Source organism: Vicugna pacos, chromosome 11 (assembly GCF_048564905.1).
Source record: "Vicugna pacos chromosome 11, VicPac4, whole genome shotgun sequence".
NCBI lineage: Eukaryota > Metazoa > Chordata > Mammalia > Artiodactyla > Camelidae > Vicugna > Vicugna pacos.
Genome location: NC_132997.1, coordinates 100,040,182 through 100,183,972, shown reverse-complemented (window position 1 = coordinate 100,183,972; position 143,791 = coordinate 100,040,182). Strand labels below are relative to the sequence as shown.

Here is a 143,791-nt window from a genome sequence, read left to right as displayed (position 1 = left end):
GTTTAGTATCTAGAATATTTTTAAATTCAAGTAAAATTTTAAAACACATGTGCAGAAAGTCAATTCAATAGGAAAATAGGCAAAAAAAAATCTCAAACAGAAGTTTCACACACACAGGAAAAGACTCCCTGCCTCACTAACAATCGTGGATTAGCTAGACCCACACTGAGACACCGTCTCATACCTGCCAACTGAGAAAACACTGGGAAGCCTTACAGAGGCAACTTCTGACAGGAAGTAGGAGCAACTGAGCTTTGGGTGGGAGTGTAAAGTGGCGAAATTATTTTGAAAGCAGAGTAAGTTCTAGGGATCTAATTACAGCGTGGTAATTACAGTTAAAAATACTGTGTTACATACTTGAAAGCTGCTAAGAAAGTAGATCTTAAATGTTCTCACCACAAAAAGGAAGTGGTAATTATGTGACATGAGGGAGGTGATAACTAACCCTAGGGTGGCACTCACTTTGCAACATGTAAGTGTATCAAACCAACATGGTGCACACCTTAAAACTTCCACAGTGCTGTATGTCAGGTGTCTCTCAGTGCAGTGGAGGAAAAAAGAAAACAAAATGGCATTATCTCATTAAATGGGAAGAAGTGCATATGTGCTGAAAGATATATGTATAGGGATATATATATATCCAGATAGATAGATAGATAGATAGGTAGATATAGTTTGTTTGCTTTTGTGTACCAGGAGACAAACTCAAGAATATCTATAGTAGCATTCTGTAATAGAAAAAGCCCAAATGTAATCCATTGACATCGGAATGGATAAATAATTCCATCTCCATTTAACAGAATGCTGTAAAGCAATAAAAATGAACAAACTATGATCCCTTCCATTCATCACCGCGGATGAATCTCACAAGCATCATATTAAGAAGGAAAAGAACAGAAGGATGCATGCAGCGTGATCACGATTATGCAAAGTCTACGGTTCTGCAAAACTAAGTGAAATACTGTTTAGGGATTGGTACGTGTAATAAAAACTCAGGAGAAGGAGGGTAACCACAAAACCTGACCTGGTGATGGTCTTGGACAGGAAGGGAGGGTGACGCTATTGGGAACTGGGGTGGGGGGGACACAGTGACTTCAAAGAATCACTGATGTTCCCTTTTGTGATCGAAAAGTATTGCCTGCCCTATGAGTAAGGAAAGGACGCTGCAGCCGCCAGCTCCCGCCGCCTCCCCCGACAGTGAGCGGGAGGGCACTGCGGACGGACACAAGCAGGCTGCCCGCTGCCAAGCCCTCAGCCTCTGCAGCCGCCCCCAGCGGTGCCCCCCGAGGGGACTCAGGGCGGGGAAGAACAGGACACTGGCCTACATAGCTAAGGTGCGTCTCAAAGGAATGGTTCCAGTGAGCCCAGACTTTCGCATCTTCCCGTGCACAGAAAAGCACTAAATTCCTTAAACTTGACACATTCGGTTTTCTTTCATTAACAGTCATCTTTTGACATTCTGACTACCTGGTCTTTGTTGCAAAAACTCCTCTATATCCCAGCTCTTCCCCTGCCCCTTTGGAGCAGCTTCTCAGAGTGACTTGAGAGGCTGTTATCCGGGCTCAAGTCCTCAGAAATGTCCACCAAGTAAAACCTGACTCTCCACTTCTAAGCTGTGCTTTCTGCTGTTGTTGGCAGCTGGCACTTTCATAACTTGGCTGGTGGGTCCGGGGGTCTCTGGTTCGTCAGTACACTTTCACACGTCATGTGTGTTACACACATAATTTTGTCCAAAAATGCAGCAGTTCATAAGACACGCCCCTGTGCCTCTCACTGCGAACTGTCCCTCCGTCCTTCCCCCGCTGCCCTCCTTCCCGGGAGCGCCCCTGAGCCGCGTGCGCCCAGCACTCAGCCCCCCAGCCCATACTGTCGGCCCTGCTCCCGCGTGGATGTCGCTCAGCCACCTCCAGCCCACAGAGCCCCGTCAAACCCCTGCCCGGGCTGCACTGGTCCCCACATGCTGCCAATGCTGACAACGGAATGCCACCATTGTTAAATGTGCACTGAATCGCGCTCGGAAAGTGTTTGATTATGGGTCTCTCTGGGTGCCATTCACTCTTTCCTGGAGCCACGAGCAATACCGGTCTCCTACAATGATCTCAGAGTTGACCTTGGATAATGCACGTTCAGTTCTCTGAGGCTCTCCCTTCCACACAGATCTCTGCACAGCAGTGAACTCTTCCATCATCGAATGTTCACAGCAGAAGACAGAAGGAACTGGCTCGCTTCTCCATATGGGACACAGAGAAGCTCAATTTCCTGGAATTTCTGTAAATCTCAGAGACTGTGGTGAGTGCAATGATCTGCTGAAAATAAAAATGGCCAAAGATGCAAAGACTGTCCATAGGACCCAGCCAGTAGGCAAACTGACCTCTTCATTTTCACTCCCAGTGACAGCTGTAAGATTCCAGGGGCATCTAGAAAGACATCGGGAAGGAAGGGCATAGACAAGGAAAATAACATGGAAATGTGGGAAGAGAACAGCGAGCAGACGCTGGAGATAACAGGAGAGGCGGAGCACAGTCAAGGGGCAGTGAAGACCCTAAATTACACTTTTTTCCCTTTGTTTCTTGAAGTATAGGGGATTTACTATTTTGTGTTAGTTTTAGGTGTTCGGCAAAGTGATTCAGTTAAACGTGTGTGTGTGTGTGTGTGTGTGTGTGTGTGTGTGTGTGTGTACATGTTTTTCTTTTTCAGTGTCTTTTCCACTATGGGTTACTTAATTATGTTTTAGTTGCTAACCTCAGGAAGGAGGCAGAGCACACCTGGGATGACTTCAGTGTGGGTGGGTCGCTCTGCAGAGCAACTTGGCCCTCAAGGCATCAGCCTGCCTCACTGGAAGCTCTCAGACTCAATGCTCACCAGTGTGGTGGGCGAGTGTCCTGCTCACTGCAGCCGTCACCTGAGATGGCCTGGATGCCCAAGAAGGTGCCGTGCAGCAGGCAGTTTGCAAGGGCCAGTGTCTTCCATTAACTAGGCAGGACGGCATGCACCACTCTGCATGCAGACTGTGAGATGCCCGTGCAGACCTAAGCTGATGTGGAAGTGTTGTCTGCATTTGCACTCCCCTTGCTGGCCAAGGACAAAAGGCTCTCTCTCACCGTTTCTCCCACAGCCTCACTCTGCTCCCTCAGCTGGAGTCTTTGAGGCCAAGTCAGGTTGAGGAGAGAAGGAAAAGGTGGAAAAAAATGAACTGGGCAGACTGCAAGGAGATCTTCCAGAACGTCTTGAGAGAGGTCTGGAAGCAAGCAGGCAAGTAAGAGAAAAGGATGAGGGAGAAGAAGGGTATGGGTCTTCTTTGTTTTCTGAAAAATGCAAGTTAAGGAACTGTCATATTTGGAAATACAGTTTTGATAGCAATTTTGAACTCTGTTCTGTGATAACTCATGGACATGACATCATTAGGTTACAGACAATTTTAGAAAGGTATGCACTAAATATTATAAAAATAGTTCCAACAGCTATAAGACTAAACTAATTAACCAGGAAATCAAGTTAGCAGACTAAATCACAAGGTCTGGAGCAACAAGGCATAAAATGTTGCTTTTCCTCCCATTCTGAATCTGATCAGCCTTTAAATCCCTCCTTGAGCAAATGTCATCTTACCTTCTCCAACTACATCTGCAGCCTAGAAGATTCCATGTCATTGATTAGTAGCACCCATTAACTGTTAAATAACTGGCTGGTATCATCATCACCACCATCATCACCATCTTCATCGTCATCACCATCATCATCATCATCACATCACCATCATCATCATCATCACATCACCATCACCACCATCTTCATCATCACCATCATCATCATCATCACATCACCATCATCATCATCATCACATCACATTATCACCGTCATCATCATCACCATCATCACATCACCATCACCACCATCATCACCATCACCAGGATCATCATCACAATAAATGTTTTAAATGCCTTTACAAGCCTGCCAATGACCTTAGCCTGTAGATATGATTCTTATCATTATTATTTCCACTTAACATATAAGAAAAATCAAACTTCAGAAAGTTTAGGAAATTTCCTCAAATCTGCCAGCAGTTAAAAGATGCTAGATTTCAAATCCAGGACTGTCTGACTCCAAAGCCCTCAGTCCCAACCACAGGACGAGAGGTTGTGTGATGTTGGCTCTGTGGCGGTCAGCCTCCCTTCCCCCACCTGATGGTAGGCTCCCTGGGGGCACAGTTGGACACTACTGGTGACAAATCCCATGGGACTTAGCACAGAATTGGGTGAACAGATGACACTAACTATTTTCTGATTAGGGTAAGGTACTATTAGACGCGTGGGGATTTTAAACCATATGGAACAGTGTTTGTTTCCTCATTACACTGAGTTCATCCCAAATTGATTGGTGGCGCTCCTTTAGGAAGACAGATATACTTCATTAAATGCATATATTAGCCACTGCAATTACACACACTTTATTACTCAACCTGAAAATTGCAATAATTTGTTTTTTATTTAAGCACTTTCTTGATGGAGCTGTTGCTCTTGAAAGGTTTGCAAATGCATCTGGTTTGTAATCATTTAAATATATTCCCACTTTAAATATACAAATGTGGTGACTTATTCTTCAGAAAAAAACAAATCACTAAAAAGCCAATCTTCTTGAGAAGTTAGATGGTATATGAGGGTTTTCTTTCTTCCTAAAAATACCCATTTTAACAGTCCTGGGAAACACAGTGTTTCAGTTTATTAAAGCCCTGTGGTTGAACACAAAGCTGACCCTTCACTGTGTCAGAAGACAGCAGCCAACCGAGCACTGAGGCACACGTGTACGGGCAGAAGGAACCCTCACGTGCCAGTCTGGCTGAGTCCCAAGGCCGGAGAGTCCAGCAACGTTTGACCAGAGCCACGAAGATTCTAATTAGAATGCAGAAGAGGACAAAACTGACGCAGAAGAAAATGAAAAATCAAATAGTCCAGTAGTTAGTGAATCAACAGGACAGTGTTTTCAATTAATTACCTTTAAAAGATCTCTAGTCTCAGAAAGCTACACTGAGGCCTTTTACATCTCAGCCGCCAGGACACACCAGCTTCTCAGAGTGGACAAGTACTGATGGCTTTCTGGTTGTTTGTGTATGGTATCCTGATGAAAGTCTGATGAACCCCTGGGATGGCTGAGGAGGGAGGGGAGAAAGCAGGAAAGGAACAAAGATCCAGAGGACACGGCGGGGGAGGCACCTGGAAGAGGTCTGGCCGCCCTCGCACCTGGAGGGACCAGGGAGGAAGGGGGCACGGCCCCCACTGGAGATGAGGGGGCGGCAGAGTTGAGAGAGAAAGATTTGCAGGAGGATGAGCAGCTTTAGCTGTCCCATCAAACTTGGCTCTCAGAACCCAAAGCTGAGGACACAGACCTATCAGAGACTTGGAGCACTGCAAGCAACTGGGAGGCAGAGAGCCCCTCAACACCGAATGAGAAGTGGTCCCACTGGCCCTGCTGCCCCCAGCTCAGCCCCGTCTCCCCTGCCCAGGCCCATAGAAGCTGCAGCCTAGAGGTGGGCGGAGGAGAGTCAAGACTTCAGAGCTCACGCCTTGCTTAGAATGGAGGGCGGGGGCTCCCTTCCTGCCCCGCCTCCCTGGGGCAAAGAATTAAAAAGAACTTGGCTCTCGGACTGCGAACAGAAACAAGGGTTAGACTGGGCTTTCCTAAAGGCTGGCTCACCGCCTCCTGCTCCCTCCCTTAACAGGGGTGCTGGACAGAAGGGCGCACGGAGGGCAGCGGGCCCCTGCAGGCTGCTGCTGGGTTGAGTGGACACAGGGCAGCGGGGCTGGGCTTGAGTAATTCTGCTGTACCCCACCTGAGTGGGCAGCCACTGGGCGGGGGGACCCCAGGAGCAGGGGCTCCGAGGCAGGGTGAGAGGGCGCTGGAAGAGGCTCTCCAGGACAGGGAAGGGGCCTGGAGCGACCCCTAGTAGCACCCTCCCAGGCAGCTCACAGAGGCAGCCGCCAGAGGGCAGCGCTGGCGGCTGCCATTCAGAGGGGCAGTGACCACGGCCAGGTGAGGACACAGGGCCCTCTCCCACCCTCACGGGCCAGGGGAGACAGGGTCCTGGACGGGAGGGGAGGCGTGAGGGGCTGGACTACACCTCCCTCCACCGCAGCTCACTAGGGCCTCGTGGGGGTGGGGAGAAGACAAGACTGGAGTTCAAACTGGATTCACTCGGGCTTTTAATGAACGCGGTGACCAGACATCTGCGGTTCCTGGCAAGACGCCAGCAGGAGGCAGAAACTGGCTGCAACACACGGCCGAAGACAAGTCAGAAGACATGGTCACTTCACGGCCATGCTCTCCTGAGCTGATAAGCCGCATGTTAGTGTTCAGATCCCTGGTGGACGGGACTGGAAAAGCACAAAGGCAGACGAGCAGAGGCCTGTCCACCCGTGCCGGGGCCGGGGGCTGGGAGGCCACAGCAGAGCAGGGGGCACCAACCGAAGAGCTGTAGCGTTTCCTCCGGCAAAGCTCAAAGCCCAGGCTGGACACAGAGAAAGCAAATAATGCGTAAAATCCCTTTGCAAACTATAAACCAGCACATAAACAATTTGTGTCTTTTTTCTACTGAGTGTCGTAACTTGGATACACACGAAGGTCTGGCTTCGGCTTTCCACAGATACCACAAAGGACAGTTCCAACGCCATTCTGTCCGCAGTCTCACGAGTCCCCGATGAGAAAGGACCTCTGCTCGTGCTTCCTCACAACTCGGGTTTGTCCACGGGTTTGGAGACAGGACGGTTCAGCAGGGAAGGTGTATTTTTGGAGCCAGACTGCTACGTCTCAGATCACGTCCACCACCGACTCCCAGCGTGGGAGGGCAGGTTAGAGGTCAACACCCGGCACTCCTGAACCACCGCTGGCGTTTTCCCAACTTCATATGAAGCTGACGCAAACGCAGCTTCCAGCCCCGCCAACTGGGTCACCACGCAGACAGTGCTCAGGGGAATTCCTGGAGCTGCCGCTGGTCCCGAAGTCGGGTTTCACTACAGGAGACCCCGGGTGGGGGGGACAGATGCAGGAGACGGGACTCCTCAGCCACCTGCTTCCCCACCCAGGACAGAATCTTTCAGCCTCTCCCCCATAGCCGCCTCTGCGTCTCCCCCAGCATCTGCACAGGCAGTTAAATTCCACATCCCTCTGTCCTGAGAGGGCACCGGAATCTACTCAGCACTGCAGCAGCGACTAAGCTCAGCGGGGCCCGGCAGCCAGCGGGAACGACGTAAGCAGGGTGTGAACTCCTTCCCTAAAACCCGCACACCGCACAGCCCGCAGTCGAGCTAGGCCACCTGCTGACCGTTCGCCAGCTCAGGCCTGCAACTCGGAGGAAAGGCAGGGGGTGTTTTGCTCCATTTAGGGTCTACTTGAAATTAATGGAGAATAAATGTTCCAAATTCAAGCCTTTCAAGGGACAATTTCCATTAAGCCCGAGCTCAGCTTCATTGCTGGCCCACTGTTGCAGGGAGTAACAGCTGTTAGGGGCACTATAACTGTAATCGAACCACGGAGGCCATAAACTCGAAAAAAGGGAAAGGAAAACTCTTTCTGATGGTCATCGGGAGGAAAGGGGAGCGAACAGCATGTCTGATGAAATCCGATCCCACTGCGAGTGGCCGCCAAATCCTCTGAGCTGCACTCAAGGTCACTCCGTAGAGGTGAGTTTGAGACCATCACACTACACCCCTCTCTCTCCCGCAGTGGGGGAGGCAAGCGTGACAGAGCAGAAGTGCAGGGACGGAGCGGACAGTTTAGCAGGAAGCAGGAGTGCTGGGAGGGGGTCAGCGGTGACCTCCCTCAGCCCGTCAACCTCTCCATGTCCGTCTCCTATGTCCAGTGCAGCCCTGGGCTTGGGGACGTGGGAGTAAACAAGCTCATACACTCCTTCCTGCAAGTTTACAAGCGAAGCAGAGAGGGGATAAACACTTACACAAGAAAAAGGGTTTCCTTTAACGATGACGGCTGCTGTAACACTCGGGCAGATTCTGTATAAACGTGCCCTCGGGGCAGGTAATACACCCTTAGGAAGTGATACTCGAGCCGCGGGGGGTGGGGGGGTGGGGTAAGCACAGAGCCTCCTGAGCAGACGCTTAAGCAAACCCAAAGTCTCCCAAGTGAACAGGAGCTGGAGGGTGCAGGGCTCCGGGTGGACAGCGGTGCGCAGAGGAGAGCTGCGAGGCAGCAGCTGGGGCAGGCAGGGCTGGGAGCGGGGGCCTTCAGAGCGAAGCTGCTCAGTAAAGGGTTCAGCCGGAGAGCAGTTTGCGTTTAGAGACCACGCTGCTGCGGTGTCCAAGGGCCAGGGGGACGGAAGGAAAGCCGGCAGGGAAGGGCTGCGACGGTCCAGGCGGAGAACGGTGTGGGGTTGAGGGGGTGGGCGGAGGAGAAGGACTCCCAGGACCTGGAAAGGGACCGGACGTGAGGTGGGGTGGTTCCAGCCTCAGCAGTGCCATCCTCGGTGCCTCTGCTGGCCCGGGATATTCTAGAGGAGGACCCGGCTTCTCCTTTGGGTTTGCTTATAACGTGGTTTGGGGAGATAATCATGGAGGGAGGGAAACGAGGGGTGAAGATGATGAGTTTCGGACGTGTTCAGTTCCTGGTTCTGGGGAGACGTCAGGTGGAGCTGTCAGCAGGCAGGTGGATACAAGTCTGGAGCTTGGGAGAGGTCTGAATGGCGAGGCCAGTGTTACCTTCCCAAGCGCCTGGGTGGCACAGGGAACCATGAGAATGTCTTCTTACCCACGAGGGACAGAACCAGGGAGGGGAGAACAGGGCCTGTGACCAGCGCCCGATGGGGAGAGACCAGAGAGGAGAAGGCCCAGGGAAACGAGGCTCCGAGCAGGAATCCCACCAGGAGGAAGGGTGAACTCTCCTGATCTGCTCCCTCAACAGTCTCCTCCCAGCCCGGCAGCGTCCACTGCGACCCGTTAATCTCCTAACAAAGCATGACACGTTTCCTGCCTCTAATGTAGTGATTACCCTGAACACGGAGAGCACAGCGTGGCAGGGGAGACGGCCGTGTCCAAAGTGGGTGAAAAGTAAGATGAAGATGAAAATTTTCTATTGGATTTAGCAACACAGAGGACATGAGTGGCCGTAAGAAGGAGGTTTGGGTGAAGTGGTGGGAGCAGAAGAGGGGTAGAAGCCGGCTGGAGAGCACTGAGGAGGGGATGGGAGGGAAGAAAGGATTGAATACACAGATCATTCATTTTTACAGCAATGAATCCGAGGCCAGGGACCATGATGTTCTCATTTCTATGTTCTATCAAAGTACCAAGCACATAATAGGAGGTATGCAAATGTTCGATGGCTGAATGAATGAATGAAGGATTTTCTGTGGAGGCTCAAAGCAGGGAGGTGAAAACCAGGTGTCCAGGCCAGAAGGTCGTGAGAATGAGCAAGAACGAGTGTTGGAGGGGAGAGCCCTGGAGATGGTCATGGTTCCAAAGGGTGTCGCGTGCAGGAGTGAGGAGGAAGGGGGCCTCGCAAGCCCACAGCCACCACGCGGGAGACGAGACTGCACGGGCCAGCCGAGTCCAGACTGGGGAGAACCCGCCTCCACGTCTCAACGCTTTACCCACGTCTGGAAGTCGCGGGGAGCTGTCCAAGGTCCTGGAACAGAAAACACTGCAGTGGGGGGAACACGGACCGCTCCAGTGAGAAGACCAAGTCGAAGACCTCAAAGGCAGAGCTAGACTCTACTGGCGTCTACAGATAACACGTCACTGTGTGCCGAGTGGGAGGGCAAAAACGAGGAACATGCAGAAATCACGGTTCCAGGCCCCACAACGAAAACACAGCAATGGCCGAAGATATGACCAGAATAATGCAGTCCAGGAGGACACACGGGCCGCGAGTCAAGGTCTAGGAAGAGTCTGGGTGCAAAGCCATGTTGCGTGCATTCAGACACTGAGGTTTGCCCCCTTTGAAATAAAAACTCAAACCGTTGGTTTTTAATCAAGTCAGACAAGGATAAGTGAGGAAAGGGGGCGTCAGTCCTGGGTGTGGGTCTTCCTCTGAGGTGAGTCTGGGGCCCACTGTCATGGGGTCTTGTTGGGGGTCAGTCGGCTGTGGGATCCAAACACCTTGGATGGTCAGAGGAACCCACTGTAATCTTTCGATGTGGACAGACACATCCCTGTCCTTTCTCAGGACCCCAGCAATGCTCTCCTTCGAAGGTGAATGCCCCAAAGAGAAAACAGGTGTCACTGTAGAAGGGGATTCCTTCACGGAGCCGCTGAGTGGTCGCTTTGTTCATTCTCTTGCATGACTCCTCTACGTCGGACATCGAACTCCTCGCATGAGGACAATGAGGTTAAGGAGGGCAGGTCCCTGCCTTAACAGACCTTCATCCGGTGGGGAAGACAGACAGATTATAGTTGGGAGAAGGGTGGGGAACCTGGGGCACGCCCTCTTGTCTACTGTGGAATATTCTGAAGTGTGACTAACATCGACTGAGATTCTGATTTCAATATCACTGATTGAGTCCGATGATGGAAATTCAGGGACAGTTACTGTCTTCGGGCCGTTTTCACATAAGAAATTCAGGGGAGGTCCTATTGCATAAACGTGGTGTCTCACCCTAGATAGACTCATTTGAATCAGGCAGAGGGTAAAGACTTTGGGAACAAGGACTCCTCCTGCCTGAGACGTCCCTCGCCCTGCAGAGCAGGAGGGGGTGACCCCCAAGACCTCCATCTGACCCCGGGCCTGGGGCACCAGCTCCAGGAGACGGTGACGAACATGGAAATCTTGCTCTCCACCCACACTCTGAGTGCGCTGTCCAAGGTAACACGTGGAGCTGTGCAGAGCCAGTGGGGACAGGTGTGCACCAGCAGGGGTGGTGGAGGTGCTCCTGGGACCTGGAGGGGCTGAAGCTTCTGCTGGCTGGGGGGGCGGGAGGGTGGGTTCCCTGGAGACCCCCAGGTCTGCACCTCCAATCACTCACTTATCCCTGCAGAAAATTCAGATTCAACCTCACTTAAAAAAAAGAAAGGGGGTTTTAGAAAGAAGTGACAAAAGACATTTGAGCACAGCCAGAGGAGAGGGGAGCGGACAGCCTGAACAGCCACCTCTCGGCCACGCACCAGCTTTTCCTCCCAATTTCTCCACTAAGACCTGTGAAAAGGAGAGTCCCAGGCGATGATCTCCATGTCCTTTCCAGCTTTAAAGCCTCTCCTCCGTGACTGCACTGCTCTCTAAAATGAAAACAGGATCCTCTGTTGACGGGAAGTGTGGCTGAAAAGGTGCCATGTTGCCTCCTGGAGAGAGCAGTTCTTGGTCTCTCTGGAGGCGGGCAGATAGCTCAAGGGCCACCTTCTCTCTCCACAAAGCTTCAGCTCCTCCATCAGGCGAGGGAGGGGTCCGCAGCCCCCAGACCCGAGCAAACGCCCCACTGCTGTTCAGCAATGACAAATGACCACGTCCTCGGCATCCGGGTTTTGGGGACCACCTTCCCGTGACATCATCCAACATATCCGGTTTCACTTTTCATAAAGGATTACAGGGTCAGGACTTTCCCAAATTCTTTCCTGAAAGAAATTAGTATGGAAATGAATGCTCTTATGGCTGTAACGTTATCAACCTTGATTTTGGAGCAGGTGGCAATCAGTCTGCGTTTATCTGGGGAGAACGGCTTGGACTTGACGCTCTTCCCTAAACACCCTGCACCCTCTGAGGACCATCTTCAACTTCAAGGTACTGATGACACGATTTCCAGAGAAGAGCCACCTCTCTTACTTAGCTTGATTGGAAAATCAACAAAACTTGAAGTGCTGCTCACTAGGGAGGCCCCAGAGCATCACGTTTGCAAGTGTGCAAACCCCACCGCTTCAGCCACAACATCCCAGGGAAACCACAGCCTGCCCCCAAGGCAGACCCGTCCCAGCACCCGCCTCTCAGCCACTGCACATGCTGCCCCAGTGAGAGCGGTGCCCAGCATCCTGGCAGACCTGCAGCCAGGCGTGGGCTACCTTGCGGTGATGGGCACCTGGCGCGGGGCTCTCCGTATTCAGATAACTCAGAATGATGCCCCCGGTTCCCCACCACAGCGTCAGGGTATTTTCCTCTGTTACCCTTCTCCCGACTATGATCAGTCTGTCTTCCCCACCAGATGAAGGTCTGTTAAGGCAGGGACCTGCCCCCCTTAACCTCACTGTCCTCGTGCGAGGAAGCTCGATGTCCGACGTAGAGGAGTCATGCAAGAGAATGAACAAAGCGACCACTCAGCGGCTCCGTGAAGGAATCCCCTCTGCAGTGGTAACTATTTTTAATTCGGGGCATTCAGCTCCGAAGGCGAACATTGCTGGGGTCACCAGGAAGAGCAGGGCTGTGTCCGTCCACGTCGGAGGAAGGTGCTAATGGGTTCCTCTGACCACCACAGCCGGCCGACCCCAACAAGAGCCCGTGACAGTGGGCCCCACACTCGTCTCAGAAGTCCCCACACCAGGACAGACCCCGTCTCCTCGCTCACCCTCGGTGGGGTGGGATGTACGCCGCCCACCTGGACCAGCACCAGTGGGCCGATTCTGAATCACGCCGGTCCCCACGGGGCCTCCCTCCTCACAGGTGCACGCCGCTCACACTCGCTCGGAAGCTCTTCGCTGTCGCCTGTCTACAAGGCTTGGCGAAGGCACAGGTCTGTGTGGGAACTGTAAGGTTTACAGCTTAGCGGGGGGAAAGTGCAAAAGACCTTCTGCTACCAAGACAGAAAACAAAACGTTCATTCTTCCTTCACAAGAGGGAACGCTGTCTCCCAGAGGCCTCAATATGAGTGAAAGCCTCTGGATGAGCAGCCGGAAACAGTGCCCCCGTCCCGGGAGCAGGTCACGTGCCACACGTGGAGTCCTAGCCGTGAGAGTCACACAGGGGATGCTCTCCACTGCTGGCAAAAGACCATGCCTGGGGACGTGTGTTCCTTGTCACTGAACCCCTTTGAGATGCGTGGGGCGCAGAAGGAGATGAAGAGCGAGGCCCTGGCACCTCCGTTGGGGGGAGAAACCCCACCCCAGCAGGACGGCACGGGGCAGCAGGGCCACCGCCCATCACTCCCTGCGGCCCCTCCGCCCTTTGCTCTGTGCCCGAGGACGCCTCTTCCTCCCGCAGGAATCCACGGGGCCCCGGGAGGATGAGAGACAGCCTGGGGCTGACCGACCTTCCAGATGCTCCCATCTCTGCAGACGCGACAAATCACACCCCTCTCCCCTCACCCACCCGCCTGCTTAAGACGTGAGATTCCTCGACACTCATAAAGAGAAAAATATGTTCTCAATAAGAGCAACACTTAATATTCACAAGCAAGAAATCACAGCACTGGTAGCACAACAGTACTGAGAACTTAATAACGGGAGGTTAATAACCATAAAACACTAAGATCCACACTCCTGGGCTGAGGCGCCGGCTCCAGCTGTTCACAAGCAGCAGCCTGTTTCTGGAGGAGCCTTGACGGAAAAAGGCACCGCCGTCCCCACGCCAGCACCGGCACGCAGCCCGGGCGCAGACCTCTCGCGGAGCTGTGCGCCGGCACATGGTTTCGGGATTTTTAATTTTTATTTCGCTGAGGCTACAACAGACAAAACACAAAGCAGGGCAAGCCAGAAGAATTTGTCATAAAGTCAATGTCAGAAATAAACTTTTATTAAATCACATTGTTTGCAGGTTGCTAAGTATTTTCAACAAGCCCGAGAAAGCACCCTGAGGACGGCCTGGGCTCCTCGCCGGCCCCCTTGATGCCCCATCTCAGGTTCTGGGTGAGGGGCCAAGCCGTCGCCCTGACCACTGAGCCCGAGGGTGAGCCAGGCATTCAAACAGGGTTTTTTCTGGAAGGTGCTCGGTCCCAGGCACGGGCAGGCTCGGGGCCAACAGCCATCGAGGCCACAGCCACAGAACAGGGGTGCGGAGGCCCAGCCCACAGCCTGGACCCGGGAGGTGCTGACAGGGCCCAACTCCTGCATCAGGAATGCGGCGGGCACCGTCCCCACGCCTCCCGAGGGCAGCCCCTCCTGAGCGCAGTGGGTGAGCGGACGCTGCAGGTGAAGTCCAAGTGCGCCACCTGGAGTAGCCAGAGCCCCTCCCGCTGGACATGCTGTCAGCAGAGGGAATGGGGGTTGGCCGTCGGCCTTCTGCAAGTCCTGGGCCCACGGCTTCACCAGCACATCAGGGTGGGAGCAGGCACAAAGGGGACCGAGCAAGCCACTCCCGGGAGCAAGGGGTCTCAGGGTCCAGGAGAGCAGAGGTCTGAGGCGGGGGCACCAGGGGACAGCACGGGAGAAGGTGGGCACTCCCGGGCCCAGCCCAGAGGCCAGCAGCAGGGCAGCCAGGTGCCCAGCTCCCCAGTGCGGCAGGTGCAGGGGGCTCGGGGCCAGAGGAAGACGTGGGTCCCCAGTCACCCCTGAGGCTCCCCGAGTGGGGCCAGCGGCTTCTCCCTGCTTCCTGCAGGGCACAGAGCCCAGGAGAGCGTACGTGGCGGGCTTGGGGCAGGTGGGCAGGGAGAGAGCCCCCGTCGGGCCATCTTCCCACGAGGGGGCCGTGATGGGAACAAGAGGCTGGCCTGCCCATGTCAGCGCCTCCTCAGTCTTTCTGTAAAAAGGGCACCCACCCCATGGTCCGAGTTCTGCCCTGTGCATATCTTCCCGTGAGAAGGTGCAGCCTGACCAGTCTGCGGGAAACGCTGACCCACATGGCAGAGCCTCACCTAGGGGCCGGGCCCCGAGGCCCGTCAGCGCGTCGCCTCTCACTGACTCCCATGGGCACACACGTGCACACAACACACACAACATAAAACATATATGCACACACATACAACAGATATACACAAACACACATGCACACACACAACACACATACAACACACACCACACAATACATGTAACACAACATACACACACATACGACACACACATAACACACATATACATATGTACACAGAACACACAGAAACCACGTATATTACACATATACACACAACACGCCAACTACGATACAATATGCAAATACACACACCACACACACTACAACATGCACATGCAACCCAACACATTCAAATACACATAACACACCACACACAACATGCATGACACACAATACAAAAACCCAAGGCACAGCACATAGAGCACAACATATACACACAACATGACATACATACAACATACACGCACCACATACACATACAGCACACATAAGCACACACACACGTAGCCCTGCTCAGGGGCCAAGAGCAACTCAAATCTGAGAAGCTGACGTCTGCAGTCCCATCAACTCTCTCCTGCCCTCAGCAGGCGGGAGCGCAGCCCCCGAAGTGCGGGCCGTGCGGGTGGCTCCCCCCCAAGAGCCCGGCGTGAACGGGGGACAGGCCCCTGGCAGTAGAGACCCCTGGGTAACGCGACCTCGGCCAGGGGGTCAAGTCCACACCAGCAGCGACAAGTCGCACTGAGAGCCTGCACCCTGTGGGAGTGACCTGAAGGGCCTCTCCTCCACGGTCCTCCTGCTAAAGACACACAACCCAGTCCCACCACGAGAGACGCGGCCAAGGCCCAGCAGGGGGGCCTGCCACAGGACACCGTCCCACACCCTCCCCTCGTCAAGTCACCAGAGTCACAGCAGGACTGAGAAACCGCCACAGCCGGGGTCCAAGGGAGCCCCGAGGCGGAGCGGAATGTGTGTCTGGGCCACCTCCTGGGACAGAAAGGGGACTCCAGGTGAAAACGAAGAAGATAAAATAAAACATGGACTTTGATTAATAAAGATACATCAGCATTGGTTCATTAATTCTAACAAATGGACCCCCTCATGTCAGATGCTGGAAATAAGAGATACCAGGTCTCGAATATGCTGAACATGTCTGCACACCTTTGCCACTTCTCTGTAAATCTAAAATTATTCAAAAATAAAAACGCTACTAAAAATAAAAATCGCAATGTAATTCCCTCAAGTCTGTTCGGCGATGTGGGAGGGACGCCTTGGGCTCAGCACCCAGATCCTGTGCCTCTGCCCCCCGCCAGCCCGGCCGAGGCACGTGGCGCCCACAGGGCATCCTCCCCGTCCACTCACTGACCCCTTGGAATTTGCAGGTTGATCGCGAAAGGTCTTCATTACAGGTTCAAATCGTGGAACAGGGAGTAAACGCTGCCATGTCATAAACAATACAGTTTGAAACAAAGCTATGATGTCATTGTTAAACGTATCATGTGGGTCTAAACAGCAGGGGGTCCTATGCTTCACCTCCCATTTTAAAAATTCAGAGATGAGTTCTTTAACCAGAAATATTACACATTTCTGTCTTCTTCCCCTTAAATGTGTGTTTCTCTGCCCCTTCTCCCACAGAATTTTACCCGACGGGATCAATGCTGATGCTTGAAATTGTGCCATTCGTCATCCTGTGACACTTCTCTGCACAAGAATATTGATATGAAATAAATACACACTTTTTATTTCCAGTGACCATAAGACTCTAAGTGTTAAAAAATAATCTTCTTCTGGATTGAATTTCTCTGCGTTATTACTGGTGCACAGCTAATCAAAACAACATAAATGTTATCTATATTTCGAGCAATACGCATTAAGCACAAGACACACTTTTAGGAGAAGCACATCATTTAACGAAATGGATGGGGCTGATTCTCCAAATGGCTCATTCATCCCTGGATGCTGCCACCACTCGCTGCCAGACTGGGCCTGGGGTCAAGGACTGATTCTCTGCACATTTATTTTTGTATAGATGTGTGAACTGAGAAAAACTGGTTCACCTAAAATATGGGTGAGGGTGGAGTTCTGGCCCAGCGTCTGGTCATCTGTGCTCCTGAGCACCTGCCCTCACAGAGCAGCTCAGCGCAGGCGACACGGGCCCTGGATGGGATGCGGGCCCAGCCCTGCCTCCCCACCTCGGCACAGAGCACCCCGGGGGCACCCCGCTCTGAAACAGCCACCAGAGGATGTCACCCCCGGGACAGACAAGCCCCCTCCCAGGGGATGCTGCCCCCACGTCCACAGACCAGCTGTTTCACTGCTGGTGTCAAAGAGCAATTGTGTCAAGCTTCCCTGCTTCCCAGGCATAAACCTAAATCCCTCCTGCCTCATTTTGGGGCGTGGTGAGAGGCAACACCGAGGAGCTGGATGTCACACCACTTCTGTGCAGCAAAGTGCTCTCCTCGCTCCAAGGGGACCATCACCCAGCTTGCCTCTGGTGCCCAGCCATCCCGGAAGGGAGGGTCGGCCTCAGGGGCAACCCGGGCGTCTGGAGGACAGAAGCCCGCGGCCCAGGAAGCGCGCAGCCCGGGAAGAGGGGGCGCTCCCGGAGAGCAGGGACTCGGGTCTCCCTGACGGAGCACCGCCGGGGCGGCTCCCGGCACGCTGGGAGCGCGGAGGTCAAGGAGGGAAACCCACGGCTTGCCTCGGTCTCCAGAACTTTCTCCCACAGGCCCTGCAGACTGGGCAAGGCTGGAGGGCAGGGACAGCTCTGGGCTCACAGTGAGAGGGGCCTGGGCAGAGGCGGCCGAGGTTGGAGCAGGGTCCTGGGGAGACCTCCAGAAGGGCAGGGCGGCCAGCTCCTGACAGACCGGGGCCCCGACTCCAATCCCAGCTTGGAAATTCACTGAAGGCAAGTGACTGACCTCTCCAAGCCTAGGGTCACCGTCCAGGAACGACAGGGTCTCCCGCGTCATCTTCCTAAGGATGACGTCCTGTTAGGCAGATGCGTTGATGGGCAGTCACAGGACAAGGGGCCCTCACGGAGGGTCAGCCCCGCCAAGCGCCTTCCTAGACCAGCCCCAGGTCCGCAGCCCTGGTCCCATCTCACTGAGAGCAGCGTGAGCAGCCCGCGGGCCCGGCTCAGAAGGGCACAGCAGAAAGCCATGTGCAATCTGACGGAGTCTCTGACACCTGCTCTGGGCCGGGTCCCAGCGGTGACTCAGGCTCGCCCCCGCCCCCGGGGCAAACGTCCACGCCTTCTGCAGCCCTGGAGGCAGGGCCAGGAGGCAGCCACACTGTACCCTAGGCAGACACGGTGCCCAAGGCCCCCAGGATGGCCCCCAGGGGGTCCTGCTCCTGCCCCTCCAGGACACACTCAAAGGACATCTGCTGGCGACCCCAAGGCCTTCTGCTCGGAAGTCGAGGAATCCAGCCTGGGACAGAGGGTCCCGGGGGATGTGCTTCAAGCCCCTAACTGCCAGCACCCCTTCCACTCTGAGTGGTAGTGAAATAACTACCACGTGGTCACAGATGAGCCGTCCGGCTTCTGAAATAAAATGCAGTCATGGTGCCAGCTGCCTGGGACGGAGGAGCAGGCGGTCTTCGTTTGCCGGCAAAGGGCGCGGCCCAGGTCCACCAGAGGACCGTCCCCTCGCAGGCCCTGGGCACACGCAGACCTGGCCTGATGTGTCCAGCGTAGCAGGGGCCACAGGGACTACATGCTGAACGACACAGAACCACCCCTGAAAGCAGCAGTGCAAGTGTCAGGGAGTCGTGCGGGAGGCGCCCCTGGCTTCTGCAGAGCCCTCCGGAGCCGAGCAGTAACAGCAGCCCGGCGTTCAGTACACCCCGTAAGCTGAGTTTTGCAATGTGAAGTAACCGAACACAGAACTGCATTTTCCATTTTAGTCAAGCTGCAAATCCCGTAACTGCTCCTTCAAAAGCTACTGAGGGTTGGTGATGCTGCCTTAGAGAACCAAAGGACAATTATTGGCAAAACAAAAAAACAAAAAGTAATTTTATGCATATGGGTCCCTTGCTAAGGAGGTTTCTTAAAGAAAAGCAGTGTGGGATTACGTTTCCTCTGTCTCGGCCCCGCGTCCCCTCACATGCTTGCCGCCCCGTCTGTGCCCCGAACGTGGGTCTGGACTGCTAACTACACCGGCTGCCCTGCAAGGCTCCCCTGGAGCTGAGCATTGTAATTAAAATTCACAGCAGATGCTGCTGACACATGTAATCTAGGCGCAGAGCAAAAACAGAGAAACAAAGAAATATACCGGTCCTGGCAAATTGCTAAAGAAAATTTCAAATAACAAAACAAACAAACTGAGAAAGGGAACAGCGGTACAGAATCGCTCCATCCACAGACGAGAACGCTCCGTCTTGGGGGAGCACGCCGGGTGCCTCCCGTGCCCACGCTCGCTCAGACTGGCAGGACACAGGGCTCAGTGGAGGTGCGGCAGCCGCCGTCTCCCCCATCCTGGGAGGGACTGTGTGCCCTGAAGGCCCTGCCCTTCTGCCAGCCATCAACCTAAATTCTAGGAGAAATTACAAAGATCGGGCGTTTTCCTGTTCTCTGCAGCTGCCTGACGGTGGGCAGGTCGTATCCCTGACATCCGAGAACATCGGTCCCCGCCGGGGCCCAGCCCTGCGTTCACAGGGGGGAGACCCGAGCCAGGCCGTGCCCCGAGGGTCTTCCTTCCTGGCCCCTGCTGCCTCCTCCCACCTCCCAGATCCTCCAGCTCAGCAAGGACCCTGGACGAGTCGGGTGGGCAGCGCTGGTGTCAGTGGCATGGGGAGTGAGAGGCAGCCCCTGAGAACCCCTGCACATGCTCACGGCAGGCAGTCCATCAGCAGGCGCTGACCCAGCCGTGGGACCCGTCCTCCACTGCGGAACCATCCTCGGGGCAGCCCCACCCCCAGCATCGCTGGTGCTGCTCCCACTTGGAGCCCCTCACCTACATTTACCCGATGAGCGGAGTGTGACCCCCGGGGCCCATGCATGTCCGGATGGGGGTGGAGGAACGAAAGCCAGGCACTCCAAAGACACGCTCAGTCCTTCTGGAAATGTCTGCGTGTTCTCAGAGCTTTCACCTTGCTGTTCAGATAAAGTGCATTCATTTGGCTTAAAGTGCAGCCATTACATTTTGCAAACTTTTATTCAAATATATGCTCCAAGATAACCTTATCAGGTGGGAAGCCTCTGTGTCCCGCACCTGCCACCTGCCCACCCTTACGCTGCAGACCCCCAGCACCATGTGGGCAGAGCACGTGCTGATGGACAGGAGTCCGTGTGTCCCTGTCCACCAGGGCCCTGTCGGGCTCGTCCTGATCACTCAGCACCCAGAATAGTGCGTGACAGACGGCCGTTGAGGGGAGGAGATAGGTAGCAGTTGAGCAGCGCCGTCGGCTGCACGCTGAGCCAGCGAAGACGTAGGACGTTCAGTCTCGGTTCACTATAAACGAAGGCAGCACTAAGGCTCCTTGCGGCAGCACGAGTTTTCCGGCAGCTCAACACGCTTCTGTGCTTCCTAGGACACAGCAGTGCAAATGCCACGGCTCTAAAGATCCAGCAAGTCGTTGACGAGTCCAGGCGCCAAGTCACAAGCACTACCCTTTAGGGCTCACGGAGGCGGGCTGCGCGAGGGCGGGTCTGTCCGGGACGCCCGGGCGGCCTCAGAGCACCAGGACCTGGCACAGACCACAGTCACAGCCCAGCTGTTGCCTGACAGCCACCATCAGGCTCCCACGGACCTCGGCGCGGCGCCCGGCCCTCCTCGGCTGGCCTCTGGAAACAGCTCTCACTGCAGGTTCAAACAGCCCTCCTCACTTCACAAGGCACTGCTGTTTACCACCAGCCCCTGCTGCGTGCCAACGGGTCTGCAAATAGAGATACAATTGCAGAGGAGAATTGAAATTTCAAAATACTAACAACTTAGAGTTTTAGGGATTTGGTTTTTCAACAGAAACAAATAAAGGCTTCCCAGATTGGCAAATAAAAGCTGGCGGTTGAGGAATTAGATTTGCATACAAATATTGCATATCACGAATTAACAGGCAGCCCACTCGGCTCCAGGTCAGCCCAGAGCTGGGGTGAAGGTGGGTGCTGACCCATCCAGACTTTCTACACCAAACGTCCGTGGACCCTGAGCCCCAGACCCCGGGAGCCAACCTGCCCGGCTGCTGGTGCAAGACAGCAGGGCGTTCTGGTTTGTTTTTTCCTAAACTGAAGAACACTTGAAAGTACAGGAAGGTGGAGAGTGAGGCCGTGTCACCTGTTGCTCTGCCAGGAAGACATGTACAGGTAACCTGCCCACACCTGCGGGGCAACAGGAGCACGCAGACCATGACACAGCTCACCCCGGCCATTGCAGAGCCGTGACGAAATGACAAGGACACAGCCCGGGAAATGAAGGGAGGTTAAAATAGCTGGAGAGCCTGCCTGTACGTCTGAAGACCACAGAGGGACGCGTCTTCCCTAAACCACTTCGCCTCTCCATCGACCCCGCACATGGGGCAGCTGCCCCAGCTCCAGGTCGCTGGGGGGCCACTCGCCCTGTCTCTGCAGCTCCAGGGCACAGGGTAGGCTCCACAGGTGGTCAGCGTTGCTCCAGCGACCGGTGTGAGCGGATCTCCTCCCTACCCCCATCTGCTCTCAGCACAGACCGGAACCAGCACCACTTCCTCGCACAATCCCAGAGGGCGCTGTTCTCAAAGGATCCAGCGTCAAGAACCCAACAGGAGAACCCGACCCAGAGGTACCGCAGGGATGGAGAAAGCAGACAGAACAAGCAAACCGAGGGGAGGAAGACTGAGAACATCACAAAGTGTCCTTGGTTTTACACAAGTGGAGCCACATCACGTGACCCTCGTAACCTGCAGCAGATCAGCTCTCATTTCCATGCGACTCTGACGTGCAGCTCCGTGGGACAGGGGACTTCAGATGGCCCCTTGTTCAGACAGCACAAGGCAGGGACTCAGTGTCCCACCCTTTCCTCCTTCTCCGTGGGGCCCTCGTGGGTGTGGGGTGTGGACGGAGTCCCTGAGCAGTGGCCTCAGGATGTGGGGCGGCGGGAAGAGGACAGGTGGCACCCAACAGTTAATGGGGCACTTGTCCCCTGGGCCATCAGGGTCCGAGGCTGATTTTCCAGGGTGGGTGGGAGGACTCTCCCCAGCGTGGCCAGTTAGAAACTGCCCCTCCCCAGGGACCCCAGGCTGCTGTCCTCCCACACGGTCTGGAAAGGGTCCGGGGGACCCGGCAGCATAACGGAAGCCCTGGGCTCCGTCTTATAAAATAACACTTTACTGTCTTTATGGGGTGACTGCTGTGTCAGGGAAGGTTCTGGAGGTCCCAGAGCAGCCCAGACCAAGCCCCTGTGGTGGGGAGTTCATGTTTAGGGGACGGCAGACAACACACCATGCCTGAACAGGATAGGGGCCACGGGAACGGGGGACGGGGAAAGAACATGGGGAGCACGCACGGGCTTGTAACTCTGCACCAGAGGGTCCTGTGCAAAAGTGAGCGGGCCGGTTAGGGTTTCCACAGAAGCACTGGGAGCTTGGCGGAGATCGGTCCAGCCGGCAACCAGACCTACGGAAATACAGTGAATTAATTCCCTGCGTAAGACTGAGCTCCAAGCACCTGCAGACGAAGAAACCGATCGTTCTCAGTAATGTGTGAGTCCTGCTCCAGGGGTGCGTGTGGCCGCCCCGAACCGCAGGGGCCTGGGGAGGGGGACCCACAGGGAAAGGAGGGCCAGCGCTGGGCAGAGGTGGTCCTAGCCCACGACGGCTCGAACCGTCCATCCCTCCTCTGTCAGGAGGCAGCAAAACAGGTGCCAGAGCCGCACGCATGCTCCGCAGTGCCCTGAGTTCACGCCCTCTTCCATAACTGTGCTTAGTCCTCACTCCGCACTGGGGGCCCCACCTTCCCCAGACGTTAACTGGCTGTAAGGGAAGAGCCACTCCTGGTGTGACACTCGTTAGTGACAGAGCAGACAAACAGAATTTAATCTCTGTAGGTGCCACTGAAGGGATAGCTCTCTGGGGGATTTCAGGAAAAGGACAGTCAAGGCACCGATTCTGGCTGGGGTGGGAGCAACGCAAGGGGAGGGGGCTGCGGGGGTACAGTCCAGATGCCAGGGACCCTCTGGGATCAAAGGGTTAAGTAAAGAATAAAACCTGCAGAGAAGGGAGTGGCAACAGTACCTAAAAGGAAACTCCAACCAAGCAGTTCGCGTCGGCCCCCTCCTGCCTGACTTGGGTTCCTCAGCTCTCATCGCCACAATCCTTCTTAAAGCAAAATGTTATGTTCATAATATTAACCACCTGTCAACTCGCTGCAGAGGTGATTAAGATGAAGTTGCTTATCACTGTTTAACATATAGTCAAAAATTTGGCCAACACCAAAACTGCCTGGGTAATTTCTCTCCGTCTAATTACCTCCAGAGGCGGCCCAGGACTTCACCCCTTTAACGCTGAAGCTCTGAGGCCACCAAGTGAAGCCAGGGCCGAATCTAAGCTCTTCATGGAAATACCGCATGAACCCAGAATCGGATCAGTCAGTCAAGTGAGCTCAAAATGAGCTTATTTTAATTCTCGTCTTCTGAAAAATTGTCAAATGTCTTTCATTAAGACACATCCCCAAAATAGTTTTAAAATAAATGATGTTTTAAAAAACAAACTTGAGCCAGAATGTAATTCTGATACGTCAGAGGGAAGGAAAAGCCACGGTCCTGAGTCCTCTAGAGAAGGCTGCAGACTGCCCCGAAGACCAACTCCACAGGGCACTTCTTCCAGGAAGACTTCCTGATTCCCTCCCCAGCCCCCTTTGACCCAAACAGTGGCCACCGGAGGCCTCTGTTACCGTAACGTGGGCTGTATTTATTTTAAAGAATAAAGATAAATACCAGCAGTGCTCTTCTCTAGGGGCAGAGCGCCAGGTGCAAGGAAGGGTGTTCACACTACCTTTTATGCTGTTTAAAAAATTAAATTTTATGCTCTTCCCACAGCAAGCTTATATTACTTCTATAATCATGAGACAACAATTTTTAAAAATCATTCACTGAAGCACAAGACCAGTGACTTCTCCTAAATTTAACCTGTAATTATATTGGCCACAATCTTCCCATAAAACCACACGGACGTTTGGCACCCTACTCCACGGGCCCACGGACGACCACAGGTGTGCTGCATTCTGATGGAGGATTTGCAGACTCGCATGTGGCTCGCTGCCCGTTGTTCCTGCCTCCCCCTCCTCCTCCAGCACGTGGAGCGTGGTCAGGAGCGTCCCATCAGTCCGCATGCCGCCTTCTGCACGAGGCTGGCGATGGGCGATGTATCCTGTGGACGACAGTGCACTAGGCGGAGGCAGTCCGGCTGGTTAGAGTTTGTGCAGGTGGAAAGCGGCAGCTTCCCCTCCTGAACCAGCCCGTGACCCACCAGCAACCAGGCCCCTGTGTCCCCGCCTGCCACAGATCACTCCTTTCAGATGCCTTCGCTGGGCATCCAGGGAAGGTTCCAGACACCTGGCGAGGAGAGAAAAACAAGTGAAATGCCTGCCAAGCAATCCTGCGTCCAGGAGGTGATCTGTCATCAGGGCCACTTCAGAGGCGGAAGGCTCCCAAGACCAAGAGTGGCCCCAGGGCTCTCTCCTGCCAGAGCCGGGCCAGAAGCCCACCCCACGCCCGCAGATGGCGGCATGGAGACACGGCGGCGTGGAGACCCCCATGGCGTCAAATCCCTCCACCCCTTTCAAAAGCTCCTTCCTGAGTTCCGTGGCGAGCATCACGTGGCAGAGGCCCCAGCACTGATCTGCACACAGGCCCACCGCACATCTGTGGCTCTGAGTCAAAATGCTGGCGACCTGAGCTGCCAGGGTCTCTCTTTTTTCCATTTATTTATTTATTTATTTATTTATTTATTTATTTATTTATCTATCTATCTAAATAAATATTATCTGTTCATCTATTTACCTATTTTTTTAATTGAGGTACAGTCGATTTACAATGTTGTGTCAATTTCTGGTGTGCAACATAGTGCTTCAGTCATATATACATATTTCCTTTTCATACTCGCTTCCATTATAGGCTATTATAAGCCACTGAACAGAGTTCCCTGTGCTGTGCAACAAGTTCTTGCTGTTTATCTATTTTACATACAGTAGTTAGCATCCACAAATCCAGAACTTCCAGTTTAGCCCTCCATCCCCTCATTCCCTCCTGGTAGCCCCAGGTTTGTTTTCTAAGTCTGTCAGTCTGTTTCTGTTTTGTAAATAGGTTCATTTGTGTCATTTTTTAGATTCCACATATAAGTGATATCATATGATTTTTTTTTCTCTTTCTGGCTTACTTCACTTAGTCTGATCATCTCCAAGTCCATCCATGTTGCTGCAAATGGCACTGTTTCATTCTTTTTTATGACTAAGTAGTATTCCATTGTATAAACACACCACATCTTCTTTATCCAGTCCTCTGTCAGCGGCCCTTTGGGCTGCTTCCATGCCTTGGCTACTGTACATAGTGCTGCTGGGAATCTTCCTCCAGATACACGCCCAGGAGTGGGACTGCTGGATCAGAGGGAAAGGCTATTTTCAGTTTTTTAAGGAACCTCCATACTGTCCTCCATAGTGGCTGCACCAGACTGCACTCCCACCAGCAGCGCAGGAGGGCTCCCTTTGCGCCACACCCTCTCCAGCATGTGTCGTCTGCGGGCTCTGTAATGACGGCCTTTCTGGCCGGTGTGAGGTGACACCCCACTGTAGCTATGGTTTGCGTTTCTGTGATAATTGGCGGTATTGAGCATCTTTTCATGTGCCTGTTGGCCATCTGGCTGTCTTCACTGGAGAAAAGTTTGCCTGCCAGGGTCTCTCGACGCCCATCGCACGGGACTTGGCCGTTGACTCTACCAGTTTAAATGTTATGGAGACTTGAATTGTTTCTGTGCATTTATTTCACATTACGGGTCAGATCTGTGGCTCTCGGGAGACTGTAGTCAAAAATGCGATTAGCAATGAAAATACTGTAGTCGGGTGAGAAAACAGAACACGCTCCCTGGAGACCCACGTTACACTCTCTGCTGCTTAGGAAAGTGAAAAATGGGGCTATGTGTCACTCTGTCTTCATTTTATCTAATGACATTCTGACTTTACATAAACTGTGTTCGCAAATGTGATCATGTAATTGGAGCATCTGTCTTGTTCATTATTCAGCAAATGTGTCCGTTTAGCACCAGTCCAAATGAAATTTGGGAGATTTGGCTAATCACAATTTAACAGATGTTTTGTCCGGTCCTAGACAATCTTAATTTTAACAGACACGAATCCCGCTCACTGAAGCTGGATCTAACTGGCATCTCTCCGCACCTATGCAGAGCCACAAAGGTGAGAGGCCAGTCACTTATCACATCTCACCTTGATCCCGCAGCTTTAATTAATTTAAGTGGCAGCCCATCTGACCCTGGTAATCATTTAAAGCAAGCCTTGACAAAACGTTTCACATAGTGCAGCTTTCTCCCGACACTGTATCACAATAACCTCCCAAAGCTGACATCTCAAATACCCTACAGCAGTTCAGGGCTCTCCCCCATGGGCTCTGATGTCAAAGTCCAGGAAGGCACAAAGAGAAACTAGAGTTTATTTCAACATACAGAAGGCGTGAAAGGCGAGCGCCCTTAACTGAGATGGTCCTCTAGCCCTTACGAGGGACAGCGGGGCCCTGCCTAACGCGCAGTCACCTCGGGGCACCGCTGCGGAGACCTGGGGTAGAAACTGGACACTCCAGTTCCTCCTTTCTGCAAGAAAACCAGTTCTGTCTGCGTTGGAACGTAACCTCCCAGGGGCTGCGGCCTGCCTCTCTCCCACGGGCTGACTTTGCACCTCAGGGGACGGGCTTCTCGAAACAAAGTGCTCATCCCACTTTACTTTGCATAAAAGTGAGACCTTTTTAAAAGGACAAACCTGCGAGCACTTAAAGGGAGGTAGTAATATCGCACCCAGAGATGGATGGAAGAGACACATTCTGACTAAGAAATGAGACTATTTGGCTGTAAGAAAAGCCTCGTGCGCACACTGTCTCTGCTGATCTTGTAACAAAATCACGCCTCTTTTCATGCACAAATTGGACATGTTTGCCATCCTTCTGCTTGAGGAAAAGCACCAGCTTTCTTGATTTCCTGACTTTTAATGATGGAGCCACCGGATACGTCATGGCAGGACCTACGGCCCCTGCCACCCATTGGCCCATGGCTCCCTCCCCCACCTCTCCTGTAGTCTCAGTGCCACTTACAGTCCCCTTGGCCATCCCATACACTTGCCCTGCCGCTATGGACAAGGGACTCCGAAGTGTCCACAGTCACACTGCCCAGAACGTGGTGACGAGGGGCCCTCCAGGTCAGACTCCATCTCACGACCCTGAAAGGCTTTCCTGGACCTCTCAGCATCCATGCATCCCAGCTGAAAAGCCAAGACCGAGGGTGGACTGACCAGGCAGCCGGCATCCGTGGGATCTGCACTGCGCAACCAACTGCAGGGGGGCGGGAGCTGCAACCACCGGCCCCGAGTTCCCAGATCTGAGCCTGAGTCAGTCTCTCTCTGTAACACACACAAGAAAGAGTTTACTTTGCGGCTCCTGATGGAATTCTGCAGCCTGAAAGAGGGAGACCAAGACGGGGAAGAAAAGTCCACTGAACTGTGTATGTTTATGTATGTTTCGTACATAAAACATCAGACTCGGTTTCCAGGAAGAGTCAAGAGGATATTGCAATAAAGAGGAGGGGACGGGCAGGAGTGAGAGAAACCGCGAGGAAAACAACACCGCAAATTAACCCGCACGTGGAAGGAGGCCAAGGCACCCTCAGCAGTGCAGAAGGAGCCAGTGCGGGAGGGGAGCGCGTAAAGCACTCCGGCTGGGGTGAGAAAGAGAAGGGGGAAAATGCGCACCTCCAAACTCACAAAGCGGGGTTCCCAAAGAGAAGAGAGACACGGGGCAGAAATACCGCGAGGAAGGCGCTGGCTCCCTGCCGTCGCTCCCCGACATCCTGGGGAGGCAGGCGGCACCGGCCACCCACGCGGGACCTGCCCACGATGCTCCGACGCTCCGTGAGGCACAAGATCCTGTCCCTGTGCTGCGGTGAAAACCTTACCCTCACGTGTTCAGTATCAAGAGATCAACCGAAATCAGGGACATTAAAATAGAGACATTAGAGGACAAGGGTAAGCACTGAAACTAAGTCGTTCTGCCTCTCAACACAGAGACTAAGTAGTTTTATGAAAGTACATGCGAAAAGCTTTCTTAAGTAGGCAACAGTATATGACAAAGTATTACAATCTTATATTAATGAAAATTGGCATGTAAATCAGGCAAAGCAAAAGTTTTGCTTTGCATATAAGGAATGATAAATTCTATTAGTGCCTGTGAAAAAACTATATTAAGAAATTATATTACAGACTCATACTAAACAAAATATAAAAATTAGTAAAATTTAAGCTTCACAAATCATTTGAGGAGCTAAAGGCTAACAGTGACATATTCTTTGTATCAAAAGAGAAACCAAGAAAAAAGAGCAATAAACATATGTAGAATTCATGAAGTAAAAATGACAAAAACATTATCAAGTAGAAATTAATGATTACAAATTGTTGCATTATTTAAAGAGTACTTTTTTTAAGTCCAAGCAACACACCTAGAACAAACGAACAGGATGTTCCAAATAAAAGGATGGGTAGAGATCTATTGGGCAAATGGGAAAAATAATGCAGAAATGACATTATATTAACAAAGAAAAATCAAAGTCAGATAGCTTCTAATTACATGAATAAGATATTCTATGTGGATAAACGTTAAATACAACATTACAACCTTGTGGCACTGAAAACATTATGGAAATTCAAAAGCCAATCATGCTGTAAGCACAGATGAAATTGAAAAGCACAATTGAACCAGGAGACTTTAAAACATCACCCTCATTCCAAGACAGAGTAAGTAGACAAACAGTCTATAGAAGACTTGAACAGCAAAATCTATCCACAATTATTTCTAAGAATCCATGTGATACTTATGAAAATGAATCATACTCAGGTCCCAAAGACAATGTCAATTAACTAACAAGCAAAACCATACAGGTCATCTTACCTGACCACAACACACAGAAGCTTGAAATTAATAATAAAGTGTGTATCACAAAAAATAAGCTTTGGGGGAAATAAATAACTTAGTAACTATTAAAATAAGGAAAGAAGAAAGTAAGATACCATAAAAGATTATTCAGAATATAAGGAAACAATGTCACATATCAAAACAACTGTGATGTGACCATAGTATTCAGAGTTAAATTCATAGCTTTAAATGCTTCCTTGGGAAGAAGGAAGGATGGAAATAAGAAGGAAGGAAGGAAGGAAAATTGGTATTTAGTGAAATTATCAATTACCAATATTTGCATATGTATGAATCAGCTCTTTCCATGTTCATGCTGCATAAGGAACAATCACAGAATTTCAGTGGTTTATAGCATCAAAATTTATTTCTTACTCAAGGATCTGCACGTCAACTCAGCTTGATAAGGTATAGCTGGGATTGGCTTGAAGCTGTGTGTGGGTTGAGTTTTTAGCTTCTCAGTTTCTCATTCCAGGACCCAAGTTGAAATAACAGTGATTTCCGGGGAACATTCCTTCTCATGGGGACAGCAGAGGTGCACGGCCAACTCAAACGTCCTAAGCACATTTAAAGCCCCTGCACAGACCCGGCACCTATGATGTCCCTGCCATTCCATCAGCCGAGGCAAGTCCCATGCCGAGCCCGAAGCCAGTGCTACGCCTGGCCACTCGGTGAGGTCAAGACCAACTAGGAATCATTCAACCAAGTCACAGCAACAGGATGAAAACTGAATCAGACCAATAAGCCAACAACTAAGAAAAAGAACAAAAAGTTCTAACCTTCCTCTCGTTGGTGATAAACTTCCAGAGTGATGATTGTTTTAAAAGTGTAGACCCTAAAGCACAGCACAGAAAACTCTGGGAAACAGCTGGACTCACTGCAGAAAGCCAACACATGCCTAACACCAAACACTAACAAGGAGAGAGGGAAGGCACGCTTTAAAAGCAAAACTTAAAATCATTAAAAAGCATTAGCGAAAAAAAAAAAACCCTCAACTGGATATTAACCAAATAACCTTGCAAAACCAAGCAGGCTTTAGCCAGGAGTACAAGACATTTTAATATTAGAAAACCTATTTAAAAACATACCAAGTCAGTAGACGAAGTTATAAGAATTATACGGGTCTAGCAAACAGAGCAAACGTCCTTTCCCAATAGCTTAAAACCACGAGCATTCCTGGTAAAACTGGAAACTAAATGAGGGTGCGTCCTAGCTACTCAGTGTGGATCCACACGCTCTAGTCATTGAAATAAAGCACAAAGGAGAAATCAGAGAATGAAATATTGAGAGAGAAACAAAATTTACATAACAGCACTGTTTCATTTATATAAATTTTAATTATAATTCTAAATAATGTAGTAAAACTCATAAAATCTCACATTCTACCTAAACTTGATGTCATTTATAAGTTCCATTTTTGGGGTCAAAACAGCAATAATTTAAAAACTGTAAACTGCATTTAATTCTTGGTGCCATGTGACAGTGGTGCCTGAGCTGATAAACGGAGGTGGTCCATTATTTTTCAGTTGCATGAGAATTGTGTAATTGCTTCTGTGTATTGTAGCCTTTATAAGTGGATTTGTCCATTTAATGCATGCTAATATTTTATCAAAAATATTAAGGTTTCACATCCTATAACAGTGTTACCCAGGCACCATTTAAATGGTGGTGCAAGTGACAAACAATGCGAGTCAAAATCAGTAACTCTGGGGCAAAGCAGCGGGCAGTAAAACACTATCAGTAAAACATTTCATTACGTTTGTTGCGCTCAAAAAGAATTTTTAAGTGAAAATAAGCAAAGAATTATTCATAATGATAACATGTACATGCATTCATACACAAGCACACACACATATACATGTAAATACACTCCCATGGGAAAATTATTTTGGAATAACGTAACTTTTAAATCCCCTATGGCTACCAGTAGTTACAAGAGATGTACATTCTCTCATATTGCACAGAAGGGTAAAGAAGCAAACCTTTCAAAAACAATCCAGTAGTCTGTAAAGGGAGTTTCAAAACCAATTATCTCATGATTTCCACTTTCGGAAAACTGGAACGTATTTTTCCCAAAATACACTTCTCAACTGTATTTATAGTAGAAGAAAATAAAACGCCAAAACCAACTACATGTATGACTAAAGCAAACAGTTGCCCACATCAGGAAACATACATGAGGTGAAATACTACGTAACTGTTACACATGACGCTGGCTTAGAAACACAAGAGCCGCAGAGCAGCAGCGGGCTGCAGAACAGCCTAAAGCAGCCTGGGACTCGGGTCGCTGCCGCCCCGCGCAGACGGGGCAGCAAGACGCTTGAAGAAACAGTGGCTGAAGGTTTTCCAAACTTGATGAAAACGACAACCTTACAAGTCCAAGGAGCTCACCAAACCACCCTCAAAAGGACCACGGAGAAGACGACACCAAGACGCGTGAGCACCAGCTGCTCAGACCCGGCGGCGAGCGCGCGCCCGCCCAGCAGCCGGCGGAGCGCCCGAGACGAGCGCGAGCGCGCGCGCGCGGGGGCAGCGGACGCGAGCCCACGGCCGAGGCGCAGGCCTCCGCGAGGGCGCGGGGAGCGCAGGGCCGCCTCCGGCTGCGGGCCTCCCGCCGGCAGAGGGCGCGCGGGCCCCGGAAAGGGGCGGCGGGCCCCCGAGACGCAAACGACGCGGAATCTCATCTCGTTGGGACCACCAGCTTCCTTATCAAGAGCCGTGTGCCGAGGACGTGCTTCCCGACAGATACACACAGCGCAGCCAAACGCAGGACGGAGGCGACGGGAGGGCGTCCCCGTGAGGCTCTGACGCTGTGACGGGCTGCAGCGCCACGCAAGGGCGGCACGTCACAAACTAACCACACGCACCGTACACCCTAAGGCAGCCACAACACAACACAGGCCGTCACAGCTGAACACCCGCAGAGGACACAAATGGGCGGGAACAGAGAGCGGCACCGCAGTCCCGACGAAGAGGAAAACGAGAACCAAGAGGAGACGGTGGACAGAGACCCGCGGGCACAGCGCGCGCTCGCACCAGCCGCGGCCGTTGCCACGTAAACGCGTCACTGAATACACGCCGTCTGCACGTCTCCGTGAACGCGGGCTTTAACAGACCGCAGCAGAAAAGCAAGCCCCAACCCTGAGACGAGGACAGGAAGCACACTTTAAATATAAACGCACGTAAATTAAAAGTAAAAGGATGAGATCCGTAGATGCCACGTAAATTTCAGTCAGGGTGATGGGCGTGGGCACACTCACACTGTACACGGTAACTTCAAGAGACAAAGATGGTCATTTCATAGTGACGAAAGGGTCAATTAATCAAAAAGATAAAAATCTAGCGAGGTTGCAGGATATAAGACCGCTATAAAAGGTCAAATGTGTTTCTGTATGCTAGCCAACAGAATGGAAAATTGAAATCTAAAGTAACACATTTATAAAAAAATCAAAGTATCAAAATATGAAGAAGCAAATTGAAAGAAAGTCATAAGAGAGGTATATTAAAAACTAAAAAACAGTTTCAAGAGAAATTTTTAAATGTCTAAATAATGAAGAGATTGGCCTTGCTACACAGGTTGGAAAGCTTAGTGGAGGTCAATTCTCCCCCAAACTGATCTACAGACTCAACAGAATCCAAACCCAAATCCCAGTGGGCTTATTTGTAGAAACTGGCAAACCAACTTAAAAGTTCTTACGGAAATGGAAAGAGCCTAGAATAGCCAAGACAACTTCAGAAAGAAGGAACAAAACGGGAAGGTTCTCGCCAGCTGAGTTCAAGCCATTATAGTTAGTGTGATGGGAACAGTGCGGTACCAGCGTAGGTGCAGAGTCAACAAAAGACTCTCCAGAAACAGAGCCACACTTACATGGACAACACGACTGAGTTAAGTAGAGAAAGGATCTTCTCAAAAATGGTCCTGGAACAACTGGATAGTGGCACACACACACAGACACACACACACATACACAGACATACACAGACACATACACACTGACATGCAAAAAGAATGTCAATCCGCACCTCTTGCTATATACAAAAGGCAATTCAAACTGTATAAAAGACATAGATATAAAAGCCAAAATTGTAACACTTCAAAGAAAACATGAGACAAAATCTGTGTGACCTTGAGTGAGACAAAGATTCTTAGATATGACATTCTAAGCACAACCCATGAAATAATAAATCAATAAATGGGGCCGCATCAAAATTTAACACTTCTGCTATTCAAAAGACACTGCTAAGAAAATGAAAAGGCAAAGCGCAGCTTGGAGGAAATACTGAAGTACACGTCTGAAAAAAGGACCCATATCCAGAATATATAAAGGACTCTCAAAACTCAACAATCAAAAACAGTAAGATGATGATGATGATGATGATGATGGGCAGAAGACACAAAGACGCTCCACCGAAAAAAAGACACAGGTGGCAAATTAGCACACGAAGAGAGGTTCCACGTCGTGAGTTACTGGGGAAACACAGTGAACCACTGTGAGACACCCCTCCCACCGATTAGAAAGGCTAAAATTAGAGAGACTGACCTCAGAGAGGCGGTGCAGAAGCGGGGAACGCTCACACAGCTAGTGGGGGCACATGAGATGTTACAACCACTTTGGAAAACAGCTTGGCAATTTCCTCAAAGGTTAAAGGTCAAACGTACCCCTACCTAGGACCCAGCCGTTCCACTCACGGGTTTTTCCGAGGCAATGAAAGCTCACATCCATGCAAAGACTGGTGTGCATGAATTTGCAGAGCAGTTTTATTTGCAACAGCGAGAAAGTGGAAACAACCCAAACACCCCCGGGCAGGTGAGCAGACAGGCTAACGGACACGCCCACACCCGGGACTGCTGCTCGGCAATAGCGCAACCGCGTGGCACGCACCCGGGCACAGTCACTCGGCTGAAGGATGCTCGACAGGAAAGAACACGTGCCCTACAGCTCCATTTCTGTGAAACTAGAAGATTTAGACCATGATACAGTGACAGAAAGCAGGTAAGGGGGTGCCTAGAAGCAAGAGGGGGCTTTGGAGGCAGGAGGGCACGGTCACCAGAGGGCACCAGCAAGCCTTCGGGGGCGACGTCATTTTTCTGGGCGGGAGTGGCAGTGTCACGAGTGCGTACACGTGCCAAGACAGCAGAGCACACGCTTTAGGTGTGTTGGATCATCCCGTATCAGCTACACCTCACCCAGGCTGTTAAAACCACGCCTGTGAAAATCACAAATGTTACTTTTTAAATAATGGCCTCGTACACTCTGCAACAGCACGTAAAATGCTTACGATGAGATGCTACGAGATTAGAACAGAAATTTAAATCCTAGGCCTAAATTTAGTTATTCTTATGTAAGAAAAATAAAACGGCTCCATATGGAGAGAAAAGGACCAAAATATCTGGAAATGTGAACACACTTGTGCTGCGTGGTGCGGCTGTGGAAGATACTCTTCCCAAATTCTGATCATTCCTCTTTTTTATGGAGCTGTAGTTGATTTACAACGTTGGGTGTTTCTGGTGTACAGTGTACTGACCCTCTTATACATACATGTACATATTCTTCTTTGGATTATTTTCCATTATAGGTGTGAATGAAAAATACTGCAAACCGTATCAGTAAACAAAGAATGCTGAAGCCATCAAGTCATCAGTGGCTGCCGCCACCCCCCAGTGAAGACCAGCCTGCAGCCCCTCAGTGGTGCCCTCTGAGGGGACTCAGAACGAGGAAGGACAGGACACTGGCCCTAGACAGCTAGGTGCTCGTCACAGGAATGGCTTCAAGAAGCCCAAATGTTTGCTCCCTCCCACACACAGAAAAGCACTAAATTCTTTAATTTGAAGTGCCTTTCTTCCTTCAGACAACAAGCAGTCTTTATTGTTCCAACTCCCTGGTCTTTGTTGTAAAGCTCCTGTATCATCCCAGCCCCTCCCCACCTCTTCGGAGCAGTGCCTCAGAGCCATCTGAGAGGCCAGGCCGTCCTCCCGACTCAAGTCCTCCTGCCAAACGAAACCCAAGTCTCAACTTACAGGCTGCGCGTTTATTTCAGTCGCCATAGGTTGTTCTAAGATCCTGAATACAGTTCCCTGTGCTATACAGCAGGAGCTTGCTGTTTGTCTGTTTCCTGTTCCGTAGTGTGTATCTGCTAATCCCAAATGTGTCCCTCCACCCCGCCCTTTCTCCCAGTAACCAGTCTGTTTTCTGTCTGAGTCTACTTCTGTTTTGTAAGTAAGTTTATTTGTGTCATTTGTTAAGATTCCACATATAAGTGATATCACATATTTGTCTTTCTCTGTCTGACTTACTTCACCTTAGTATGATCGTCTCGAGGTCCATCCATGTTGCTGCAAATGGCTTTATTTCATTCTTCTTATGGCTGAGCACTAGTCCATTGTGTACATACACCATCTTCTTTATCCAGTCCTCTGTCGATGGACATTCAGGTGCTTTCGTGTCTTGGCTACTGTACATAGTGCTGCTGTGAACTCTGGGGTGCATGTTATCTTTTCGAACTGAAGTCTTCTCCAGATATATGCCCAGGAGTGGGTTTGCTGGATCGCATCGTAAGTCTATTTTCAGGCTTTTAAGGAACCTCCATACTGTTTGCCATAGTGGTTGCACCAAATTACATTCCACCAAGCTTTTGCACAGCAAAGGAAACCATAAACGAAACAAAAAGACAACCTGCTGAATGGGAGAAGATACATACAAACTATACAACCAACGAGGGCTTAACTTCCAGAATATACGAACGTCACACAACTCAGTAACAAAAAGACCAGCCCAGCAACCCAATCAAAAACTGGGCAGAAGACCTGAACGACATTTCCCCGGGGAAGACATACAGGTGGCCAACAGGCACGGAAAAGGCGCTCAGCGTGCTAGTTATCAGAGAGACGCAAATCAAAACTGCAGTGAGGTGTCACCTCACCTGGTCAGAGAGGCCATCGCTAAGAAGTCCACACACTCTGATCGTTTCTTGATTGCTGTTTAACCCATAAGGACCTGCCCCGGTGCTTCTCAAGAGGGAAAGGCTGGGTGGGCAGGGTGTTTCCACATCTCAGACCACAGGCAGGGTGTGCAGAGGTGTGGTGGGGCTCTGAGCACCCACAACAGCAGCCCCATGCTGTCGGCTTTTGGCCGTCCCTCGTGTTTCACTGAGCCACAGAAGCCAAGCCCGCCGCCCACCCCCAGCCCCACCTCCACCGCTGCCCACTCTAACCTCAGTCTGCCCTCTAAGTGCCGCAGCCCAAACACACAATTTGCTTGTCAGCTGCCAGGTCTGGGTCTCAAATTTACCGTCTCACTCAGCCTTCTGAGAGATTGATGTCCTCCAGGAAAAGAGAGCCTTGCCCTTCAAAGGCACCATCACGCTGAGACATGACTTCAGACTCCTGCAAACGTCTCTGCTGAGATCTCCCGGCATCCTGAGAGGGACCCGCTAGGGTCCCAGAGGCAGCAGTTCAGAAAGAGAAAGCAAACAGACGTTTCCAACCGTCCCAGGGCTGGCTTCCCACGCAGCAACCCAAACACTCGTCCTTGTCCACAAAGAATTAAAAACACTGGTTTTCATTAGGAAAAAAAGGGCAAGGGAAAGCAGGAGCGCTGAGAGCTCGCTGACGACAGCTGCACGCTGGGCCAGGCCCACGCCGTCCCCACAGTTCACACGTGCGTCAGGGGACGCCCAGAACACAGGGGAACGGAGGGGTGGAGACGCCGACTTCTCAGCAGTAGCAAGGGTGGAGTCAGGGTTGGAACCCTGGGAGCCGGCGTCGCTACAAATACGTACAACTGCCATCAGTGTGACCCAGACCACGGACAGAGGGGCCTTCGCCCTGCTCAGCTACCGTCAGGACGGGGTCCGCCTCCTCCTGCCACCCAGCCCAGGTGCGTGGGGGCTGCGGCAGCTGCACGTCCCACGGGGCAGAGGACAGCCTCGCTGCCCAAAACAGACCTGTCTGCACTCACCTAGACCTCCCTAGACTCAGCCCCACACCCTGCTTCCTCCCACCTCCTCTCTCCTTATTCGCAGGATCCCTCCTCCTGCTCCAGGAGCCACAGTGCCTCTACTAACGTGTATTGCTTGAATTTTTTAAAAAATAGTTCTGGAATTGCTAACCCATGGCTCTATGAGAAATAACCCCACTAAGAGGAGTTCAAATGCAGTGGGAGCCTTTTGTCCTGAAGGATGGAGAGTCCCAATGCCGCGTGCAGAAGTCGCCCCGGTCAGTCCCCACCGCGTGCCCCTCCCGCTGCCTTACTGAGGGGGTGTTCTTCGTTTGGGAGAACAAGTCCCTTTACTTCTGTGTGTGTTCCGTTCCAGGTGGCCCCATCCTTGCTGATTTTGCTGACTTCCTCTCTGGAGCAGTAAGATGTTAGCATGGTTGCAGAAGTCTGCACGGCAAGACTGACCCGGGGGCATGTCACCCCTCCCCCGTCCCTCTGGTCCTTCACCCAGTTCCTCCCGCTCAGGTGGGCACTGGTCCCGGTGGTCTCCGGAGGACCCTCTGTGTGGTGGCTGTGCTTTGTCTGCTTCACAAAGGAACAAATGCACACACATTTTCCTGTTTCCCTTTCTCTTACTTACACAAACAACAGCATACCACATTCTTCTGCATTTGGCTTTTGTTTTCGACTTAATAATATAACCTGGATATCTCTCCATACCAGCTTATAGAAAACTTTCTCATTATTTTTTAAAGCTACTGAGTAAATACTTCATAGTTTGGGTAAGTTAGGGATTACTTATCTGTTCCCCTAGCTGGGAGCATTTCGGTGTTTCCAATAGTTTGTAATTACAAACAGTGTAGCAGTCATGACTTTGTAAATGTGTATTTTTATATTTTAGGAAGTGCACCATCAGAGTCAATTTCCAGAATTGAGATTTCTAGGCCAAAAGAAGAATACAAATGTACTTTTTTTCAGCTATTGCTAAATCTCCTTCCACAAGGGTGTCAGAGGTTACGCTCCCGCCAGCAAATGACACCCGTTTCTCCACGACTCCACCAACAGAGTGGAGAAGTTATTTCAGCATTTTTGTCAATCAGTTAAGTAAGAAATGTCATCTCAGTGTAGTTTTAATCTGCATTGATTGCATGACAAGGCTGAGATCTTTTCAGATGTCTCGGGGCACAATTAACACCTCCCCCTGTGGTCCAGGTTGAACAGTAGTGGAGATTGTGGGTACATTTAACTGGTTCCTGATTGTTCTGGAAAATGGCTCCTGATTTATTAAGTTGCAAACTGTAGGGCTAAAGCATATGCATTTTATCATGTTAATAAAGTGGTGTCGATTACTACATTCTAGAGCATTCTTACCAGGACAAGTTATTCCGTTTTGTAAGAGACTTCTTCAGCATCCAAGGAGGAAACCGTGTATTTCCCTTTTAGTTCTATGACTACGTATTGTATTATATTGATGGATTCTCTAACATTAAAGCAATGCTGCATTAACAGAAAAAAGTCCCATTTAGACTGTGACATCATCTTCTCACCGTGTTACGAGAGTCTGCTGATTCCTGCCTTCATCTTCACTGTTTCGTTCCTAGGATTGCTTGTGGTTCCTCTTCTAGCTCTTTGAGAAGGAAAATTAATCACCGATTGTCATCCTTTTATTTATAAAGATATTTAAGGCTTTATGTTTTCCTCAGATCACAGTTTTAACTATGAACCACAGATTTTGATATGAAGTGTTTGCACTGTCGTTTTTTGTGAATTCTGTAACGTTGGTTTCTATTCTCCTGCCATTCAAGTGTTACTAGGGCCTTACGTTTTTGATGGAAAGTCTCTTTTTGTTTTTGTTAATATGCTTTACTCATATTGCACTGTGGTCAGAGAGTGTTCTTTGTAACATTCCTACTCCATGGAACTCAATATTGTTTTCAACCCGCGGTCCACTACTGTTAACATTTCGTGTGTGTTTGATGTGCATATGTGTTGATGATCATGAGTGTGTAAGTCACGTTGTGCCCAGAACACCGCCTCACTGACTCTGTCATTCACGTCTTCTGCGTTCTAACTTGTGCCTCCTCCCCTCTATCCAGCCCGGACCGGGGCTGCTGTCTCAGCATCTTCCTTTTCTGTGTAAGTCTCCTTGGATCTCTTGTAGCTTCTGTTTTCTGAAGGTGGCTGTTTCACTGTTTGTAAAGTGAATATTCATAATTATTATAACTTTGTTGTGATTCGGGACTTTAGCAGTAACACATGTCCTTCCTTGTCACGTTCAGTGTTTTGCATCTGGAATTCTGCTAGGTCTTATGGAAGTATTCCTGACTTCATTTTTGTTCCCAATGACTTAGTACACGTCATTTTTTTCATCATCCTTGAATCTTTTTGTTTATGTAAGTTTCTTGCTTTCAACATACATTTGAAGTTTCTTTCTGAAGCAAACTGAAAATCACTTTCTCTTACACAGTGAGCTGAACTCACTCACCTGTACGGAGAAGACTGAGAGGTTTGGTTGAAACTCTGTCATATTATTTTTTAACAGCTTTACTGAGGTATAATTTACACATCATAAATGCACACACTTTAAGTGTAAGATTCAACGATTTTTAGTAAACTTACAGAGCTAACTAATCAATGCCACCATCTAATTCTAAAAAATTTCCATTGCTCCCCCAAAATAGCTGCATGCCCATTTGAAGTCACTCGCTAGTCCCACCCCCAGTACAGGCAACTACGCGTCTACTTCCTATCGCTACAGGGTTCCCTTCTCTGGATATTTCTCGTAAACGGGACCATGAGGGTGTTCTCCACCTATTTATTTTTCACCTGGAATAACGTTACTGAGAATAACCCATGTCGTAGTAAGTACCAGTACATCTTTCCTCTGTCTTTGTGAACAAAGAAGCATCGTATCAGAACACCACATTTCACATCTCCATTCACCAGGTGATGGAAATTGGGGTCGTTATCAATGTCTGGCTATTATGGGTCATGCCACCATGACAATTCACCATAAGTCACATACAAGACCTTGCACAGACATATGTCTTCTCCTCTCTTGGATGGATACCCAAGAGTAGAGCTGTGGGGTCTTACAGTGAGTGCATGTCTAACATTTTAATCAACTACCAAACCATCTTCCAAAACGGCTACAGCCTTGACGTGCCCCCCAGCAGGACCGGAGTTCCTGCCTCTCCACATCCTCCTCCACACTTGTTATAATTGTTTGGATCAGAGCAATTGCAGTGTGTTTAAAGTGGTTGTGACTGTAATTTGCACTGTGTGATGACTAATGGCGTCCACCACTTTTTATGTGATTATTGGCCATTCATACATCTATTCTGGAGACATTATTCAAACATTTTGTCCATTTAAAATTATTTCTTTGTTTGCCTTATTATTGAGTTGTAAGCATTCTTTATATATCCTGGATATAAAGCTTTTGTCAAATATGTGATTTGCAAATATTTCCTTCCTCTTTGTGGACGGTCTTTGTATTTTTTCACTAGTGTGTTTTCAAGGGCAGAAGTTTTTAATTTTAATAAAGCCTGATTTATCATTTTTTTCTTTCATAGATTGTGCATATGGCGTCTTAGCTAAGAAATCTTTGCTTAACCCAAGGTCATGAAGACCTTTTCCTTAAAAAACTCATTTAAACATTCTATAGTTTTAGATCTTACATTTAGATGCATGATCCATTTTGTATTAATTTTTGTAAATTATGTGACAAAGAGGTCTAAATCGGTCTTCGTGCCTGTGAGTATCCATTTGCTGAAATAACACATTATTTGAGCCTCATAGCTATTGTGTGTGCCTTGTTATTTGTGGTTGTGTTGTTCACTGCTGTGCTTTCTCTGCTCTTCCATTTTTAGTTTATCCACCGCAGCGTGTCTGACAGCACACGTTTTGTTCTGGACGTGATCTCTGCGCTCACCCCTTCACATGGTCTTGTCCCCACTGACCGTTTGGAGTCCCGCTTTCTTCTTCCTTCTTACAGCAGCTCTGCAGAGACAAAGGTGTGTGTGCCTCTGCATCTATGCAGCCAGGGCTGGAGATCAAGGGGGTTTATAAGATCCTTAGCTTAAAACGACCCTTTCCTGATTTCTGTCAGCGTACAGAAGTGTGGTTCCCCCTGAATGGAGGATTTCCTTTCTGTGGAGGTGGCCGTGGGAGGAAGGAGGGCACACTCTGGGGCTTTTTTCATACAGGATCCCGGATTCCCTTTGCTCCTTGCTCTTCTCAGGGCTCCTCTCCTTGCTGTGAACCCCTTCCCACCCCCAGAGCGTTGCCGCTCAAAGTGGCTTTCTCACTTCCTCACCGCCAGGGCACACTTTCAAGTCTCTTCTCTGCAGCAAGGACTTTGATCTACCAGGAAGCTTTGGATTCTCATCCTGAGTGACTTTCTTCTTCCTGCGGTGGCTTTACATCAAGTTCAGACCCACCGCCAGGCCCCTCTGCCCTGTGCAGTGCACTCACTCCCCGCAGAGGCCCGGGAGCGGGGTTGGGGGGAGCAGCCCACTGTCTGGGGCTTCTCTTCCTAATCACGGGGATTTTGATGTGTGATCCCTCTGTTTATGCTAAGGACAGTGGTTTTGCACAGCCTTGTTTCTTATGCCTCTTTATCTGACTGAGGGGACATGCTCAGATTCATGTAGTACCAATGCCTCAGCTGCCCAGAATTCCCCAATAAATTTATTTTTTAAAACCCCAACTTACACTGTAAAAGAAATACAAGCATTTTCCCAACGTATGTGAATAAACTCAAGACAATTAAAACTGAAAACACTGCTGAAATCACCCCGCTGGCTCCGCTGTTACCCCCACTTTGGGGAACACCATGCCTCCTCCATTCTCGTTCTGTGAGGACAGCCTCCCCCCAGCCCCGCCTGCCTCCCATCGCGGCGCACTCACGCGGGTGTGCAGCTGGGGCCATGCGTGCCGGGTGCGGGGCCGGGGGAACCTCACACCTGCTTCCCGTGCCCAGACTCCCTGCACCCGGGGGTCCCCGAGAGCGGGGGGCTCAGCCTGTTTAAAGCCACGAAGCCTTCTCACCGAGATGTTCATGAGGCATCAGGTGATTAAGCACAAGAGAAGAGGCAGGGCTTTAGGACAACAGACTTCTACTAAAAAGAATTTTTTAAAACCTTCCTCTGGGTTCCTTTTTCCTTTCAGTGGTTCACGTGGAAGCTCTGTCTTTAACCGCATTATGCTCCAAGTGCGGGAAAAGACGCCACGTCTCCTCGCCTACAAGAGCACATGTGACTTTCACAGAAACACGAGTTATTTCTCACGAGGATTAACACCTTCAGGGACACCAGTTAAGGAAAGTAGAACCTGAGGGAAAAATGGAAGTTGCTTCTCACCTGTGTTGACTCCCCACCAGGAAGATTCCAGGCAAGTGAGAGCAGACAGACAGACACAGACAGTCGGATGGACGACAGATGGCTAACCGGCAGACGGACGGTCGCCAGCGAGGAGGCCATTCTGGAGGGAGCCTTCCCTGCACCTCGGCGTCACAGGCACCTTCTCTGCTCTGCAGTTTGCATCTGATCCTCCCGATGGTCTCCTTTAAGGGCCAGAAGTTCTTAAATTTAACACGGTCTGATCTCTGATTCTTGCCCTTGATGAATAAAACCCCAGTTTTTATCTGACGGCTCACATTCAGGCCGACGCCTGGCGGGCGTTTATTTCACTTACAGCGTGAAGCGGTGCTGAAGGGCATTCACTTTGCCCCACAGGGACGTGCGGGTTACACGGAATCATTAATTGGGGGGAAAACCCTCTTTCTATCCACTCCAGAGTGCTACCTTAAATCAGACCAAGGCCCCTGCAGGCCCGCTTCTGGACTTCATCCCTCATCCCGCAATGTCAGTCTGACACTGCTGCGGGTGGCAAAGGCTTGCGGCTGTGTCTTCCAGCATTTGTTGCCAGTATAAGAAATTTAGTCATACCGAATTCAGTGTCATTGCTGAATTGATACATTACATCTACTAATTTCACTATGAGTATTTGGGATTTTTGTGTGGACAGACAAGCCGTCTCTAAGTAACGGCAGTTTTAGTTCTTTCTTTCCAGTTATTACACATTTTCTTTCTTCCCCCCACCCCCATCACACTGGCCATGAACTCCAGGACAGTATTAGACGGGGTGAAGAGGACACTCTGGTTTCCCTTTGCTCTGGCAGGGAGCTGTGGACATTCCACCCCTGACATGATGTGTGCATGGGTTTTCTTTACACCTTTCATCAGGGTAAACCATGCACCTTCGCTTCCTTGTTTTCTAAGATTTTTTTAAATTTAAAAAATTTTCTCCAGCAGTTTATTTTTTAATATTTTTAAACTTTATTATTGTATTATTTAATTATTTTTATTTCGGCAGGAGGAAGGAGGTAATTAGGTTTATTTATTTTTAGAGGAGGTACTGGGGACTGAACCTACTAGGACCTCACGCATGCTAAGCACACATTCTACCACATGACCCATACTCTCCCCCTGTAAGACTTCTCATCAAGTGCTTTTTTCCCCTCATCTATTGAAAGGTTGAGTTTTCACTTTTATTTTGAAAAAATGCTGAATTACACAGATTGACTTTCAAATGTTAAATCTATCTTAAACTTCAAAACAGGCACCACCCGGACATGATGTAGTACCTTCTCCACGCACTGCTGGACTCCGTTTGATTAATATTCTGCTTAGGATTTTAAATCTACACTTGTGAGTACGGCAGAATTTAACTTTTCTCTTTCTGTACTATCTCTGTCAGCCTGTCTTCCATATTACTCAGTTCTTGTCAGAGAAATCAGAACCAGTGTCTCCTCCTTCTGCTCTCGGGAAGATCCTGTGTAGGGCTGACGTGATTTCTTCCACCAAAGTGCGACAGAACCTGCTGGTGAAACCCTCTGAACATGGAGTGTGTCCTCTGTGTGTACATGTGTAAATATAGTCATAAATTTGATATATTTAATTCTGATGAGAATATTGGATCCATTTTTTAACTTATGTTTCCAGGAATTTGGCAATTTCACATAAATGTTCAACTTTATTTCTGTAAAATCTGTCAAGATGACTGTCGTCTTACGATCGTTGTCATGACGACAGTGTCCTTGGCGGCGTCTTTGCTGTCCTGATATTTGCTTTTGGTTCTGTCGAAGATTTTGTTAATATTTTATTGCTATTACCAGGGATTTATCAATTACCAAGGAATCTTTTCAAATAATCAGCTATGGCTTTGTGTAATCTCTGTATTGTGTATTTATTTTCCTTTTCATCGAGTTATATTCTTATATTTATTTCTATCCTTCCACCTTCTTCGGGTATAATTTACTTCTTAGGATTGGATTCTCTGGGACTAATTACTAGCTTTTATCTTAATACGTGAATTTAAGGCTATAAGTTTCCTGCTAATTAGAGCAATGTCGCTTCATTAATTACCCCCAATCTGCAGGTTATTGAATGTATGTGTTTTAATGCTATGTACGTTACAACCTATAAGACATTATTAGCGTAACTATGCTGGTAAATACACCCGCATATTTATCCTTATCTGCTTCGTTTACTATTTTTTTTTTTACTGGTATCAACATTTTTAAAAATTGACAGCAAAACACAAGGCCAAGAGCACACAAAATTTTTTTCTTTAAATGCTACTATCTTTACAAGTGTCATTCCACAAAAATAGCTTTTATTGGTCAATTGTTGGTCAAGCTGGATCTAAAATAAAGAAAATGAAAAGCAACGTGTTTATCTTGTGGAAAGTAAAAACACAATCAACTGCAATCGAATTGGCCCAAACTATGATTTTAGAGTTTTAACCACATTTTCTTGTCAGCAAGGGCAAACCCACACCAAACAGGATTCACCCAGATGGGGCTCCACCAAGGGAGACACAAAGAACGCAGCACCGCTCAGCATCTTCTGTCTGCTCCCTCCCCTCTCCTGGGCCCCGACCTCAGGCATTACGCTCAACCAGAGGAAATGCCCATTTTCAACCATTTTTTCCTGCATGTCTCATAGAGCGCTTCCTATGAGACCACTTTGAGGGTAAATGTTTTCCACCCTTTGTCTCCCAGTGACTCAGTCTGGACGTCCTCCCGACCCGCCCTCGGGTTACGATGCTGCTTCCCTTGTCTGTGTGCTGGTAAGCGCAACCCCCGGGTGGTTAACGGCCTTCAGGGGACTTTCCAGCTCTAGACCGACCGCCATTCTCTCCTTACAGTCCCTGACTCCGCGTCAGGTTTTATCATTCTTATCTTTCCTTCACGTGAATAGACTAAGTGTGGCTATTCTAACTTTTGCATCTGATAACTCTAGTCACATCTGATGATTCTGTTTCCTGGATACCACGCAGATCTGCTTTGCCAATTGTTCTTTTAATTTTTTTATTATTTTTATCTCTTCATACACTAGCTGTTGTGTGTACGTGCTTTTTTATGAAATGTAAAAATCTGCACATGAAAGAGTAGCCGAGACAAGGTGTGGACTTCAATGCTGGGCTCCCCTTGGGGAGTGTGTCCTCTCCTTCTTTCAGGCGGTAACCCCAGGTCGCCTGTGACCCGGCCAGAGGTGGGCAGTTTCGGTCGAGTCTGTGTGGGCACCGCCATTTCTGGTGTTTCCTTTTGCTTGAGCTGCAGACTTTCGGGGCCCCCTCCGAAGCCCAGGGGTCGCAGACCTATCGGGATGGAGGCCCAGTCCTACCGTCTGCTTTCTGTGCGTCCACCGCTCCTGTGTTCCTGCCTCTCTTCCTGGCCCTCTCTTAGACTCCTCAGGCATTTTCACTCTCCCTTTTATCCCTCCCAGCCCCGCAGTTTCACTCTCGTGAGACTCCTTCCGCGCTTGTCCTGAAGAGCACCGCTTGCGTCCTCTCACCATTACAATCTGACTTTAAGCTTTGGCTTCCCCAGAACCTGATCATAACTTGCTGTTTCCCGGCCGCTGAGACACGATTGTCAGAACCTGCAGACGCCCCCGCCCCAGATAAAATCTGCCCCAGGAAACAGGCTCCTCTTTCCACATCTCCCTCGTCCCCTGGAGCCGGGTGGCTCTCTGAAACAGAACCTTCAGATTCCTTCTCCAGCTCCCCCAGCTGCTCTCAGGGGCTGGTCTGAGCCTCGTCTGCCACCATCAGGTGTGGGAACTTGGTAGCAATCGTTTCAGTGCTGTTTGGTTCACTTCCAACGTTTTGAGTTTTTCCGACCCAGAGATTATGTCTGATGCGGGACTCCGGGCCCACACAGTGAGAGTCAGGGCCTGTTACTCAGTTCTCAGTCTGTCGGGTGCTGGCCCGGGCACACTGCAGGTGCCGCTTCACTTAACCTCACAGTGAGGCTCTGGGCGGGAGTGTTGTGAGCTCCCTTCGCAAGTCATAACCGTGAAGCACAGGAGAAGCCTGCCACGGCCATGTGTCGTGGCTGGAAAGTGGCGGAAGTGGGCCTGCAGGGTCCAGCCTCAGCCCCTTCTCGTGGCCACTGCACGACTGACTACAAAATAGCTAGACATCTTTGGGAAAGCCACGGGCCCTGACGGGCAAGGTGAGCGGCAGCGCCGGCTCCGGGACTGGAGCCCTGCACCTGCCGGGGGGAGGAGCGGGAGCGGGGGAGGGAGGTGTGTGGTGCACAGCCGGGACCCGGAGCGGTGAAGACACGTGTCCATAAGAAGCATCCTTTCTCAGTAGAATGAAACGCTAAATTCTACAAGATCAATGGGTATACTGTGAAAGAGCCGTAAAACCGTATTGATCCAGGTTTAGCTCCAACCCTCTTCTCCCAGGGGGAAGGAGCAGCCCCACCCTAGTTACAAAACCGCACGCCCCTGGGGGCAGGGCTAACAGACCTGGTCATTTGTTCCCAGGAAGGCGGAGAGAGGACAGAGCCTGCGCAACATCTGGTGAGGCTGTCCCTCCTCCACCACTGAGAGGTCACCACTGTCACCTGTCAGGCGTCTGCCGGGGCCCTTCCCCACGGCACCTCCAGGAGCAGCAGGCACCCGCCGGCTGGACACACCCCCCGCCCCGGAGCCCTGTGCCCCGGCCTCTGAGCCAGGACCTGCCAAAGGTCCCAAGAAGAAGGGCTGGCCAGTGCATGGGGAAGACGACCTTAGCAAGGAAACCAGCACAGCCACCTAGAAATCCCCATTTTAGATTTTCCCGAAAACGTCACAAATTGAGATTGTGTCCAGCCCAACATTTTTACCAAAATGAACAATTGGGGAGTGAGTCTACGTACAGAAAACACAGGGGGCCGACCACCGTGACCACTTCTGGTTATGCTGGCTCCTGGGACAGTGGGGTGGCCACAGGACTGCCTCCTGGGTGGGGCCCAGGGGAGGGGGACCTGGGAAGGAGACCCGCCAAGTGCTGGCCTCTCCCCCAGCAGAGCAGAGCGACTGCTCACAGCACACACAGGAGCCCACCTTCAGGAAGGATCCGAGCCCCGCCCGGGCCTGGGGACAGTGGACCCACGGCGTGTAGTGTCCCGCATCGTTGGTCAGCGCCCACGAAACCTTCCCCTTCTCTCCCTGCCCCGTGGTAGCCTGAATGACCACCGAGGGGAACCTGCATCCCAGGCCTGGTGTTTGCTTCTGTACACACCCCCGCAGTTGTTCCAGATGCGCGGGGAGAGCTTGGGTTCCAGTGCTCTGCTGCCAGAACCGCTCACGCTCCCACGCAGCCGCGCCCTCCGCGGTCGGAGCCCTTTGCCCACCCGCCACGTGCAGCCCTCAGCCGAGGGCAGAAAGCTGTGCTGCCGCAGACATACAAGACAAGCGCTGCGCTGAAACTGCAAACCGACAGAGGGCGTGGCCTGAAGCAAACTGGGTACTTTCCACCCTCCCGGGCCAGGGAGCCACGTGAGCAGTACAATTAAACGGCCGTTTAGAGAAGAGCCACCAGAAGACAAGAGGGGCCATTCCCACACTTTATTCCTATGGTAATGTTTCATTTTTGGAAGGCCCTTAGCAGACTGTTCTAGCAGAGGCGTCGCCCAGCGTGGTTGGAGAGCAAGGCTTTCCCACTGTTTACAGACAGCAAGGTCAGCCCCTGTTGGAACAGCACTGGGGAAGCTGCTGTGTGACTGGGGACACCGTGGACCAGGACGCCGGGGCGAAGGCGGCACTGGGCACAGCGGACTCAGCTCCTCCTCCCGAGGCCAAGCACGGGTGGGCGCTGCATTGCACAGGAAGGGGGCATGAGGTTTCCTCTTATGTCCTGAAGTCTGCTCACCAAGGAAAAGAAAGCAAATGCCACGAGACCCTGAATCAGGTGATTCTATAGCCCCAGACGCCACCCCAAGGGCACCCGCAAGCCAAGCTCCCATATTGACCAGAAGATACCCCGTGGGCTGTGGTCTGGAGAGACCACGCCTCTGTGCCCCGCTCACCCTTCCCACATTGCCCTCCTCCCTTCCCCACCCCTGGCCTCTGGATGCTCCCTCCAGTTTCCCATGGGGGGAGGGGGCAGGAGAGGACCATGGGGAAGGCTTCACGGGGGCTCCCTCCCCAGTGGAAGGCACTTGCTCCATCATGCGTCTCCACCACCCAAACCTGGTCCGGGGGGCCGGCACCCCAGGTGAACGTGCGCACCTCCTCACAAAACCCACACCCCTTCCTAGATGCCACTTTGTGCCCTCACGAACATCACCCCAGGGATCTCATCAGGAACAGCTCGCTCAGCTTTCCGAGCTTCCCCGGGGCTGAAAGCACCTGCTGGCCTGGGGCAGTAAGCACGCAAACATAAGGGACGGGAGCCCCCTGCCCTGTCCAGGGCCCTGCTCGCCTGAGGACCTCCGCGGCTGGGGTGCGGAAGAGCGTCCAGAACGTGGGCTGGTGGCTCCCGGCGCTTCTCCAGCTGGGCCGAGGAAGGCGCACGTCACTGCGTTCCCAGAGGCTGGGGGATCAAGAGCTTCTTATCTTCACATAAAATATTTCAGAAAAAGTCAAACTGTCCCTTCTCAAGGAATTCTGGCTTTTGAAGAAGAGCCATACAATAACTCAACCCCAATAGGAGTTCAGAGCTTAAAAAAAAAACTTTTAAACATGCACTGAATTTTCGTAAAAGCGGCTCATGCATACTAGTATTTTAAAATTATTTCTCCCTGAAGCCTGAACAGAAATTTCCCAAAGTGCAAATGTCAGGACACCTGAACTCAATAAATTCTCTTCTATTATCCTAGCAGTCTCCAGCTCCTCCCCTAAGCCTAGCCGTCACTCCAGTCAAGAATTAAAGTAAGAATCATCGCTTCCTTAATGCAGGCTCTCACCCTGGCAGAAACCTCACGGTAAGTCTAGCATATTATGCGCTGGAAAAAAACCCTACAAAAAGCAGCATAACCATCACAGCTGCTAAATTTTCCCCTGGAAAAGAAACGCATTTTAAAGTAAGTGATGTGCTTTCTTCTTTCTCCCTAGCTTGAGACTTCCCTCCGTAAAAGTCAAAAGAGCAGAGTTCCAGCAGGCAGATGGCGCAAGGATCAATCAATTTTCAGGAGGTCTTTTTCTTCATGAGAAAAGACCACCATTTGCTCTAATCACTTTGGATTTTTTGCCTGACGTAACACTGGTTTCCTCGGGACAAACTAAATAACCAGGTTCCATGAACTGAATGCGTCTCACAGCACACTAACCTTACAAGGCAGTGGGGCGCATTTAAGCATCAAAAGACTGGCTTCATTCATCAACGGCTGACATTTTAGAAACAAAACAGGAGGAAAGGCTCCAAGAAGAACACACCGTCTGCTTGTTCTGTGGAGGCAGTGAAGAGGGCGTTTACGGCGCAAGACCATCGTGAGTTTCAGCACGTGTGTGCGAAGCCCGACGTGTGGGTTGGGAGAAGCTAGGGTCGCACTCAGAGACAAACACCGCCAGCAGCCAGCCGGCTGTCTCCCACCCTCGCGGCGTGTCCAGTGTGGCCACAAGCAGCCCGATCTTTCTCACTGGCACCAGTAAGCCTCCCCAACCCACCGGCCAGAATTGGTCACACGGCCAAGTCTAATTTCAAGGGGATGGAGAAACACAGTCCCACCAGCACCCGAAACGGCAGTGGCTTCCGTGAGCCTGGCGAGCGCCGCTGCACCAAGCACACTGCTGGCCTCCGTCTGGGCCCAGTGACGGACCCCGAAACCTGAGTCGAAGACGTGCAGTTCAACACCGGCCACCCGTGACCGGGTGCCACTGCCGGCCCACGCCTGGCCCACCCCAGACCCACACGTCCTGACTCTCAGGGGTGGGGCCCAGGCATCAGCAGCCTCCAGAGCTCCACGGGGACATCGGTGCCCGGAGGGTACTGAAGCCTCCTCTGGGAGTTCTCAGCGCCCTCAGGACACGGCCGGGCCAGGTGGGCCTGCCCAGGACCCCCAGCCTCAGGCTCCCGCTGCAGGAGAAGGCCCTCAGCCAGCAGCATTTCCCCAGCCCGGGAACCTCAGACTTCAGTGTGCACGGGACTCCCCCGAGGTGCTGGTGAGCACCCCGTCCCCCACGGTCCTGATTCCTGGGCAGCCAAGTGGGGCCTGGGAACTGCATTCTCACTGTGACCCCACCCCCCAGCCCAACCCCATCTGAAATACACTGCTAAGGAGCTCGGGCCCCGTCTGTGATGGCCAACCTTCTGTGCCAACTTGACCAGGCTGCGGGCTGGCCGGATAGTGCAGACATTACTCCTGGTGCGTCTGTGCCGGTGCTTCTGGGAGAGGCCAGCACTCCAGTCACCGGAGTGGGTGACGGTCACCCCGTCACCAGTGCACTGAGCCCAGAGAGAACAAGACGGCAAAGGAGGAGAGCAAACGTGCTCTCGTAGTTTGAGCTGGCACATCCGTGTCCTCCCGCCCTGTGACATCAGTGCCTCCGGGGCCGCCGGCCTCCGGACCTGGACTGACTCACACCATCACCCCACCTCTCAGGCCTCTAGACCGGACTGAACTGCACCACCTGCTCCCCTGGGGCTCGGGTTGCCAGCGGCAGATCATGGGACTTCCGGGCCTCCAACCTGTGAGTCAGTTTCTGTAGTGAATCTCCTCTTCCATACGTCTGTGTCCATACACAGTCCCCACCACAGACCGCCAGTCTCCCCGCATCAGGCAGCTGCTCGGCTGTGGCCAGTCAGAGCTCTTCTTTGCTTTGCTTCCGCATCTTCTCTATAGACACCTCCCAGCACTTCTGTCGGGGAAGTGCTCCAACCGCCTCCGGCTTGGTGCTGCCATATTCGATCCAATGTTTGTGCAAATAAACTCTTGGAAATGTTAATGCGCCTCAGTTTACCTGCAACAGTGCATCGCGCATGGCAGGGGAATTAGAGCAGGAGAGCGCAGGGGCGACAGGGTGGGGACGCGCGCCCTGGGTCCAGCGGTTCACACCGGGAATGCCGTCATCCTCCCCAAATTAGTATTTCTGAGCAGAGGTAAGCACCAGAGCAGAACACGCAGACCTTGAGTCTTCTCTCCTCGCCCCCTGTGAGGCCACGTTCTACAGCACAGAGGAAGCGACCCCACCCTGAGGCTCTGCGTCTCTCACGGAAAATGCTGTTTTTGCAACACGGGGTCCAAGCAGTTCTTCCATTTCGTGGAGACCTGGGAGCCTATTTCATCAGGGACTTCAGAAGTGATCCATTATGTGAAACATTACCCAAAGTCCTGAGTGGAATCACCTCCCTGGCACTCGCTGACCCATAATCACAGCAAAATAGAGAGCAGTCCATTGCCCGCGAAACGGGGCTTGCGGCAGCGGGTCACCGTGGGTCCAAGCAGCTGCTGCGGCCGCAGCCGGGTCCTCATCACACAGCCAGCAGGTGGGGAGCAGATGCCGCCAGGCCCTCTGGACAGACACACGTGGACCATTAGGAGCTGAATCAGCTGGAATCAGAGGAGACCCGGTCAGGCCCAGCGAGGCCACGTGGGCCTGCACAAACAGCCTCCAGGTGTGGCCCCTCATATAGACGGACTCCGGTCATCCGACCAGCAGTGAGACGAGCTTGGGACGGCCGGGTCACGGCTCCGAGGGAAGAGCCCGCCTGGTCCTGCTCAGAGTTCACTCCGCTCCGCACACCACACACTCCACCACGTGGAGGACACACCCCTGTCCTGAGGGATGCTGCCCATTCCCTGTCTCGCCTGGCCTCTGGTTTCCTGATGTCTTGCAAAGCGAGGAGAGGAGGGGAGACAGGAAAGCCAGCAGGAACACTGGACCCAAGGTCCACAAAGGATGTGCAAGGGGGCCCATTCCCAGATTCCTCGGGGCTTGTCAACTTCAGGCGCGTACAGACTGACATAAGCGAGCTTCCTGGGATGTGAGACGGAGGAGAAACAGAACAGCAGCAACAAAGGCAGGTGTGGGCAGAGAGGAGGGCACGGCCAGAGCCCCATTCTCCGCTGACCCCGCACCTGCGCAGAGGTGAAGACACACACATGCTCCCCCTGGGGGACAGATCACCCGGTCACAAGCTTCACGGAGCTGGGGACGCCCTGAGCTGGCTCTGGGTTCAGCCCCTCCAGTGCTCACCGCTCTTTCAGCTCCAGAACATTCTCTGCCTCCTGAGTTAAACCCCAGCGGTCTGTCCCGTCATTTTCCTACATCACCAGCCCCGAGAGGCTGCCTCCCGCCTCATTCCTTCCCGGCGTCTCGGCCCCATCTTCCGCAACCTGCAAGCTGGAACGTGCTCAGCTGTGTCACTCCTGTGCTTGCTCGGTGCCTCCTACCTGCTCCTCCCTTCAGCTCCTACCGCGGCCCCTCCCCGCCCCACTCAGAGCCCTTTCCCATCCTCTGCATCCACCCCTTTGCATCTGCCCAACCCTCCCCCCCAGATCGCCCTCTGTCTTATGAGTATCATTGCACCGGGTCCTCCTTTCCTATGAAGAATCTCCAGACTTCCCAGTCTAGTGTCCGAGGCCTCTACCTGCTTTTCCCAGGCTCTTCTCCCAGAACAATGCCAAGGAGACGGTCCAGGGGCCCTGGACGGCCCAGCGTTTCCTGGATGTGCCCCCTCCAGGCCTTCGCTCAGTGCATCCCCTGCCTGAAAGGCCTGCCTCTGACCTCGCGCGTCAGAAGTCCCACCCACCTTCCCACTTCCAGCAGCGTGGCAGGATGGACGCCTGAAGGGCATTCGCCCTGGAAACAAGTGAAATGGTGCATCAGCCTGTGTTACTGTAATGTGTTGGCTGAACACAACACCCAAGGACGACTCAAGGCAGAGAATCTTAGGGGAGCTTCCCAGGCAGACGGGGCTCCAGAGGCCTGCGTCCACCTTAAACAGAAGCAAGAATTATCCTCCGTGCGCAGAAGACAGCAGGGAACGCGCCTGTCTCCGCCCTTACCCCGCGGAGGGAGAAAAACTTCCCTGAAAACCGCAAGCCAATCCCCCTGCAGGTCTGCTGTCTGAACTGCCGCTACATTAACCCAAAGACGTCCAAGCAGGAAATTCACATAAGTTGGTGCCTCATGGCAACGTTTGGGGTGGCAGGGAGAGGTCAACACGCACCCTCTCTGGAGGAAACAGTCTCAACACAGCTCTCAAAGAATTGCACAAAGTGAAGGGAAAGGAGTGGCCTGTCTCCCAAAGGAGGCGATAAATCTCCAGGAGCAGGACGCAGAAGAGGCGTGAGAAGCAGGCACGCACAAGCATGCAGATGCCTCCGCTCTGCAGGACGTCTGGCGTCGCCTGACAAGCTGCACGTGGGCCCATCAAGGCCCCAGCCACAAAAGAGCCCCAGGGGTGCGTCCTGGAGGATCGGCTGCCCAGAAACCAGGAGGGACGCAGGAGAGCGTGGGGGCAGGGTCACTCAGCTCACAAGGGCGGGAGCAGCCCCAGCACCCGCCTCCCAGTGCCAAGCGGGAGATGACGCGTGGGGTGCTCGCAGGGACTACTGCACAGCAGTGAAAACAGACTAGGCCTCTGCACGGACGTGGGGGAGCCTCAGGGTCACACTGCCAAGCAAAGGAACAAGCCGCCCAACCTCCAGATTGTAGACCCACTTTTCTTTTAACTTCAAGAAGAGAGAAAACTAAATAAAATGTTGTTTAGCAGGACCCCTCTGGGTGGCAAAGCCGTAAGGAAGAGCTGGGGATGGAGTTAAATTTCAGGATGGTGTTTGGCGGGTGGGGAGCTGGAGGGAGACAGAAAGGTTACCAGGCTAGGACTCGTGCACGTGGAGGACCACCTGCCCTGTTGGCCGGGGGCTGAGAAACCTCTCGAGACTTGCGAATTTCAGCGCTAAAACCAGACCGGTCTTGGGCAAGCTGGGACAGCTGGCTCCCCTGCACTGAGAACTTGCAAGGTTCCAGAATATTCTGACTTGACCTTCCTGCTCGTCATTCCATCCTTTTATGAACTGGGTGTAGCAAGTTGAATGGTGAGCCCCCCAAAACACATGCCCACGTCCTAACACCTGGTACCTGGGAATGTGACCTTGTTTGGGAAAAGGGTCTTTGCAGATGTAAATAAATTAAGCATCTCAAGACGAGATGACCCTGGATCAGCCGGGCGAGCCCTCAACCCAATGACAAGTGTCCTTATGAGACAGAAGAGAAGAAGGTGGCCTGGGAAGATGGAGGCAGAGATTGGGGTGATGTGGCCACGGGCTCAGGGACTCCTGAGCCTCCAGAGGCTGGGGGAGGTGGGAAGGACCCCCCGCTAGAGCCTCAGGGGGAGCTGAGCCCACCGACACTGGATTTAGGACTCCTGGTCTCCAGACTATGACAGAGTAAATTTCTGTGGTTTTAAGCCACCCAGCTTGTCCTAATCTGTTTCGGCAGCGCCAGGGAACTTACACGCTGGGCACTCCTGTTTTTATACCTCGCTTTGTATGTACAATATATTTTAAAGTGAGAAGAACCACGTTCTCTCCCTGCCGTCCTTCCAGGCGGCAGTTTGGATGCTGTCCCCTCACCGCCACCAGTGGCCGCTACTCGGCAATCAGTTTTTAGCCCGTCTGAAACTGTCCTATTTTGGCTTCTCCCAGGGTCATGAGTGAACGCATCTGATCTTCCCCGCTTGCTGTGAACACCCCTGAAGAAAGACACTGACCAGGCCTGGGGTGCCCTGGGCAACCACGCAGCGTCGTGTCGAGAACAGCGGTGCTCCATCAACATCCCTGAGTGAACGGAAGTCAACAACACTCTAGAGGGCAACACCGGGTCGGCTGAGACCCTCACGCACAGCTGTGCCAGAGGCGCCTGGGGGGCCCCACCTGGTCCTCGCGGGCAACCTGGAGCCAGTGGGACACAGCTCCCGGTCCCACCTGCAGCTCCTGGGGCTGGTTCCTCGTCAGATGCCGGCATTCACCCCGCGGCCTGGGCCTCCTGCATCCCAACACCTGGCCATGGACCTGGGCTCCCTCCTCAGCACCGCCTCGCAGCCTGGCTGCACTGTCTTTTCCGGATCCTTCCTGGGCTCTGACTCTGATCTAAGCCACCTGGTTAGGCCTCCCTGGTGGCTTCCTGCTCACAAATCTCATGCATCTGTGGCCACTTTCAGACTGACCTTCTGGAAACATCCTGGAGCAACCCTGCTATTTCCAAGACTGGTCACCAGGGAGTATGAGACCCAGGGGTGAGTTCACCAGGAATCACAAGGGTCTGGCAGTCTAGCGCCCTGCAGACACCAGTGACCAGCAAGCAGGGGCCCAAGGCCCCGGGTCTCCACCTCCTCACGCCTGTGTCCCAGCTCGGGCTGCCTGAGCACAGTGACTGGGACTCAGGGAGAGGCTGACACACTTCAAACCTGCTTCCCAAGGACGGCCAGAGCAAAGGGCGATCTGACCCATAAGAAGCCGTGGCAAGCTCAGGACGTCCCCCTCCTCCTCCACCGTCAGCAGAGCGGCTTCCGTCCCCCAGACCCACTCGCCCGGCCAGGCAGGCTCTGCAGGACCGGCCTACACACACTGCGTCTCTGGCCCCCTGCCCGGCGTCCAGCTGGGTTCAGCCACTGGTAGCCCTGCCAGGAGATGGGAGGAGGGAGGTTGGGGTATTTATCCCCTCTCCCCATCTCTGCTCTCTCCCTGCTAAACGCTTTCCCAGGGCGAGGACCCGGCTTCCCTCAGCCCCCCACCTCTTCTCATGCCCCTCCCCCCTCCCCGTCCAGCCTCCTCCACCCCAGTGGTGACCAGCCTCAGCCCCAACTCGGGGACACTCACTGCTCCATCCCTCGGGCCTTCCCTGCACTCTGCCCACCTTTAACGTATCCTTTTCTGAAACTCCCCCGAAACCACTCCGTTTGAGGGTGCATCTGCTTCCCTCCAGGACCTAGCTGGCCTAACCCCGACGACGTCTCCAGGACACACGGCCGGGTCCACTGCTCTTGCCCGCTTCTGAACCAGCTGGGCCCCAGGCAGGACACTCCACCACGAGGCACCAGGACTCACCCCAGGGCTGGACTTTGAAATAAAGCTTCTGTGTGGCCGGAGGGCAGGAGCCCTAGGCTCTGAGGATGGGGTCTGGGGATGGCCCCACCAGGGCCAGGATGCTTCAGGCTCCATATAGGTGCCCCCAACACAACCACATTAACCAGGAGAGCAGGCCTAGCCAGCCAGGGAGGGTCTGCGCCATCAGTGCCTCCCAGGACACCTGTCTCTCCCTCCGCAGACGCCCATGCCCTCAAAAGGCTGCACTGCGAAAAGACCTTGCACCAGCAGCTCCAATGCAACCAGTCAAGACGGCTTAGGCTTTTGGGCAGCTGAGACCGGAGACTGACTTACAGGCCAGCAGGCAAACTGCCCGTGCTGGATGCTAGACTTCCAGTTCACCGGACAAAGGACAGGTGGGGGGTTCCGGGACTCGGGCAGGAGGAGGCAGGGGCGGCAGCAGGCCCTCAGGTGCAGGTGCCCCTGCCCCGGAGCCCAGCTCACAGCAGGAAAATGACAACATTCAGTGCCAGGGCCGGCTGTCTAGTGGAGAGAATTACAATTAAAGCTTCTCTTGTTGTCATTTGTCACTGATTTTGGCTAGAGAGTCAGTGATTAACACACACACACACACACAGAGCTGTCAACAGGCCTCCTGGTCCAGACACCTCTTAGGAAAGAACAGAGGCTAATCCTGGCCTGGGGCACCTGCCTGCCCCCCCAGAGCAAGATTCCTCCCTGAAGTCTGCACGTCGGGCTTCCCACTGGGGAACCCGCTCTGGGAAAACACGGAGGCCCGACATCAAAATTCTCTTCTGCCTCAAAGTTGGCGGCAGGTGGCTTGGGCCTAAAGGCACTGCTTGTTCCCAGAGGCAGGCAGTGCGCTGGGCCTCGTGGGAGGAGCTGCTGGCGGTCCTGATGTCGCTGCAGGAGAGAGAAGGCTCCCCCGAGAGCAGCGGTCGGCCGCAGCTGCTCGTCCCCTTTTCTGAGAAGACGAGACACGCAGGCCCTGGGCGGCTCCCATGATCCCACCTTCGCGAAGCGCATGCTTGGAGTTCCAGGTGTTACCGTTACTTGACAATAACCGTGCTCAAACATTTGCGAGGATTTCAACACTGATGGATGACCGCATCTGGACAGCCTCGTTAGGTGATCCCAGAGCGTAATTATCCGAGTTAGCCAGCCACGTGCCGCAGCCTTCACTTCCACTTTGCAGGCTGTGTTGACTGTGCATTCTGATTCTGACCAACTTAAAGAAAAGAATATCAAAAGAGAAATACAGCTGCTTACAGGTAGGGAAATCAGAGATTCTCCCTAGAGGCTGCATCTACGTCAAAGATGATGATTTTCACCAATAGAATAGATTAGAAAGCCATTGTGGAGAACAGTATAGAGGTTCCTTAAAAAACTAAAAAATAGAGTTATTATATGATCCAGAAATCCCACTCCTGGGCTTATATCTGGGAAAACTCCAATTCAAAAGTATATATGCACCCCAATGTTCATAGAGGCACTATATACAAGAGCCAAGACATGGAAGCAACCTCGATGTCCATCGACAGATGACTGGATAAAGAAGATGCACCACACACACACACACACACACACACACACACACACACACACTGGAATACTACTCAGCCATAAAAAAGATGAAATAATGCCATTTGCAACAGGGATGGACCTAGAGATCATCTTATTAAGTGAAGTAAGTCAGACAGAGAAAGACAAATATCATATATCACTTACATGTTGAATCTAAAAAAAATGATACACATAAACTTATTTACAAACCAGAAATAGGCTCGCAGATACTGAAAAACAAACTGTGGTTACCAAAGGGGAAAGGGGTGGAGGGGATAAATTAGGAGTTAAGGATTAATACACACACACTACTATACGTAAAATAAACAAGCAACAAGGACCTACTGTACAGCACAGGGAACTGTATTCAACGACTTGTAATAACCCATAATGGAAAAGAACCTGAAAAAGAACACGTGTATGTATAACTGAACCACTATGCTGCACACCTGAAACTAGCACAACACTGCAAGTCATCTGCACTTCAGTAAGATAAAGCACGGACGGACTAGGAGGGACACGAGAGCAGCAGCTCCGTCCACGGAGACTCCCTGCGCGGCAGCCATGTGCTGAAAGCGCTTCGCGTAACTCACCTCCATTTACTCTTGAGAAGACCCACGAGGCGGCTCACAGGCATTCCCACCTTACAGTGCAGGAGACTGGGGCAGGGCCAGACGGAGGACTGACTGCTCGAGGTGCAGAGCCAGGACCCGCCCTTGGCCACCTGCCCTGGCCACTCACAGGTCTAACCCACAGTCACTGTTGCCAATACCCTGAAATACCTGCCAACACCCCTGGGGCCCGGGGCCCCCAGAGCCACAGTGACTGGAAGGGAGTCACGCTCCGGTCAGTGCAGCGTCAGTGCCCACGAAGCCAGGACATCCAGGTGGGGCCCATTTCTCAGCCTGAGCCATCCGCCCTCTGGAGTCTGAATCCTGACTGGAGGCATCTCAGCTTCATCCCAGGCCCTTCACTCTGAGAACATCCCGGGGGGGCACCCCATCACTGCATCGCACAGCCAGTTGTAACTCGTCCGAGAAAGGGTGCTCGCTTGAGGTCTGGGACCAGCCTGCTTCTCTGGGCGCACACAGAAACCCCTGACCCCCGGGCTCTAACTGCGGAAGCCCCGTCCCTCTTACGCTGGTCCCTCCTGAGGCAGGAGCTGCATCTCACTCAGTTTATAAATGAGTCTCCAGAACTCAGAACAAGTTTCGGCACAGAGAAGGTACTAAGTGTTTCCTCTTGAATGAATAAACCCAGGATCGGGTTAAATTCTTGCTGTGTGGACAAATGACCACAGGGTGACTAAGAAAATGGTGGACAACAGCGGACGTGTTCTCTCCATCCTCAGTGTAAACTGAGACAAAAGCCACCAGGCTGTCACCGTGGTGGGGCATGCGCGGCAAGTGCTGGGCACACATGGACCCTTCCTGAACCTCCTTACAGCTCTGGACTGGCCCCGACCACAGTTCTGAAGGCAGTGACTGCCCACCGTCTCCAGGTGTCCCTGGTCACATGTCGTCCTTCATCCAATCAGAAGCCCAAACTCTGCTGTACCCCCGGGATGCTGAGCGCAGCTACTCAGAAAACCTAGATGCCAGGAAATCACCCGGGCACCTGCTCCCCGAGTCTCACCAGCTGAATATCCATCTACCGGCCCCAGGGCCTTTCCACGTGCCTAGCTCAGGACCAGAGCAGCCCCGGGCAGGAGCCGGCAGCTCTGCTCTGCGCCGGCCACATGCACCCACTTCCCAGCACCCGCTCCCCTGCTCCGGGGCGTCTCTCAAGGTGAGGTGTGTGGAGGGAGTGAAAGCTTCCGCTCTGCCCACGGCCCCACCTCGGCCGCACGTTTGGAAAGAACCAGCCGCCCAGCCTTTGGAAGTGGACAAGAGTCCCGCGCTCTTAAGAAAGCATGCTCTGTACTGCTGACCCAGGAAAACGAAACCCGTGACGTGAGCTTTCTGTGCTCACTGCGCCGTGGGCCTGGGCCTCACGCTGTGAAGTCCGTGGGTGACATCGGAGGGCTCTGCAGAATGAGAAAGAAAAACATTTCACAGTCCAAGTGAACCACCACTGAAAGCAAACAGTAATGATTTAATACGTTTATTGAAAGCTAAATTTTCTGCATTTTCAGCACACTCTGCTGCCCTTGGGGACCTGTCATATGGTTCAAACTGCCAGTGAGCTGTCCCCATGGGCAAGAAAATGTTAACAGACCGACACCTCTGGACTGTGCGGCTGGGTAAGCGATGCAGTTTACCTTCATAAGACGCCATCAATAATTCATAAAAGGTGCTGTGTAACGTAACGTGACTGTTTTAATTCCTACACTCAAACCCAAGGAAACGCCGCGGGAAGTCCTGGGGGGGGTGTTTCCCACACAAGGGGATCCTAGACTCATGGGGAAAAGCCACAGGGGATGAAATGTGGCAAATCGATTTTAAAACTCCCTCCCTTCCATCCTCCGTACCAAGGGGGCCATAATTCAAAAAGTTATTTTCTAAATGAATCTGCAGAAGATACGTCTCTCCATCTTGACCTCCCTTTGACACAGACTGACTGTGCAGGGGAGGGGACTCAGCCCCTGCCAACAGACTTGTCTGAAAACAATTAGCCTCTGGAGATGGGGCCCGGGCCCCAGCAGGTGCCGGTGGTGACTGCGCTTCTGCCAGCCGAGGCCAGGGCTGCCACGTCGGTCAGCGCCAGCAAGGCCCTGAGCCAGGCCCTGGGGTCCTGCCGTGAACTGAGCCAGTCTGCTCCACGTGCCGGAGCAGGCACCCCAGCCCACGGCTGGGCGGGCCGCGTCCAACCAGGGCACAGCCACCAGTGAAGTGGAAATTTGTCAACGCTGAACCAGAACAGAAGTAGAACCGAATGACCGGGGGCAATCACACACTCTTATCACGGAACTCACACATTCAGAACATCAGTAAGCTGCTGATGGCGGGGCCGGCAGCCCTAGACTGCGGTGCACAGTGCATCAAGGGAAAGACAAAAGTTTCGTCTGACTGTCCCATCAGTTTCTGGTCAGAGTCAGGGCTGCCTGCATCCACCCAGGTGGGGCCAGGCCCCACTCAGAGCCTGACCCTCAGCGGGGCTGCTCTTCCGAGCCCAGGGCAGGGGTGTTGCTCTGAGCAACGCACCCCTGCTCACCCCTGTCACCCAGGCCAGCGGGCATCACACAACTGCACCGCCCCCCTGGGTCCCAGCTCCCAGCCCTAGGATTTCAGTCCCTCCAGCTAGCAGAGGGACAAGCAGGGTGTGAATGCCTGCTCCCACCCTGTGCCCATGGGACTCCTGGCAGCTGACGATGGGACTCTGAATCCCACGGATAAAGGAAGAGGCTGCCCCCAGCACCACTTTCCAGAAAGATCTCAGGGAAAATGCTGCCAGCACGATGACCATGCAAGAGAGCCCGGGCTGCTGTCCTGGAGAAAGGACAGCGGAGGGGCGTGGCGGCCGAGGACACACCTGAACCACACCGCCAGGGAGAAGGCACAGCGGGAGCCTCTCCACGTCCACCGGCCGCGCCAGGACCCACGCTGGCCAGCCCAGCCACTGTTGGGGTCGTGCTCCCACCCCAGCACGTTTATCTGTGTCATCTGACCTACGGCCCTGGCAAACCTGGCCTTCTGACCAGTCCTGATGGGGGAAACTGTATGTTTCCCACAGAATCCCCCACGGTGTTGCGGGGGATGGAAGGCCTTCCAGGTGGGTGGCCCGTCCCCCAAGACGTCTCCAGGATGCTTGGCAACACCCTGCTCCTTGAGGTTGACACAGAGCAGCGGGCTCACTGTGGAATCTAAGCCCCTGCCCAGGGCCTGGCACACAGTAGGTACCCCAGAAATGTTGGCTGCTACTGCCCACCCACCCAGGCTATGGCCGCTCAGAGGCAGAGCTTGGGCTCAGTTCTGCTCTGTGTTTCCTATAACGAAGGGGATAACGCAGAGATGAATGACAGCCACACGCCGTTATCCACATGCTTAAACATCCCGTCCCTGTCTGTCAGAAAAGCACCCTGGTTCAATCGCGTAACTCGTCTGCGCTCCAGGAGAACCGCCGCGGACCAGGCCCTGGCTAGTTCTCAGCTAAAGGCTGGAGGCAACGATGTTCCTACACGTGTGCACACACGCATGCACAAATACACGTGCACACAAACTCACATGGACATACATGTGCACACATGTGCACAAATGCACATCTGCACGGGCACACAGACACAAGCACACGTATACATGCAGACATAGACATCCACTCACGCATACGTGCACATGTGCATGCACAATGGACACCTGCACACACGTGTGTGCTCACACATATACATGCATGCAGTGTCACGTGTGACATGAATGAACACACACATGCCCACACAACATGCATCCACACCCATGCACCCCGACGCCTGTGTGCACACGCCCACACAAACACACATGAGCGTGTGTGTGTGCAGACACATGCCTACCCACATACATGGGTGTGCCTAGGTACAGGCAAATACAAGCACGCTTCTGTGCCCATACACATGCATGCACACACACACACACACACACACACACACACACAAGCCTCCAGTTCACGTGCCTTCTCGTGGCAGGACTGCTAAGATCACTCTGGACTGACCTGATGCCAGTACCTACGACCAGCCAAGAGACCCCGAGGAAACACCTCCCCCTCCTTCCCAGCAGAGCCCCAAGGCCAGGCCCCATCCCCCACCTCCTTGGAAAAAAAAGCATCCCAAAGTTTGACTCAAACCTTATTATTTGTTATCTCGAGGCCAGTTTTTACCTCTTCATCTATATGGTAATATATCTCCACTCCGCTTCCTACAGAGATGTGCACACACGCAAGAAAGCAGAGAAAACAATCTAACGGTCCCCAGAACCCATCACTCAGAACATGCCCCCCGCGCCTCCCTCCACCCCCCATCAGGCGAGTCAGGTGGAGGGCGCGCGTCTGGCCCCTACAGCATTTCATTAACAGTAATTATTAATCAATAACCACTCTAGGTGCACCTGGAACACCCAACCCCAGCGGGCGACGGCCGGCCAGGCTGTCTCGCTCTCAGACCGTGAAGGGGTCGGCACAGCCCTCGTGCACCTCGGGCATCCTCACGACCCTTGGCTCCATGGGAGACCCAAGAAACGCAGTCGCTGGTTTCTGAACTGCAGAGCATCACTGACAACCAGACACTCTCTGAAGCATCATGCTTGTGAGGTTAGGGAGCAGACAGATGTCTGCAAAGTACCTTCCATTCACCCTCAAAGTCTCATTTGTTCAAACTCTTTTTTTAACTCTGCTTTTAGCTCTAAAGGCCAGAGCTCCATTTCTCAGCCTTGCTGTGCCAGGCATGTGCCATCCCGCGGCTTGCAGAGAATTGGGTCCCCATTTCTGTGCGTCTTCTGCGTACAGCACCCCTGACCGCTCCCCCCCAACTTCCTGTTTCCCAGAACGCAGGGGAAAGGTGTTTGCAAAGAGAAAAGGCCACAGGTTTTCAAAACCTGGAGTCACGAAGGGCCCCTCGTTGAACCGCTCCTTAGTGTCCCCTGCCACCTGCTGTCCCCACCTCACGCGCATTCCGACAGATCGGTGATGAGCTTCCCCGCACAAAGCCCACCAGAGTGGCTCCCTTAGGACTGGCTGATGCCTTCCATGGGCTGATGGCCAAAAGGGCATGTGCAGGAGTCCATTTTGCATCCAGGGGAAACGGGTGTGTGGGACCCTGGAGAGGCACCGCACAAAGTCCGCATCAGCTCTGTGTGTGGACCAGACACACGCGCCCAGCCCCCGGGAGGCTGGTGGTGGAGCAAGGAGTGGTCGCCCATGTACAGATTGGAACGCGAGCTCCTGGGACCACACTGCCCACCACGAAGGGCAGACGGGGGTCAGAACCCTGTGTCCCACGGCCCTGAACCACGCCCCATCCACAGCCTGATAGCCAGGGGCAGACGAGGCAGGCTTATCAAGGACGACATTCCAGCCACTCCACGCCTCTCCTGCTCCTCCTCCCCCTCCAAGCTCAAACCTTCTGTGATGCTTAGAAACATCTGCGTAATTTGGAAAATTACAACCAAGTAGCTGGAACGTGGGGCAAGGAAGGGGCAGGAGGTTCAATGCTCATGGGTTAAGCCAAACAAATCGTGACTGGGTATTTCCAGTTATCGCACGAGCGTTCACCGGTTATACAAAGGGAAACCTTCCTTGCCTTGTATTATCTACCTTAGAAAACCTTTTTCCGTGTGGGCCACCCAGCCCGGGCTCTCCAGCCATCTGTCCCTACCCAGCAACGTCTGGATTTCCCAGGGTGGGCTGGTGGTGCTTCACACGATCCTCCGGCCAAATTAAATATTCAGTAAACACTGGGTGCACAGAATCATAATGCTATTCACTGTAAAGGGGTTTTACCTGGCTCAGAAACTGCTCCCTAACCACACACTCACGCCAAGCGACGTGTCCAGGGAAGTCAACATTCTCCTGGCGGCTGGGGACCACTCCTCCATCGTGACCCGCGACCTGCCCCTCCGCTTAATGGCAGGCTTACAAAATGACTGCGCTCATTAAAGCTGAGCGGTCATCTCACTCCCCACTGATCTTACAGCTTTCAAAGCATGTTTAAAATTCCTCAGCTGAGCCTCGGGCTAAACATGTATTTTTTTTAGGAAAGTAAACAAAACTCATGGTTTCCATTTGGGAATTAGTGAGGAATGAACAATCACAGCTTGGTTTTAAAGTAAGGGCTCAGGCACTGGCTTTGGTAGAAGCTAGAAAATGCAGGCTACTAGAAAAAAGATTTTTTTCTGCAGATGGATGACTGTTTGGAAGCCAAGTGAGGTGTCACACAGGGCAAGTACCTCCTGCATCCCGTGCAAGGCCTCCGGGCAGCAGGAGGAAGCGCGCAGGGAGGTCCGCATGGTCCACACTCACCAAGGACGCTGAAAGGGAGCAGACGCCTCCCCCCGGCCACGCCACGGCCTGTGCACTGAAGGACATTCACAAGCCCCTCCAGGCTGAGCCCCAACTCGGGGCATTTCGTGTATGGTCGCCCCTTCCCCACCGCAGGGGCGAAACTTAGGCGGTCGGTTCTTATTTTCCTAGACAGTTTGAGACACGAGAGCGGCCGTTCTCAAACTCAGCTGCACAGTGGAAATAGCTGGAGAGATTTAGAAAGACAGCTGCCTGGGACTGGCCCGCAGAGATGCTGATTCAGTCAGCCCCGGGTGCGGCTGGCTTCAGTGCTGCGCTTCACGTGTGCAGCCTGGGACGCCGACACCAGCCACAGGTGAGAGCCTGGAAGCCACGACGAGGGTGGAGTGAGAGGCAGGAAGGGGGAGCAGGAGAGGGAGGGAGGGGATGTGGCTGGTGAGGGACAGACAAACGGCCTGGAGGGAAGAACACATCCGTCCCCCGAGGAACAGAAGGAAAGGCCCCGTGGGTGTCATGCTTGGGAGGGAAACAGTACAGAAATTCAATGAAAACGGTGACTCAAAGGCAAGGTTACAAAACAAGAAAATAAGATGAGAATGGAAACTGCAGACTCCAAGAAACAAACTGACCGAAAACAACATCATTACGGAAATTCTACACAAAGTCGAAACATCGAGGAAGAGGCTGCAACTAACACAGAGTCAGGGACGTGGAGAAAAGCCCGTGACCACCGAGGGAGGCAGAGGAAGACAGGGAAGGGGAACAAAGACAAAGGGAAAGATTTAATAAGAGAAATGTCTTGTGCGTACAGCTCAACATCTCATGTGTTTCAGGAAAAAATTACACAGGACAGTCGACACCAAGACCTATCCTGGTTGAGGTACTGGTTGCCAGGCTTAAAGAAACGACGCTTGGGCCATCTAGGTAGATAATTCATCAACAGACTGAGAACAAGCAGGCTAGCCTGGACTCCTCCTCGGCCAAATCAGCGCCGCAGGAGACAAGGGAGCGCCAGGCACAGAGTCCTGGAGGAGAGAGGGCAGGGAGCCACCACCTCGCGGCTCCCGCCGCGGAGCTGTCCAGCTGCAGAGGCCGCAGGCGGACACCCAGCCACGAAAGGACTCGGCGAACGTGCGAGCGTCCCCAGCCCTTCTCGAAAATCTACTCAGTCACAAAGTCCAGCCGGCAGGCAGGTGGGGGAGAGGGCTACCCTGCTCCAACCCTGGAGACCAGAGACCGTGGATGCGCCACAGAGGCCGAGCCGCAGCCGCAGGCCCAGGTGCAGCAGGCAGGGCAGAGGCAGCAGGAGGCTGGACGAGGGGGCGGCAAGGACCCCAGAGCCCCAGAGGGAGCCGGCCCTGCCGACTGCCAGTCTCAGACTCTGCCTCCAGAAGGTGTGGCGCGTCGGCCCCAGGACCCGAGGACGGGGAGCCGTGCGGGGAGGAAGACTTGGCGGGAGAGCCCCCAGCCAGGAGCAGCGGGTAGAGCCCACGTGTGGTGGAGAGCTGACGGGACGACTTCCCTGCCCTCCCGACCCCGCTGGCTGTCAGCTCCCTTCCCGGCCGTTATCTTCTTGGACAAGTTCTAGGACTTTCCGGTCCCGCTCAGGCCAGGTGTTCCAGCGCTCCCGTCTCTGCCTGACTTCAAGCCCACGTCTCTCCCCGCTGCTGGCTAGGCCTCAGTGTGGGACCGGGGGCCCTGCCCTTTCTGCCCACTCGACCTGGGGCTCACAAGTAACCAGGCACACCGGGCCCTGCCAGTCTGACCCTCCTGTCCTGATCTCAGTCATCCACCCCACAAGCTTTGCAGGGGACCAGCTTCCTCGGCGTGGGGCCTGGACACAGCAGGAAACGAGGCACACTGTGCCCACCCAGGCACTCACACTGCCGGCCCTCCCGTGAACCACAGCCCTTCTGGCACTTCCGAGGCGTAGCCGCCTGGACCCGTCCGGAGCACCGGTCTCAGTACTCGGCTGGGCTGGGCCGCCCTCCGCCTCGGGCCAGGCCGCCGGCCACAGCAGGATGTCCCGCACAGCACAGCTGCTCCGGGGAGCCCAGGGCGGGGCCAGGCTGCGGCAGACGCCTCCGCGCCCAGCACAGGAGGGGTGTCGCTGGGGGAGGTGATGCTCGGCTGTTGCCCTGTCATACTCACAGCCTGGTGACCCCGACCTCCAAAAATATCCGGCTTTGCTTGACTGGAATGGGGGGACTTCTGTGTTTTGACATGTTCAGGTACAGAACTGCAGAAGCCAGGGAACAGGACCTAATCAGGCATTTACTTAGGAAAACAAACGCCATTCACGCAGCTGTTCACTTTTACGAAAGAAAACAGCCAAAGTATAAATGCTTCTGCTCATGCAATCCCGGCTGAGAGCGAGCACTTCACAGGCAGTCAGGCCCCAAGGGCCACCGAGAGCCGGACCTCCCGGCCGGCAGGGCACACGGCCGGCAGGGCGGGAGAGCCACACAGGGCACAACTCCACGTGGAGCCTTCTGAGCCAAAGGGATCGAGTGACAAAGGGCATCGCCTATGGTGAGGGACCCATGACAATACTCTTACAGTCTCTGCAAAATCAGTCCAACGGGGCAGAGGGGAGCGGGACAGAGACAGACTCTGAGCAGGTTACCTGTATGAACAGTCTCAGCATGGGAGAGGGTGTGGAGAACACCCTCCCACATCACTGGTGGGGATGCAGTTTGCTGCAGCCACTGTGGAAAACAGTATGGAGGTTCCTTTAAAAACTAAAAATAGATTTACTACATGGTCCAGCAGTCCCACTCCTGGGCATGTATCCAGAGGAAACTCCAATTCAAAAAAATACCTGCACCCCCATGTTCACAGCAGCACTATTTACAGCCAAGACATGGGAGCAACCTAAGTGTCCATCAACAGACGACTGGATAAAGAAGCTGCAGTAGATTTACACAATGAAATACTATTCGGTCGTAAAAAAGAGTAAGCCACTTGCAGCAACATGGACGGGCCTGGACATGATCACACTAAGTGAGGTAGGTCAGACACAGAAAGGCACACACCATACGGTATCAGTTACATGTGGAATCTAAAGAGTGAAACAAGTGGGCCTTACAAAACAGAAACAGACTCACAGACACAGAAAACAGACTTATGGTTACCGGTGGGGGAAGGGAGAGAGGGGGATAAATTAGGAGTTTTGGATTAGCAGACACACTGCTGTGTATAAAACAGAGAAACAACAAGGTCCTATTGTACAGCACAGGGCACTGTATCCAGGATCACGTAGTAACCTATAATGAGGAAGGATATGAAAAGGAGATATATGTATACGTGTGACTCAATCACCGTGCTGCACACTAGAAACTAACACAGCACTGTAAACCGACTGTACGTCAATAAAAATAACTAAAAATCTCAGCGGGTTGGAAGGTGGCTCCCCTCCCCGTGCCTCCCACCCAACCCCCAGCCTCTCCTAAACATCCAGGGCCTCTTCAAACGACAGCAGATTAAGTCCTGGGACTCCCTTCTGTCCCTCCCGTCCTACAGCGTCCGTCCGCACCTGGAGGTGCTTTGCTGTGTGAGGCTGTGTGTGTGATGCGGCCCCCGCCCTCCGGGAGCTCCTGAACAAGCCCTCGGGACCAGTCCCTGACAAGCCAAGCGGTGCGGGCGCAGGGGACAAGCGGAAGCAGCAGGCTCATGTGAAACACACTCATGGGGACACTTTTACCACCTGGAGGCGGCAAATACAGTCTGCTTGCCAGCTCAGCGTGGCCGTGCCCCCCACCCCGTTATGAACCGGGTACTATGGGGTGAGAGCCTGAGAGACCAGGAGGGAGGGGCAGAGGTGAGCCACACTTCCCCGGCGTGGACCTCAGTGGGTTTCTGTCCCCTGCACTGGACGGCTTCTGACCGAGGTGCCGCTCGGGCCAAGTTCTCTCTCCAGCTGCGCCGGCACAGCCCCCGGTCCCCCCCGGCTCTCGCGCTGTAACTGAGCTCAGGTTTTACTTCAGAAGGAGGAGGTGAGCGGTGTCAGCCCGAGTCCCTCTATTCTGCGTTCACAGATCAGACGCTGCGCCAGACGGGCCGGTGTCCAGGTGCAGAGAACCCGGAGGAAGGCCCGCTGACACGGATCCATGCCTGCCTGGACCACCGGGCCTGCTGCCTGGGTCCCCCTGCGGGCCAGCTCCACTCAGGGCTGGAGCCCAGTTTGCAGTTCTTATAGCACCTCCTTCCACCACTATGCATGGTTCCCCACAGCCGGAGTGCCCAGGGGAAACCCGCCTGTGCACAGCCCACACACGTGAGCAGAGGGAGCAGCACACGGGGAATCTGCACATGGCGGGGCCTGCACACGGAGGGGCCTGCCTTCCAGCCCACGGGGGCTCTGCAGTCACCCAGCCCCAACCCTGGCAGGAAGGGGGTTCATTTTCTCTACAACATTGAGAGTCATTTCGAAGCGCTCTACCTCAGGCCAGCCTCAGGCAGAGTCCTCCGAGCTTGGCACAGCCCGCGGCCTGAGGCCAGGGCCGCCCCACTGGCCCTGTGACACTCTGGAGGCACAGAGTCCTGAACAGAACAGCCGTGTGCTCCCCGCAAGTCCTTGAGGGGAGGAACAGACTGAGTCTGAAGGCAGAGACGGCTGGCAGGGCTGCCGAGGACAGCAGAGGCGACTCTCCGAGAAGATGGCACGGGTGACACACTGGTCCCCGGGCTGGATGTGTCCCCACCGGGCAGGTAAACCTGTTCCCAAGGACACAGGCTTCATCATCGCGCCTCCGCGGCCGGGGCTGGCGGTGGGCTTTGCCCCCCTGGGTTTAGACTCTGTTCTGTTCCTCATTTCTTCCCAAGTATTTCACGTTTCCCACTTCAGTCTCTGCCTCTAGAAGAGCAGCATCTAATTCTACCAAGCATTTCAGCTGTTCTTGAAGAGTGGCACCAGCCGTGTGTCCAGGGCTCGCCTGGCCTCGCTATTGGGGTCCCACTCCACAGGGACACAGTGGGCCCGGCACACAAAGCACTTGGTGGCACCACATCCAGGACAAGGCGGGAATGAAACACAGCCGGACACGATGGCTGGAAGGTATTTCTCTCTGTTGGATGGAAGAGCCGGCAGGAGGCGGCCAGGACCCGGGTGAGAAGGTCACCGTGGGTGATCACGCGCCCGCCTGGTCTCCAGCCCCACAGGTGCACCCTGGCGCAGAGGATGGGTGGTTCTGTGATTCTCTTTGAAAACCAGACACCAGGGCAGCACTTCCTCCCCTCCTCCGCCCGATGGGATTTCAGGCAGAGGAGCTCGGAGCCAGATGGCAGTGGAGCATCTGGCCGTCCGTTGAGATGAACAGTGAACTACGTGACATGTAGTGTCTCACTGCTGCCACTCAGAAAATCCTCCCCACGGAGCAGAAACACTCTTTGTGGCCAACCCCAAGGGGTACGGGCACTCACTGAGTAATCTCATTTTCGAAATCTTCCTGGAGGTGGCAGTCTGTTTACTGCCAATCTGTAGAGGAAAATTCTGAGGTTCAGAGTAGTTCCCTGACTTGCTCGGGTTATGCCGCTGGTGAGCTCCAGAGCCAGGACTGAGGTCATACCCCTCCCAGGCCAAATTCTATCTGCCACATCAGGTTAAGTCCACGGAGATTTACTCTTGTGATTATGGTTATGATGATGACTGGATATGATGATAAGTATGGCTGTGATCAGACTCAGCAAAGTGCAGGGCACAGTGTGAGCTGGAACGGAGGAGAGCGGCCAACACAGAGCATTGCCCTAAATGCAGCATCGGGAGGAGACAAACACGGTGGACGACTAACCCCACCTGCTGCTTCTCCCGGCTCTCCCCAGGCAGTGTCCCCACTTAAGCAAGGTCTTCTGAATGAGATCTTGAGGTAGTATTAGAATGCAGGAGCCACAGCTAACAGCAAAGCCAAGCCACGGGAGCTGGGCTGTAGGAAGTTCCCAGCGTCCCCGCCCCCCGAGCACCTTCACCTTGGCTCACTCTGGGGGACAGATGGCACAGATTCTTGTTGGAACCAGATCAGCACTGCATCCTCCCAATGGCCGAGATTTAGACCTTGAAGGTGGCTTCAGTCCGTGTAAGACCATGAGGACAGAGACTGCTCCATGTTCAACCCCAGCCAGCACTTAACAGAAGCATCAGGTGGAAAGCAGCATGGAGGTTCTCAGAGGCTAAAAACATAACTGCTGTGTGATCCTGAAATTCCTCTCCTGGGTCTTTGCCCAAAGGAAATGAAACCAGTACCTCAAAGAGATCCCACCCGCCCGCATTCGCCGCAGCGTTACTCACAGCAGCCGAGGTGTGGAGACACCCGGAGTGTCTGTGAGCGGATGTGTGGATACAGGTGTGGAGTGTGAACACGAGGAACATGACTCACCTATGAAGCAGGAGAGCCTGCCTTTTTCGACATCACGGACAAACCCAGAGGGCCTCCTGCTAAACGAGATAAACCAGACCCAGAAAGAAGAACCTGCACGGCCTCACTTACATGTGGAATCTTAAACAGTCAGGTTCACAGGAGTAGAGGGTAGAACAGCGTTTACCAGGGGTGGGGAGGCGAGGAAAATGGAGCAGAGCCGCAGTTACAGGGGACGAGAGAGTCCAGGTGCTAATGTGCACCTGGCCGCAGGCACTAACCATCCTGTGCTGAATGCTGGCAACCTGCTGAGAGAGGAGGTTTCCAGGCTCTCATCACAAAAATAGAGAACTATTTGAGAAAATGTATTAATTAGCTTGACTATAGTAATCATTCCACTGTGTGTCTGTATATCAAACTGCATTGCATATCTTAGACAAACACATTGCTTATTAAAAAATAAACGTTAAAAACATAATACTCCCCCCAAAATGAAAGTGGCAGCCTCGGTAAGTACTCGTTGAATGAAAGAATGAATGAGCAGACAGAACACCGACTCCCTCATCATGAACCTTAAGAGGTCTCCCCTCAACCAAACCTGAATTCCCAGGCACCCTCCCGTCTCCCACTAGACTCAATGTTGTCCCTTCTCCACACCTGCTCCCAGGAGGCGGGGTTCACTCCCAGTGATCCAATAAAAACTATTTCAACCAGTCAACCCCCCAAAATAATTTGCTTCAATCTTCTCATAATACTAATAAAAATGCAAAGTACTGCCATGATTAAAGTTTCAAAATTAAACCAGAAGAAGTGAAAGTGTCGCCATTACTCCTATTACTGTTCAGGCTGATAGAAAAGATCGTATTTACCAACCTACAGTCATAATGAAAATTAATCTTTTAAATATTTAATCGGCTTCTTAATACAACTCCCCACCGCCCACCCAATTATTCTCGAGCAGCTAGAAATTTAAATGCTGTTCTTACTCCAGTTGGTATCGGGAACTCTTAGAAGACACCAAGAGGAGAATGAGGATTTCAGCACCGTGATGGACGAACAGCAGCTCAAACAAAGTCACGCCGTGGCAAGATGCTACTTACCCAGCTGAAAGCCCTTCCTTCAGCTCCAGTATAAGCCCAGATTCCATGCGTCCTTCCCAGTTCTGGGAAGAGTCCTCTCGACCTTCTGCTGAGACACCACCAAACTCTTCCCCTTAGCTGCCTCCTGTGGCCCAGTACCATCTGGGGAAGCGGCAGGTGAGTTCTAGATGTTCCCCACAAGCTGCTCAAGTCTCCTGTCATGCTGCCAGAGACTGCGTCCTGGCTCTCCCGGGAAGGGGCCGCCTCGGGAGCCGCGGCAGGCGCCGGGGCCGGCTGTGAGCGTGGACGGAAGACCACTTGTTGGCGACCCGATCCGCCAAATCCAATCGGGAGCTGAGACTGACTCTCTCAGAGGATCGCTTCAGGAAGAAGGAGTGAAAGTGACCTGTAACGAGGAAAATAAACACGTATTTTAAATTTGGATTTTCCTTAAAACACTCAACAAGCCACTCACTCCAAATGTCGCAGCAACCCCAACGCGGCACCAAATCAATGGCGTTATCCAGTTTCACTGTTTCTCTCTCAATTAAACATTGCTGACAGGGGCTAGTCTCGCTTATGAGAGCAGAAAGGGTTCCCTGCCCACCGGGCCCCAGGTTACAGTCACAACTACCCCCGGCATCTGAACGGTTTCCGCTCGGAAAGCTCAGAGCCGCTCGAAGGGAAAATCAGCAGCCATCACTCACCAATCAATTGTACTGACTCTAAGAGTGAGGGGCTGAATCCACCTTCAATGCTCTGCAGTTTTAGCAGCGTGTTTGAATAAAACCGCAGGGTCTACACAGCCCTTTGCCCCACTCAGCTACTCCGGGGTTCCGGTTTGTCACAGAACCAGGCACATGCCTGGCGGATCAGAAGTCAGGATGACGGGGGTGAGGGGTAGTCCAGAGCCAATCATCCATTCTGGAGAAATGAAGATGCTGGCCACACTTTTCCAAAGAAGCAGCTGCTTCCAAAGGACAGCTCTCTCTCTGGGGCGCAGGGGCTGCCCCACTGCAGGGCGGGGCTGGCTCGCCCGCGAGCACCGCGGCCCCACCGCTCTCCTCAGAAAGGCCAGCGTGCGGGGCTGGCCTGGGGCCAGTGTCCGGGCACTTGGATTTCGGGGGGACCTCAACACCCTAACTGACAAGGATTGTCCCTGGAGCCAAAACGCTTTGTACAAACACTGCAGTTTACACTGAGCACCTGTTTCCTCCTGGAGTCTAGGGTTTGGGTACAAGCCCAGCAGAGGTGCCTACATGACCAGCCCCAGTAAAAACCTCGGGCAGAAACATCACTGCATCTGTTGCTGGGGGAGAGGGCAGAGTGATGCCTGCGTGAGGATTCCTCCAGACCCCACCTGTGGTTTCCTCTCTGTGACCCCTGCATGTCTCTGCCGGTGCCCCTGTGATAGTCTTCACCGTGAGTGAGCTGTATGTTAGGGCGCTGAGCCTGGCAGATCTCCACGTGTGGGAGTGAGCGTGGGGCCCCTGACACAGTGCCATCTGCTAACTTGGGTTGATCTGTGTGCGGGAACGTGCCTGTTCTGGATTCTGTACTTGGGAAGACTGAACAGAGCTTCCCCTGGCTTGAATCACCGGGCCCTAGGATGGCCACGCCCTTTGACCCTGTCACAAAGGAGAATGGTCTGGGAGCTGACACGCAGCCCCGCCCCTCGGAGGAGGGGGAGGGACGTTGCTTCCTCCTCAGGGGTCAGCCTGGGCTGGCTCACAGCCTGTGTCTTTGAGAAGGTGGCAGGATGAGAAAGAGAGAAGACGGGGGGCACTGTGCATTTAGGGGTGTGTGTGTCCCCCCCAAGCTCACGTGTTGAAATCTAACCCCCAATGGGACAGTGTTAGGAGGTGAGGTTTTTGAGAGGTGATCAGGTCATGAGGGTGGGGTCCTTGTGAACAGGATTAGTGCCCTTATAAGACAAGACCCCAGTGAGCCCCTCTCCCCTCCATCCATGTGAGGCCACAGCGAGAGACGGCCGTCTGCAACCCAGAAGGGGCCTCGCCGGAACCCAACCACGCTGTTGCCCTGATCTCGGAGATCTGGCTTCTGGAACCAAGAGACCCAAGGGTCCTTGCACGCAAAGCGCCCAGGCTGTCGGAGGAGAGCAGTGATGGGTCCTGGACCAGCTGGGTTTGGTTGTTTTGTGGAAGCTCATTCTTAAAGCAAGAGCTTCAGAGCATTTCTGCCCGTGGGTTGGCGGAGCCTGGGGAGAGACAGTTCATCTTTTCAAAAGGCTGTGGGACCCTTCTGGTGGAGCGTCTCTGTAACGGTGAAATGCAGGCTCTGTTAACAAGCAGCGTCTCCAGACAGCGCGGGCGCACGCTGCGTTTTTCCTGCTTTGCAGTTCTTCCCGCTCCTTCCCCAGCCGTCTCACAGTCTATCAGCAGGAAAGGAGCAGGGAAAAGTGAACTGCAAAACCCACCAGGCCGATTACCGCTCCGCACCTGCCACGGAAATTGGGTGGAGGAACTTGGAAGAGTGGCTCTAATGAGTCCAGGGTCATCCGCAGCTCCCCTCTGTCCACATTCTCCTAAACAGCGACTGGAACGCTAACGAGAGGAAATGGTGACTTTCCCTGCGAATGACCTATTCTGAGGCTGCACTGTGAGTTTTCCAAGTTCACGGATTCAAAACTCAAAAATCAGTGATTTACGATCTCAGGCAGGTCCAGGGACAGAGGTGGGACACACTGAATTAGGACTTGCAGCGCCGGTGCCGAGAGCTGATAGATTTTGAAGCAGCGGTCATATCTCCCAGGATGGAAGAGGGAGAGGCCAGCCGAGCCTCAGCTGCATGGGGTCGTTCCATTAATTCACTCAAACTTACATCTTTCAACTGGGAAGTATTTATAGATACTCAATAGCACAAAATAATCAGGCTGCCACTCCCTGAGAATGAAGGGTGCTCCCCCCCACCACCATGCTGCTCAGAAGTCCACAAAGATTCCATACAGAAGCCACTCTGAGAAAATAACGTGTCTGCGGTTAGAGATTTGGATGCAAAGCCAGACTCTTCAGTAATCAGGGGTCAGCCCTCAGCCCCTCAGCTGGAAAACCAGTCCCTGGCGGGCTCTCCTGGCACAGACTCGACACGGAGCCGAGCACACGGTAAACGCACAACTAACAGCAATCGGCCCACCTCGTCTCCACTTTCCAACACGATGGCAGCCTTGCGTGACAGAGCTGCTGCCGGAGTCAGAGCATGGCGCTCTGCCTTCTCCTCCCAGCGTCCGCCCTGAGACGTGGGCCTGCCCCCACATAACCAAGCTGGCCTCAGAGACTTCTCCTCTCCAAAGGGGAACGTGCTGGCCAGCTTTGTCCTGCGGGGTGGCCCTCAGAGGACCTTCCCCAGCGATGCCCAGGCCTGGCCCCACCCCGCCCCCAAGCAAAACCAGCGACCTGACTCACAGCCCCCAGCAGGCTGGTTCTGGGACCAGCTGCACCAGCATCATCCCTCCCCTGCTGGACCCCTGAGAAGCTCAGGCAGTGGGGGCCACTACGTGTGGTGCCCTTGCCCACAGGAGGGTGAGTGGTGCCCCACAGACCAGTCTGTCTTCCCAGACAGGCAGATAGAGAGAGAAATGCAGGCCCTCGGTGACTATTACCTAGTGCAGGTCCTGTGCACCCACCAGTCCACTAAACGTGTGTGCACACGCGCCCCAGACCCTGATGGAGAACGCATCATTCACTGCGGGTCAGGCCAAAGGAAGGGACTGGCTTGGGTGGCTGGCTCTCTCTCCAGTCCACTGGGATGACTGGCATTCAAGGAACACTGGGACCCTCTCTGCACGGGGCTGTTGTGTGTGACGCACTGTTGTGTGCGGTCATCAGCGTTAGACACCCCTTCCTCCTCGTGAGGACGTGTTTCCGCCTGCCCTCCAGGACCGGTCCCTCTCATTCTCCGGGTGGTCCCTGCCCGGCCTGGGACTGCTGGACTCGCCCACATGATCCTGCAACCCTCTCTCCTGCTTACGCAAAACAGGCACATCTCCGTCTGTCAGAGACAGGACTAGAATTAAGAGAAGAAACCGAGCACTGTACTGCCACCCCGCTTCTAGAGCACGTCCTGTCATTTACTCTCGTTTGCTCTGGGAACTCCCTGTGACTCATTCCAGCTGAGCTTTTTCCTTCTGAGCATCGTTAGGAGCACACGCACTTCCGCTAACCACCAGCGTTTTCCTGTGGGCTCCACGTTTCCATACGTGGCCACGATGCCCCTTCCAGTCTATCCGTCTGACTCTGCCCCTCCATTCAGGGAACACTCTCTCTCCGGCCTCCAGAGCATGCCCCAAAGCCACCGGATCCTTTCCTGCTTCAGGCCTGGAGTGGAATCAGCTGCCCTCGCGGGATTCCTGGTTACATTTACTGGGAAACAGTCACAAACCTAAGTCTGGACGGGAGCCTGTGGCTTCAGGGATGAACAAAGGGCGCCTGCTGCTCAGGGACGGAGCCGGAGCAGGTCCTGTGTGTCCGGGTTTAAATACACAATGCATTTTCCGAACCTCACCCATTGTCGGCCCTTCCTTTTCTGCAGCATGAGAAGTCATCAAGGACGAAGAACTCTGCTGTACTGAGTGTGAAAGAAACAAAACAGGAGCGCCCCACGGGGGAGCAGGCCTGCCCCTTGGGAGAGCCGCCCGAGGCCCTGCGGCCAAGCCAGGTGCGGCCATTACTCGCTGTCACCCACGGACCACCACCTGAGCCTTCACCCTGTTCACCAAAACCAGGTTGTTATGAAACAGACTCCAGGTGGGGATGTGCAGGGGCCCTGGCGGCAGAAGGGGCGCCCTCAGCTCTGCCCTCCCTCGCACTGACGCGCCTGGCTCTGCTCCCTCCGCTGCCCTGCTGTGCAGGAGACGTTTAATGAGCCGTTTAATCCAGTCTAATTCTTCCATTTAGGTTGCTGTCTCCTCAGGGAGGCTGCCTCATGCTTGGCGACAGCCAGGGAAGGCTCTGGCGCTCCCCGAGGCCTGGCCTCCAAAGCCATCGCTCACCTGCCAGTGACCCCGGGTCTCCCCCTGAGGCTGACACACAGGACGGCCCTTGGGGGGGTCCCTGGTGACAGTTCAGCATCGGCCCCGGGTCTGCATCTCCCAGAGAGCAGGGACCACCACGGGGAAGGGGGGGTAGGACCCCAGCAATGACTGCTTCCAGAGGAAATGCCAACCCCTCAGCCACGCGTGTCTCTAACATTTCACAGATGCTGACACGTCATCCTGATGAAGAGCCGCCTGAGCGTCCACGTCGGCCAAGCCCGTCTCCTCTCCATTTACCAGCTCTGCCCACGGGCAGCGCAGACCGGTGAGAGCAGGCGCGTGAACTACATGGGCAGGTGCACCGGGGCTCTCGGGGTCAGCGCCGGTCGGCAAGACAAGCCTGCGCCCCAAGGATCCTTCAAAGCCCAGGGGGCATCAGACCTTGAGGTGATCAGCTCGGTCAGCGGGCCGCTGGACTCTCAGGCCACATGAGCACGTGCACACACCCAGACACACACATGCATGCAAAGACACGTGTAGACACGTGAACACGTGCAGACACACATGCACACATGCCCAGACACACATGCACGCAAAGACACGCGTGGACACGTGAAATCGTACACGCACAGGCACGCATGCACACACGCCCAGACACACATGCATGCAAAGACACACATGGACACGTGAACACATGCATGCACAGAAACACATGCACACAGACACATGCACAAGACACACACAGTCAGACACACACACACAGAAACAAGGAAGAACAGGGGGAGAACAGAGACCTGCGCTTGGACCACTCGTGCAAGAACAGACGTCACGGCCCCCCCCCCCCGAGGTGGTGCACGCAGAACACCTACCACAGAAGCAGACACACTGCTTCTTTTCCTACACTCTTCACTTAAAGACGGGTTAGGACGTTCACTTCTGTCACAATTAATATGTTTCCCCAACTGCTGGACTGTATTCAAATGAAAGGACAACTTCCGTCCCGGCTCCCCACCCCCTCACAGCACACGGACAAGGTCTCAGGGCGCGTGTCCCCCATTAGCCGGCGTCTTTGCTGAACTCTAGAAGCTGAGAGCACCCGGGACTGCCACCCCCTCCAGAAGGAGACCCCCCAAGCCTTCTGTTCCAGTCCCAACAGTGGATCTGCTGTCTATTCCTTTCAAAGCTCTGCCTGTGCTCAGAGACAGCCGCCCAGGGCACAAGATGGAAACCTGACAAATGGCCAAATCAAAACACTCAGAGCGCTTTGGGGCGGCCACTCCGATTTTCCGCACGCAGTTGGCGGCAGGGCTGGGCAGCCGCCAGCCAAATGTTCTGTCATGGTTAATGCGACATGACGAGGCTACCTTCTCTCCCCGTTCAGCCTGCAGGAGGAGCCTGCAAGAGGCTGGACTCCACAGAGTCCGCCAGCCACTGGAAAGTAAGTACTAACCAGGGCAAAACAAACCTTGCCTTTGGCGTCTGAGACTCATGTTCAGAGGGGAGACAAGCATTCGCAGTGAAACAGCTTCACAGCCACACGGTGGGGCGGGGGGTGGGGGAACGGGTCCCACTGCAGCCTTGCGATCACCCAACTCCGGCCCTACTTCCTTCCCATTTATTTGTTTGCCTCCTTTTTCCAAATTGAGATGAAGGTATGAATAACACGCAGACAAGCTTGCAAAGGGAGCTCCCAGCCGCCACAGGCCTCTCGTGAATTTCTCTCGCTCCTTATTTGAGACCGCACGTGGATTTTCTGGAACACCAGGAGTAACTGGCCCTGACTTCAGAGAGGAAAGAAAGCCCAATAAACATGGTAAAACTCCTGAATGCAGAGTAACCCGGGGCAGAACAGAAATGCAAGCCGGTCAGCCTGCCATTTCCTGCCAGACCCTCGCCACCAAGTCCAGCTGAGGGGCTCCAGACAAAAGCCTCGCTCAGTGTGAGCATTTACTGCATGGCTACTGCACGCGGGCACTGGGGTTCCGCGGGCGCATGCAGTGGGGACCCTGCCCACAAAGAGGTCCCCTCCTGAGGGCGGGGGCAGGTGCGGGGCAGTGAAGTGGAGTCAGCACCGACACAAGGGCCCGCCAGCACTGGAGGAGCACAGGCGAGAGCGTGTGGACAGAGGGGCTGGAACTTCTCCGAGCACTGAGAGGGAGGGGCGGCGTGGCTGAGAAGTTGAGAAAACCAGGAACGTTCCATCACACATATTACGGGGGTCTGGGGGTGAGCTAAAGGGGGACAGCAGCTGCGTCTCAGGCCTCCGCATGATTTCCCTGCAGTATCTCTCAGAGCCTTCAGTGGTGAACAAGCAGACGACTGGGTCACCGGGGTCGGGCGGTGAGCTCCGTCGGCAGACGTCCCCTCTACCAGGCGCCCTGGGGAACCGAAGCCATGCCTCGGGGCTCAAGGACCCCCCACCTCACTGGAGATGAGACCTACACACAGTAACCACAGAGCATGGCACACAGCCCAGAGCATCCTGAGAACGCGTTCTTCAGAGAGAAAAGACGCACTGCAGGCTGGAACTGGGAAGAATTTGTAAAAGAAAGGAGGCAAAGCGTTTAAGAAAAGAGTACGCTAAGACAATCAGCGGAGACCAAGAAACAAGAAGCTATCTGGCAGTTTTAAATTCATTACGGATAATTACAGCAAGTGGAAATGGTCTTCAGAAAGACAATTAAAAGACAGAGACAATAAAGAAGCGTGACCAAAACATACACTGTCTACAAGAAACACACTTTCTATATAAAGACGTATCTGTAGCAATATCTCTGTGTGTAACACGGGTTATACTGTAAACGGGTTTATACGCACTTACGTTAAAAGCAAGAGGCGAGGAAAAGATACGATGCGTGAGCACTGATCGAAGAAAGAGCCCTGGGGTGGCTAAATCTACATCAAAGCAGACCACAGAGTATCATCAGGAACAGGGAGGGGCGTGCGAGCTCACCACGGAGACGCAACAATCCCCAACGCCCGTGCACCTAACGACAGAGCTTCCAGATACGTGACGCAAGAACTAAGAGGCCTGAAAGGCAAAGCGGACAGAGCCACACACATAGTTGCAAACCTGCGCGATCCTCTCTGAGTAACTGGAAAGAACAAGCCAGACGGAACAGTAAGGACACAGGACCTAACAGCACTTCGAGCCCACGAGACCTCCGCACAGCGGCACACTCTTCTTAGGAGGAAACTGCGCATTCACGAGGACTGGCTGTATCCTAGGCCCTCAAACAGACCTCAGCAAGTACAAAACGATTTAAATCACTCCAACTGCTCTCCGACCCAAACGGGGTTAAACTAGAAACCAGTACCAGAGCGATCTCTGAGAATTGCCCCAAAAGGCCAAGTTAACACGTTTCCAAACAACCCGTGGGTCAGAGGAAATCCCAAAGGGAATCAGAAAACATTTCAATGGGGTGAAATAAAAACACATCAAAATGTGTGAGATGCAGTGAAGGCAGTGCTTGCGGAATACTTTTTAGCATTAGCTCTCACATCAGGAGAGAAGGAAGTTCTCACATTGGTGGCCTAAGCTTCCAGCACCAGAAGGGAAGAGAAGGAGAGCGGGCCCCAGAAAGAGGAGGAACAGAGCGGTGACCCGGGGCAAAAGGCAAAGACGCTGAAAGCCAAAGTCGGGGGGAGACACTGCCGCTGCTCCCACGCTGCACTCTCAGGCCTGCAAGACGCAAAGCCACCCTGCGGCCCGTCGCCTCCCCTGAACGCTCTGCACCTGCAGGTCCCCCAAGCCCCTCAAACCCCGCCTGCCCCGAAGTGCGCTCATCACCCGCCCCTCTTCCAGGGCTCCCCCCGACCCACTCACCCAGACGCAAACCCCAGAGAATGTCCCCCCCACACACAAACAAGCACCGGATCCAAGGCTACCCCCAAACTCCCCGAATCTGCTCCCAGCTCTGCGTCCCTCCGACTGCTCTGTGCCAAGCCCTCGTCTTCTCTCTGCCGACACTGTGACAGCCTCCAAAGTCGTATCCTGTGCAGCCTCCACTCACACCGCAGCCCTAGCGGCCCCTCAAGTAAGACTGGGCGTCTGAGAGGGCAGGGTGAGAGCTCACCAGACCTGGCCAGCGCCCGGTGCAGAAGGACGCCATCAACCCCCGCGCTGGGCTCCCAAACGATACAGCAGAGCATCGCACGCCCGTGCTGAGAAGGCACCTGTACGCAGTAGCTGACACGGTCTCTTAAACCCAGCACACAGGGCCCGTGAACACAACACAACGCAGCAGTTCCTGTTAAGGAAACCAGAAGGCGCTTTTCAGTAAGTCGCCTCATTCCAACCCCTTTGGGTCCAAGAAAAGCATACACGAGGCGTCACATCTGAAAACACCAGCTCAGACCTCCCCTCACCTGCCGACAGGGCAGCGCAAAGAGCAGGCAGAGGGCGTCGCGAGCTGACGCGCAGAGCAACGCGGGGAGCTCTTACCCGACGCACAGTGCACTTCCGTGCTGTTTGCTTTTGTTTTGTTAACTCAGGGAAGCTGGATATTCAGCCGAATGATCCAAGGCCTTTTTCAGTTTGTTTGTTCTGGTGGAGAAGCAGACGGAAAGGGTTATTTCCATGTCGGGGGAGGGGCCGGGGGGCGGGGTCACTTGACACGCACAGAAACCTTGACCCGAGACCCTCCGTGTGCCCCTGAGCAGAGCCAGGTGTGCAGCCGCGGAGGCCTCCCTCACGTCCACAGGTGCATCACGATCCACAAAGACCCCAAACAGGAAACCCAGCTCTAATTCCTATATAAGCAGAAGTAGTTCGTAGAGGAAAAGCATGAAAATCTGAAGGGAAAGGAAGGAACAACTGGATCTGAAAGACAGTTTTCCTTGGTCGGAAGTTAGCTGTGCTTTACTGTGATGGAGTGGAATCTGAATAAATTCGTATGCATGTATACGTGTAACTGAATGGCTTTGCTGTGCGCCTGAAACTAACATTGTAAATCAATTACACTTCAACAAAAAATAAGAATTTTTTTAAAAGTTAGCTGCTCTCAGCAACACGGATAGACCTAGAGATGATCACACTAAGTGAAGTCAGTCAAGGACAAATGTCATATGATACCACTCACACGTGGAATCCAAAAAAATGACACAAATGAGCTTACTTACAAAATAGAAACAGACTCACGGACAGAAAACAAACTTACGGTTACCAAGGGGGAAAGGGAGAGGGGGATAAATCAGGACTTCGGGATTTGCAGATGCAAACTACTACATATGAATCAGCTAAACAAGGTCCTTCTGGGAACCGTATTCAGTGGCTTGTAATAACCTATGATGAAAAAGAAAAAAATATATATATATATAACTGAATCACTGTGTTACCAAACGTAATCTATCAGGACACTGCACATCAGCTCTACTTCAACTAATAAAGAAAAGCTCGCTGTTCTTCCTCAACTAGCCCTTGACTGGACCTAGTTCTTGAAAACGAACTCCTCAGCTTAGAGCCGCTGCTCCCTGGTCCACCGTGACCTGCCCTGTAGTCACAGCGGCACATCCACTGAAGAGAAGCCACCTCTGGAGGAGCCCACCTTCCAGAGCTGTCTCCTTCCCACCAGAACACCCACGCCCGGGCAGGACCTCCTCTCAGGCCACTCGTGGCTCTGCCAGCCGTTGGCCCCCAACTGGCCCTTAACCTCTGCTAGCCACGGCTTCACAGCAGGATCACAGCAGGGACCAGGCAGGCGGAAGCGGTGAGTCACACCGGCCCCTCTGTCTGCAGCCTCCTCTGGGGCCCAGCGGGAGGGAGGGGGCTGTGCCCTAACGTGCCTCCATCCCTACAGCGCGACGGGAGCCAAAGACGTTTAGGGTGTGGAAGAAACGTGGACGAAGGATTCCTAAATGTCCCAGAGTCTCCCTGGACCACAAGGGAAACACACTGATACCTCTGAAGGCGCGGTTTCAGTCAGAACACGTGCCTACAGCCAAGAGCAGACGCCTCAATGCAATTCCCACCTTTCGAGGAATTAAACGGGAGCCAGACGTTCTGCAGAGACCGAGGTGCCCCAGGCAGGGAGCCAAGGCCCATTGAGGCCTCAAGCCCAGAGCCCGGCTTTCCTGCTGCTGCACAGAAACCCCCAAACACGGCTCCCAGGGACCCTCAGTCCCCGCCCCGCCCCACTCCTCCCCTCGGGATGACAGGCTGTGGGTGGGGGTGGGTGGCAGTGGGGGGCGTGGAAGAGGGAGTCGGGAGGTCTCTCCCTGTAGACATGCCCTCAGCAGGATGCAGAAAGGATTCCATCCAACACCCCCCAACATGCAGCCCTGCCTGGAGTCGAGAGCAACAGACGGCCTGAGGCAGACCCCGAGTCCACGCTTAGACAGAAGGGCCAGGACTTTAACTGAAAGGACGTCACCCAATTCCTGGGCAACAAAATAAGGAGTGTTGATCATTCTGAGAAAACACTAGCTTGCACTTTTCAAAATGTGGTGTATGGGAAATATCCTCTGAATTATCTTGTCCTGATGTTAATACACATCCAGGATCGGTGCTTTTCCTTACATTATTATTTCATTACAATTTCATAAATCTGTACCTAAAAGCAACTCAAACCAGACTTTCCTTAGAGTTTACCATTAAACTCGACGCATTTTTTTCAAAGAACCTGACATCCAGAAAGAAGGTCTTCAGCAGCCCGGCAGGTGGCCCACGAACTCAGCGGTGTCTGCCGCCCAGGCCCGCAGGACGCGGGGCTACCAACACACGGAGACCAGATGGAGCATTTCATTCGAAATAAATGCAAATCCTTTACCCTGCTCTCTCTCTGCCTCCCAGCCAGCCGAGGGAAGCCCTCGCCCGCAGTCCCTGCAGAAGAAAGCTGAGCAGGAGGGAGCCAGCGCCCAGGAGCGGCCCGGGGTCTGCGGGCCCCCGCAGGACGTGGGCACTGCCCTCTCCGGAAGCAGGCAGGCGGAGGGAATGTCTAAACAATCCCCTGGGCTCAGCTGCCGAGGAGACCCCACTGAGGGTCTGAGGAGCCCAGCCGAGGGGTTACTCTAGCCAAGTCCATCCGCTGGGAATGTTCCAGAAAGCAGCTGACGGCACCCTAATTAATAAGACAAGGAGGACGTCTGAGGGCCTACTACGTGCCGGGCACCTTCCCGGCGTCTCACACACCATGTCCCGGAGGCCTTGCCACGCGAGGAGGAGGCCACCTTCAGCATCTTCATGGATGAGGAAACTGAGACTCAGGGTTCAGCCCCTCACCCAACGTCGCTCAGCTGGTATCTGTCGGAGCCAGGGTTCTGACCAGGTGACTTCCAAGCTCCCTCCTGAATCTGGAGTCCCAAGTGTGGGGCCATCTCTGGGGAGGGGGGAGGCTGGCACCACCCCCAGCTCCCAGCCCCACAGAGGGGACTTGCTCCCCATCACGGCACCTGGGACTGCACAGAGCCCCAACCTTTGCCCTCTTCTGTCAGCCATCCTAGATGACCGCATCTACCATCCCTATGGCAGGGTCTCCGAAGGGCCTGACCTTCCCACAGCCCCAGACCCAGACTTCCAACCACTGACTTGATGTCCCAAAGGCACCTCAAGTCCAACATGCTCATTGTCTTCACCATCCGTCAGTCACCCCGGCCAGGACCAGCACCCACACCCTCTTACACTCACACGCTCGCTCACAGTCACACACCCGTGCACCCCACCTCCTCGTGTAGAAATGAGACGCAGACACAGACGCTTCCCCAGATGCTGAACAGAGGCCCCAGCTGGGGCTGGAAGGAGGGGCCACAGATGGTGCCAGCACTTCCTACACAAATCAGCAAACTGGGGCCTTAACAGAAAGGAGCTAATTCTCCTTGTGCCGAGGTTCTTTGATGCTGGGAGGCCCACATCAGTGGTCATGAAGGACTTATGCAAATCTTCTTTGCCCTTCACGGGAAATTCTTATGCACATCAAATACCGTCACGGTTCTCAGGGGTCACCGAGTTCTGCGTCACCTCTCAGAGACCAGGTAGCAGTGTCAGCGCCAGGCGTCTTTAAATAGCACCAGCATCCCAGCATCCCAGCATCCCAGCAGGCCTGCTGGGTCCCCTGGGTTCCAGCGCCTTGTTTAATATTCATCAGCCAGGTGCTTTTGCAATGGAATTTTTACCAAGACCACGTTCACAACTTCCTTCCCTGTTCCCTCCCCAGACCCCGAGGTGCGGTCTTGCATCGAGGAATCATGGGTCATGATGTATAGCTCCTAACCTGTGGAAATGATTAATATTCCCATTCATTGCTGTGACATTTTTCTAACCCACGTAGTATTTTTTGCCCCTTCTGAGTATCATCCTGGATTTACAGCCCTCCACAAATTCAGCTGTAAGCACTGAGGTCTGAAGTTCAAGCTATAACACGTCAGTCAGTGGTGTCCCCTCGGGTCTGGCTGTGTTGTCGCCACCTCCCCCAGTAGTGGATGCATCCTTGTTTCCCCACAAGGTGTTGCAGGCCCGTCTTCAAACGTGGACTCCAGCACTCTCCAAGCAGCGCTGGTTCCGTCGGGAGAGCCGCAGGGGACAGACACGCAGGTCCGAGCACTGGGAGGGCACAGCGCACATCAGTCTAATGGGGCATCCGCTCCTGCCGACACCTCCCTCCTGCTCCGCACCTACCAGCTCGCGCCAGGGAGCTCTCCTGCCTCCCCTCTGGTTAGCCTTACCCGCTTTGTCCCCGTCGCTGGTTTGGGTGCCCTGCACCCGTCTCACAGCCAGCAGGGCTTGCACAACTGTGATGCCAAGAAGCGGGCAAGGCTCCACTGCCTCCTCTCTCTTTATTCCAGGGTCAGGCAGCCTGGACTGAATTTCAGAGCGTGCCATCTAGACAGTCCCCGCCACCACAGCACAAGTTCCACTGAAAAGAAAAGGACACGCCGCCTCTCTGGGGACAGAGTATTCAGGAAGAATCCCACGCAGTTAGGAAGCAAGATGAGGAAAGGAAAGCACCAAAAAAATAAAAACCCCACAGAGCTCCCCGCGGCCCTCCGTCTCCATGAGCAGTCACGGCATTACACAGCCTTCACCGCACACAGGTTGTGCGAACTCGAATTTCTCTTAGTTGTTACATAGATAAATACAGACATGTGACAGGCCCATTATCTCAAAAGAAAATGAACACTTGGATGAACCTTGAGGACATTATGCTAAGTGAAATCAGCCAGTCACAAAAAGATAAATGTTGCATGATTCCACCCATATGAGGTCCCTAGAGCAGTCAGACTCAGACAGACAGGGCGAGGGCAGGTGCCGGGGCTGGGGAGGGGCACTGAGCGCTCACCAAGGTCACAGCTTCAGTTTTACAAGATGAAACGTGCTCTGGAAGCAGACGGTGGTGATGGTGGCTTAACAGTTTCCATGTGTTTTGTACCACTGACCTGTATGCTTAAAGTTAATGAAGATGCTCAATTTTACATTGTGTCTATCTGAACACAAATTGGAAAAAAAAATAATGAAGGCAAACAAGGACATTTTCAGATATACTGTAAAGTAAGAAAAAGAAAATTAACACCACAAGAAAAAGCCACAAGGCAGTATCATGCATCTGTCTAAGGTTTTCTAAACTTTTATCAAAAGAGTTCAAGAGAAACAAGTTCTGTGGGACCACATAATCTGCACAATAACATGGGGGTTCCATAAGAACCAGTTTATTAAATACACCCCAGCATATTTTTATTACAGCCTCCTTAATTTTTGTTCATATTACATTTACATAACCGCTGACACCAACCCAAGTAGAGGTGTAGTTTGATTTTTCTTCAAGAAACTGCAGAATGGCACAGCCCTGGAAAATGTGCAAAACACCCAAATAATGAAATGGGATGAAATACACCGTTCTGTCCCCCTAATGTTATGTTCCCTGAAGACTGCATGACAATGACAGAAATAAGACCCATCCAGGGACATTGGTGGGTAGGATGCAGTCCAACACCAAGTGGGGCTACATGTGCGCCAAAGTCCAACGCAGGCCAGTGGGCCCGTGGTCTCCTCTTGCATCGGGACAGGGACAGCCACTCGTGTGCTCCTAGCTCCCAATGTGACGCTGCTGGTGGCTCTCCCAGGCTCCCTCAGGACAGCACTGCTTCCTGTCAGCCCTTTGCTTGGGGCTGGGAACCAGCAAAGCCCCGTCTTGTGTGCCACAGGAACACCAGGTGACGGGGACACATGGCCTGGAGTCTGCTGCCCTGTTTTCCCCCAAACAGTCCATGATTCTCAGATATCCAGCCAGGAGCCTTCTTTCCCACAGAAATTTGTTTTTCAGCTGCGGTGTGTTGGGGGAGGTGTTCAGCTGGCCCACAACCCCCCTGCAATCATTCTCAACACGCTGTGTATAAAATATCTGTGACTCCTGGGAAGAGGGTCTCCAGTGCCCGCCAGAGTCCCGTGTGAGGTCATCTGCTGCCAGTGGTCAACACTGCTGCCCGCGCCGGCCAATTCAGCCTGGAGCACGGGGAGCGTTTCCAGGGGCGAGGATGACACAGCCCGACATCCCACGTGCATACTTGCTCTCCGGACATCTCCCAAAGGACAGTCCGACCCAGGAGGTCAAGACAGGGCAGCACCGTGATGGAGAGGTGAGGTGGGTTTGGTTTGTTTTTGTCGTTTCCCCACCACACCAACGCTCAAGAGTTTATTCAGGCAGACACAAACAACAAAACCCTGAAGCAACAGCAACAGACACACCCCATGGCATTGCTGCAAACGGCTCAGAATTGAACGAGGCTCTGCTCCCCTGCCACTGCACGGAAGTATCAACTTGGCACTTAGGAAGCCCCGCTGAGATGTGAATATTAAGAATCACGCTGAAACGCACAATTCCATCTTTCAGCTTCTCTAGGGGAAACCAGAGCTTTGCGCAGCCGCGAAAATGAAAGGCACCACCAACCCAGGGCACTTCGCAAACCACGGCGGCTCTCATGCCTCGCGGCCCGGCTCCGAAGCCCAACCCCGCGGTGGGGCCACAGTCGGAGGTGCTGCAAATATGACTTGAGAGCTGCCTTCTCTGATGTATTATTCATTCACTTAAACCCTGGGAACAAACATCTATTTTGTCGTTCATGGTTCGTGCAGGGTTAGTCCAGGCGTCCTCTGGTCTGCTCTCCAGCAGGACATCGTATAGTGAAAGCCATGGCGGGGGAGGCCCGTGAAACCGGACACCGGAGACAGGTGCACACCTGCAGGGCTCTCCCACCCCAGGCACCTGCCCAACGGCCTCTCTCCAGGAAGTGGTGGAAGCCACGTGTCTCAGCTCAGGGAGGAGCAGCAGGGAGCGGCGATGCATGCACAGAACCCTGATGCCAGCTTCTTAGCTGGGACCCCTGCCCCGAGCAGCAAGGATTCCTCAATGCCAGACACAGCCCACCTCCTCCGGAACTTGGAGCCCCTCAGAAAACCACCCCAGCACCACCTGCTTCCAAGGCGGCCACATGAGCCCCTCCCTTCCGCGTTCATCTGAGCCAGCACAAAAAAGGCATTTAGATGGAAACGGACCCTTGACAAGGAGGGGCAGTGGGAGCAGCACAGGGAGGGGGACAAGCCAGCAGGGAGAGTCCCCAGACCCCCGGAGGCGCCCACCTGGAGCACAGGTAGGTGCTGCAGCCCATGTCCACCAGCCCCCCTCCCCCGTGGGGCTTACTGTGTCACCTTTCCTGGCTGCACCTGTGGCCCCTCCCACAGCATCCAGGAGGCCTAGGGGCTCGTGGAGGGACCCGGCCAGGACGCCCGCGGTAGCCGGGGCTGAAGTCAGAGGCGCTGGGAGGGCAGGCCGGGCTCCAGCAGCACCCTCCACGGCCACTGTCCATTGATAATGGCTTTATCGGCCTGACAAAGCAGAACAGGTCCCAGCCCTGGACAGAGGGCTGGGAGGCACACCGGCCAGCTGGAACAGCGAAACTGGGCGAGCACTGAGCGGCTATGGGCCCCACGGTCACAAAGCAAAGGCCCAGCCCAGACTGCGTCCCTGAACAAGGTAAGAGGGCCTGGGGGGTCCGGGCCAGCTGGGTCAGTGCAGGAGCCGCCCTGCCCTGACCTGGGGCTGAGGGCCCTCCAGTCAGGCCCCCACACTGGCCCTTCAGCTCTGGCAAACCCGCTGAGGAAGCGATCTCAAAGAGGCCGCTGTGACTCCGATGGACTATCCAGAGGGAAGCCGGGCTCAGCGTCGGGGCAAGGCCAGGACACTGCGGCGGCACCTGGGCAAGCGCCCTCCTGGGCCAGGCGGTGGGGACCACCCTGGCGGGCTCTGTGCACCAAGCCAGGCCCGCTGTCCAGCTCTGCCCCTCCCAGGGACGTCCTGCCTTTCCAGCCTGAAGGGCTGTGCGGAGCCAGGAGGCCAAGGCTTTGCTTTCTTTTCTGCATATTTTGTACCAATTCCCAAAAACCAGACTCTGCTCTGAACCGGAAACATTGCAAAGGCCTTGCCTGCAAAGCCAGGTGACCTGGCCCCTGGTTGTCAGAAATCCTCACAGCCCTGCCCCTGGCGGAGACAGAAGAAAGGGGCTGTAGCCTGAGGGACCCCAGCTCATCACCCCCACACCGTCGCCGCCTTGCCCAGGACCCGCTGGGGTCCCTGAGCACTGCCCGTAAGAGCTCCTATACGGAGTGTGCCCATCGCCGATACCGCAAAGCAGAAGAAAATTAGATTTAAAAGTCCAAGCAGGTTTGCCTGCCACCTTACTGCAAAGTTAGAACCAACACTTGTGCCCTGGGGTACCCGGGGATCCCCACTCTGGGGAGCCCTCTGCAGCCTTGAGCTGATGCAGAATGCTTTCCAAGAGGAGATGCAAGCCCCCGGTGAATGAGAAATATTGCAGCCACATCAGTGCACAAAGGATGCTGTGTTCATCAGGTCACCAGCTGTCACCACCGCCCCCAACAGTGAGCGGAGGGGACTCAGGATGGAGACCAGGAGGAAGCCCCCAGCGGTGCCCCCGAGGGGATGCAGGACAGGAAAGCGCAGGACACTGGCCCCGGCAGCTCAGGTGCAGATCAGAGGAAGGATTCCAGTGAGCCCAGACTTTTGCATCTTCACATGCATAGAAAAGCACTAAATTCCTTGAGACGCCTGGCTTTCTTTCATTAACAGCCATCTTTTGATGTTCCGACTACCTGGTCTCTGTGGTAAAGACACCTGTATGTCCTGGCTCCTCCCGGCCTCTCCGGAGCCGTCCCTCAGAGCCCTCTGAGAGGCTGCCTCCCAGGCTCAGGTCCTCAGAAAGTCCACGGAGTAAAACACAATTCTCAGCTTTTAGGTTTGCTTTTTTTTTCAGTCAACACCTGCTTCCAGACCAGCACTGGGGCCCCATCCCTTGGGTCGACCAGCTCTGGTGACAATGGACGTGAGAGACACGGCACCCCTGGAGAGGGAGGGGAAGTCTGGGGGTGGCCAGGAGAGTGAGAACGGTTCCCCCGGAAAATGACAGGGATGCCCAAGCAACCCAGCACTGCAGAGTCCAGGCGGCACTGCAGACAGAGCTCACCCAGATGTGTCACTGTGGGAACACAGGAGTACGTGACTGGTGTCAGAGCAGACAGAGCCAGGAGGCGGGCGAGCGCTGGCAGAGCCGCGGGCCATCATGCGTGGTTGCGCAGGCCGGCTGGGCAGCACGGCTTGGCCACCTAGTCACGGCAGCCCCCTGCAGAGCGACAACTGGCACAAACATCCAGCCGGCGTTGGCCTACAGGGAGTGTGGCAGGTCACAACACAGGACGTGCACGCTTCTCCCCTCTAATGACCGCTGTCTGTCTGGGGAAGGTGCACACGGATCAGAGCGCAGGTGGCTGGTAGGGCTCCTGACAGCGCAGACGAGGAGCCGGGGCACTGGGGCACCGGGGTAGCGAGGGCTCACCTCCAGCCCGCTCGGCCCCGCGGCTGCCAGAGAAGAGATGAAAGAGGACGCTGAGGGGGTGCCCAGTGCTGAGCGTGTCAGTGCTGCTCAGAGGCCAAGCCATGGCAGCGGCTTCACACCGGTGATAAAAGGAGGGAAGCCACAGGCGGCGGGAGGCAGCCTCCGGCCGGGGGGCACCCCCTGCTCCAGGCGTGTGATCTCGTGGACGGATGGCTCACAGCAGCCCCGCGGGGAGAGCCCTCACCAGTCAGCTTCCCATTTTATACGAGGGGAAACCAAGGCCTGGAGAGAGTCAGGCTGGGAACCCCCAGCAACACTGGAATTTGCACCGACAGGGTCCAGCTCCAGGTCACTGGGCGCTGCAGCCCCGTGGAAGCTGAAGGCTCAAATGGTCCTTCCCACCACCCACCCTCCACCCAAAGCGATGTCCATGCACTGGTGCCCATGGTTGGAGGAGAGGGCAGATGGAGGCGGGCTGAGCAGCTCATGGAGGGAAACACCCAGAATCTCATCCAAGAAATCTGACAAATAAGCACGAGATGGAGGGCAGTGGAACTGGGTAGAATTTTCCATTTTAAGTCGTGTAAAATGGAGCATGTTTGAACGCCGAGAGCCAGGACTAGGAAGAGAGGGAGGCACCGCAGCTGTGGGAGAGAGCAGAGTGAACCCAGCTGGGGTGGGGGGCGGAGGGGGAGCCCCCAGCCGGCAAGAGGCTGCCTCCTGTACCCGGGCAGGAAAGACGGGGAAGAGAGGTGTGCGGACGCAGAGGAGTCTGTAGGAAAACGAGGAGTCCCCGATGGCAGCTGCCACTTCTTGCGAGGGTGACTATGGGCTCAGAGTGGGCGTGGAAGCTGGGGCAGGGGCAGAGGTTTGAGGAGATTAGGGAAGATGTGAAACAGCCACCTCAGGGGACAGGAGGGCACGCTGGCTGGAGGACAGTCGTGCCACGGTCACAGCGGTGCCAACAGCCAGGTGCAGTCAGGGATTACGGGCTGGCCCCGCACTGACCACTTTCACCACCAACTGCCGGAGGAGCTGGGGAACGGCACAACAGGAGGCTCTGATGCAGGAGAAGGAGGCGAGGAGCAGGAGCAGGGCCGAGAAGGCTGTATCAACAAACAGAGCAAAATGGGGCAAACAGGGTGTTCTGAGCTTCCCGGACACTAGGACAAGGAGCACTTTGTCACGGATGTATGTGGCTACATCCCGCTGGAGGACACCTCCCTTGGCCTTGGACACTGAGAGCAGGTTATTGCTGGCATGTTTCTTTTTACAAGTTCTTGTTATGAGATTTAAGTATCAATACTACAGAAACACTAGAAAAAAAGAGAGAGAGAAACACAACCTCAAATTCCAGCATACACAGTCCTTTTCGTGAGGTCCAAGGAACATGAGAGCAAGGCCATCACTAACAGGATTTCCAAATGAGGCAGGAATCTTTGTTATATGTCTGTTTGCATCTCAGTCTCTGCACAATGGAGAGGACACGATATTAAAAGCATTCCTCTTGGAAACAAAAACTGTAGAACGGGCATGTCTTCCAGGTAATCTGATAAATCAAAGACAGAAATAAACTAATACAAAAGGAAGAGATATCAAAACACCTTCTAGGCCAGTGATTGTTTGCAAATACTGATTGAGGACCAGTGACATATAAGCTTGGGACATAAAATCAAAATATAGACTCTTAGCCCCATTCCTGAAGATCCTGATTCCATAGCAGAGGGGTTGGTGATGGTGATGATGATGGTAATGGTGATAATGATGATGGTGGTGGTGATGACAGTAGTGATGGTGATGACGATGGTGGTGATGACAGTGATGATGGTGATGATGATGGTGGTGATGACAGTGATGATGGTGATGATGATAGTAATGATGTGTGATGATGATGATGATGGTGATGATGGTGGTGATGACAGTGATGATGATGATGGTGATGGTGGTGATGATAGTGATGATGGTGATGATGTCTGATGATGGTGATGATGGTGGTGATGACAGTGATAATGATGATGGTGATGGTGGTGATGATGATGATGGTGGTGATGACAGTGATGATGATGATGATGACAGTAATGATGTGTGATGATGATGATGGTGATGATGGTGGTGATGACAGTGATGATGATGATGGTGATGGTGGTGATGATGGTGGTGATGCTGATGATGGTGATGATGGTGACTGGTGATAATGATGGTGACAATGATGGTGATGATAATGGTGAAGATAGCGGTGATGTCAACAACTGTGACAGTGACAGCAGCCAATATTGCTTGATAGTTTCCTATGTGCTAGGAGCTATTCTACACCTTTACACATCTCATTTCACAGATTAAGAGACTGAGGAAATCTTTAATTGAAACAAGCAATCCAGGGGAGTCAAATAATCACCTAGGTCGGAGGACAAACTGTTCTAGATACTCTCTCTCTCTCTCTCTCTCTCTCACCAGCCATCTACCTCTTACCTATCAGTGAAACTGGGGGAGGCAACAGCAATGCTAAGAGGAACAGAGCATGGAAGGACACTCAAGCAAGCATCGCTTGGTAAGAAATGAAAGCAGCTAGTCCACCAGCAGAAAGGAGAGACGCGTCTTCGGCTGCACAAACGCAGTGTCTGTAGCAGCCTCTGCAGAAAATGGAAAAGCTGCTGAACGTCAATGCTGTATTAACAGAATCTACCTACACAGCACTGTTCTCCAATGTAAGCCTGTGCAGTACGGGCGAACACAGGTGCCATAAAGAAGGGGAACACCTAGCTCTCGTCTGATGAACGAAGGCAGAGGCTTTACAGAAACGCTGCAGGCTGAGCTGAACGCTCCCTAAGGAGGAGAGATGGCGAACACGCACTTCAAAGCATTTCTGTCCTTGTGCCACCTCTAAAGGCTTATCCTAGAGACAGAAGACTGGCTAAAATACATTAAAGAAATACTCTGAACAGTCAAGCACAGGTGCTAGTTAACATCTATGTAGACCCCACAGAAGTGTACTTCTAAAAATACATAAAGCTACGGAAGTGTACTTACTGACATAAATTTATTAAAAGGGAAGTTAGTTCATAATACACTAATAGGAAAAATTACAGATTATAAACAAGTACTCAAACTCTTGTTCCAAGTAGGAGGTAATGGGTGGTAGCCAGCTGATGGTCCCACTTCAACAACTAGAATAAAAGTAGATAAGTTGCAGAAGGCCGTATATTTAAAACATCAAAAACCTGTGGCAGCAATAATACCTAGATGAGGAAAATGTCCCAGAGACAGAAAACCCTGACTAGGACGGATGGTTGCCAGAAACTGTCTCCTGTGCTCACAGTCTGAGGGTTCCGCTTGGCCTAGCCAGAAGGTTCTAGTGGAGGAAGAGACACCAACAGACTGTCACACAGGCTGGCATGATGAATGGAAATCCAGAAACAGGAGAAAGAGCCAGTTAAATCCTCAGGGCATTTGCTAAGCTCTAGGGGAACACTGGAGGTTTTGCGGGGTGAGGAGAGCTGGAGTCAGAAATCTCTACTAGACAGACTGCAACATCCTGCAATTAAGAATGTTTAAGAGACGAATTTCCACTAGAGGCAGGTAGACTGCCTAGAACACAGAGCCAGCGTCCTGCTCAGGAAAACGGGTGAATCTGAAGCTGCAGGAAGGGGAGAGGCTAAGACCGCTGGGGACAGGCGTGAGCCCCAGGGCTTCGGAGCTCAGGACAAAGACACCCATCAGCCTCCAGACCAACAGCCCAGGAGAGCCAGGACCAAGAAAAAGAGACGGGACTCAGTTAGACCGAGTCTTAATTAAGCAGCAGTGCAGCTCAATTCTTCACCTGTCAGCCACTCAACTTGAGCATAAAACAAAACAAAAAATAAGCAAACAAAAGCTACTTAAGAAGAGACTCCTTTCCAGAGGAAATTAACACCATCTGCCGTCTCTATGGTCCTTTCATTCACAATGTCTGCCGTACAGTCAAAACTTACGAGACAAGTGAAGACGCTACATGAGGTGACCAACAATCCAGAAAGTAAGAACTAGACTATGTTATCAGTTCCACAGATCGTCCATATACTGGAATGAGCATAAAAGACTTTAAAATAACTATGGTGAGTGTGTTAAAGAAAATTTAAAAGTGGATAAAAAAAATGACAAGATTAAGAATTTCGAAATCTGTTTTAAAAATAAATCAAACAGACATTCTAAAACTGAAAACACAATATTTGAAACTAAAATGCACCAGATGCGAAATGCTGCAAGCAAAACCAGTCCCAACTAAACACCCAGGGAAAGAGTCCCTCAAGGTAAAGGGCAAGTGAAGATGTTTAAAACCAACGGAAGCAGAGCATCTGCTGCTCGGAGGCCCACACCACAAGACATACTAAAGGAGGTTTTCAATGGCAGAAGGGAAACGGTCCCAGAGGCAGACACAGAGCTACACCAAGCAATAAAGAGCGTCACCAGGGTAAACATGTGAGTGACTGCACGAGTGTCTGCTCTCTGACACCAAGTGTGCGAAACGGTACATAGAGTGTTGTAAGGCTCATGCCTCAGCAGGGAAGTGCTGAAATTACTGAGATGGGCTGTTACAAGTGAATTGTGCATTTCTTAATCTCTAGAGCAACCATTTTAAAAGCACCAAGAAAAATGAAACATAAAAGACAACATGAAATAATAATAATAATAAAAATACTTTATTAATCCTAAACAAGGCAAGAAAGAAGGAACAAAAAAGACGTAGATCAAATTGAAAACAAATAGATGGCAGGCTCAAACCCAACTAAGTCTGCACTTTCATTAAATATAAACAGAATAAACACTTCAACTGAAAGACAGAGACTGTCAGACTGCGCAAGAAGACTAAACTCAATTACGTGGTTTTTACAAGAGGCACACTTTAAATATGAGGACACAGTTAAGGTCAGCACGCCACCTGGCTCTGCAGGATCAGAGAAGGTGCACAATCTTAAGAATTCTGCCCAAGAGGGAACAAGAAGTGTGGAGGTGGCGCACCCACTGAAAGGTCTCAGAGCCTCAGAATCCCCAGCTGGGCTGAAAAGAGGCGTTTCTCTCTCAAAGCCAGTCAGCGAAGACTGGAGGAGGTGACTGCTTCTTCAAACGCAAAGACAGTAACAGAGGACTTCAAGGAATATGAAAAACCAAGGAAACATGATGCCACTGAAGGAACCCAATAATTTTCCAGTAGCTGATCCCAAAGATCTGGAGTTTGCCTGATAAAGAATTCAAAATAGTTTCTTAAAGGGTACTGGATGAGCCAAAAGAAAACACAGACAGTTTGACAAAATCAGGAAAACAATGAACTAACAAAATGAGAAGTTTGACAGAGACAGAAATCATTAAAAAGAGCCAAACAGAAATTCTGGAGCTGAGGACTGTAATGAACAAAGTGGAAAATGCCGTGCAGAGTATCAACAGCAGAGTGAACCAAGCAGAAAAAGAGTGTGTGAACTCGAAGACAGGTCATCTGAAATTATCAAGTCAGAGGAGAACAAAGAAGAAAGAATGGGAAAGAGTGAAGAAAGCCCCTGTGAACTACAGGACACCATTAAGAGGAACAATTTATAAATTACTGGAGTCTCAGAGGAGAAAAGAGGGAGGAAAGGGAAGAAAGTTTATTTAAAGAAATAACGGCTGAGAACTTCCCAAATCTAGAGAGAGATTTGGACACCAACGTTCATGAATTTCATAGTCCCCCCCAAATTCTTCAACTCAGAAAGATCTTCTCCAAGACATATTACAATAAGACTGTCTGAAGTCAAAGACAGAGAAACAGCAGCAAGAGGAAGAAAACGGCTCATGTACAAAAGAACCTCCTGAGGCTACGAGCAGACTTCTCAGCAGGAGCCCCGCAGGCCAGGAGAGAGCAGGACGATGCAGTCAAAGTGCTGAAAGACAGAACATCCCACCAAGAGCACGCCACTGCAAAGCTGCCCTTCAGAAATGAAGGGGACAGAAAAACTTCCCAAACAAACGCTGAAGGGGCTCATCCCCACGAGAGTGCGCTGCAAGCAATGCTGAAAGGAGTTTGTCATTTTTAAACGAAAGGATGCTAATTAAACAGCAAAAAATCGGTAAGACTATAGAAGTCTTGAACATGATTTATGAATAGTACCTAACTGGCATATACAGAACACTGCACACAACTTATGACAGAATACATATTCTTTATAAGTGTACATGGAACATTTGCCAAAATTAATCAATCTGCTGAGTCAAAAAGCAAGTCTCAACAAATTTCAAATAATTAAAATCATACATTAGAGCTGTTCTCTAATGACAATGAAACAAACAAAATAATTAACAAAGATAGCAGGAAAGTACACAAATGTCTGAAACAAATGAAATGTTTGAATAAAAACCCATGGGTGAAGATTAACTTACAAAGGGAAATATTTTGAAGTGGATAATAATGAGAATATAAATGTTAAAAATTGTGGGATAAAGTTAAAGTAGTGCTTAGGGAAGAGTTGATAGCCCTAAATTTATATATTGAAAGACATGGGGAGAAATGGTGGACAATCACCCTCTAAACTTCCTTCTCAAGGATCTAGAGTAAAAAATTGAAGGTGAAGAAAATAAATAACAAAGGCAAGTGCAGATGTCGATGAAATAAACAGCAGATTTACAACAGGAAAATCACAGCCAAATCATGTTATTTTAAAATATTAACAAAATTAAACATCCCCTTGCAACAATGAGGCAAAAAAAGAGGGAAAAAATTACCACTGTCATGAATGAAAAGGGGACATCACCAGGACCCTATAAACCTAGAGGAGAAAAAAAGATATTACGAAAAATCTTATACCAAGGAATTTGTAAACTTAGGTGAAAAGAACAGACCTTTTGTAGAACACAACCTAAAAAGCTGGCATGAGGGAAAATAGACCATTTAAGTAGCCCTATATCTGTTTAAAAATTAAATCAAAAGTGAGAAACTCCCCATAAAGAAAACTCAAGTCTCAGGTAGAGTCACAATTAACTTCTCCAAAGCTTTAAAAATAATAATATCCATCTGAAAAGCATTCTTTCAGAGAAGAGAAGAAAGGGGAACACTTCGTAATTAATTTTATGAGTGCAACATGACCCAATGCCAAAAAATGATGAAGACACTAAAAAAAAAGAAAGAAAGAAAAGAAAAGAAACCTATAGGCCAGTATCTTTTATGAATCTAGAAATACTAGAACAATGACATATCATGAACAAACTGGGTTTACTCCAGGCATGCAAGGGTCCAGCTAACATTCAAATACCAATAAATGTTACTCACATTAATAGTGTAAAGGATCAAACCATAGGATTCTCTTAATAGATGAAGGGAAACATTTGATAATATTCAATAACCATTCATGATTAAAATGCTCAGAAAACTGGGAATAGAAAGTGTCTTCCTAAAAATGATTAAGATAATCTATGGGGGGGGACTCTACAGCTAACAGCATACTTGATATTAATGCAGTGAACACCTTCCCTATAGGTTAGGATGCAAATTACCACCGTTTCTTTTAGATATTGTGCTAGAGAGACTGTGCTAGAGCAACAAGGCAAAGATGATAGATACGTGCATACATACAAAGATGGACAGAAAGATACATACATACTTATATATATACAAAGATAATAGATGGACACACGCATACACACATAGATACAATGATAGATGCATGCAGACAAAGACGGATGGATAGATACATACATACACACATGCATAGATACAATGATAGCTCCATATATACTTACAAAGGTACACAGACAGATGGATGGATAGGTAGATAAATAGATAGGTAGGTAGGTAGATAATAGGAGAAATAAAAATGTTCAGATTCACAGATGATATAAATGCATAGAAAATCCACAATAATCTACAAATAAACTCTTAGAACTAACTGAGAAATTTAGAAAAGTCACTAGAAATATTATCAATATAAAAAAATCCACTTATTTCTAGATACCAACAATGAAAATTAGAAAATCATTTTCAAATACTCTTTAATACAGCATCAAAAAAATCAAACATCTATGAATAAATTTGTTCAAGTGCAAGACCTCTACATGGAAAACTATAAAACACTACTGAAGTAAATTAAAGAAGGCATAAAGGAGAGATATTCCTTATTTATGAGTTAGAAAGATCATTATTTTAAAAAATGTCAGTTCTTCTTCAGTTGATCTCTGGATTCGATGCAAGTCCAATAGAAATCCCAGCAGGTATTTTTGTGTAAGTTGACAAGCCAATTCTTAAATTTATATGGAAATACAAGGAGCCTAGAATAGTCAAGAGAATCTAGAGGAAGAGCAAAAACCTGGGAGACAGGCTATCAGACAGCAAGACTTAGAATGAAGCTGTAGTAATCAGGGCGCGGTGGTGTTTCTGCAATGATGGACACATAGACAAGGACAGAGAGGGGAAAATACAGAAACAGACATGCACGTACAGTCACTTGCTTCAGGAAAAGGGCACCTAAATTCAGTGGGGACGGATGAAGCCACAGAACACCCAAACGGGAAAAAATACACATAAACTTTGATCCTACTCCAAATCATACCCAAAACCAACTCATGAATTATTATAAATCTAAATGCAAAAGGTAAAACAATCAAGTTGCAAAAAGAAAACATAGGAACACTTTTTTTTTATCACCTTGAGGATGAAAATATTTCTTACCATGACAAAAAGTATTAATAGAAAAGAAACAACTTGATAAAATGCACATACTAACATTAAGAACTTGTGTTCAGTTAAAAAAAAATCACCATTGAGTGAAAATTTGCTAAATGTATATTCAAAAATGAAGTCACAAGCAGAATATATAAAGAACTCTCACAAATCAATAACAAAAATCTACCTATTTTTTTAAATGGTCAAAGACTTGAGGAGGAAAATCACTAAAGAGGATATTCAAATAGCTAATAGGCATATGAAAAGGTTTCCAACATAAGCCTTGATGAGAAAAAAAGTATATTAAAGTCATAATTAAGTACCTTGCGCACCCACCAGAATGACTAAAATTAAAAAGGAATTTGTGAGCATATGGAAGAAAAATTTAAAAACCATTTAGTAGCGTATGCTAAAGACAATCATATATGCATTTCACAACCCCCAATATTTCTCCTAGAACACCGACTCAGGAGAAATGAGTGTGCACATCTCATTCACAAGCACGGGCCTAACCTGCATTCCCAGTAACCAAAACCTGCAACACAGCCCGAATGTCCAAAAACAGGGGAACAGGTAATAATAACAGGTGGCACATTTATCTGGTGGAATGTGGCTGCAGAATTAAAAAAGAAGTAACTACTTTCACACACACAAACATGGGCGAATTCCACACAGGCTTCACAGAAGTCTGCATGGTGGGTGTTTCCAAAAATCTGAAGCTCTGACTTTCAGAGCAGGGCTGCCCTTCAGTGAGTGACGCCAGTACAGTGACCACCACACCTGATGCCCTGCTGGTCCCTCCTGAGAAGGGTTTTATTGGAGCCTTCCGGGGTGATGGCGGTGTGTTTTGCCTTGATTTGGGTGGTGGTTACATGGGTGTGCATCTGTGTAAAGTTAATCAAGCTGTACACTGAAGGTGAGTGCACTTCGCTGTGTGTGTAGGGTAGCTCAGTTAAAAAGGAAAAACAAGGGAGCAAAGCAAAGCATTATCATAAAAACACAGTGCGCGCGCGCACACACACACACACACACACACACACACACACGTAAAGGCTGGAGGACTGCACATGGAAACAGTCATGTCTGGCTGACTGCCGGTGCTTGGTTTACGGGTGATCTTCATTCATTTTTAAAGTCTCTATGCATCCTTGTTTTCTGGAATCCTATGAAGAACTTGAATTACTTGTGTGATTTTCATGAAACATTTTAGAGGAAGGCTTATCAAAGATCTGTACTGTCATTTTCTACTCAGTCCACACCGTGGACTGATGGTCCTGAGGGAGAGCACGGGTTCTAGGACCAGCCTGCCACCCGGCTCCTCTGTCGGTGCCAGAAAACTGGCCCTGAGGTGACGCCGGAGTGCCGCTTGAAACCAGAGCTCATTCTAAGTCTACAACGCGGAGACCAGGGGGCCCACAGTGCATGCAATCTGAGGTCCCGTCCTCGGCAGGCTCAGAAAAGCAGACGTGCTCTTGTCTCCTGCACCCCAGCCCCCACCCCACATGGCCTCCATCTTTAAACACGCGTCCTTCAGAGCCCGGCAGAAGGAACCGCCGGGTGACTGGCTGCCTTCAAGGTCATGTCGTTAACCATGATGTCGGTTTTATGGCAAAGAACAGAGAAAGCCCTTTTTATTGCCACCGGGGTGGCAGCCTGCCTCCTCTCCTTGTGCGTGGCTCACTGTTTATCCTCCACGCGGGGGCTGCTATCACACCGCTGAGTTACAGCCACTTCGCGTTTACTCGAGCAGATAATTCTTAAATCTTACAACCTATTTATTTCATTTGGATCAGCATGATTTCATAGACTTCTTCTCAAAGCCGTAAGCAATTATTTCTACATCCTTCCCTTTACGACTTACTGTTAAGGGATGCAAAACAATCCTTTGACCTGTGGAACTGGAAGCGACATTCTCAGGCTGGGAATTCAAACGGAGGCTACACAGTGTTCACATCCAAGAAGGCGAATTATCCCCAGGACTTCCAGGCCAGGTTACTGAATTATGCATTTTCTGAATCATTTCAACAAGAAATCTTACCCTGCTATGTACACTGGGGCCGGAGCAGAAGACCATACCACCAAAAGTCTCATAGGAGTCGAAGAGCTCAATTTGTCGACTTCCTATAAAGGACCAAGGGGCCAATGAATCAGTCCCTCTGATCTTATTAAAACACAGAATTTAGGATCTGTACTTTCTTTATACAAAATCTAGTTGCAGAACCTCATAAATCTTTAGGGAAGCCATACATTAAGCCTCCCCCAAAATGTGTTTACGGCGCTGCAGACGGTGTGGAAGCACAGCTCAGTAAAGAGCAGCGCTGCCGAGAGCTTCCGTGCTGGTCAAAGGGCAAACAGGAGCTCCATTCTTCATCCTTCGCTCAGTCTGGGTAAGATGGCAGGAGACGTAGCCGTCATGCTCGCGGCAGCGTCACCGTCCAAGGCAATTCACTCCACACAGGGAGCTGAGATAAATTTAAAACCAAGAAAAGCAGACACCCACAGACAGAGGCATCGTCCTCCATCAAGCCCGTGGTTAATCACTGCCGCCCCAAAAGCTGCTTCATTAGCGGAGCGCAGGAAAACCGAGCGCAATTACGCCGTTTAAAAGGTTTCAATCAGTGTGATGAATGGTGGTCTTCGGGTGGCTAATTAACATGCTTAGAAATGTATTTGTTTGGTTGCTTTTCTCAAAAGAAAAACTCTGGAAGGTCAGGCAGCCCACCTCCAAAGACTTCTGGTTGGAAACGTCCAGCTGAACAGAACCAAGGTGTGTCTCATTCAATTAGTTCTCAAAATGGCCTGGGCAGGACCAGAAGCCAGAGGGAAGTGCACCTGGGGACCATCTAATCGGACCCTCATCTTACGGAAGAGGGACCCATACAGGGACAAGATGGACCAGGTCACCAGCCGCTCAGTGGCCAGGCAGGGACCCCCACTCAGCCTCACCCCACTCCTTCTCGGAAACCTTCCTGAGGATACGGTCCACATCTCGTTAATTGAAATGAAGGCAACCTTCTGGCTACAAATAAGAGACATGCTGAGATACAAAATAAAGAGGACAAAAGAAACACAAAACTACAAAGTGTCCTTTTAAGCCAATGGTATCTGTTACGTCCTCCACCGGGAACTGGGAGGCTCTGAAAAGCGCTGTCCTCGAAAGTTCAAAATGCTGCTTTGATTCCCTTTTTTCTTACCTTTTTCCTGCATCTTTGAAGAAAGATGATAGGGTAACATACTCACAATTTTTACTTTAAACACATCATGAAAACTTCTCGAAAGGAAGGTAATGGAAGCCGTGACGTGTCTGTTTCACAGTGTTTCCCATGCGTGGAGGCTGCTGGCTGACGGCCACTCTCAACCAAAACTGCTCCACGCACGTGAGCACTCGGCCCCACAAAGCAAAAGGCCCTGCACAGTCCTCATCTCAGCAGAGGTAGAGGGCAGTGAGGGGAGCCTATAAGCACTTATCCACAAACGCCGCACCGCTGGGGCCTGGCTTCTCCAGCAAACACTTGGCACCTGTAACAAATGGCTACAAACTCCGGGGCTTAAAAACACACACAAATTTGTCTCTTCCAGTTCTGGGGGTCGGAACTCTAAAGTCCAGGTGTCAGTCGGGCCACGGTCCTCCTGGAGGCTCCAGGGGAGAATCTGTTTCCTTGCCTCTTTCAGCTTCTAGAGGTGCCTGCGTCCCTCGGCCCACAGCCCCTTCCTCCACTCCCAGGGCACCGCTCCGGCCGGAAGCAGCTTTGGTCTGGTCAGCACATCTCCTCTTCCTGCCTCCTTCCTTCCGGCCTCCCTCTTAAAGGACCCCTGTGATCTCATCAGACCAGCCCAAATAATCCAGAATAATCTCCCCATTTCAAGGTATTTAATTTAATCCCATCTGAAAAGTCCCTTTTGTCACCACACTCCGGTTCAGCTGCTTGTCACTCAAGAATCCAGTACTGAGAGATCAGTGTTGGGTAAAAGGAAAGAGAGCTTTATTGAGGAAGCCAGCTATCCTGGTGAAACGGTGGACTCACGTCCCAAAGAACACTGCCCACGGCCGATCAGGGGGCAAGAGCTTTTAAAGGGAAATTTCAGGGATGCCCAGGCACGGGGGTGGGGGGTTATGCGCAGATCCGCACAGTCAGCTCTCACAGTCATCTTGAAATTTGTCATGTGGTGTCTGATCAGTGTCATCTTGATTGTTTCAAGCACAGTTAACCTTCAGTTCCAGGGTCAGTCTGTTCCTGTTTCCTTAAGGCCAGTTCTTGGGATTGCCACCTCTTCCGTCCTGGCTCCGGTCTGGTCATCACCTAGTTAACTTTTCCACCTCCCGGGGGTCTCAGTACCTACAAAACCTCTCAAAGGACACGGCTCAGAATATTATCTACAGTCCTTGAGGAGAACCTGAAGATCCTTGACTTTGTCTAATGACTAAACTACTCTTATTTTGTCTTGTTTGACTGTGTTCCTTTGTTTCTGCATTTTCCTCATTTCTCTGACTAAATTTATTCTCTGGCTTAAGTTTTATTACAGACAAGAGGCAGGAGAACATGATTGGGGTGGGGGGTCCTGTCCTGGGAAGGTCCCACAGGGTCCTGCTCCTTTTCACTTTCACCAGGTAAGGTGAGGTGTTCACAGGTTCCAGGATACGGGCGTGGAAATGTCTGGGGAGTCTTTATTCCGTCTACCACAGGTGCAGCTCTAGGTGAACCGACTCAAGCCAGAAACCATGAGGAAACCACGTGGCCAGGAGCAAAGGGTGCTCAGGGGATCCCGAGAGGAGGGAGGCGCCCTGCAGGTGGGGGCCAAGCGGAGACAAACTGAACCTCAGGCAGACCCTCTTCTGAGGGGCGGCCCGCCAGCACCCCCAGCGTGTGCTGAATACGCAGCAGTGGCCGGCCCCCAGGCTTGCTACGCTTCCTTTTTCGAAGGGTCCGAGGGCCAGACAAAGTCGAGCACAGCAGAATCAAGAATTAGGCATCCCTCACGTGCACCCTTGTCAGGAGAACAGGGGCAGCCTCCAAGCGCGCAAGCTCATCTATACGTAAATCTAAGGACGGCGCTCGAAGCCATTATCTGCATGTATCTGCAAGGCAGCTGAAAGAGGAGCTTAATGGTTCCAGGATGCCTGGAACTCAGACTAATGTGTTTTCATTTCCAAAATGGCCTCACTCCGGCTCTCGTAATTAACAGTGACGGCGCTGAGCAGATGAAAATCCAGCTCAGGAGCTTCCCAGCACTGCAGCCTCTGGCGCTCACGAAGACTACTACACTGATGCGCCCAGAACTAACAATTAATTACCCAGACCGCAGGCAATTACACAACAGTGTCGGCGGAAAATGAGGACGGGGACATGAGAAAACGAAGTCGACACTGAAGTGAGCCGGGGGGTGCAAGGCCACACGTTACACCCTGAACTGCCAGGAAGGAGGCAGGGCCTCCGTTCTCAGGAGCGAGTGGACTCCGGGGAGGCTGAGCAGACGCAGGCGCGAGGACCGCGCATCCCCCGGAGAGAGGGACAGCCGGACTCAACGCCACTTGCCAGCCTACTGGTTACACATCCGCTTCCGGGGAACACTCCCCCTTGCCGAAGCTGGAATCATACCCCTCAAATACATGCCCCTGCTCTGCCCTCAGCACGGACACTACACAGTGACAGACATGGACTCATCGGTCTTCCAAACGTGTTCCCGAAACCAGACCATCCCCGGGCACATCAGACTTCACATCACACACTCCTGACGGACTCTGCTGGAAAATGCTCGCTCAGGTCACAGACAATCAGAAGCACCTGGTGTGATGAGTTGTGACAGCTGTCACGTTTCTTAACTCACCGTGGCGACTCGCCCAGATGCAAGGCTGGGAGCCCTTTTGGAATTCCAACACGTGCCCCCTCGGTTACGTTGCACACGTGGTCATCAACCTATTGAAGTTGGGAAGCGCTTGGCTTGGAGAGGCGGGGGCTCATGTCCTGTGTACGGGCTGGGACGTGCCTAAGAAGACATCCAGCCAAGCTGCAAGGCCGTGCGGTTTGGTTTCTTTTCATTAAGCAAACAAATTGTGGTTCAGAATTTGTTTCTGCAAGTGATTTTGTAAAGCTAAGATTCTTGTCTCAGAATTCATAAGTTCAGAAGATGCCTTGAAATGTCTCTTCATTAAATACTGTCACCAAGAGAGGCATGAACAAGATAAATTCATCTCTGCCCCAAACTGAGCTTGTGAGGCATAAACAGGGGTATCGGTGGGGACAGTAGCAAAACCCTGTAGGCCAGTCCACGTGGTCCTGGGGAGGCCACCATGGGGACCACTTGACCCTCATTCTCAGGGGGAAGTAAGTCACACAAGGGCTCGTGACCAGGCTAGATCCACGCTGCCCAAGGCACAGATCATTACTCTGCCTGTCCACTCCACGAAACAGGCACAAGGAGTAATGACAGTTACTCCCAGGACTGTCAAACAAGCATGTGCTCAGGCATGCTCTGGCCTCATGAGGCATCGGCCCAACCCCCAGGTAAGGAAACCTGATCCTGGAGAAGGGAGGTGACGTCCCCAGGCCCCCACAGCAGGGAGATGGATGCGGCAGCATTTGCACCCACATCTCTGATCTCTGAGCCGACACGTGCACCAGCATCGTGGTCACTGTGGGAAAGCAGGAAACACCACTGGGGGTCTGCGATGGCCATCTGAACCCCTGTGAATGTGCACGAGGGACCCACATTGCCGTCAAGGGTACTTATGGAGCCCCTCCCGAAGACATGTTCCAGTTACAAAGCTCTAGCCTCACCTGGCCAAGATCACAGACACTCAGGCACCGTGTCCCTGGAGACTCGCCCCAGAGGCTAACCCCCTTCCAGAATGCTCAATGACATTCATCCCTGGCTGAGGCAAGCTTGCCTCCAGAAGTCCCAGGGAAACTGCAGAGGCTGACACAGACGACGGTGCCTTGCAAGGGTCAGGGAGGACTGTGGGCCTCTTGCCCCCGCCAGCTACTCCCAGCTTTAGCTCGTACTGGAGCAGTGGAGCCCCAGCCGAGCATCCTAAACGTACCCCAAGCTCACACGCCAGTCACTCATTTGAAGCCCTTGCACAGGACTGGGCTAGAAGTGCCAGAACCAGACTTCGCCCAAGAAGAGCGTCCGCCCCAGACTGCAGCCCCGACTCTACCTTAAAAGCAAGCTTCCTCCCTTGGAAAGTCTTCTCTGCCCAGAGGTCATGAGCCCAAAACAACCTAATACGGTCATCGAACCTCGAAAGCGGAGGGAGGTGTGGTCTCTATTCCCCTTTTCCAGGGGTCTTTTGGCTCTGATGCAAACAGCTGCTCCCCAGGCTTTCTGTCCTTCAACAACCTTGCGGTCTGGGACCTAACAGGTACTGGGATGGGGCACTGGGACAAACCTCGCAGCCATGACTTCCCATCACCGCCCGCGTTACCAGTACTTCCCGCCCACGTGGAGTCCCCATCTGCGGGGCTCTGCGTTAAAGTAACTGCCGAAGGATGGCCAAGGTCAGTCAGGGAGGTCACCTCCAAGAGCTGCTTTTCCAAAGGGTCAGAACAAAGAGGCTGTTTCTCGGAGGGAAGCGTACCGTGCACCTCCAGACAAGCCCAGTCGGCCACTTACCCTCGGCGAGGGGTGATCCCATTAAGCTTAACTGCCTTGCACAGATACGAGTGTTCCAAGCTGGGAACAAATGAGCCACAATTCAGCCTTTGGGGGTTTTTTACCTCTCTTATCTGGAGAGGGTAAGAGGTAACCCAGGACTGCGGCCCCAGTGGGCAGGCAGAGGTGCCTGGGGAAAGCCTAGTGGGGTAACTAGTGACCGGCAGCAGCTGCACGCATGAGGTCAGGGGGCAGGGATGGGAGCGGAAGACGCAGGAACTGCGGGATACCGGTCTTCCCTCTTAAAGACAGTAGTAAGTAATTTCCTTCTGAATCTGCCTCTTCTGGGTGCACTCGGTTTCCAAGTGGGAATGGTGAGGGATTTAGGCTTCGGGGTCCCTACAGAGATGATGGGTGAGCAAGGCAGAGCGGGCAGTCTCTGGGCGACAGGGACCCCGCACTCAGCGTCATCTCCCAGCTGGACAGCAGAGGGGGCAGTGAGCAGACCCAGCAGAGGAGAGTCCCGGAGATTTGAAGGGATGCATTTAGAAGAGAGAGAGGAGGAAACAAACAGACAAACAGTAGTCTGAAAGGAAAGAAACCATAAAAGGGCAAAGAACACCCAGCCAATCACAAACCAGCTTGCACAAACTCAGATGTGCAAGACATACAAACCAACACTCGGGCTCTCCCAGCCCCACCGACACACCAGTGGTCGGAAATTCCATGTGAGTTCGTTGCTGGGGCCTTTTTCTTCCTACCAGTCGCCTGTTGTTAGGGTCCCAGGAGCTTCAGCAGCACCTGGCACTGCAGGTTTATTAGTTTTCTGGGCTTATTTACAAAGTACCAAAAACTGAGTGGCTCACCACAAAAGAAATGTATTCTCTCTGCAGGTCTGGAGGCCAGATGTCCAAAGTCAAGGCGTCTGAGGGCCGGGCTCCGACTGGAGGCCCCAGGGGAGGGTCCTTCCTGGCCTCTCCCAGTCCAGGCATTCCCTGACTTGTAAAGTGTCATTCCGATCTCTGCCTCCTCCTCCCCGACCCCCTGCTTCTGGGGCTGCACCCGGGCACAGAGGCACCTCTGCACACACAGCAGGCAGCGTCCCTCAGGTGCCACTCAGACTCCGAAGAAGTCCACCCTCCTCAACCAGGACCGCAGCGCCAGCACTCCTGCGAACTCAGTCCAGGTGAGGCGGCACTCGTGTGCCCGACGGGTACAAAGCTTCTTGGCCTCTCCTTTAAAGTAGGCGCCTCTAGGCAGTGAGCTCTCAGAAGGCAGCTGAAGCTGTCATTTGGGCTGAATTTTCAAGTGACTTAAACCACCGTGAGTGAGGAGGCACCAGCCTCCAAACATCCCTCCTGTTGGTGACAGAAGGTAGATTCGATTTGCTCTAATAATGTGGATAATTACTAGCATTTCAAATTTAATTAAGAAAGATGCTTCTGGCTTTATTTGTACTGTGCTTCATATCTCTGCTCATCTAACATCCAGAGATTAACAAGAAAAGCAAACTATTTACACAAAATCTTTAGGGCATCCAAAAAGCATGATGCCTGGATCTCTCCAGACATTGTTCAGACCCCAAACCAGCCCCTCTCCACCACAAACACTCTGTGCAGCACAGAACTTGGGCAGGGCTCCCAGAAGCTACAGATCCAAAGGTCAATGTGGCACTTCCCTGCCAGGGGTGGGCGTGGGGGCACAAGGCTCCAAGGCTAAAGGGCATCCCCCACCACTGGAAGGGGGAACTAAGGCAGGGTTTCTGGGTCAGGTGGCGTGAGGCTAGGCTTCAAAGGAGGGCAGGATGGCAGGAAATGGGAGGGAGCAGGAAAGGAGGAGATGGATTCCAGGTAGAAGGAAAATTCTCTGTAGAAACCTAGAAATGATTGAAAGCTTTTGATCTGGCCCCTTAGGTTCCCAAGTAATGAGATGGAGGTGGTTTAGGGGGAAAATGTACGAAATTTCATCAGCCTCATGACACCCAGGATGTACCATGTGAACAACTGTGGCTGATATGAATCCTAAGCATTTTAACTCTCCTATGTGTATTTTTAGGTCCCCACAGTATGATTTCTTGCCCAGTCACCTCCTAATTCTGCCTCTCAGGTTCGCATAAGAACCCACCTAACATGAGGACGGGAGGGAGTTTCTCAATGTTTACTTCTAAGGGAGAATCCAGGAAGCTCCTGGGATTTCTGGTTTACTTTGAGATTGAGAGATAGCATGTCACTGAAATTCTGCCTGCTCAGAGGGGCTGAGGTGCAGGATGGAGCAGAAGTATAAAACAGCAGTCAGCCAGACGACTAATGGAATAAAAACCAAGCCGCTCTGTAAACACATCCAAGTGCCCTCCCACCAGTGTTCGTACCAGATTTGAAGTCTGAGTTTAAAGAAAGAAAGAGAGGGAAAGAGAAAAAAAGAAGCGAAATAAAAAATGAAAAGCTTCAACAGCAGATGAGGGAAAACCCAGAGGAGTCGGGTAATGATGGCTGGGGGTGGGCAGAGAGGGGCAAGGAGGCACTGGGTGCGTGGTGGTCAGCTAGGGGTGCAGGAGGCTGGGGAGGGAATTTGGCAAGCTCGGCTGGCAGGCGTGTGGAGTGTAAATCAAGATCAGGGCAGGCACACGGCCACGTCTGTTGCAAGCACAGTGAAACAGAAGTTTGACGCTGCAGGGAAGGAGCCTGAGGATCCGCCTTGAGCTACAACCCTGCCCTGCCACCCCTCAGCCGCAGTTTTTCCAGTTTACATATGGAGATGTAATACTGATGCCTCAAGACCAAGGGGAGGATCAGAGACTGTGAGTCTTCATAATTGGAAGTCGATGTTTTTGTTGTCAGAGCAGGTCTGGGATTTACTGAGTCAACAACACAGAGAGAAGCCGAGAGCCAGGGTGCGGGCCGGTCAGCACCTTGGAGAGCGCCTCTGGCACGCAGTAGGCTGGCTGGGGGAACCCAAGCTCGCTTCCACGCAGGGAGACCGTGAAGGCAGAAAGCAGAGACGCCTCATCAGGGAAGTGCGCTGGTGACGTGAGGCAGAGGAGGGAAAGGGCGTGGGGCCGCGCCGGACGGGGGAAGTACCAGGCGGGGCTGCCCCCCACACTGCATCCACCAGGCTGCCCTCGCACCCCAGCTCTCACTGAGGCACAAGTCTGTGGCTGCCTTCTCTAGAGCCACCCCCTAATCTCAAGTGATCGGGCCAGGGCAGATGAGCTGCCAGGAGATGAGCCAACACACAGGTCTCACAGCTAATTTCCAAACTTGGCACCATCTGCAGCAAAAGGGGGTGACAGAGGTGGACTGGCAGGACCCACTGGCAGCACCAGCTTAGGGCAGCAATTGTAAAATTAAATTGAAAACCCTCGTTTGGAGAAAGAGCCCCTCTGTAAGGAAAAACCACCTTCTCTGACCAAATGCCCCGGCCCTGGGTGCCACACGGGAAAAGGGGCGTGGTCAGCTGGCTTAGCGGGGTGAGCAGGGACGTAACCTCACATCTCACTGCAGTGTATGCACAAGCCCCAAAGACCCCTGGGTTTCAGCAATAATAACAGCTGACACTTAATGAGCACCTACAGCAGGCCAGGCACTGCTCTCAATGCCCCACAGAGACCATCTCACTTAGTCTCCTAATCACGCCTGGAACACCTGCCGCCTGGAGAGGCTATCACTACAAAGCAGAGCACAGAGGGTCAACATGCCTATTTCAGCCAGACTCAAGAATCGACCGTGACCACGGAGCTCGTGGGGAGAGGACTTCAGGCCGCCCCACGTCTCCAACCTCCGGCCCACTGCTCCTCCTGCACTCAGGTATGAGGGGACACGCTGCCAGGCCTCCCCGCATTCCTCTGTGGGTCTCTGGGTGACATCCTCACCCATTTACAAAGAGGTTAATCCCATTTGTGCTGCATTTAAAATACCTACTGACAAATGCAGATAGCAAACACTGCGCACCGCCTCTCCTTAATGAGTTACATGGAAGATTTCCAGTCAAGAATGTGACCATCAACACTGCACTTTCAGTTCTGATCTGCACGGAGCCTTTTCCTAAGGGATCTGAAATAAGCAGATTTTCCTTTGGCCCCTGAGGCGTCATCTGTCAAAGGGCTGGTATGAGACTGATACTGTTTTTGGACCACATCTGACATAAAAAACTGGAAGACTATTCTGTCTTCAGATATTCTGTGGACCACCACTCACTGACACTCTCCCTGAGACTCGACCAGCAAATAAGCAGAGCACAGTCCAGCCACGTAACAACCCCCAGGCCCTGGCGCCTCCGGCTGGGGAGGCAGCCTGCTCTCAATGCAAACAACAAACATGCCCCGGGAGAGACGCACGAAGCCCTTCCAGGGCGACTCCTCAGACAGCGGCTGCTCAGATGCTGGTGGAGATGTGAACTTTCCAGTCAAAGATTTAAAACAGTTTAAATTATGGAAGTGGTTTATTCTTTCCACGTATTCTGCAGCCTGCAGTGTCTACTGCTTTGTTGAGGTACCCGTACCCTTTCAAACCTGGATCAAACACTATGTTCACCTTCCTGATGGCTTACACTGATTTTTCTTTGAATCCCCCAAGCATTCGGGGCCTGGGCGCTGGACACCGGAGCTCAGCCTCCTGGACACTCGCCTGTTTGGACATGTTTGGGGACAATACAGGAAGGGGTGTGGGATTCTGGTAAGCAGACCTTGGGCATCGCAGTTCAGGGCCTTTCAAGAAAGCTGAGACCTCTTCTCTGAGGTCACCCCTCATGGACTCTCTGACCCGCATGGACTTCGAATGCCCAGCTGCCGTGTGTGCTTCTGAAGGGGCTGCAAGTGTGGAGGCATTTGGGCTCGAGCGGGAATACCTCTGCCTCTGTCCTTCCTTCCAGAGAACAGCCCCTTCTTCCTTGACCTGATTAACCTTCCACTCTGACTGGAAAACCTCGTCCATGCACAGCAGCAGAACTGCAGCTGCAGCTCCTACACGCCGGCTGTGAAGCCATCGGCTGCTGGGGAACCTTCACCCCCGGCTGCAGCCATCAGCACTAAGGCTGTAATGCAGCACATTCGGGAGATATGGAGACTGATCTCATTCACGGCTTAAAATGATGGAATCACATTTTGCAGAAAATCAATACCCTAAATAAACTTCTATTTTTACTAAAGTAGGACATACAACTGTGTCCGATACTATGAACAAAACACAGAAGGTACGAAACAGATCAATATTGTGATCCCAAAGGTATTCCTTGAGCTTATTAATGCGGAGTGGACCTTCCTTGCAACATGTCTCACGAAACACTCTCAACCCTCATCTGAGGAGCACCTAGCCCTCCGGTGACAAGAGACCACGGGCGCCGGGGAACAGGTGCCCCCTGGAGACTGAGGCCCGAACAAGGCAGGCCGGTCACTACAACACGGGAGACCCCACCAGAACCTGAACAAACCTTCTGAGGCAGGGGCAGCTCGTGCTCTTCGCATCCAAAGTTAAGCTGAAAGTTGATCAGTAGCTCAAGTGGCTAATAGTTCTTTTCAGCCAGTGTGCCATGTGCTGATTCTCTGAGGTACAGTTTCATCTGAAGCCCCAAACCCAGAGCGCAGGCCATGCAGACACCTCAGAAGGGGCCCCCGCTTCCCTCGCTGGCTGCAGATAACTGGCACTCCCCCACCTGGACAGCCCCGGCTCCTGTCCTTACCTCCCCACCCCAAAGGCCACCTCCCTGGGCCCCTCTCCTCCCTGGAGACCACATCTGACCTCCCTGCTCCCTGTGGTTCCCCACACAAGACCGTCTAGACCTGCCTCCAGTGACTCCTCCTGAGGGCGGCTGTGGCCACATGTCACCCACATAACGCTTCCCTTTCCTCCAGGGAAGAGGACTCCGCCTGAGCTTCAAGGCCTTGGCACTATCCGCCCAGTCTATTCAGCAGAGCACAAATTCCAACAGAACCAAAACATGTGCTGTCCCCCTTCACACAGCCCACCTTTTCCTCTCCTGCCCCTCACCCTCCACCTGCACCAAAAGCACCTAAGATCAGTCCAAACAGCACCTCCTTGAAGTTCTCCCTGATTTCACTGCTACCATCTCCCCAGATCAACCTCTCCCACTCAGAGAAATCAGAGTACCGTGTCCACTCCTCTTCCCAACCGAGACCTGGCGCTGCGCACTGAGGCTGAGGGCCGCGTGGCTTACCTACCTCTAGGCCACGGTCAGGGTCTGCTTTATAGTGAGAGCTCGTTCCGCAACCCCGCCCTCCTCCCACTAGCGCACAGCACGGGCCCTTGGACTAAACAGGCCTCGCGCACGAATGCGTAATTACTGCATGAACTAAATTCAGCTTGATCCAAGTGGGAGAGTCTAGACTCACCAGTTACGAAATTTAGCACAACATACAAAAGCAAGGAAACAGGTAGAAGCTGTAAGACACTCAATATTTGCTTTACAGAGGATCCGCACTTACTGAAGAATGCCTTAAAGGACAGGAAAAGAGGCAAAAAAGATGTACAATGCCTCCTCGGGAGACAAGTACACCAGTGGCTGTTTCTGTAAAGGCCGCGTTTACCAGTGGGGTGTCCCCTCGCTCAGTCATCCACAAGGTGCACTGAACGCCGCCCACACACCTGGCCTGTGCTGGGCAGCAGGCCCTCCATGGGGACCACGGACACCATCCCTGCTCAGCGGGGCTTTTCCCAGTGGAGGGATGGCCATGTGCAGCAGATAAACCCTCTGCTACATCCTGGTCACTGTCCCGCAGAATCCACTAGAAACACAAAGCAACCGGAACCCTGGTGGTCTGGGGCCATTTGACCTGGAGGCGGATGGCTCTGTGTCTCCCAACAGCTTGAAGGCGTCGCTGTCCCAGCGCGGTGTGGGGAGATGGCCGTCACAATTCTGAGTCACCCAACAAGGATACTTCACTCAGCATGGTCCTAAAGACTTAAAAATGAGACATTTGACTTAGAAAGCTATCTTTCAAGAACTTTTATTTTAAAACTGTTGGCTTTTTAGGAGAAACTGCATTTTGGCCTGTGACTTAGATCTCAGGGAACAACACTCGCTCCTACCAGACCCATCGCGAGAGAGCCCCCTAGAGGTGGTGTGAGGGCAGACTCCCCGACATGTCGACAGGGTCCCCCGATGGGACGGGAGCTGAGCTTCAGGCCACAGGCCAGTCTCTCCCCGCTGGCACAGCCAGACCTCCTCTGCTGCCTGCATCTGGGCCCCAGATGTGGTCCCGTGGCTGTCACCCCTTCCCCCCAGGATAAATGCAAACCAGGAGAGGAGGTTTCAGGAAGCCGGTGATCCTTGTTGGGGCTGAAGTCCTGAAGGAACAACATCAGCGGGCCCTGCACTCGGCACGAGCCTCTAAGGATGCTGAGCCCAGGCCCTAGAGCCCACCACACTCCCCCACTCCAAGGCCAAGGCGTCTGCCAAGGGCGTCTCTTGCTCCCAGCCGGCAGCAGGACCATGGACAGCTCACACACCGCCAAGCTCCTGACCCTGCTCCTCTCCTTGTCTCCACGCCCAGCCCGCCTCCTCTGACTTGGGAGTACTTTTCACAAACACACACACACACAGACTACCTGGAACACGGTCTGTGGCTACTAAAGACCAACACTGCCTTGAATTCTAAAATCGAAAACGTTCCACGGTAGTATCACATCCCACATGTCACATGTAACTCGTCTTCACGATGGCCCCAGAAAACAGACGAGGGAGGCTGTACTGAATTCAGTCTCTTTCCTGATCAACTCCACCGGTGGTAAGAGGCATGTCCCCCCCACCCCCGCAACCCAGGGCCAACCACCCAGCCAGGCGGGAACTCCTCTCAGCCAAAGACACCACCAGCCACCCTAAACCCTCAGTTCCTCTGCCCACCTGGCACGTGCAATGTGCCCAAGAGACGGTCGGCAAATGAATGGATGGCATGATCTCAGACAGAAGTGAAAACTTTCTCAAACTTTTTCCATAAAACACATCCCCAGAGATTACTGACGCACGTCTTAAACTATTAAAATCCATGGGACTTCTACATCCCACCCACCATATGTTCTTGCAGGCTTAACTTAACATGAATTAAATTACTGCTCCTCGGTAAAATCAGTCATGGCTGTTGGTCCTACGACCCCACGGCCCACTCTGCAGCCCACTCAGGGGCACATCTCCTCTGCTCTGGGAGACTCAGGCATATGGGAGCAGAGTATCAAGTGTGGCAGGCTGGTAGTTTTCAAACTATCTCTGCCAAGAAACACTTGACATTTCTAAAATTTATATCTAAATAATTACAGGAGGTAATTGAAAGCATTCAATAGCATGCTATGTGCCAAACAGTTCATTAAAAACAACCGTGCAAACACAAACACTTCACTGGCTAAACAGCTGGAGGCTGTGCTCACTCCTGCCAGGGCCAGGCGGCCGACCCCCAGACACGCCGAGAAGCTCCCCGTGTCTCCCGTGAGTGAGGCTTTGAGAGGGGACATCGTAGAGATGGAGGGGTACCCAGAAGGGGCAGAATGCCCCACCCCATGTGGCCCCAGGTGAGTCTGGCACAGGATTTGTTTCCTGGGGATGTCAGAAAAAATGACCACAAACGAGGTGGCTTAAAACAACAGGAATTCATCCTTTTGCAGTTCTGGAAAAGCCCAAGCTCCAGGGGATGCCAGGGCTGGTTCTTCTGCAGCCTCAGAGGCTGGGTCTGTCCCAGGCCCCTCCCCGGGCCGTGGTGGCAGCCAGCAGTCCTCAGCGTTCCTTGGCTGGTGGCAGCTTCCCTCCAGTCTCTGCCTCTGTCATCACACGGTGATCTCTCTGTCTTCTCATCTTCTTATGAGGACACCAGTCACTGGATTTAGGCCCACCCGAAGGCACACCCTACTCCAGAATGACCTCAACTTAATTTGACTGATCACACCTGCAACCACCCTATTTCCAAATAAGGTCACATTCTGAGGTTCTCAGTAGACGTGAATTGCGGGGAAGAAAACTACTCAGTCCAGTACAGGGAGCAAGGGCCTCCAGGCTAGGCAGATGCACCAGCGCCCAGGACCATGGGCAGGGACGGGCTAGAGCTCCGGGTGGCAGCGATGCATGCAGCACGACACCCCCCAGCCGCTCACAGGCCCCGGGGCGCTCAGCAGAGCGGACGTCAGGATTCTCCCACGGTCCCTGGACCTTCACTCCATCCCAGATCTCCTCCCTCAGAAGAGCGAGGTCATGTGTCTGAACGTTCTCCACACAAGACCGCTGAGAGCGACTGGTTCCTCGGGCAGGAATGGTGTCCTGGTGGTGTTTGTCATCCCTGAAAATGGCCCCCACCCAGAGAGTGCTGGTGTTCAGCCCAGGGTTCCACCAGGAACACCACCCCCCCTGCTCCCTCCCTTCAACCAGGCCCAGCCCACAGAGTCACTCGTCCACACTGCGCTCCCACCGTAAGGAGAGAGCCACACCCGGGTTCTCTGCAGGCCTCGCAGAAGGAACACTGCTTGAAATGGCCTTTGAGCAGAGAGGCAAACACTCCAGAAGCAGGAGCTACATGAATGCAGGAAGATGGGGAGTGCGGAGCATCCGTGAGACCCCGAAAGAGCCCCACGTGGGTAAAGCGCGGGTGTGAGGGGCAGAGACAAGCAGGATGCAAACAGAGGCGGGTGCCAGGGAACGCAGGCTGAGGCTTCTCTTCTGAAACCTGCGGGCAGAGGCCCCGTGACCCTCACTGTAATTCAGGAAGATTCAGGGGCGACACAAAAGCCAGTTCCTGCAATTTGGTGCAGCCACTATGGAAAACAGTAGGGAGGTTCCTTTAAAAACTAAAAATAGAGCTACCATATGATACAACAGTCCCACTCCTGGGCATGTATCCAGAGAAAACTCTAATTTAAAAAGACACCTGCACCCCAGTGTTCACAGCAGCACTATATACAGTAGCCAAGACATGGAAACAGCCTAAATGTCCATCAACAAATGACTGGATGAAGAAGATGTGGTATGTACACACACACACACAGAGACACACACACATACACACACAGAGGAATACTACTAAGCCATAAAAAAGAATGAAATAATGCCATTCACAGCAACATGGATGGACCTGGAGATGAGCATACTAAGTGAAGTAAGTCGGAGAAAGACAAATATCACATGAAACCACTTACATGTGGAATCTAAAAAAATGACACAAATGAGCTTATTTACAAAACACAAAGAGACTCACAGACATAAAAGACAAACTTACGATTACTAGAGGGGAAAGGGGGAAAGAGATAAATGAGGAATTTGGGATTAGCAGATATAAACTACCATATATAAAACAGATAAACAACAAAGTCCTACTGTATAGCGCAGGGAACTACATTCAATGTCTTATGATAATCTATAATGAAAAAGAATCTATAAAGAAAAAGAACTGAATCACTATGCTATGCACTGGAAACTAACGCAACATTGTAAAACAAACAGACAAACAGACAAACAAACTATACTTCAGTTAAAAAAGAAAGCCAGTTCCTACAGGGGTGGGGCTCTTACACTTTGAGCCATGGGATCTGGCAGTCTGGCAAAGCCTATGGCCCCTTCTCAGAAGACTGACTGCTGAAGGCCTAAAATAAACACAGATGTGCAAAGGAAATCAACTGCATTGAAGGCTGGTTCTCACATCAAACGGTTTTTAGAAAACAAGCGCGATACGGTAACACGAGAGGTGCTTTATCTGCACGAGGCAGCAAGCCCGGAAGCGGCCGACCCAGCACTACGTTCAGGAGTTTGGGGCGGGATGAGCGGGAGCGAACGTCCGACGTCTCCACCCCTGCCACGTGACAGGAAGACACGTGTGAGTCCCAAGGAGCTTCCCGAAGTTCAAGGCTTCCAATGTGTGGGAACAGCTTAGGAGCAACAGGCCCCCCCAGAAGCAAGGCCTGTATTTGAGACGAAGTCCCAGCAAACTGTTCACGCCACGGGGCTCTGGCGTCTGCATTCACCTCTGAAGGAAAGGCCAGATTTCAGTTTGAGGTTAATGAACACAAAGACGTACTTTTCCCCATCCTCGTTCAAAGATCCCCTGGATTCTATCCTGATTAGAAAATGGCCGCTACTGTCTAAGGGAGGAACTGTCAGCCTGGAACAGGGCGGGGAAGAGAAGACAGGATGCAAACGGAAAACGTCAGGGCAGGACTGCTGGGAAGGGCAGCCCCTCGTGGAGCGAGCGCTGAGAGGCCCGCCTGCTGAGCCGTCCTCGGCATCCCAGGGGAGGAGGCGCCACCTTCGGGGGAGGGACGGCAGAAGGAGAGGCAGCGTCTGCAGAAAAGTGACTGGCTTTGGTGATCACATGACAGAAACAGAACACCTGCAGGAAAAGCGCAGCCAGACACTGAAAAACTGAGCTTCCACGCAGGAAGCACCCAGGAAGCGATCATCAGCATCGGCGACAGCCCAGACTGGACGGAGAAAGGGACACATCTTCCGGAATGCTCCACCGTTTCTTCACCTTACGTTAGGAGAGTTTGAACGCTCTGTTTTCTCAAGTATATGATAATGTCTGTAGTTACTAGATAACTTACATACGAAAATTTTAGAAAAATTTCTGGAATACATTAAAATGTCTTCAGTGTTGTATGAACCATTACATCATTTTCTGATATTTTTTTCCAGTTTTACTGAGGCATAATTGACTAATTTAAACGTATATATTTAAAATGTACAGCGTGATGCTTTGATACATGTATACATTGAGAAATGATTACCACAATTAAGTTAATTAACACTTCCATTACCTCACATAGTTGCCATATATTTTGTAGTGAAACCGCTTAAGAACTGCTCTCTTAGCAAATTTCAAGTAAACAACACAGTCCTGTTGACTGTGGTCACCATGTCATTACATTAGGTCCCCAGACCTTATTCGTCTTATAGCTGAAAGTTTGTACCTTAAGACCAGTATCTCTCCATCTCCTCCACCTCCCAGCCCCCAGAAACCACCATTCTGCTCCCTGTTTCTATGAGTTTGACTTTTTTTTTAAGATTCCACACATGAGTGGGACCATGCAGAATTTGCCTCCCTCTGTCTGGTTTGTTTCACTTAACATAATGCCCTCAAGTTCCACCCATGTTGTCAGAAGTGGCAGGATTTCCCCGTCTTACACAGCTGATTAAGAATCCACATGCATTTATCACATTTTCCTTATCCATTCATCCATCAATGGACATGCAGCTCGTTTCCAAATGCTCCCTGGTGAGTAACGCTGCAGTGAACGTGGGACGCAGGCACCTCTTCAAGACACTGACCTCATTTTCTTCAGAGTGACGCCACAGGTGGGATGCTGGATCATACGGTAGTTCTATTTTTAATTTTCTGAGTAACCTCCATAGTGGCTGCTCCAGCTTACATTCCCAGCAACAGTGCACAGGGGCTTCCTCTTCTCCGCACCCTCGCCAGCAGGTGTCATCTCCTGTCTTATGGATGACCGCCATCCTGACAACTATGAGGTGATATTATGGTTCTGATTTGCATTCCCCGATGATCAGTGGTGTTGAGTATCTTTCCATGTACCTGTTGGCCATCTGTACATCCCTTTGGAAAATTAACTATTCAGGTCACCTATTTTTTTTTAATTGGATTATTTGGTTTTTTGCTATTGAATTGCCTGAGTTCCTTATACATTTGGAGTATTCACCCCCTAACATAGAAATGGTTTGTAAATATTTTCCCCCATTCCGTATCATTTTGTTGGTTGTGTGCTGTGATTCAATGTGGTCTCGCTAGTCTAGTTCCACAAACTCACTGTCAAGACCAATGTCTAAAAGCTTTTTTCTTATGTTTTCTTACAGAATTTTTTCAGTTTCAGATCTTACACTTAAGTTTTTAATCCATTTCAAGTTAATTTTGTGAGTAGGATGGGGTTCAAGTTTCATTCTTTTGCATGCAAATATCCAGTTTTCCTGGCACCGTTTACTGAAGATGCTATTCCTCCTCCACTGAGTATTCTTGGATCTCTTGACAAAGACCAGTGGACTATACATGCATGGGTTTACTTCCGGACTCTTGATTCTGTCCCATTGTTCTATGTGTCTATTTCCATGTGAGTACCATACTGTTTTGATTATTACACCTTTGTAACATAGTTTGAAATCAGGAAGTGTGATGCCTCCAGCTTTGTTCCTTCTCAAGATTGCTTTGGCCATTAGGGTCATTTGTAGTTCCATATAAATTTTAGGATTTTTTTTCTATTTTAGTGAAAAATGCCATTGATATTTGGTAGGGATTGCACTGAACCTGTAGATCACTGTGGGTAGTCTGAGCATTTTAACAATATTAATCCTTCCAATCCACGAACATGAGGTATTTTTCCATTTATTTGTATCTTCCTCAGTTTCTTTTCTCAACGCCTTGCAGTTTTCCATGTGCAGGTCCTTCACCTCCCTGGTTAAATTTATACCTAAGTATTTTGGGTTTTTTGATGTACTGTAGCTAAGACGGTCTCTTTAGTTTCTCTTTCTGTTAGTTCATTGTTAACGTATAGAAACACAATTGATTTTTGTACTTTGATTTTTTTATCCTGCAACTTTACAAATTTTTCTATTAGTGCTAACAGACATTTGATGGAGTCTTTAGGGTTTTCCATATACATTCAATATTTTCATCTGCAAACAGAGACAGTTTCATTTTTTCCTTTCTAATCTGGATGCCTTTTATTTCTTTTTCTTGCCTAATTGCTCTGGCTAGGATTTCCAGCACCATGTTGAATAGAAGTGGCCACAGTGTACATCCTAGTCTTGTTTCTCATCGTAAAGAAAAATCTTTCAGTTTTTACCATCATGTTTTCTGCTGAAAAATCAATTGATAGCACTGTGGGAGTCTGCTGTGTATGATGAGTTCCTTTTCTCCTGCTCCTTTCAAAAGTCTTTCTTTGTCTGGTATTTTTGACATAAATAAGCCTTCTCTTTCTCCCTCTCTCTCTCTCTCTCTCTTCTCTCTCTCTCTCTCTCTCTCTCTCTCTCTCTCTCTCTCTCTCTCTCTCTCTCTCTCCCTGTCTCTCTCTCTCTCTCTCTCTCTCTCTCTCTCTCTCTCCTGTCTCTCTCTCTCTCTTCCCTATTCTGGGACTCCCATACCATGGACATTGTTTCACTCAATATTCAAAAGTTCACATAGGCTTTCTTTACTCTTCAATTTTTATTTCTTTTTTTCTCCTCTGACTGGATAAATTCAAATGACCTGGCTGAGTTCACAGATTCTTCATCAACTTGGTAAAGTCTGCTGTTGATGCTGTCTACATCATTCATTCATTCCTCGTATTCTTCAGCTCCAGAATATGCTTGCATCTTTTTTATCATTTTCTCTCTCTGTTGAACCTCCCACTGTGCGTGTGTGTTATTTTCCTGGCTTCACTCAGTTATATATCTGTGTTCTCTTCCAGCTCACTGAGCTTACTTAAAAACAATGACTCTGAATTGTCAGGCAATTCATAGACCTCTGTTTGTTTCAGGTCAGTTAGCAGAAGTTTACTGTGTTCCTTCAGTGGTGTCACGTCTCCTTGGTTTTTCACGTTCCTTGAAGCCTTGAGTTGCTGTCTCACATTTGAAGAAGCAGTTACCTCCTCCAGCCTTTACTGACTCTGGGAAATGTCTTCACCAGTCAGCCCAGCTATGGATTTTGAATTTTTCCTCAGGCTTTGTCTACAGACATGCCCACTCCATACTTCTTATTCCCCTCTGGGGAGGAATTCTTCAGATTGTGTGCTTCTCTCCTTCCTGCAAAGCCAGGCCTAGTGCTGGGAGCCTCCTGCTTGTCTTCCCCAGCACAGGCCTCTGAGATGCTCAAGTTTCTGAGCTGTCGCCAAGTCGTCCGGAGCCAGGCTGGCTTTCTGCCTGTGCTAACTAGTGTCTGTGGGGGAGCTGGAGGAATATGAAAGCCATGCACATAATCCATTTGTGCTTCCATAGTTTAGGCTGAGCTGGATTCATGAAAGACTTCACTTCTTAGATGGGCTGAGCATGTGGGACCAGTGACATCTTAGGGGTGCTGTTGCCAGCCCAGTGATTCTGCAAGCTCCGCCCCTCCTGTCCTCAGCTTGCTCAAGTCCTTGTATCTGGAGTGGGCAGTTCAGATATCCCCACCACGTGCCAGACTAGAAGTCCCCTGACCCAGCTCTGCCCAGGGCTTTAGGACCCACCATGAACCTCAGGCACAAATGACAGTATTTAGCCGTGACCAGCCCCTGAGCACCACATGTTATCCATCTACTTTGGGGACCCGCTGGGGCACGTGTCAGAGGCAGGGAAGCACACACTGTGTCTCCGTCTCCTGGTGCTGCTCAGGCTGCTGCGTAAAGGCTCTGGCAGACACTCCACCTCCCCACGTGTTCAGAATCAGACAGACTCTGATGTGCAAGCTTCCCAGTCACACCCATGCTTCAGTTTAAAAATGTATGGCTAATAAGCCATCTTCATCTTTAAAAATGGCATCAATGTCATTAGAAACTAACCTGAGCTTACTGGCTTTATTTAACTCTTGACAGATACAGAATACAACATTAAAAATGCAATTAACTTGGGCAGCGGGGGAGAAACAAACCCATCAGATGGATGTCGTTTGGGTGAGGAGAGATATTTGCATCCCATAAATCAGAAATTTCATAGTCACTCCCCAGAACAGGACACTGGTCCCTCATTATCCCAAATCTCTCAACTCTCGGAGGCAAGTTACTAGTTGGATGCTACCCCTGATTAGGTGAAAAAACAAAGACACAAACTAGACCATTTCCCAATAGAATAAAGCAGATTGGAAGTCAAAGAGAGGTCTGGCCAGGTCGCCTGACAGACAGACAGCACACTGTGATGGTGAGCTGTGTGTGTCTACCTGACGGTGCCTGGGTGCGTCTGCGAGGGCCCTCCTGGACGCAGCAGGCTGATGAAAGCAGATTTTCCTCCCCAGCATGGTGGGCCTCATCCAATCAGTGGAAGACCTGAAAAGAGCAAAAGGGCTGGCCTTCCTACGAGAGCGAGCGAATTTTCTCCTTCCTGGTTGCCTCCAGCCAGGGCGCTGTTGTTGTTGCTTGTTTTTGCTGTCTTGGGACTCAGACTGGAACACTGGCTCTTCCTGGGTCTTGAGCCTGCCAGCTCTAGATTGAAATTCATCCCATCAGCCCTTCTGAGCCTCCAGCCTGCGACCACAGATCCTGGGAGTGTCAGACTCCATACCATGTGAGCCAGTTCCTGACAATAAATATATGTGTCTCCTGTTGGTTCTATTTTTCTGGAGAACCCAGACTGATACACCAACTTGGCACCATTATTCATTCAGTGACTTAAATGTGTGTTGGGCGCCGTGGTAAACTGCTGTTTTTACACTTAACATTGACTATGCATTCCTCAGAAACGGCACCCTGATTTTCTCTGAAGGCCAACCCCCCCGTCACTCTCAGTCTGTGTGGTTTAGCAGGGACTGACCCCACCTCCCCTGCACCCACAATTCAGGATAAGCATGTGACCCAGACCTAAAAAAATCACACACCCCATCCTGCAGCTGCAATGATTGGTTCAGAGCTGAGGGTATGACCCAAAATCACCCAAAGATAAACGATCCCAGGACTGGAATTTTGGAACCATCGGAAGAAACACTCTCTTCCTGCTGCAATTTTAGGTGAAAACATGGCCGATGCTGGAGCTGCTGGCTGGGGCTGGCTCGGGGGGCCCACCTGAGAGCTAAGACAACATGGATGGAATCCGAGTCACACTTGGATGAGCTCAGCAGGGGCCCCGACTCTCTAGCACTTTTGAATTCTACGTGCAAGTGAATTCCCATTTTGCCACTGAAAAGGGGGTGTCTGCCAGGTGCCTGGACATGCTTCACTCTGGGCTAAGAAACAAGAGCACCTTTGCTGGGTTTAGTGGGGCTGACTCCAAAGACAAAGGTGAATGGACCTTTCATTCTGCACCACACAGAAATCTGAGACGCTGCAGACCGCCCCGTGACTTCCCTTTCGGATGCAGCAGCCACGCAGGTGGCGGGTCCAGCTCCTGGTCACAGAGCAGGGAATTATTCAGGGCACGGGCAGAAGTTCTCCGGCTGGTGGGCCTTCCTCACCACCTGGAATGAGGAAAAGCTGGGGAGAACAAGGCCAGATGCCAGGAGGAGCTTCTGGGATCTAAGTAAAGAATATGGTGCCTGCTGACCACTGGACAGAGATCAAGTCCCCCTGCTCGACACCAGGGGGAAATGGGAGATACTCCACACCTGTCCATCCTGAAACAGCATGTTACCTGCACGCCAGCCATGCCTGTCAGTCCTGACAGGTGGTTCGCCTGACTTCCCTCGACCGTCTCCCGTTTCACTGACTTAGCAGGATATCAGAAGTCATTCCGTCCAACATGGACCTCTGAGAAAGTCAGGAGAGAGAAACCGCAGGCCGGCACAGGCCGACTGGCTCTGCACGCCTGCCTGGATGTCTTCAAGGATGCAAGCGTCTAACTCATACTTAATTTCATGGTGTGTAACTGATGTGGGCCCCCTGCCCGCTCAGACCGCATAAAGAGCTCACACACATTCTAACAGTCAAACGAACACCCCTCGTGTCCAGGCTGCTCTCGTGACAGTGCCAGGAAGCCCGCTCTCACGAAGCCCCAGTGACCCCACAGGTGAGAAGCCCGGGAGTCGGCTCCGCCTGCCAGCAGGCCCTGGCTCATGGCTGTGGGTGCTGACGTGGCCGCGTGATGCAGCTGGGCACGGGGCTGCGGCCCGGCTCCCCCCCATCCAGCAGGGTCCACAGGCCAGGGCTCCCCGCTGCTCCAGCGTGGGATTCTCTAGGCCAGGGGCAGGCCGCCTCGCTCCGGTGTGGGGTCAGTTCCCGTCACTCCCGCCACGCTAGGCTTAGGTCTGATGCTTCAGGGACAGGTCCCTTAAGGTGCACGCACACACACACACACACACAACTTCCCAACAGCAATCCGAGGGGCCGGGCTGCTGGGTCAGAAGCTCCCTCATCAGCCACGCACATGACTGCATCTGGACACATGGGCGTAGCTCTCTACTAAGACCTCGGGAACGGATCACTTTCTTGATGCCCAACAGTGAGTTCATTTGCCAAAGCTCATCACTGTGAATCCCGGCGACTGCACCAGCAACAGCCCTGCGGGAGGAGGGTGAGGAGACGGGGCTGAGTGACACACCAGATCCAGACTCCCTCCAGGGACCAAAACGACCCCCTCACCCCGCACAGACACACACTAGGACCTCTGCAAGACCTCCCATGGCACCCTCCTTCTGCCCCAGGAAACCTGGAAGTAACTCGGGTCTCAATGGCTCCGAAAAGGCAACTGCAAATGTGAAACAGCCCGTGTCAGTCCACCGCTGCCAGTCCACTGCCCGGGGCCAGGCGAGCAGCCGCAGCAGGGCCACCTCGTCGGCCAGCGTCGTGCACTCAGATCTTCTCTGACACACAAAAGGCGCCGTACCAATCAGGGCTAATTGCAGGTTTCTGTGCCACCCTCCTGGCTCAGCTGTTCAGCAAAAACTACATTTCATTACATTTAACACTAATCAGCTTCAAGAGCAGAGTGCAAAATTAACGTGAAATAATTTCATGCTTTCAAGTAACCTTTATTTTCTAAATTGTGGCGCCCTGCCGTCGCCGCTTCATCCTCCTGTGTGACAACAGCGCTCTGTGTGTCAGGGCACGGCACTTACGCGGCAGCTGCCGCCTCAACCAAATATCAATAGCTCATCTCCATTTCAGCATTAAGTCAATAGCACAGGCCATTTGTTACTCATCAACTTCAATACCGTAAGTGTTATTGGTTAAGTAAGTGTTCTCTAAAGTGTGGTTTAATGAATCAGAACCAATTTAAAAGAGTCTGGTCTGAAATGCTGAAATCTGCCGAATTTAAGACTTCTATAAAACATCAAGATCTTCAGGTAACCAAGTGCTCAGCTGCATTTCGGACATGGACCCTCTCCCAACGAGCCCTCGTGTGAGGCAGCTTCACTCAGAAGGCAGGTTAGCACATGAGCACTGAGGACTCACCCGCGTGTAAGCTCAGCTCCTGCATTTGTATTTTTGCTCTTTGCCAATGAACTTCTAACACACATTGGCCCAAATGTGCCCCTCGAAAGCCGATGTGGAAGAAAATAAATACGATACTTATTGTAGCTTGACGTCATGTCTATAAACAAGATGTGGGGGCTTCTGTCAACTGTAGGCTCCTCGTCAGACAGCAGAGGAGCACAGACCTCAAGACAAAGCAGCCCGGAGCTGCATTAACAGAACCACCGTATCTGAGACGCAGGAGGCCGGGGCCGTTCCCGGTCACCGGAACCTGCCTGAGTGTCATGTTTAAACACGAGCCCCTTGCCTGGAAAGAAGGAGGCAACAGAGAGAAGACCCAGACGCTGCAGGGACTGAAGTCAGCTCCCGAGACAGACAGAGGAGGGCTGGGCATGGGACTGGCACATGTCACAGTGGTGGGGCTGGGACTCAGCAGCAGCAACAACAAACTAGGAGGGTCGTCTACACTTGAAGCTGCTCAGATGTGGAATAAGCCGTTTAACAGCCCGACTAACTGAAGTTCTCTCCTTCCAGAGGTGCTGAAAGACAGAGCGAGAAGACCGAACAAGTGGGTTCCTCGCACTTGCCTTAAAGCATCAGCGTCTCGCTAGAACCTCCTCCGGGCAGAGCCCAGTTTTCTCCCCGGGCTGAGGACACAGAGCTGGGATTCCACGAGAGCCCACGAGGCTGGAGAGCCCGGAGCCCCAGGGAGGAGGGGGCTGCAACCGGGAGAAGTCCAGAGGCCCGCAGGGGGCTCCGCTCACACAGCAGCGCGTGCCTGCGACAGCCGCCCGAGGCCGGGAAAGGGACCCCACCCCCCGCCAGGAGGACTCCAGGGACCGATCATCAAGGCTTACGCAGGGACCAGTGCCCGTCCCACCAGCCAGAGTGGGGAAATCTTGTTGCAGGACATAGGGTGGGGCCCGAAGAGTCCGCCCTCTGTAGTGGAGTAATTCAACCGCAGGCTAAAAACCACTCTGCTCCTGTCTGAGAAGCGTAAGAGCAAAACCTGAAAGGCTCCAACTGCCTCCGAGGAGCCAAGCCATGGCACAGAAAAAGCTCAAGAATATTTACAGGACAGAAAACACCCGGCAAACAGTCAGGTAGAAACCACAACGTCTGGCTTTCAGGCAAAAGACCGCCAGCCACACAGAGAAGGAAGGAGATGACACCCGCAACGGGGAGCAAACGCGGACAGTCAGCACCGACCTCGCGTCGACACAGGAGGTGAACTGGCAGGGAAGTACAGAAAGCAGTTACTGTAGCTGTCCCGTGTGCTCCAGGACAGAACGGAAAGACGTGCGTGTTAGGAAGAGTGTGGAAGACATTTAAAAAGACCAAAATGGAAGTTTTAGGAATGAAAACCATAAGGTATGACATTAAAATAAGCATAACAGCTGGAATTAACAGCAGATCAAACATCGTAGAAGAAAAAAAGTCAGCGAACTTGAAGACACAGCAGTAGACGAAATTAAACACAAAAAGGGGGCAATGGCTCAAAAACGTGAACAGAGCGTCAGGGGGTTACGGGGTAGCTTCAAGTGGCCAAACACACGTGCCACAGGAGCCCCTGGAAGAGAGGAGAGGTTGGGGGTGTCATGGCCAAAACTGTCCAAATTGGGCGAAAACAAACCCATCGGTCAAAAAAACTCATCAAACCTAAAGCACAACAAACATGAAGAAAGCCACACGAGGCACAGCACTGCCCACTGCTCAAAGCCAATGATGCAGAAAAAAATGAAGCTCTGAGTCTCAGGCTCTCTAGGGAAGCCTAAGTTGCACAGAACTGTCTGCGTGCGCGTCAGAGGATGGCGCCCATCGGGGGCCCCGCCTTCAGAGTGAGCCGGAGCCGCGGGGGACGTGGTGCAGCAAACACGGGGGGGGGCACCTCCGCCCACAGGGGACCTAGGTGACCTCATGAGACTGTGAGCCCCAGACCCGAACGTGAACCAGCCACCTGCTGTCATCTTAGGTGAACGAGACCCCATTCACCCCACACGACGTGCGCTGGGTCAAGGTCCCCATCTCGGGGCTCTGAGAGCCACTATGCTTATGACACAAAGCAAAGGGCGGCGACAGCCCCCTGCCTGGGCGTAGTGACAAAACGGCACGTCAGTTCTTCCTCGTGAATCTGAAGGGCCCCCTAACCAGGACCCCGGCATTGCTCACCAAGTGCTTTTCACAAGTCTTGTCGCTGGGACGAGCCCCGTCACTCACCCCGCGGATCGAACTGGGAGCTTCTGTGACTCCTCCGTTCCCCTGTTCCCAACCTGGGCTCCACTAGCAGGTCCGGGCTCTGCCTGCAAGCTGTGTGCCGGACCCCCTGCTTCTCCGCCCTCGTATTCCTACAAACCGGGGCAGGCCCTCCGCAGACACCAAATCGGACGGCACCGCGATCTCGGGCTGACGGATGGTACTGCTACGCCACCCATTTAAAGGCAGTAAAACGGAAGCCTGGAGTTAGTAAGTGGTTTGTCAAAGGAGACGTACGGATGTCCCCCAGCTCACGATGCTACGTATTTCATAACGTTCCCTGTTTATCCTTTGCGTGGTTCGGGGTCTGCAATGACGCTTCTCCCATTCCTCACATTGGCCATCTGTGTCCTCTTTCCTTTCCTTTGACAAGTCTGACTAAAGGTTTATCAAATCTATTGATCTTTCCAAAGAGCCAGCTTTTGGCTTGATTGATTTTCTCTAGTTTTGTTTTCAGCTTCACCAGTTTCTGCCCTTCTCTGAGGTATCTCCCTCCTTCTGTTTGCTTTGTAATTGATTAGTTCTTTTTCCAGTTGCTTAAGAAAGACACAGATTCTTGATCTGAAATCTTTCTTGTTTTAAAACGTAAATGTTGAATGCTACAAACTTCTCTCAAAGCACGGCAGTAGTTGCGTCCCACAAATTTTTATGCCTGTGTTTTTATTTTCAGTCAATCGAAATAATTCCCACGGCCCCGGTGCCTTCACCTTTGCCCTTTCCGTCACTAAGAGGCATGCTTTGTAGTTTCCAAATGTGGGGGATTTTCCAAATACCTATTAAAGATCTCTCATTTAATTCCTTCATAACTAGAGAATGTACTTTATACAATTCTAACTATTTTTAATATGCTGGTGTGCTGAAGCTCCATTTACAGCCCAGAACACGGCGCATCTTGGTGAAGCTTCACGCGCACTCGGAACGTCTCCTCTGCTGCTGTGGGGCGAGTGTCCGGCTGTCAGATCAAGCTGGGGGGGCCGCTGTCCTAGCCCTCCACAGCCTGACTGATTTTCTGCTTACTTGCTCCACTGATTACAGCGGGGGGAGTACTACACCCTCCACCTGTAATTGTGGATTCGCCTACTTCCTTTTTCAATCCAATCAGTTTTTGCTGCACATACATTAAAGCTCTTGCATGGCTGCATACACATTCAGGATTATGTCTCCTGATTAACTGACCTCTCATCTTAATGCAATGTTCCTCTTGGTCTCAGTAACGCTCCTGTTCTGAGGTCTGTTTGACGGCACCCGGTCAATCAGCGTTTGCACGGTACGTCTTCTCCCGTCGTTACCACCCCCGCTGCGTCTTCATATGTAAAGTGGGTTTCTCGTGATGGCGTGTCGCTTGCTGGCCCTTCCTTCTTCATCTGATCCGATCATCTCGGCTCTTAAATTGTTTTAACGCACTTACGATGTTCAGGACATCTGCGTCTAACACAGCTGCCGAGTGGACTGGGTTAAACCTACCGGTTTGCTGTCTTCCCTTCGTTCCATGTTTCCCCTTTTTCTGACCAGTTCTGGGTTCTCTGAGCATTATGACTTCATTTTGTCTCCGCTACTGGCTCAGCAGTTACACCTCTTTCTAAGTTGCTCTGAGGATTGCTCAGCTTTAAAAAGATTCAGTGAAGAGGAATCTAGGTTTGCTGAGAGAGGATGTGGAGGGTAACTGTTTACGTATGAAAAAAATCCTCTATTCTGGAGAAGAGACCCACAAGGGGTTCCAAGCTCTAATCATCTCCACCAATGCGTCTGGCAGGGTTCAATTTGCACATAAAACTGACAACCCACTTTCCAGCATGACGGCTGCACGTCCAAATCAGCCAAGGCACAGTGACAGAGCGAGGCCTCGAGGGCTGGCCCCAGCCTGAGCCCGTGGTGCCCGCCTCGCCAGCCCCTCCACAGGGCAGCCCCCGCACGGCAGGCCGGACCCGAGCGGGGAAGGTCCTGGACCTGCAGCTCTCCTTTCTGGCCCCTCTGCTACGCCCCCTGTGCCTCTGCCTGTGACCACTAAAGGATGCTCATACGGACTCCACCTCTGCTCAAAGGCAGCAGGGCATCCGTCCTGCTCCCCTGAGGAAGAGCCACGGGTCTGCTTCCCTGCACACGGGAATCTCTACAGATGAATCGGGACAGCTCTGCCCACTCCCAGATGTCAGTTAGCTGAGCTCAGACACACATAATAACGCTCACACGGTCTGAGAGCTGAGTATTCAAAGGTGAATAAAATGCTCAAAGACAAGGAAGACATAATTTCCCAATTTCCAATTAATCAGCAAGGACAGGTTTTTTGTCCATTGTTGCTGGGATCAGTGAGCAATCAGGAAGCTGCTCGAAGCACTGAAAATGAGTGTCCTTCCCTAACAACAGGGGAGGCGGAGCACCCATAGTCCCCGGGGACGACGTCCCGTTAAGGACGTGGTCCGTCACCTGCAACCTAAAGCGACGACGAGGCCTCTCGGTGCCTCCCTCTCGACCGCGCGTTCTCTTCTCGTTACTATTCTGATAAAACACCAATCCCAAGGTGTCCCCGGGAGGATGCCATCCACACAGCCCTGAGCCCGGCCCCCCAGGGCACGTCCAGACATTCCCCCCACTCACTCGCCGGGGCGAGACCCCTCCTGCCCCTCAGGGCTTGGCAGAAGCCAGGAAGCCACAGAGGCCCTCGTGCACCAGGTTAAAGCGAGAACCCACACTCCCGGGGGAGGAAGGGCTCGGTCCACACGGGCAGCGCCGGCCACGGGGAGGCGCCAGGCCAGCCGGGTGCTCTCCCAGAAGGTAACTTTTGGACCCAATGGCCAAGTGCTGGTTCCGCCCACTACAGGCCTGAGACCCTCCCACCTTGATTCTCAGACCTGCCCGGAGAGCTGTCCTCTCAAGCCTGTGTTTGTTTATAAAAAAGCAGCTGGAACTGACAACAGGTGGCAGGTAACTGCCTTCTGGGGAAATGAGGGACATTTTCACTTGCTCATCAAACTGAGCCGGACTCTCACGTCTGCCTATTCTGGGACGGGAACGGCGCGGTCCGCAGGCCTGATACCAGAACGGCTCGTCAAGCTCCCCAGCCCGGGGCTCGGCTCTGGGGACAGAGATACCTGCTCTGAAGGTACAATATGACGGGGGGAGGGGAGCTGGCTGCTTCTGTGCACCAGCCAGCCTGAAGCACAATCAGCTCGGGCCCTCGGTTCTCACCCAAGGCGTGGACCAGAAACGTTTCGTGGTCACGCTTAGGAAATCTCTCATCTCCACCATCTGCAGGGCTGAGGGAGGCCAGCGGAACACCAGATTCAGAGTTTGGGCTGCTGGATTCCAGCAGAACTTTTTTTCTTGGTTGGTTGGGGGAGGGGTTGGTAATTAGGTTTATTTATTTATTTGCTATTATTTGTTTAGTGGAAGTACTGGGGATTGAACCCAGGACCTCGTGCATGCTAATCATGTGCTCTACCCCTGAGCTACACCCTGCCCCCGAGCAGCTTTTAAACTCACAGCCTCACCAGGGCTCTCTGGTGACAGGGAGACGGAGCTGGGAAGGAAGGACACAGACAATTGCAAAGGTGTGATGTGGGGACTCGGGAGACGGCAACCCACCCTGACATGCTGCAAATCTGGGTACCGATTTCTGCAGACGTGAGGATTCTAAGGTCACTAGAACCTAAATGAACCCGGAAAACTCAAGATATTAGGGAATTCATCGAAGGCTATGAAAGGACCTCATAGAATCCAAAAAAAAAAAAAAAAGGCCAAGGAACCACACTCAGAAGTGACAGAAACCCAGGCAGCTCCAGAGAGACTCGGGGACTGTGAAACTGACACGCCGGGGCCCCCCAGGGGAAGCACCTCCAGCCGCTTTTAAGCTTCCTGTCCCTTCGCTCAGGACTCAGAGTGGTCGGGGGACCTGCCTGCAAACCCTGCTGGGCGGCACGCCCTCTCCTCATGAGAGCTCAGAGCACCTTAATCCAGGCTCCACGGGGTGAGTGGACGCCCCGGGAAGGGCAGTATCCAATGACATGCCCAAAGGACAGCGGAGTGGACACTGGACAAGAGGTCAGCAGTCGGCGGACCTGCTCGAAGGGCTCCCACCCAACTGGGAACCTGGGCCCGGGCTCAGGGGCTCTCGCAGGAAGCAGCCAGAGCGTCGGCTGAAGCCCGCAGCCCTGCCCGCTGAGGTGTGGAGGTCCCGTTCCCCCCAGAGGTGCCGCCGAAGGCCGGAGGTCACAGTTAGACAGAATGACATGAACAGTCACACTCAGACGAAGTGTCGTGGCTTTATTTCCCCCTTGTCCTGGCTTTCGGGCAGAAAGCCACTCTGCAGGCAGGAAGTAAGAGTCACATGTCCAGTCCAGGTGGCCCTCCAGTGGTCAGTCCCCCAGGCCAAGGCAGGGTCTCACCTGCGGTGCTGTGCCTGGAGCCCAGACGGAGCGCGGCCCGGGGCTTTGCCCCGAGCGAGAGGGTTTCACTTTTAGGGCCAGGATAGTCCTAGAAAAACCATCTCCGTTTTCCTCGGATTGAAAGTGTTCCCGGAACACAAGACTGCCAGTTCTGAGATCGGGGAAGCTCTGGGGCTCTCCACCTGGTCACTCTGCCCTGGGGCACAGCAAGGACAGTCCCAGCCCCTTCTCCGAGGGCCTGGGGCCCCAGGTCACCCCTGCTGTCCATTCCTGGTGCCTTGGAGCAGACGTGATCCTGGAAAACTAAAGATGTTAAATGTAATCAAGGCATCGGAGGCACAGGGCACTAAAAGGTATGTGAGTCCACCAAATTCCTCGAAGTTCCTAAGTACACACTCAGCCTTTGTATAACCTCAGCCACCATCACGGGCAGCGTGTGCTCTGACGCGATCTGACTGCTACCATCTTCACCTGGCTTTCCATTGACCGTGTCTGTCTGGGTCACCCAGGACCTGGCAGGCAAGCGGTGGGCAGCGGTAGGCTTGGACCCTGAGGCCTCGGCCAGTGTCCGCTATTTACTCTTGAGTAAAACAGCAGGGATTCACTGTGCATTCCAAAAAAAATACAGAATAATTACAGCTTCATTGACATTCGTATTTAGGTATGAAACATCACGGCACCGACACCTAATTAACACAGTAATTAGACGTGTTAATATATTTCCTTCCTCATTTCAAATCCATAATCTACACTAATTGCTTTTAATGCACTCATTTTGGATGGATGCTGATACTTAAGAGTATAAAATTATAACTCATCCCATTAACCAAACACCAGTAGCGGCAGAGTCGTCCCCAGTGCAGTCACACCCCTTGTCAGTGTGCAGCCAGCCAGCAGCCCGAAGACACAGGGACACCTTCACCTGCAAATGAGCGGAGCAGGCCCGGGCGATGAGGACTCGGCCTTGGCACTCCCCTCCCACGCCCCAGCTCCACGCAGAGACGGGGCTCTCAGAGAGCCGTGGACGTGGGCAACACTCCGTCAACGCTGACGACAGCCGCTCGGGACTCCCAGCGCGGGCATCGTTGACTGAAAAGAAAATGCACCACCTGAAGGCTGAGAAGCCTGTTCCATTCGTGGACTTGCTGAGGACTCGGGCCCAGGAGGCAGCCTCTCAGGTTGCTCTGAGGGATGGCTCTGAAGAGGTGAGGGAGGAGCCAGGATATCTGGGGGTTTGGGAACAAAATCCAGGGAGTCGGAACATTAAAAGATTACTGTCAGAGAAAAACCAGGCGTCTCAGGTTAATGAGTTCAGCGCTTTTCTTAGTACGGGAAGAGGCAGGAGTTGAAGAGGCAAGAGTCGGGGCTCATGGAAATCATCCCTTCCACGTGCACCTCAGCTCCGAGGGCCAGTGCCCTGCTTCTCCATCCTGAGTCCCCTCGGGGTGCACCATCGGGGCGGCTGCAGTGGCTGAGGGCTTGGCGGCCGAAACAGCCCTTGTTTATAATACGCCTGGCGACATTCTCTGTCCACTGTGTCGGGCAGACAGCAGTTTTCTGCCCGGAGTCAACAGCAAACAAGGTGGCACTGCCCTGAACCTTCCCAACTGGTTTCCCAAAGGGCTCCCGCAAGCCTTAACAGAAGGTGGAGCTCTGAGCAAACGGGGCCTGGGGTGGCCGGCTGGTGTCCAGTGGGCAGAGTGAGCTCTCTCCCATCCAGGCCCCACACAACGTTCCTCAGCATCGCAGACACTCAGACACAGCACTGGCACACCCACCGCGCACCCCACATCTGTTACCGAACTCGAGTCCACTCGCCTGTGCGCGGTAGAGCCAAGCTACTGCCCCGGGTCGTGGCGAAGGAAAGGACAGCGCTCACTGCCAAGGCACCGTACAAGACGACAGGCGGCCCGGGCCCTGAAACCCCGACCTCCCCCAAGGGCATCAGCAGAGCAGGCGAGGAGGGAGGTCGCAGGGTCTGTGATCAGCTCTGACTGGCTGATGCTGCGGTCACCGGGCGGTGTCACAGGGGTTAACAGTATCAATCCTCACGGGCCAGGAGGCCCCGGGCTACCTGCCCACAGTCATCATTACTTGGCAGGGGGTTTTCACAGCTGTAAAACAACTCAGGAACAATCCTGACACCGAAGTGGCCTTCTAGGGGTGGCATGTTCTGCTACCTCAGCCCCCAGGACGGAGCCCGGCTCCCAGCAGCTGCTCCCCACAGACTTCTGAGGAGGAGGGTGCGCTGCTCACCTGGCCTCGCCGCGGTGGAGGTGAAACTCCCCTGGGTTTCCCGACTCCCTGGTGCTACCAGACCGCCGGCTAGTTACTAGTCTTACACATCCAACGCCATGCTAATAAAACATCAGCGTTCTGACTCCCACCTCCGACACTGAGAAGATGCATTTCATTTTTCAATTAAGAGCTGATTTTCGATGTGCAGCCCTGCTCTGCGCTGCCATTATCTCTTTAATTAATTCAGCGTCTCTCAACCAGCGGCTGCTAAACTGCCCGAGCAGAAGTGGGAAAAGAAACCCAAGCAGCTCCCAGCCCAAGGTGAGCAGGACTCAGAGCACCAGGAGACGGCCGGCTATTTGATTTAAGAAAGCATTCACCTGACAACACTTAGCTTAAACAGCAATTAGTCAGGAAGGAGAGACAAAGCCGGTCAGGAGGGCCAGTTGGCAGGCCCCAGGCCAGTCCATGAGCTTCAGAAGACGCCTGGCACTTAAACAGGAAGCCTTAATTAGTTCCTGGGGGAATCCGACCTCTGCTGTTTGCATTTCAGGGAAGTTTCCTAAGACCTTCTTATCGCTTTCCTAGGGGTTTTGTTTTGCTTTTGTTTTCATTCTTTTGTTCTTCGGAGCCACAGTGCTGAAGGCCCGGCTGAAAGAGCAGCCCTCCAAGGTCGCGGGGCAGTCACCCGGCATCTGGGCCGGCTCCACGCTCTGCCCCGGGGCCAAGAGTCCTGGGAGGACTGCAGACCAAAGAGCCCCTATTTGGGGGGCCCTGGGAGCAGCACCCCGCAAATGGAAGCCATGCTTTCAGCTGCTCTGCATTTGTTTAAAAAAAACCGTCTTAGCAAGGCACCGGGCACCATGAGCTCCCCCCGGGAAGGCCCCAGGGCCCCATCAGCGGTCCCACCCGGTGAAGGGTCCCCGGGGTCATCACACGCTCCTTGAAAGGCGCCCACCTCCAAGTCACTGGTTACAATGCAGCCCCTCAAACAGAAGTCTGGCTGCTGGAGACAAAAGTCTCAGCAGACCTTTAGCAAGATTTGCACAAGGACTGGAGGGCACTCGCACAGGGCAGAGGCCCGCCTCTTTCAGGAAGGGTCAGGGTGGCACCCCGACCCCAGTGTTGCAGAAGGGGGCACTAGAGGATGGCCATGTCCCAGGTCCTGGGCGAGTCCCCGGGGCTCACCGCCAAGTGAGGGTCCTTCCCTGCGGGAAGAATTCAACAGCGAGCCACAGTAGAGTTCAGAGAGATACACATTCCACAGGCAGAAGGTGGTCTGTCTCTTTCTTCCCAGGGCGCAGGCTGAACCTCCGTGTCACTCTTGACTCCTCTCACTCACACCTCACATCCAACCAGCAGCTGAAATCTGTAGGTTCCACCTCCAAAATGAACCAAGGAAGCACCCACTTCTCCCCACCCCTACTGCCACTACTCTGGTCCGAGCCCCCAGGCTCTCCACCTGGATCATCCCAGCCAACCTCCTCCGGGAGCAAACGTCTTCGCCCAGGTTCTCATTCCATTGGCTTTGCATCTCATCCAACTTGCGGCACCCACGTCATCTTCACTGCTTTCAAGCAACCAATTTCTACACTGGACGGCATCAAGCGTCCTCCCCAAATACTTATCAACAACTTATAAATGATCAACACTCTGTACTGAGATCCAAATATTTGAAAGTGGTTTCCAAATGTTTTGATCGTTCACCCCCATCCTCTGCAAGAGAAACGAGCATGACCTCCTAACGCACGTTCAGGTACTTCTTTGTCAGGTAAGCACACCCATGACCAGACTAGTGCACAGCGCACGTGCTGGGCAGCATTCGTGAGTCCTGCCAGGCCCACACCCCACCCTGCTGCTGGCTCAACACCTGGCCCGCCATCCAGGGAGCCTGGAAGGTGCGAGAGAGGACAGGGCATAAGTCAGGCACTGACTCCCCTCCCTGGGGTGCCGTGGCCCAGGCGCTTTCTCCACCTGGCCCCGGCTCCCCGATGGATGGCCCTGGGACGCTGCCTCTGCCTTGTGGTTTCCCTGCACCCTGATCACATCTTCTTAAGGGTCCCTTTGTCACAGGGTCCCGACAAGAAGCATGTGGCTCACACATTAGAACCATTCAGTAAGAGTCTGGTAACCCTACGATTTATAAGGGCATAAATGGGGCGCAGAGGAATGAGGGGGTGTCGTGGTAACTCAGGGTCAGCTGCTGCGGTGTGGTCACCACCCAAGGCCCAGAGGGAAGGGGAGAAGTGGACCTTGAGCCCAGTGGGCAGAGTCCTGCAGAGAGGCTGCCCAGAGACAAGCAGGGCCCTCGGGAGTGGGGTGGGGGTGGTCAGCCACCCATGTGACCCCACAGAAGGAGGGAAGGAGCCCAAGGAAGAACCACCCACCCTCTGGCCCCTCCCTCTCCCCAAAGCTGGCCGGGGCTCCCAGTGCCCAGTCCCACAGGACCCCAGCCGGCAGGGCAGGCTCACAGCTCACACCGGGCAGGGCCGTGGAGAGGTCCTGCGGGGGCACCTCATCCAGCACAGCTCCTGTTCACGGACCCCCGGTGTCCTGACAGCGGTGCCCCACCTCTTTCTGCTGGGACTCCTGACTGATGGAACGTCCGTTATGAACGTGCAAAAATAGCAAATGTGACTCCTCTAGACTGAAGAGAAGAAGTACTGACAGAAGTTCCGGTGTTTTCTGCCCACGCCCAGTGGCTGGTGGTGCTCACTTTCCAAACAAGGGCACCCCACTTGGATGCCCTTGTGATACGGGGCCTGCGGGGTCAAGGGCAGTGAGGGCAGGAGAGGCATTGAGGATCCAGCCCCTCCACTCCCTGGGGGTCCCCATCTCCTGAATTTGAGCCCAGCCCCCAACATGTCTTTTGGGGGGGGACACAACTTCACCCACTACAGAGGGCTGTCGGGGACAGGCAACTCTTCCAAAACGAATGTTAAGACTGTAACCTGGGAGCTGCCAGACGCCTGGGAGGGTCCTTCAGGCTGACTCCTTCCCGGGGGGCACTCCAGCTGCTCCCCCAGGGACAGTCGGGGGCGCCAGGGAACTGTCCTCCCCGAGGAGCCCAATTTAAGAGGACGCTTTTGCTAACACACGTTCTATTAAGACACGGCATCAGAGAAGAGGTTGACCTAGACGCCCCAGGAACCACCATTCAGAGTTTCAGAACAAAGCATTTACTTAATGACCTTTCACACACTTCGGCAATTTTTGTTTTAAAATAACCTCTGCATTAACACGGCCTCCTCCCGAACACCCCTGTCCAAAATATCCTCGTAAGAGCGTCTCTCCCCGGCACGGACCCCGAATCTCCCGCGCTGGCGCGCCGTCTGCACGCCTCCCTCGCGAGCCCCGTGCAAGCGCATGTAAGAAGTCACTTCAGACGCATAAGCCAGGAGTAAGAGGTCATTTCCTTGCTGAGCCCCAGCGAAGGACTCAACAAGGGTCTTCCAACCCTGACGTTTCCGAAATCTCAAGTTTCTACTTTCCATGGAGAAACTGGTAAGCTCACCTCGGTGTTCCCATCCTATAAGCCAAAAGAAAATGAATGCATTTTCTGAGGAGTTCAACTGAGTTTCATATAAAGAGCATCAAAGTTCAGTGTCTTTACAGGAAAATGTCAACGCCAATTTCTAGGAAAGGAAGGATACCCAAGTGTCAAAAAAATTACCTCTAGAAGTCCCTGATGAAAGGGGACAGGGTCTGGGGAAGAGCGCAGAAATGATGAGAGCTCTGTTCTTGAACCGCCTTTGCTTAGCATTCTCAGCAGTGGGATCAAGGCGACCTCAGCACAGGTTGATCCACTTCACCCGGCACCCAGCTCTGCAGGGGAACGACGGATCACAGACCTCTCACTCGTATCAGGAGAAGTCGAAATACTCACAGGCCCCTAAGGCAGACCTGAAAAAAACCTGATAAGGCTATTTCGGGGACACGAAAATCTCTCACAGATGTCTTAAGTCGACGTGAACCACTTAATATGTAGACATTACCTGTAAGTCAAATCATTTGGTTTCAAAAAAACAACCAAAAACAGCTACGGTAGAAACGTCAAGTCAACCTGCAGCGCTCAGGCAGCACGAGACGGCCGCTCAAGACGGGAGAACGGAAGAGCCGACCGGCCTGCCCTCGCAGCGAGGCAAGACACAGAAGAGGGGGCGGGTTAGGGGGACACCGGACTTGGGGTCAGCTTGGAAGCCGGCAAACGACGTTAAGACAGCAATTAACTAAAGCACCCAATAAGCAAGGAAAGGACCTGACGAGTCCAGTGAGTAACTGAGCAGCACACGCACCTCGGCCACAAAAGGGCTCTGCTCGTGTCACGTTTCAGCCAAAGGAAACGCCTGGAGCCGCAGGAGGGCTGCGGGAGAGTGAGCCTGTCTGCAGAGCGATGAACGGCTCACATAAAACCTGCTCGTCCTGCTGTTTATCACAGGATGACGACAGACAGAATGCCACGAAACAGAAGTCGTAGCCAACCTAACACGTCATTAGGGGCAAACTTGCAGCACCTAGGGGACAACTCCTCTGCCCACGTTCAACTTCTTCCGAGGTCTCTGCAGAAGCAGAAAGGACTGGGGCTTCCAAGGAATAACGAGATTCGTCGGGGTTTTAAACTTGCCAGCGAGGAAGCCTGTGCAACAGAAATGGACCTCCGGAGGCTGACGCGGGAAACAAACCGCGACACCCATGCAGCCGGAAGGAGGGGCTCGTCACGAGACACTCACCTGAACTGTCCAGCCGCCGCCCGCGGAAGGCAGAAACTTCACGTGCAAATTAAAGGACATCGGAACAATGGGAACGAGCGGGTCGCTCACATCTGCAGAGAGCCTCATTGGAGGCCAGTAAACAAGGGCACAGAGACGTGAAAACCGATCTCACCCCGGTTCAGGAGGAAACCACTTTAACTGCAAGGGAACTGGAATACGTCTCAAGTCAAAAACCCACGTTCAACTTAAATAGACTTTTATGAACGGCACTAAGGATCACAAATATCAGACGAGAAACCCCAGGACACTACAAGACAGAGCATCAGTTAAACTCGGGACACAGGATGCAGAGAGCTGGTCACCAAAGCATCCTTGTCAAATGTCTCCGACAGGAAATACAGGGGCACAGGGAGTCTACAAGTTTCTAGGAATTTGCTCCTAAACAGTATTTGTTTGCTGGAGAAATTTCCAACCTTCTTGCGAAAGAACGGCAGAGTTGTGACTCCGGAGACTTGCTGGGTGTGGGGTCGGCTGGTCGACTCCAGGGTTCTCCGCCGGCAGGTCATCTGTCTTCAGAGCTGAAAGAGGCCGTTAGGAACAGGCCACCTCTCCTCCCTGTCCCCTCCAAGCAGCCATGTTTCACTCGGATACCTGAGATCCGTATCCTAGTATCCTGCAAAGTTCAGTTGGTGGACCCAATGCCCAAGTTGTCAGACCCCCAAGAGGACAAGACCACCAGACCTTTTATTTCGAAATTCTGGGGGGTCAGAGAGGCAGGAGCAAGCAGCTCTGACCTGGATTTCCCCCTGACCTGGAGGCTGAAGGCTGGAAGAGTCTGTGGGTCCTGCCAGGAGCAGGGGCAAGCACCCACCCCTGGCTGGACACAAGCGGCACGGACTGCCCCTCCCCCTCCACTGGCACAGCGGGGAGGGGAGCCCTCTGCTCCAGACCAGCAGTGCTGAAAGGGCAGCTTCACATTTCAGACTGGGTTGAAGGAACTCCGGTGGGTTTCAGCACCCCCCTCCCGTCCCTTCACATGCGGTGGGGCATACGCAGGGCGCCAGTCACAGTGTGACAGAGCCCGGGGCAGAGGCAGGTGTGGTGTCAAACTGACCGGGAGCTGTGCAACCACGAGCTCCCCCACGGAGACCTCCAGGCACGAAGTTAACTTTGCAGCGACAGCACCTGCTGGGGCCTGGGGCTTGTTCCCACGCCCTCCAGCCTCAGCAGCTGCACCGTGCTCCCCCCGATTTGTGGACTATTCACAGGTACCCTTCGAAAGAAGAATTCTGCTTAGAAAAAGATGCACAACGTTTCACCCTACTGGCAATTCCCAAAGCACATCACATTTTAAAGTCTCTGGGAAGGCCCGCAGGCTGCAGGGCCCTGCAGTCACTGAACACGGGGTCTGTTTTAAAGCACAATGTGATAGGTACATCAGAGGCCCTGGCCTCACAGGTGTCCCCCCCCTCACCAAAATGAATCCGACTGCATCTGCATCCCTGAGCGTCTTCACTCACCACCACCACCAAAACAAACTCAGAGAGAACATCTCTGTGGTTTGAAAATGACAGCCAAGCCACGAACATCTCCCCTCTCCTGCCTGTGGTTGTGTTTCACAAGTCATCAGAAGCCCACCAGGTCCCCTCGGGGTCCCCCCCGGAAAGAGCTGGCTGGTGCAGTTAGCAAGCCAGCAGCCTGGACTGGGGGAGCGACCAGCACCCCACGGTGGCTTGGACGCCTTCCTGAGAGTCTGGTGTCAGCTCTCAGGGGCCACTATTCGTCCTGCAGCTCTATCGAGGCTCTTCACCAGTGCATGCGGCGTGGCAGCCGGCAGTCTCTCCCCTAAAACAGCCCCAACCCGCAGGGTCGAGAGTGACAGAGACGAGGCGATGACACCCAGATCACCGATCCTGCGAGGGGCTGGGAGCCAGGAGTCCTCGCCCTGTCTTGGGACGGGAGGTGGGGCCTGCCTCACCAGAGAGAAGACAGCAGGAGGGGCTGTGCGGGTCCGGAGCACCAGGGCCCCTCCCCAGGAGGGGTACACCGGCAGCTGTCGACTAAAAGGTGCACAACCTGAAAACTGAGAGGTATGTTTCACTCCGCGGACTTTCTAAGGATTTGAACCTGGGAGCTGGCATCTCAGATCACTCTGAATAACGGCTCCAGAGAGGCCAGGAGGAGCCAGGATACAGAGGAGCTCTTACCACAAAGACCAGGCAGTCGGAACGTCAAAAGATGACAGTTAATTAAAGAAAACCAGACGTCTCAAGTCAAGGAATTTAGTGCTTTTCTGTTTTGGGGAAGATGCAAGAGTCTGGGCTCACTGAAATCACTCCTTTGGCGTGCACCTGCGCTGTCTGGGGCCAGTGTCCCGTGCGTTCCCGTCCTGAGTCCCCTCCGCGCACTGTAGGGCGGGGGCAGCGGCTGATGACTTGCTGGCCACAGCGTCCTTGTTTACTGACATGGCTGCAGTATTTCTCACTCACACAGTTGGTGCAGATGGTGAGGAGAGCAGACACAGAGGGAGGATGGTGCCTCCTGTTATGCCAACGGCAACTCAGCTTCCGAAAGTGCCAAAGGGCAGCGTGCTGCCCAGGCCACACGGCCCCGCCTGCCTCCACCGGCAGTGCGGCAGCAGGCACGGAGGGGCTGTAAGTAAGCCCCTGGCCACACCAGCTCACAGCCAGGCTCTCCTGCCACGTCCAGGGTGGGGCAGCGTCGGCCTGGAGGGGAAACTCCGGGCGCCCACCAGCCCCCTTCCTCCTGCTGGGCGTGCAGGGCACCCCCAGTCCCCAGCCTCCCTGCCGCTGGGACGGGACCTCGTATTTGGGCCGCTGGGATGAGGGCTGGGGAGAGACTGCCCCTCCCTGGGGCAGCAATTCCCGGAGACAGAAAAGGGTCTGGTGGGAGCAGGCCTGTGACGGGCAGGGCCACGCCTGTCTCCACACTCCCAGCAGGCAGTCTTCCTCCCCTCGGTCCCCCCGGGCCAGGGGCTGGGCGCCAGGCACCCGGGTGCCAGGCCTGCAGCCCCAAGCCTGCCCGAGACGGGGCCGGGAGGAGCTGCTCCCGCTGGGGTAGCCGTCAGGGTCCCGCAGAGGCAGAGTTCCCCTTCATCCTGAATGACGACACTGCCAGGAAATGCTCATTTCCAGACGGCTGTCAGTTGTTGGATTTACCTTTGGAACCCACACACATGAAGAAATGGTGTAACCTCAAGTGCAAGCGAACGGCGTCCCGGTGATTCCCAGGGCCGACTCGGGGAGCCCGTCCTCCAAGCCTTCCAAACACACCGGCACCGCGCGGACAAAGCGGGAGGCCAGCGACCCGGCGGGGAGTCGAGGGAACCGGTCCTCACGCCCTGCGCAGCCGTCCCAGGGCTACGGCAGGAGCCGGAGCAGGGTCCGCGGAGCACTCGTGTGTGCCTGCATGTGCCTGGACGGTAGTTTCCTGGGGCCACTGTCACAAGTGACCAGAAACGGGGTGACTTAAAACAGCAGAAGCTGATTCTCCCACAGTCTGGAGGCCAGAAGCCTGAACCCAAAGTGCGGGCAGCCGTGGCTCCTTCTGGAGGCTCTGAGGGCAGAACTGGTCCACGTCTCCCTCCTGGCTCCCCATGGCTGCTGCAACCCTTGGCTTGTGGCCGCATCACTCCAGCCTCCGCCTCCAACTGCACCGACATCTCTCCAGTGTGTCTCCAGGGTCCTCTTCTCCTCTTACAAGGACCCCAGGCAATCGATCTAGGGCCCCTCCAACTCCAGGATGATCTCATCTGGAGAACCGTAAATGGACTCTCTACAAAGGCTCTGCTTCCAAACAGGGTCACACTCCCAGGTGCTGGGGGTTAGGACCTGGACGTCACTTTGGGGGAATACCTTTCAAACCACGACAACCTGCACTTATGAAATTTGCTGGCAAAGAAAGGGTGGGCCAGCTGTGAACTCTCACCCTTAGGTGTCCATCCCTTTGGTGAAGTCTTTGTCGTCATGGTTTTTACCACACAGACTCACCGAGCGACAAGCACCGCACGGAGCCCTTGGTCCCCGGGTTAGCGTGAGTGCATCCAGGACAGCAACCTTCTGCTTCGACAGGGCGTCAGT

The 143,791-nt window shown here is 52.5% G+C and overlaps 5 long non-coding RNA genes across 7 annotated transcripts; 4 read left to right on the top strand and 1 right to left on the bottom strand.

The window, feature by feature from the left end:
* Positions 1-31,594: 31,594 nt before the first annotated feature.
* On the top strand, positions 31,595-35,112 carry LOC140699487 (uncharacterized). The gene is made up of 2 exons (XR_012077699.1): positions 31,595-33,835; positions 34,419-35,112. It is a non-coding gene; the product is annotated as an uncharacterized lncRNA (long non-coding RNA).
* Positions 35,113-36,025: 913 nt separating this feature from the next.
* Positions 36,026-42,429, top strand: LOC140699488 (uncharacterized). The gene is made up of 4 exons (XR_012077700.1): positions 36,026-37,056; positions 37,155-37,303; positions 40,651-40,794; positions 41,951-42,429. It is a non-coding gene; the product is annotated as an uncharacterized lncRNA (long non-coding RNA).
* On the bottom strand, positions 42,167-113,979 carry LOC140699489 (uncharacterized). The gene is made up of 3 exons (XR_012077701.1): positions 113,887-113,979; positions 72,049-72,433; positions 42,167-42,344 (listed from the first exon to the last, which is right to left on the bottom strand). It is a non-coding gene; the product is annotated as an uncharacterized lncRNA (long non-coding RNA).
* Positions 73,738-81,921, top strand: LOC140699485 (uncharacterized). 3 transcript variants are annotated; one of them, XR_012077697.1, is made up of 4 exons: positions 73,738-73,889; positions 77,242-77,342; positions 78,201-78,455; positions 78,664-81,921. It is a non-coding gene; the product is annotated as an uncharacterized lncRNA (long non-coding RNA). The 3 variants fall into 3 exon arrangements; XR_012077695.1 differs by having other exon boundaries at positions 77,242-78,455; XR_012077696.1 differs by lacking the exon at positions 73,738-73,889 and adding an exon at positions 76,691-76,768 and having other exon boundaries at positions 77,242-78,455.
* Positions 84,059-85,986, top strand: LOC140699486 (uncharacterized). The gene is made up of 2 exons (XR_012077698.1): positions 84,059-84,282; positions 85,796-85,986. It is a non-coding gene; the product is annotated as an uncharacterized lncRNA (long non-coding RNA).
* Positions 113,980-143,791: the final 29,812 nt, after the last annotated feature.